At 38.5% G+C, this 144,179-nt stretch overlaps 2 protein-coding genes across 9 annotated transcripts in view; one reads left to right on the top strand and one right to left on the bottom strand.

Moving 5' to 3' along the window:
• Positions 1–19,891, bottom strand: part of exoc4 (exocyst complex component 4) — a 238,876-nt gene extending 218,985 nt beyond the window's left edge. For 2 of the 5 annotated variants that reach the window (XM_018092352.2, XM_018092351.2), the window contains exons 1-3: positions 19,726–19,885; positions 9,823–10,012; positions 9,229–9,423 (exon numbers count right to left, since the gene is read on the bottom strand). In XM_018092352.2, the coding sequence (XP_017947841.2) occupies positions 9,229–9,423; positions 9,823–10,012; positions 19,726–19,793 (453 nt within the window). In that variant the 5' untranslated portion in view covers positions 19,794–19,885. Of the gene's footprint in view, positions 1–9,228; positions 9,424–9,822; positions 10,013–19,725 lie in introns of all 5 variants that reach the window. The other 3 variants (XM_018092353.2, XM_012960052.3, XM_004913052.4) reach the window with 2 other exon arrangements.
• A 44,234-nt stretch (positions 19,892–64,125) lies between these two features.
• On the top strand, positions 64,126–124,143 carry chchd3 (coiled-coil-helix-coiled-coil-helix domain containing 3). 4 transcript variants are annotated; one of them, XM_031897813.1, is made up of 10 exons: positions 64,173–64,284; positions 64,428–64,551; positions 68,067–68,184; positions 73,596–73,677; positions 76,454–76,598; positions 99,818–99,832; positions 102,085–102,168; positions 111,362–111,432; positions 120,948–121,083; positions 123,756–124,142. In XM_031897813.1, the coding sequence occupies exons 3-10, from the start codon at positions 68,091–68,093 to the stop codon at positions 123,777–123,779; spliced, it is 651 nt and encodes a 216-aa protein (XP_031753673.1). In that variant the 5' UTR covers positions 64,173–64,284; positions 64,428–64,551; positions 68,067–68,090; the 3' UTR covers positions 123,780–124,142. The 4 variants fall into 4 exon arrangements, with proteins under 4 accessions (NP_001004897.1, XP_031753673.1, XP_012814272.1 ...); NM_001004897.1 differs by lacking the exon at positions 99,818–99,832 and having other exon boundaries at positions 64,126–64,284; positions 123,756–124,138; XM_012958817.3 differs by lacking the exons at positions 64,173–64,284; positions 64,428–64,551 and adding an exon at positions 65,037–65,221.
• Positions 124,144–144,179: the final 20,036 nt, after the last annotated feature.

The following is a 144,179-nucleotide window of genomic DNA, read 5'->3' as shown; positions in this document are numbered from 1 at the left end:
CAATAAGCAAAATCTAGACTTCTCTTTCAAGAAAACCATTTTTTACATTCACATGAAAAAATACTCACATTAAAATGAAAATAATCAAAATAACCATTTTCAATTTAATGGTTGTTTTAAACAGATCAGGTTGTACTAGCTCCAATACTGTTAAAAGGGAGTTCACACATTTGGTAGACTAAATAATAATTACATTCAATGACACTTTTCAGTTAAATTATCTGTGTAAATGCTTTCAATCCTTTTAAGAAAATAAAATCTTCACATTTATTAAGAACCCAAAATGGGCACTAAGACAAATATATTAATTTTATTTCTAAACTAAATTGAATGCAATTTTTTTTCCTATGACCCATTTTTAATTGGACGTAGGTGCAGTATTTGGACTTTAAAGGCAGGTCATTTAAGGCTTTCAGAGAGCCAAAAAAAGGATTCATGCTGGGAATAAAGCTTCTAGTCTGTAAAAATAAATAGTGTTCCCCAAACTAGCTCCTGAAACTGTGCATTACACAGCTGGGAGCATCTCATTTATTGCTTTTCCGATTTCTCCAGTGGTTCTAAACAGGGCTGAATGGTAAAATTACATCCAGTAGAGTAGCACAGGCAAGGTAATCTGGAAATATATCAGGCTAGGCCTGGTTTTTAATATACATAAATATATTATTATTTCAGTATATGTTCACTAATATAAGAAGCATGATTAGTTAAATGGCACTGGATGAGAAATATGATATTCCTGAAATACAATCAAATGAGTTATACAATGCTTTGAAGGGAGAGGGTAAATATTAAAGGAAACAAGTATGGATGTACGTTAAAGGAAAACTATGCCTTTACAATGAATACTTAACAAACAGTTGGCCTATTAAATGGGACCTGTCACCCTAAAAAATAATTCAAAATTGTTTTGTATTGTGTTTGTCAGGCAAAAACAGACTTAACTTACACTACAGACATTATTTTAATTTTGTGTACTTCAGTTTTAGAATTCACAGTCACAGCAAGCAGCCATTTTGTGGGTACTGTTATTAAAGCAAGCTTTGTATCATGCCAAAATCTTGTTTATATGCCAGAATGGGGGGACCTGATGCCCAGGCCCATGTACTAGCTACACAATTAGATGGTGAAGAGGGAGGGGGAAAGTGACTGCTCAATGGAAAGTGGAAGTAATTTTATTCCCCACCTCTATGCCTAAGGGCGGAGTAGTCAATATATGATTGACAGCTGGGATTTTGAAATGCCTTTATAACGTACAGATGCGTTAATAAAAAAAGTAATTTAGGTTTCATGTTTAATTTGAAAATGACTTTCATTATACAGATTTTTAAGTCTGGGTGAGAGATACCCTTTAAATAATCTTACCCTTTTGGCATATATAACAATAAATATTGCCCTTTTACATCTTTTTCCTTCAGCCACCATTTTGTGATGGTCTGTGTGCTTCCTCAGAGATAACCTGACAGGAAATAATGCAGCTCTAACTGAAACAGGTGCGGGAGTAAAATAATATAGCTCTGACAGTCCATGGCTGATGTAACCTAGTGACTAGTGTAACACATTGAATCAATTGAGCTAGGAGCGGCCCTTTCGATTCAGGACTTTTGATTTGGGATTATCGAATGGCACATACTGCTAGAAAAGTATATGCTTATGAACAAGGTTTATTTAGATGAAGTAATGTTTACATATGTTTTATTATGCAATATATTTTTATGAACGCTTGCAATGTTTAGGGGTACAGTTTCCCTCTAAGAAAATGAAGATTTTGATGTAAAGATTAGGGTGAAGCTTTCTCACTAAAGGAGCAACAGAAACCACATTCTCCTATAATATTCCAGTAGTTTACCTTTGAATGTAAGCTACAGAATGACTTGTGCAGAGAAGATCAATGTTTTTCTTTGGGTGGGGGGGAAACAACCCCTCACTTTGTCCTGGAATATAAAGTGCTGGAATATGATACATAAGGGCTATTCAAGTAACATAGTACATAGTAAGTTGGGTTGAAAAAAGACATACGTCCATCAAGTTCAACCATAATGCCTATATATAACCTGCCTAACTACTAGTTGATCCAGAGGAAGGCAAAAAACCCCATCTGAAGCCTCTCTAATTTGCCACAGAGGGGAAAAAATTCCTTCCTGACTCCAAGATGGCAATCGGACCAGTCCCTGGATCAACTAGTACTAAGAGCTATCTCCCATAACCCTGTATTCCCTCACTTGCTAAGAATCCATCCAGCCCCTTCTTAAAGTTATATAATGTATCAGCCAGCACGACTGATTCGGGGAGGGAATTCCAGAACCTCACAGCTCTCACTGTAAAAAATCCTTTCCGAATGTTTAAATGGAACCTCCCTTCTTCTAAACGGAGTGGGTGCCCTCGTGTCCGTTGGAAGGACCTACTGGTAAATAAAACATTAGAAAGGTTATTATATGATCCCTTTATATATTTATACATAGTTATCATGTCACCTCTTAAGCGCCTCTTCTCCAGTGTAAACAGACCCAACTTGGCCAGTCTTTCTTCATAACTGAAACTTTCCATACCCTTTACCAGCTTAGTTGCCCTTCTCTGGACCCTCTCTAACTCAGTAATGTCCCGTTTGAGCACTGGAGACCAAAACTGAACAGCATATTCTAGATGGGGCCTTACCAGCGCTCTGTAAAGGGGAAGAATAACCCCCTCCTCCCGTGAATCTATACCCCTTTTAATACAGCTCAAAACCTTGTTTGCCCTTGCAGCTGCTGCCTGGCATTGCTTGCTACAGCCAAGTTTATTATCTACAAGGACTCCAAGGTCCTTCTCCATTATGGATTTGCCTATTGCAGTCCCATTAAGGGTATACAGGGCTTGCATATTTTTACATCCCAGGTGCATGACCTTACATTTATCCACATTAAATCTCATCTGCCACTTAGCTGCCCAGATTGCCAGTTGGTCAAGATCCTGCTGCAGGGATGTCACATCCTGAATAGAATTGACTGGTCTGCAGAGTTTTGTGTCATCTGCAAACACTGATACATTACTCATAATACCCTCCCCTAAGTCATTTATGAACAAATTAAACAAAAGTGGACCCAGTACAGAACCCTGAGGGACCCCACTGAGGACCTTATTCCAAGTAGAGAATGTACCATTAACAACCACCCTCTGTACCCGATCCTGTAGCCAGTTTTCTATCCATGTGCAAACGACTTCACTAAGACCAATAGACCTTAGCTTAGAAAGCAGTCGTTTGTGGGGAACGGTATCAAATGCTTTCGCAAAATCCAAATAGATGATATCTACTGCATCCCCACTGTCCAGCTTCTTACTTACCTCATCATAAAAAGCAATTAAATTGGTCTGACATGACCTGTCCTTCATAAAGCCATGCTGATTACTGCTCATAATGCCATTCTCCACTACATAATTTTGAATGTGATCCCTTAACAAGCCTTCAAATAACTTGCCCACCACGGATGTCAAACTTACAGGCCTATAATTGCCAGGCTGAGATCTTACTCCCTTTTTAAATATGGGAATGACATTCGCCTTCTTCCAATCCCTAGGTACCATACCTGATGAAAGAGAGTCTGAGAATATCAGAAACAAGGGCCACTGCAATTCTGCCCCTAGCTCTCTCAGTACCCGAGGGTGTATTCCATCTGGCCCAGGTGCCTTGTTTACATTTATCGTGTGTAACCCTTTAAGCACCATATCCTGTGCCAACCACTGTGTAGTTGGAGCTGAGGCAACAGTGCAGCTATTGGGTGGGACTTGGCCCACTGGCTCCTCTACTGTATACACAGAAGAAAAGAACTGGTTAAGCACATCTGCCTTTTCTGTATCCGCTGTAACCATATTGTTATTATAACTCAATGGGGCCACACCCTCAACCTGCATCTTTTTACTATTAATATACTTAAAAAACTTTTTGGGGTTAGTCTTGGCCTCGGCCGCGATGCGCTCCTCATTTTCTATCTTTGCCTTCCGGATTGCTGTTTTCTCTGTGAGCTCAGCATTTTGTTATAGGTGTTGGCCTTAAAGCACAAGGAAAGGTTAATATAAATTAAAAGTAAGTCTAAAGGCATTCTTTTTAAGTACTTACTGCATATCTAAATTCCTAGGTCCCTGCTTGTTTCTCTGAGATATGGTGCTGGCAGCCTACAGCAGTATGAAGACTCAAGTGACACCACTGAAATCTCTCTCTTAACTTGATCCTGTCTCCTGTTCCGAGCTACACATGTCCACCAGCCAATCAGTAGTGGATCTGCTGGGGGGGGGGGGGGGGAGGAATGAAATACATGTGCAGTATGAAGCATGGAAGGAAAGGAAGGGAGAATACCTTTTTAAAGATGACTGCCTGTTCAAGAAAACAGATAGAATATGTGAAGTAAGTGTGACTGAGTAAATATTTGATTAGGTGAGCCAAAAGTGTGGCGTTTTTACTAAACAATAGGAGGACTATTGGGCAGTATGCTTTTTAAATTTTGACTTGCATTCTCCTTTAAGGTTTATATGAACTATCTGAAAGGAGTTTGAACATTTATCCCATGCTTGCATGGCTTTCCTCTCCTTGGCACTGAAACACAATACACCAGTGCTGTCCAACTTCTGCGGTGCCGAGGGCCGAAATTTCTCTCGCATACATGGTAAAGGGCCGCTAATGGAAGCCAGTTTTGGCCACTCCTCCATTTTAAACCACACCCACTTCAAACCACACCCATTTTATCACAATGGTCGCTGCAGGGATATCAACCATCATTCATATGTTAAAGAATTATATTATGTCATATTAAGACACACCCTTAAATCCATATGCCGCCTCCTCCCCTGTGGATAGCACAGCAACCCTCAGCATATAATTACACACCTTAGGGACCATTTAATGGCTATTTCCAACTGCTAACAAACTCCCAGAACAAACCCCTGCCAGATTAACTTCCCACAGGCAGCATAGGGTAGGCAGAGTATGGCACACACAGGCAGCACTCTGCCTGTCCTATGCTGCCTGTGTGTGCCATACTCTGCCTGCCATATGCTGCCTGTGTGTGCCATACCCTCCCTGCCCTATGCTGCCTATGTGCCATACTCTGCCTACCCTATGCTGCCTATACACAGGCAGCATAGGCCAGGCAGTACATACAATGTCTAAAGTGTGAAGAGATGAACAATGTGGGTGATTACAGCCTGAGCCTGAGGTGTGAACACTGCAGGGGTGCACAATGCAGAGATTAAAAGGTGTGAACAACACAGGGGATTACATTTTTAAACAATACAGAGGGATTACAGACAGAATTTGAGGTGATAACCATGCAGGGGGCCAGTTAATCTCAGTATTGATACCATTTAAAGCTAACACAAAATTAAGCCATCAAAGCAGCCAGACAGGTGGGGGGCCACACAGAGGGGGGTCGAGGGTCGCCAGTTGGACAGCACTGCATTACACTATTACAACTATTTCCCTTATTAAAATGTAGATTCAGGGACTGGTCTATTTAACATCTGTGACCTTGTTATGCACTAAGGGGCCTCTGAACAAATTTGATATGATTTTAGACAGAAAAACACATGCTTTAGAAATATATCTAGGTTTAGCTTATATTAACTAAATATGTTATTGCCCCGTTTATAAGATTCACTATATTCCCTTCCAGCGATACCCTACTGTTAGTGAAGGCCTTTCATGGGTTTATAGTCTTTCCCCACATGCCAGGATGAAAGACAAGATCAAGGAATGTGTTTGCAGTGCCAGTTATAGCTGTCTCACTGATATAGCCGTGACTGCTGTGTCCTGTGAGTGAGGGTCATACTCTTCAATGAAAGCAACATTTTTTCTACATGTATCACTATTAAATGTTTGCAATAAATTGTGTGCAAAATTAGGATTAGGGCCTTAAACGGATGGCACACCAGAAGATCTGCTTATCTGACAAGGTCACCAAAGCAGCAGATCTTTGTTTGATTTAGTCACCCAGGTGCCACAGCTACTATAGGATCAGCTGCTCCTTCTCCCCTCATGTGACTAAAGACTTTACAGGGCATAAAGAAATATACATCTGCACCTGCCAGCACTGGATAGCTTTTTTAGCAAGGCACTGCCAGTTGCTCAGGATGATAATATTAGAGCAGAGAGGTTTAATAAGCAGCACAATTAAATATTGAAAAGATCTAGTTACTTTTATGTGTACATTTCTACAAACCTGTAACTTTCTGATGATAAAAGACAACGTCCCTACCCCATTAAATTGTATAAGTATATTGGAACAAAAATCAGACAACATAAGCCTTTAGGCCCCATTATTTTAATTCCTCCATTACTGACTTCCAATGATATAAAATTACAGCGTGGGTATAGAAGGGTCACTACATGTAAACACACACTCATTGCTCTTGGTGATTATAGAAAAACTTGCTTTGTTTTACTTGTGTCTGCAATAAATGTCCACACATAAAACCAGAGGTCTGCTATAATTCCAACAGGTAATAATAATAATAATTCAGCAGGTAAATCCAACTCCATAAAGCTGTCATGTTTATCCTGTCCTACTGGGAGAGAGCTGCCATTCTTCTTTTAATAATTCTAGCCAGCATTAATCAGTCATTGTACATTAGAAGCAGCAGCTGGAGTGTTCTGAGTGATAATGAAACCTGCAACAAGCCATCTTCAGCTGTCTTTGCCAGACAATAAGGGAATTAAAATTTCAATTTAAATGCAGAGGTCTAAAACACGCTTCAGTGGCAAAATTACTTCAATTAATGTGAGCAGAATATAAAGAGGACTAACTGCACTAAAGGTGATGCAGCAAGCTCAAAGTAGTTTCAATTAATGCACCAGGCCATGGAAATTATCGGTCTAAAATATATACAGGTAAAGATCCCTTATCCAGAACACAATATCCAGAAAGCTCAAAATTAGACAAAGGCCATCTCCCATAAATTCCATATTCAAATAATTTTATTTTTAAAAAATTATTTCCCTTTTTTTCTGTATTAATAACACAGTACCTTGAACTTAATTGTAACTAAGCTGCATAAATTAATAATGGTGGCAAATCCTGCTGGGTTTATTTAATGTTTAAATTAAGATAAGTTTATCCAGAACTTGCATGTGTGTTTAATCAAGTCAGTAATAGCACATAATACATTTCTACACAAAAAGCTACCCTATTCTTGATAAGATTGTTATTAGGTTAAACATATGGCTAGTAGGGTAAAGCCAAACTGGTCAAACTTTTCTGTGAACCAATTGTAAGGGGGTTTTTAGTTCCAATATAGCACTTCTCTGTGTAACAAACTAGCAGCCTTATTATACTTAAATTAGGGGACCCCAAAAATTTGCGGTATTTCAAAATAGCCTTCCTCCTCCATACCTCTAGCAAATCTGTGCATGCATGGTAAACAATACTAATGCAGTAGGTTTTTAAGAGCAGAACTGGGCCCGGGTATTGCAGAAAGTATTTTGGGGTCTTTACTTAAGTGGAACAGGGCTGATGGCTGTGGCAAGGGTGCAGTAACAAAGATCATGGTTTATTATGGCCTATTAATTATGTTAAAATAAAATATATTTCACAGCAATTTTAAATTGCTGTTTAGTTTTCAGTCTTTGCAAAAGGGTACAAGTGTAGTTGTGAAAAGGTATCGGGCCAATTTGTACCTTTCTCACTATGCTAAATACAGTTGTACAAACAAAACAAACCCAGTATCTGAGTGTTGATAAATAACTAGGACGATTTTTTAATGAACTAAAGAATTATTACATTATACTCTAAGATCTGAAAATATGGTTGTGCTGCTCCCTTTCCTTTATCAAAAGTATAAAGAAAGACCTGGCATCAAATGTGCACGGTCCCTGCCAGCGATCCAACAGAAAAGAACCCAAAGCACCACGAGGTGGCGTTAGCAACCCCAAAACTGCATTTTTTTAAAACGTTATACTAAAAAAAGACCCTTTTCAAAATAACTGGTGGTGTGGAGCAGGAAGCCGTTGGAGAGAGCTGAGAGAAAAGGGGGGCTTTCAAACTCCTTTAATTAAACAATAACAAGAAAGGTAAAAAAAAGAGTAGCAGACAGCAGCAGAAAAGACAGCTAAACCATTACATTCTTTTTTTTTGGCTCTCTAAATAAAACAATTTAGTACACAACTGAGAAAATCCCTACAATCGCTTCAAATCTTTGTAACTTTAAAGCACATCAGAAATCTGTATGGTGCACTGGAATGTCACTAATCCAATAACACACAGCTGAATATTGCTCTTCTGTGAAATGAACAGGAAGACTTAATTAAAGTTTAGACACTGTGTTACGTTACCTAAATCTATCATTTATTGATCAAACTTTCCTTTAAAAATAAATTTGATTAAAAAGTATTGCTAAGCTGTTATCTAAATATCTGTTGAGATTTACCAAAGCTCCAGTGCAATGAACATAACATTATCATTTGCAACATGTTTGTTTCTACATTTAATATTCAGTCACTACTAAAAATATTAAAAAATATTATTGATTAGTCTGCAAATTTCCCAGATGAAATGTCCCCTAAACTATGAAATTTACAATTGTTACAATTTACAAATGTTACAAAAGTATCTCAGCCTAAAGTAAAACGGAGGATCAGCAGTCCACCATAAACCAACTAATAATCACACAAAACTATGACCAGCTTTAGTATCTGCTGAAAGTTAGAACTGCCTAAAATCCAAATGACTCTCGACTGCTCAAGTCATATATATTATACTGAGGATATTTACACTTTTTTGAGATTCGGCGGAATATGAAATCTTCCACTAAGGCTTTTGCCAAAACCCAAACCAAATATCGAATTCTAATTTGCATATGCAAATGAGCATAAGTGCAAAACAAAAAACCTGACCTCACATGACTTTAAGGGTTCGGTTTTAGTTTAACAAGGTATATGGATTCAGCCAAACCTAGATCCTGCTGGAAAACTGAACTCCAATAGTGATATTAACTTCAGTAGTGGTCACTATAGCAGAAAACCTGTACATGTTCATTTTGGTTCTTTGCTTACTTTACTAAATTTAATTACTTAACAATACTTTATTAAGTTACGCATGCAAGTTGGTTTGCTTTGTATATGGTCAAGATACATATGCACAGTACCAGCTATTTTTGGTACAAAGTGCATTACTTTATTCTGTGATATAAATAGGTCTATTGCATCTGATGTGGAATCTGAGATTATGGAAATATAATGATGTTAATACTGGGTATATTATATCTTACCAGCATGTCAGTAGCGCTGAGGTAATGCTTGCTAGCCATACACTGTTCAAGTTTTTGTGGTACTTGCTTGATGTTCTCGATTTCATCCAAGAGGTTTAAGACATGCTTGTGTTCAATGCCCTCAATCCACAGCTTTCTTAATTCATCTCGCTTGCAGTGAAGTAGCATTTTGCAGGACAGGAGGTTTTCTTTTACCTAAGGGTATACTGATGTTAAGAATTTAACAAGTAATTGAAAAAATGTTTATGCTGTGGGCAGCAGGGAGGTACAGTGATTAACACTGTTGCTTTATAGCTCTAGAGCTTTGCATTTAAATCTGACCAGGGCATTATCTTTATGGAATTATGTTGTTTAGAATATTGTGTGATTTCCTCTGGGCATTCCCCCAACAGTTAGAAGACATAATAGTAAAGGTGAACTTAGTTTGCATGCACCTTGTCTGAGACTGAACACGCTCTGTAAAGCAGTTGCATAAGATGCCAGCACTATATAAATAAAAGATAATAATAATCTGGTAAAAATATAAAACCTTAAACATCTCTTTTAGTATCATCAGAAAATATATAATAAGCAATAAAGTGAAAGTTAGTTTACCTGCTTGATCTTGTTGCGTGAACTGGTAATGCGTTCAGTTATGCTCTGGTAAGTACGGATAGCAGTAGTGAGTTCAGTGAAGTGCTGCTCAATCTTTTCATCCAAGTCATGGTCACACTTTTCATAAGCCTCCTCCAGACGTCCTTTTTCAGTCTCCCTGTCCTCCACATCATCACTGGTTGAAAGTGTCCTGGAACAAACACAAATGATTATCAAACAAGAAACCTAGTACCAGATAGATCCTACTCCTCGTCCAAGGAAGAGCTGTAATGCAAATGTTTAAAAAAAAAATCCTTGCAATGGAGCGCAGGTGGCTTTGCCAGCAAGCAGTAAACACAGGCCTAACTAGATAGGCACTCATGACAAAGTCCAATTAAATCATTACCGTCTGCAACAAACAAAAATTAATGTTTTTTGGCAGTTTGTAGATGGAACGGAAATGAGTATTGCTGTGTTTAACAAAATGAGTATTGCAACGTTCCATCTATGATAATCAATGATAATTGCACATTCAGATGAATACATATTTTCTCTTTTCTAAAATGCATCAAAGATGCCAAGCAAGCATTTCGTAAAATTCCTATTTATAATAAACTCTCAGAAACCAATTCATGTGCAGCCGGTTTCTAGTCATTTACTGAGACATACAGTATATTATCTGCATTTATTTCTCTGAGCTAAACAAATACAGTGCTGCTCAAAGTGCAATAAGAAGGTAATTATATAAATAGCAGCTAAACCCCTAATATGCAAACAAGTATTGTGCGCTCCTTCCTGCAAGAAAAATGTTACAGCCGAAACGTCAGTTGTCATGCCTCTTTAAATAAAGTATTTACATGGATTCCTAAATCCTGCGTGAGCGGTACCTTCCTTCAAGATTGTGTGTGTGTGTGTGTGTGTGTGTGTGTGTGTGTGTGTGTGTGTGTGTATATATATATATACAGTGGTGTGAAAAACTATTTGCCCCCTTCCTGATTTCTTATTCTTTTGCATGTTTGTCACACAAAATGTTTCTGATCATCAAAAACCGTTAACTATTAGTCAAAGATAACATAATTGAACACAAAATGCAGTTTTTAAATGAAGGTTTACGTTATTAAGGGAGAAAAAAAACTCCAAATCTACATGGCCCTGTGTGAAAAAGTGATTGCCCCCCTTGTTAAAAAATAACTTAGGCTGATGCCACATGCGGCGTAGGGCTGAAATTTTCGGCAAGCGGAAAAACGCTTGCCGAAAATTCAGCCCTACGCCTGCTACTTGTGCCTGCACCGGAATGAATGGGATACGCTCAGGTGCAGGCACATGTAGCCGATATACGCATGAAAACACGAGAGAATGCAAAGTCTCGCGTTTTAATGCGTATATCGGCTACATGTGCCTGCACCCGAGCGTATCCCATTCATTCCGGTGCAGGCACAAGTAGCAGGCGTAGGGCTGAATTTTCGGCAAGCGTTTTTCCGCTTGCCGAAAAAATCAGCCCTACGCCGCATGTGGCATCAGCTTTAACTGTGGTTTATCACACCTGAGTTCAATTTCTGTAGTCACCCCCAGGCCTGATTACTGCCACACCTGTTTCAATCAAGAAATCACTTAAATAGGAGCTACCTGACACAGAGTAGTAGACCAAAAGCACCTCAAAAGCTAGACATCATGCCAAGATCCAAAGAAATTCAGGAACAAATGAGAACAAAAGTAATTGAGATCTATCAGTCTGGTAAAGGTTATAAAGCCATTTCTAAAGCTTTGGGACTCCAGCGAACCACAGTGAGAGCCATTATCCACAAATGGCAAAAACATGGAACAGTGGTGAACCTTCCCAGGAGTGGCCGGCCGACCAAAATTACCCCAAGAGCGCAGAGACAACTCATCCGAGAGGCCACAAAAGACCCCAGGACAACATCTTAAGAACTGCAGGCTTCACTTGCCTCAATTAAGGTCAGTGTTCACGACTCCACCATAAGAAAGAGACTGGGCAAAAACGGCCTGCATGGCAGATTTCCAAGGCGCAAACCACTTTTAAGCAAAAAGAACATTATGGCTCGTCTCAATTTTGCTAAAAAACATCTCAATGATTGCCAAGACTTTTGGGAAAATATCTTGTGGACCGACGAGACAAAAGTTGAACTTTTTGGAAGGTGCGTGTCCCGTTACATCTGGCTTAAAAGTAACACAGCATTTCAGAAAAAGAACATCATACCAACAGTAAAATATGGTGGCGGTAGTGTGATGGTCTGGGGTTGTTTTGTTGCTTCAGGACCTGGAAGGCTTGCTGTGATAGATGGAACCATGAATTCTACTGTCTACCAAAAAATCCTGAAGGAGAATGTCCGGCCATCTGTTCGTCAACTCAAGCTGAAGCGATCTTGGGTGCTGCAGCAGGACAATGACCCAAAACACACCAGCAAATCCACCTCTGAATGGCTGATGAAAAACAAAATGAAGACTTTGGAGTGGCCTAGTCAAAGTCCTGACCTGAATCCTATTGAGATGTTGTGGCATGACCTTAAAAAGGCGGTTCATGCTAGAAAACCCTCAAATAAAGCTGAATTACAACAATTCTGCAAAGATGAGTGGGCCAAAATTCCTCCAGAGCGCTGTAAAAGACTCGTTGCAAGTTATCGCAAACGCTTGATTGCAGTTATTGCTGCTAAGGGTGGCCCAACCAGTTATTAGGTTCAGGGGGCAATTACTTTTTCACACAGGGCCATGTAGGTTTGGATTTTTTTTCTCCCTAAATAATAAAAACCCTCATTTAAAAGCTGCATTTTGTGTTTACTTGTGTTATCTTTGACTAATAGTTAAATGTGTTTGATGATCAGAAACATTTTGTGTGACAAACATGCAAAAGAATAAGAAATCAGGAAGGGGGCAAATAGTTTTTCACACCACTGTATATATATATGTCAGCCTTTTGACCTCCTATTGCTACGGCGGAGGAAGCTTCAATGTTCAGGAGATTTATTTAATTTTTAAAGTTGACACAATCGCTTAACAAGATATGATTAGCACTATAACACCACCTATCCTAATCTTTTCACGCAGGCACACTTGAGTTACTTTGCACCCTATATTACCAAAAAAATTTTTTACTTGCAACGTGTCATTCTGTATTCCCTCATTTTGGTAATATACATCCGTATCTGTTGTTTTGTTTTTCATTTTCGTTTCTTTCTTATGTAAATATATTCTATTTTATGACTGGATTTGGGTTGTTTACATGTATTGTTTGATGTCATCACGTTTGAATTTTGGGGGTTGTCCCACACCTTCACTTTATTGTCCGTTGGTTTTCCCGCCAAACACTGTATATAAGGTTTTTGCTCACTTGTACTTGTAACTTTGACAAAGGCTGGTGTTGCAGCCGAAACGTCAGTTCCCTTGCCTCTACAATAAAATTTCAAAATTGATCCTAAGACCTGTGTGAGCGGTACCTTTCTCCAAGCATCATATATATATATATATATATATATATATATATATATATATATATATATAACCATTGGCAAGCTAGGATATAAGTACCACCTTGCTGATGCTGTAGACTCTGCAGTTCTGTGTTTCACATTGATCATTTCTTACAGCTTAAGGATACTGGCACACTGGGAAATTGGTCACCCATGATAAATCTTTGCTATTGCAGGCGACAAATCTCCCCAAGATGTTTTCCCACTAGCAATACTGTAAATCACCAAAGGGAAAATTTACTCAGAAATGTTGTCATGAGTTTTCCATTTAAGGAGGCAGCAGTGGCAGTTTCATGCATCCAAAGTGCCTTAGCCCTATAAAAGCACGCTTCATATACCTATTGAATACTACTGCAGACTATCATGGTGCATTACAGTATAAATAAATGTTAATATGGGTTATTCTGCTTAGAGTAAACAATGAGTTTAAAATTCAGTTTCCTTCTCCATTGAAAAAGAACCAAAATTACCAGAAAAATGCTAAAATCTAGCAGAATAGAAAACCCCTCCAACCAAGAACAAAATTAGGGAAATATCCTGTATAAACGTTTGACTTCCCAAAGAATCCGAGGCACTTCCTGCAAACATAATATTCTGCGCCAATACAGAACAGACAAATGAACCAACAGCTTAACAAAAAATGTTAACATTTTTAGACCATATTATGTTTCCAAACCAGCAAATATACTGTATATTGTTGCTTTATGAAGACTTCCATACATCTCTTTATAAAATGATAGTGTTACCGAGAGTCTCTTCTTTGACCATTCTTTTTACAGAACAATGATAATCTGCCTGTTCATTGCAGCTCTGCTAAAGTAACTGTTTTGAAGGTGTTCATTAGCTTTTCTCTTAGATGTCAGTTGCAATAGGAGCACAAAGTAAAAACAGTGCTATTATCTCCAGTAAGAAATGACTCACTTAGCAGCTTGCTAAAATTACTTGCAAAGTGTAGTATAGCAAATTGTGTTTTCATTGACTTTGCATTTCCCTAATGATGTCTGAATATATCTAATCTTTACAAACAAATGAAGTAGTATGTGCTGTGCTATGTTTTTTAGGAGATTTGCCACTAGAAATAGTGATTCAAGAATGAACCACTATTTAAAAACAAATGAACAATGTTTTATTAAAACATTATAAGCATCCTAAAATTTTATTTTTTAATATATTTTCAAATTTATGCACTAATAATTGGCTTTTGGTAGTTTTGTTACTGAATATATCCTGTTTTCAGAAACAAACTCCTGTAGAGTTTTGGCACATGGGATAAAACCTAAACATTAACATAAACATTAACTGCTAAAAATTATAATTATATACTGTAATTACAGCACTGGCCTAAAGTGTCAGCATCTCAACAACAGCACTGATCCGGGAGTTCTAAATTGTCACAGGCACTCCCCATCTTTGAGTCTGTGACACCCACATATTCAGTGTGCTCTGAGCAGATTAATGAGCCTTATGTTGTGACATTTATATTTTGAATATACTGTTTTTGTGCGTTGGTCCCTAAGCTCAGTATCTGGCAGCAGCACAGAGCATGTGCAGTGAATTAGCTGAAAAGAACATGGGGAGCTACTGGGGAATCGCCAGATCTTCACTACTTATGGGCTGTGGTTGCCTTGGGCTGGTACAGAAGCCCAAAGCATAATGTGCAACTTTTCTGCCCTACTTTTTTAGTTAGGCTTTAGTTCTCAATAAAAAGGGGCCCAAAAGAAATGCCCCAAATCCCCCTCTATTGCCCTTTTTAAGAATCTCCTGAAAGGATTAGTTTAGAGCTTGTCATACAGTTCTCACTTGAAAATGTGCAGGCAATGTTCCAGTGGACAGGTCTGCACCCAAATTGGACATTTATTATGCATTTATTATTTTAACTGCAATAAATCAGCAAAAAAGAGCTGCATACTAAGGGGCAGATTTACTAAAACTCTAACTTTTCTCATTTTTTTATTTTTAAAAATTCAAATACACTTGCTTCTATGAATGCCTGGCATTTACTAAAAAGTCTGTGTGTCGCAAAAACAAAGAAAAAAATTTTTGCATGAAAACTGCAACTTCAAATTGTCACACAAAAAATCTGAAACCTATAAAGTTTTAAAGTAAAAGAAGGATCCTCCAGGGAAGGGACATCTGCCATTGACTTCTACATGATCTTGGCAGGTTTTAGCTGGTGAATTGTTGGATTTGGATTTTTAGCCATTTTGATGCATATTAAATCTCAAGAGAATGTAGCAGAACTTTAAGTCCTGCAGAGGAATCCTGTGGATAAACCAGCATGACTGGCATAGTTAGAGATATATTCCAAGCCCAATGTTTATACATTACATCACTAGATATCCACAAGCAGAGGCAGACCAAGAGGACGCATATACTAAGAGATACACCAGACAGAGCAAAAAAAAAACTCCAATATAAATGAAAACTAGCAAGTACAGGTATGGGACCTGTTATCCAGAATGCTCGGGACCTGGTGTTTTCTGCATAAGGGATCTTTCCGTAATTACGATCTCCACAGCTTAAGTCTGCTAAAAATAATTTAAATATTGAATAAACTCCATAGGATTGTTTTGCCTCCAATAAGGATTAATTATATCTTAATTAGGATCAAGTACAATGTACAGTTTTATTACTACAGAGAAAAAGAAAATTAATTTTAAAAATGAGAATTATTTGCTTATACAGGTATAGGAGCCGTTATCCAGAATGCTTGGGACCAAGGGTATGCCGGATAAGGGGTCTTTCCATAATTTGGATCTCCATACCTTAAGTCTACTAAAAAATCAATAAAACATTAATTAAACCTAATAGGATTGTTTTGCATCCAATTAGGATTATTTATATCTTAGTTGCGATCAATTACAAGGTACTGTTTTATTACTGCAGAGAAAAAGGAAATCAGTTTTAAAATTATGAATTATTTGATTAAAAAGGAGTCTATGGGAGACGGGCTTTCCGTAATTCGGAGCTTTTTGGATTATGGGTTTCCGGATAAGGGATCCCATACCTGTACCAAAGATACAGTTGTGTTGGCAAAGGGAGAAGATTGTAATCAACCTTCCCCACTCACATAACCCCAAACTATACCTATATAAGGACACTGCTAATACTGACAAAAACTAGATGGAAAGAAATACTTGCTGTTCAATCCACATTTAAGTGCTTTGTTTAATATCTTTACATCAGGCTTTATTTCTTTTCAAATGCCTGATTCGGCAAGCATTGTACAAACATTGCCTCAAAAATTGATAACTTTGGTGTAATAATCATTACAGCAAACTATGTAAAGGGGTACAAAATTTTCATTAATGTCATTAATAGTCATTAAGGAATACTGTCATGGGAAAACATGTTTTTATAAAACGCACCATTTAATAGAGCTTTACCACTTACTCTAATACAATGATGGGCAATATGGTAGATTTCAGGGCCGCGCGTGACCCCGAAATACGAACATGAGTCACATTTAGTTATCAATAAAATATATCTTATTCACACATACACACAATTCTAATACCCTCATTAAGTTTAAAAGGAGCTCTACTTTTTGTATGATGTGTATGGTTTATAGTGAGTTCTTAGCATAGGTGCCACAACAGAGCAGAAAGCAATACTTACATCATACAAATCACACATTTACTACTTTCTATGTTAGCAATATGGCCTGTACCTACAAAGATGCTGTTTATTAAATGGGTTATTTACCTTCTAAACACTTTTTTTTTTGGTTCAGATGTTTTTAGATATTACTCCACAAATAAACTTTGCAATGTAGGAGAGAAGTAGTCAATTACAGCCTAGTATTCACATAAGCGAAGACTGGCTTCAGTTCCCTATCAGGTCATCCTCGATGCTGATTGGTTCCTGTTTTACAGTGCAGTGTGATGATTGCCACCGCCGCCCCCCACCCTGCACAGCCTGGGAAAGGAGGCAGCATGAAGTGGAACAGAGGGGCAGGACTAGTAGAGTTTCTGGAGAAATATTTTAATAAATAAGCCTGAAACACTACTTTTTAAAGCATGTTCCTTCTATTTTTAGATAAGTACAATTCATTGGCACAATATTGTTTTTCACACCATATGTCCACTTTAAAAGTTATTTCTGAAAAACTCTGAACTAAAAAAGTGAACAACGCCTTTAAGTAATTGTCTAATCTCTTTTAAAAATTAGATACTATTGGTGAACTATAGTAAGACTGATGACCCCCCCCCCCCCCCCCCCGAGCTGTTCAAGGGAGACATTTAAACTTAATTATTACTAAAATGGTCAAAAATGAAAAACTGAAAGCAATTTAAAGGAGAAATATAGAATAAACTTAAAAACTGTAATCTTGCAGGCAATTCTGAATAATATTTGGTGCTGGTTTTATGATGATCTGATAATTAATACCATCTGCAAAAAATGGCCCCTTTATTGGCATTCCCTATAGATTCTCTCAGGTCCCTGTTGGTGTTTCAAATAAGGGGTGGGTATGTCCTAACGGTCCCTGCCAGAAGCAATGTAGGAGAGAAGTAGCCAATCACAGCCCAGTAGTCACATAAGCGAAGACAGGTTTCAGTTCCCTATCAGGTCAGCCTCGATGCTGATTGGTTCCTGTTCTACAGTGCAGTGTGATGATTGCCACCGGCCCCTCTGCACAGCCTGGGAAAGGAGGCAGCATGAAGTGGAACAGAGGGGCAGGAGAAGTAGAGTTTCTGGAGAAATATTTTAATAAATCAGCCTGAAACACTACTTTTTTAAACCACGTTCCTTCTATTTTTAGATAAGTAAAATTCATTGGCACAATATTGTTTTTCACACCATATGTCCACTTTAAAAGTTATTTCTGAAAAACTCTGAACTAAAAAAAAGGTGAACAACACCTTTAAGTAATTGTCAAATATCTTTTAAAAATTAGATACTATTGGTGAACTATAGTAAGACTGATGAAACAAAATAATACACCTCTTGTTGGTATGGATTAATGCTCCAGTTTGTGAATCGATCACACATGCTCCAGGGGGATCATTGGAATGCCAGCACTGACTGTAAGAGAGGAATTGTACAGTATAGGGCTGATTTACTAAGACACAAATTCGAATTGGAAAAATTCCGATTGGAAAACGAACATTTTGCGACTTTTTCGTATTTTTTGCGATTTTTTTCGGCGCCTTTACGACTTTTCGGAAATTGTTGCAACTTTTTCGTTACCAATACGATTTTCGCGAAAAAACGTGAGTTTTTCGTAGCCATTACGATTCGCTCGTATCTTGTCGCGACTTTTTCGTATTGAGTGCTCGTAAGCGGCGGGCGAAACTTTCAGACTTAGCATGATTTTGGAAGCCTCCCATAGGACTCAATGGCACCCTGCAGCTCCAACCTGGCCCAAGAAAAGTCACCATACTGAAGCTTGAATGAATCCGAACGCTACGAAAAAATCGCAACATTTTGCGCAACTTTCGGAATGGCTACGAAAAAGGCGCGACTTTTCGCGCAAGTTTTAACGCTACGAAAAAATCGCCAGATTTTGCGCAACGTTCGGAATGGCAACGAAAAAGTCGCGATAATTTTCCGAAAAATCACCAAATACTGATCATTACGAAAAAAAACGCAATCGGACGCATTCAGCCCGTTCGTGGGTAAGTAAATGTGCCCCTAAGTCTGCAGACAAACTTAAGAATAGAAGGTAACTTTTTATGTTCATTCATATTTTGAAGAGTAGATTTTTAGTGTCAGTATCACTTTAAGACAACAGTTAGAGGGCCAGAAAGGTGTTATTGGGGACCAATTTAGGAGAGCGGAGTATGGGTACCATGAGGCACTGGGATGCACCCATGTTTGGTATAGTATGTTTGTTTGTTTTTTAATTGTTTGTATAATTTTGAGCCAATAAATCGTTGTTTATTATATATATAATTTTAATTTATGTAATATATATTTTAATTAAATTAATATTAATTTGGCGCAATGAGGCAGCCTACAATGAAACAGTGAAAGGGTACGTGTAAGTGAGGCGGAGTGCATCTGCAGTGAGACTACAAGCAGGCCAGCAAAACACGTATTATTGTTGGTGTGATTTATAGTACAACAGCATGTACAGCTGAGAAATCCTGCACCTATAGTGAGACAGAGATTGGCGTGACAGCCTGAACCTACAGTGAGAACAAAGTGACAACAGTGAGACAGTGAGACACTGTGGGGCAAACAATAAAAGTGGAGTGTCAGTTTGCACATACAGTGAGCGCAGAACTGGTTTAATATTGGCCAATCTACGAAAACTACCAAAGCACAGCAGAATGCACAAATATATACTGCAAATTCCACAGCCAGCAAAGTGAGAAGTAATGACAGCTCTTCCATTTATTCCATATAAGCATGCACCTCCCGTATCATGCGCCTCTCATTGCCAACAAAAAACCAGGAAAGCAAATGAAAGAGCGCAGCCTTCTGACTCACTCACCTAATCACAGAAATGAGTAACCCTGACGGGTCTTTGCTTTTGCTAATCTGGCTCCTGTAACCGGACATCTTCCACACCCGCTTCCTCCTTCCAGCAACCAAAACACAAGCACACTGCCTCAGCGATTCACGAGACTGTGACAACCAATAGAATGCGAACGCAGTGAGAAGGTCATCCAATAGCAAAGTAGTGAAGGCGGGTTGCTGTGGGGGTCAAAGGAATACGAAATAATGACGTTCCAACCAAGCTAGAGTCGGGCCTTGTAGTTTTAGCAGATTAGGGAAAGGCGAATAAGATAAGACGGAAACGATATTAAAAACTACCTTGACCAGCATGCAATGCGCTGACCGCGTTCGAATAACTTTATTAACAAACTGAGAAGGTAGTTTACATAGTCCTAATAATTTTGGTACTGTAAATGTGACCCCGTAATTATAGTGACACAGTTGGTTTGCAGTACTGTACAGTCTGTTGTTTATTCATATTAGTCTTTGCCAATAGTTCTACAGAAAACTAGCATTGCATTTCCTTATGACAAGTAACATAAGTAGAGATGTCAAATACCAATTTTCTAATCTTATTCAGGTTCCCACTCTTCCCTCCTCCTGCCTTCCGTTTTCTTGTGCCCTTAATGTCCATTCCTTAACTAACAAAGCTACGCTTATCCATGATCTGTTCTGCTCTAAATCATTTCATCTCCTTGCACTAACAGAAACCTGGCTTTTGCAGAATGACACCGCCACTGAAGCTGCGCTCTCTCATGGCGGTCTGTCTTTCTCCCACACCCCCCAGACCACTGGACGTAGTGAGGGAGTTTGAATTCTCCTCTCCTTCCGTTGTCGGTTTGCATCTATTCCTATTCCTCCAGCTTTTTCTTTTAACTCAAATCTTCCATCCTCTCTCTGTACAGGTGGCTGTCATTTACAGGCCCCCGTCAGCCTCCTCCCCTGCTACCTTCCCCTCTGATTTTGAAACCTGGCTCTCTTTTTTCCTCTCTACTGACAGCCCTGCAATCATCCGTGGGGATATCAACTCCCACATTGATGATCCTTCGCAACCCTGGCCCTCACATTTTCTCTGCCTAACCTCCTCCTTTGAACTTCAGCAGTGGACAAATGCTCCGACTCATAAGGATGGCCACTTTCTGGATTTAGTGTTTACTAAAAATCTGTCCCTTTCTGATTTTAACAGTGTCCCTTTCCCCTTCTCTGACAATCACCTGGTTACATTTTCTGTCTCTGACTCTTCTTCCCAACCTGCTCCTTCCCCCACTGTATTAATTAGAAATACACGTGACATGGATCTCCCGGCCTTAGCTCACTTTTTTAGGTCCAGTCTCTCCTCCTTTAACGAGATGTCTGACCCTGATACCCTGGTTAGCGAGTACAGCATTCTAGCCTCCACCATTGACTTATTTGCACCCCATCAGCCTAAGCGTACTCAGGCGCAAAACCCACGTCCCTGGCTGAATGTGCAGACCAAATTCTTACGCTCCTGTGCGAGGTCTGGGGAACGTATGTGGAGGAAATCCCGTACGCAAGCAGACTTCTGCATCCCTCACAGACTCCATTACCTCACTTTATGCACTCTCCCCAGGACTTTGCTGATTTCTTCATGAACAAAGTGGAGTCCATCCGCAATCAGATTCCCCCCTCTACTAATACAAACCAGCTCCTCCTTCCTCAGCCCCCTTGTGCATGTCTTAACTCTTTTGGTCCCGTAACTGTCTCCGAAGTCTCCCGGCCTCTTTTGTCAGCTCAGCTCACCACTTGCTCTCTTGACCCTATGCCTTCTTCTCTGCTTAAACACTGTGCTCCTGAACTTACTCCAGCACTCACTTTCTCTTCTCTGACCTCTGGACGTTTCCCCTCTACCTTCAAACAGGCCTGTGTCAAGCCTATCCTAAAAAAGGCCACACTGGACCCGTCCTGTCTCTCTAACTACCGTCCTGTCTTGCTTCTACCGCTTGCCTCCAAAATCTTAGAGCATATTGTCTTCTCCCGTATTACTAACTTTCTTAACGCCCATAATTTATTAGACCCGCTGCAATCTGGCTTTCGGCCTGCGCACTCTACTGAGACGGCGTTGTGCAGAGTTACAAATGATCTTCAGGTTGCCAAAGCCAAAGGTCACTTTTCTATACTAATCCTCATAGATCTTACGGCTGCGTTTCATACGGTTGACCACTCCCTCCTAAAGCAAATTCTGCATTCGATTGGTATCTGTAGTCAGGCTGCATCCTGGATCTCTTCTTACCTCTCTAACTGTTCATTCACTGTCTCCTATGCTAACAAAACCTCATCTCCAGTTCCTCTTAATGTGGGGGTACCCCAAGGCTCTGTACTTGGGCCGTTGTTGTTCTCCCTCTACACGCTGTCTTTGGGAGATCTTATCTGTCCATTCGGCTTTAAATATCATCTGTATGTTGATGATATCCAAATTTATTTGTCGACCCCTTCGTTAACAATTGAAACTGAGAGTCAAATCTCTAACTGCCTCCTGGCTATCTCTAATTGGACAAACCAACGCCACCTCAAACTGAACCTAACAAAAACTGAACTAATGATCTTTCCGCCTAAGCCTGGTCCTACCCCCCCTTTTCTCTGTATTGATGGCACCCACATCAACCCAGTTGATTCGGCGCATTGTTTGGGGGTGATCTTTGACTCCAGTCTCTCCTTCTCTGACCACATTAACACCACTGTCAAAACCTGTCACTTTTTCTTACGCAATATTGCCAAAATCCGTCCCTTTCTTTCTACTGCAACAGCTAGGCTGCTCATGCATGCTCTAATCCTATCCCGACTTGACTACTGTAACCTGCTACTAACCAGCCTCCCTAACGCCCATCTTTCCCCCCTACAGTCTATATTAAATACTGCTGCCAGAATTCTCCTCCTCTCATCCAGGAGAGTTCAGGCCCTTACCCTGCTAAAGTCCTTATTGTGGCTTCCTATTAAACAAAGAATATCTTACAAACTCCTTCTCTTAACCTTCAAAGCCCTCCATTCCTCTGCTCCTCACTACATCTCTTCCCTTGTGTCTCCGTACGTTAATGCCCGACTCCTTCGTTCCTTGCAGAGCAATCGCTTGGTTGCACCCCCCACTACTGCTGTGTCCCGCTTAAACCTTTCTGCCTTGCTGCCCCTTACAACTGGAATGCCCTCCCTGATTTCCTCTGGAGAGAATCCTCCTCCAGTCTTTTTAAAACTAAACTTAAGGACTACCTTTTGGAGCACTCACCCAGCACCTGATCTGGGAATCAGCACTTATATTGTAGTGTCGCCCACCTTGACCTACAGCACTTATAATGCATTTGCCTATTTGTGTCTGTAAGTTACCCTCCCATATAGATTGTAAGCTCTACGGGGCAGGGACCTCCATCCTCTTGTGTCTTTGACTCTTATTCTACTCTTATTCTACTGTACAGCGCTGCGTACATAGCTAGTGCTTTATAAATAAAGATATACATACATACATACATACATACCAAGTTACCAGAGAGGCAATACTCTTTTACGAATTTTTCAGGAATCGTCCTACTTTCTCCAAAATGTGAGTTTAAAGCTTAATACATAAAAACTCACCCACTATTTGTTCCTAATGGATTTTTTTAAGTGTATTTATCAATTGGTGAAAGTTAGAATTCACCATTTTACAAGTACATTTTTAAAAATCCCATAGGAACAGTGGGGTAACAATAGAGGAAGTAGACCATGTGGTAGCAGGGGGCCCAGACTGTGGGATCTGCTTCCTTCAATGGTGCATCTAAATTTCTGCTCACTGCTGACTCTCTGGTAGGAGGGTGGGAGTGGGGATTTAAATGCAAACTGGTCTGGGGGATGCGTCAGGGTGGGTAGAGGGGGAAGAGGGCTAGGTGGGTTTGCAACTGTGCACTGGGCCCTTCCAAAATATTTTTTTGCAGGATTGCTTAGCACAGAGATGTTATGCTGCTGCATAGTAATGAATAGAATGTGAGTTTTATGTATTATGGTCTAAACTCACATTTTGATAAATCAAGTCCAACCCACAGTAACAGCTTAAGGTCCCCATACACTGGCAGATCCGCTCATTTGGCGATGTTGCCAAGCGAGCGGATCTTCTCCCGATATCCCCCACCTACGGGTGGGTGATATCAGGAGAATCCAGGGTCAAGCGATCTAATTATAATGACGGTCATAGGTAAAGTCGGCCGGGGACCGCATCAATGAGCCGATGCGGTCCTCGATCCGACTAGATTTTCTAACCTGCCCGATCGAGATCTGGACGATTTCATGACAGATATTGGTTGGGCAGGCTCGTTGGAAGTGCCCATACACGGGACGATTAGCTGCCGAATTGGTCCAAGGGACCGATATCTGCAGATACTATCGGCCCGTGCATGGGGACCTTTAGTCTTCGATTCCTTGTAATTTTCACCTGCATTAGCTTTAACCCCAGGAACTTTTCTGCCAGGCCCTTCACTAATGCCCTGAGGTGGCCTAGCCAATGCTGCCTCCCATTTATCCTTTTGGGTTGGACTGGGTCAAGATGACCTGAGTCCCAGCAATCTGGAGCTCCATTAGGGCAAATTTGGAAAAGAGTAACTTCCTTTTAGGATGTGAATTCCTAACATGTTCCACATATCTCTTATCAATGCAATCTCTAACCATTTCTCCTCTGGACATTCTTCTCCTACTCCTTTCATTGTTGATGGCCAGCAAGAATATAAGGTTGAAAAAATTGTGGACTCAAGGTTCTCCATGGGTTTGTTACAGTACCTCATGCAATGGAAAGCCTTTGGGCCTGAGGAATGTTCCTAGGTGAAACATTCAGATGTCCATGCCCCACAATTGTTTCACAAGAGTTTTATATAAAGTTTTCACCAAAACTTCGCCTTGGTGGTCCAGTGCCCCCCTGGGGGAAGGGGGTACTATCAGGGGCGCTCTGCTTCATACAAAAATAAAGATGGTGCCGTGTGACTTCATCGAGCTTGGTGTCAAAATTTAAAATAAATACATGTCAAAGACCCGGGTTCAATGCATTAGTATAGGACTTCTTTAGTAATCTCCTAGATGTGCTGTAAATTGTTTTTTCCTATTGATCTACTGGTATTTTACCTTCCCGCCTGTTTCACGCCTTCCTGTTTGCCCCCTAAACCGACCTGTGCCTAGAATTTGTTTTGAGACTGAAATAATAATAAAAAAACAACAAAACACAAATACAAGAGTATTGTAGAAATGATACCTTTATTGGCTAACAATAAAAATACATTGCAAGCTTTCGGAGCTCTAAGGCCCCTTCCCTTCATCAGGCAAAATACAAATGAGAACTGAAATGGCACAACATTTATACTGATAGATCAGAGAGAAGTGTTTACAAGCAATACATTAGGAAGTTACAGATAGATAGAGATAACTTGTGAAGATGAAAGTAATTAAGGTTTATTAGGGTGGGTTGTAAATAGTCCAAGGGTCTGGATTCAGTCAGATCAGATAGTGTGACATGAAACCAGACCCCAAATTAAGGCTCTGTCTTAATATGTTAAATAACTCCATACATTTGAATTCATAGATCTTCCTTTTTCGTTCAGATCCAAAGTTCCCTTTTAGAATTAACACCTTCATGTCCTAAAGCCTGTGGTCCTGATTGCAGAAGTGTTGTCCCACAATGGGGCAGTCGGTTCGGGGACCGCATCAACGAGCCAATGCGGTCCCCGATCCGACTGGATTTTCTAACCTGACCGACCGATAGCTGGCCAATTTCAGCCAATATAGGTATCATTTCTACAATACTCTTGTATTTGTGTTTTGTTGTTTTTTTATTATTATTTTTGACACTGGCTAACACGGTACTACAGTTTTTGTTTTTTGAGACTGATTAACCCTTCTGGTACTTTGTTTCTGGACTGTTTTGCTCTCCAATACTCAAGCTTCCTCCTAGGTTCCGACCATCCCATGTAGACCCTTACAGTGTTATTGTGATGAAATCTCTAAAGGTCCCCATACACGGTAAGATCCGCTCGCTTGGCGAGATCGCCAAGCTAGCAGATCTTCCCCCGATATCCCCATCTACGGGTGGGCGATATCGGGGAGCTTGAAGTTAAAAAAAAATAATCCGATCGTTTGGCCCTGGGGCCAAACGATCGGATTATGTAGGCGGCAATGGGGCAGTTGGTTCGGGGACCGCATCAACGAGCCAATACGGTCCCCGATCCAATTGGATTTTCTAACCTGGCCGACCGATAGCTGGCCAATTTCAGGCCAGATATCGGTCGGCCAGCCCGCTCATTTCTGCCCCTACATGGGCAGATAAGCTGCCGAGTCGGTCCAAGGGACCGATATCGGCAGCTTCTATCGGCCCGTGTATGGGGGCCTTAAGTCTCACAGCTAAAACTCTTTGCTTTTTGCCTGCTTTCATTAACCAATTTACTGTTTGTTCTTTGTCAAATATATTCTTGGAACTATAAGATAATTGATAAAACAATGTTTTCATACATCAGTAACCTTATTATTATTAAAGGGGCTCTTAAACCTTTGTGAGCATATATAAAACAATTATGCAAAAATTGCTTTGTTGCTTTAAGTTTCAGCTAGTTAAACCACCTCTTGCCATGGTAGATGGATAGGACAACTCTCTATATTTTTATCCAACTGAATAGTTAATTGAATTGATTCTGTGGGGCACAATTCTGGCAACATTTGTGCTCTTTAACATGTTCAACCGTGTCCAGCAACTTATATGTAATAATAATAAATGCTATTATTGTGGCATACGGTAGGTATTAGTTATATGGATCAATGCAAAGGAGGTGCTGAGCATGTTGAGTTACCACTGCACTACCTGTACCAGTACCTTGGCATTGCTAAACCCAATATCACAGCAATTAAAACCACTGTGCCAAACCTGGGATTATAGCAGACCCCATCATTCTCATGGCATACATAATGAGAAGAGGGCTCTAAAGATTTCAAAGAATCAATTCAGAGGTTGAAGTTGAGACAATGATGAGGTTGTTGTTAATGTGGTATGTATGTATGTATTTCTTTATTTATAAAGCGCTACTAAAGGTGGCCATACACGGGCCGACTATAGCTGCCGATATCGGTCCCTTGGACCGATTCGGCAGCTAATCGGCCCGTGTATGGGGAGAGCAGAGCGGCCTGGCCGACCGATATCTGGCCTGAAATTGGCCAGATCTCGATCGGCCAGGTTAGAAAATCTGGTCGGATCGGGGACCGCATCGGCTCGTTGATGCGGTCCCCGATCCGACTGCCCCATTGCCGCCCACATAATCCGATCGTCTGGCCCCAGGGCCAAACGATCGGATTATTATTTTTTTTACCTAAATGGTCCCCGATATCGCCCACCCGTAGGTGGGGATATCGGGGGAAGATCCACTCGCTTGGCGACATCGCCAAGCGAGCGGATCTGCTCGTGTATGGCCACCTTTATGTACGCAGCGCTGTACAGTAGAATACATTAATACAACAGGGGGTTATTAAGATAATAATAGATAAATACAAAGTATAACAATAAATACAGATAAATACAAGATAAATACAGTTGCAACAAGTTAAGAGTCAAAGACACAAGAGGATGGAGGTCCCTGCCCCGTAGATTTTACAATCAATATGATGAGGGTAACTTACAGACACAAATAGGCAAATATAAGTGCTGTAGTTCACAGTGGGTGACACTGCAATATAAGTGTTAGTTCCCAGATCAGGTGCTGGGTGAGCGCTCCAAAAGGTAGTCTTTAAGTTTAGTTTTAATAAGACTGAGGGAGGATTCTCTCCGGAGGAAATCAGGGAGGGGATTCCAAATGTAAGGGGCAGCAAGGCAGAAAGGTTTAAGGCGGGACACAGCAGTAGTAGTGAGGGGCGCAACCAAATGATTGCTCTGCGAGAAATGAAGGGGTCGGCCAGGAACGTACGGAGACACAAGAGAAGAGATGTAGTGAGGAGCAGAGGAATGGAGAGCTTTGAAGGTTAAGAGAAGGAGTTTGTAAGATATTCTTTGTTTAATAGGAAACCATGATAAGGACTTTAGCAGGGGAAGGGCCTGAAATCTCCTAGATGAGAGGAGGAGAATTATGGCAGCAGTATTTAATATAGCCTGTAGGGGGGAAAGATGGGAGTTAGGGAGGCCAGTTAGTAGCAGGTTACAGTAGTCAAGTAGGGATAGGATGAGAGCATGCATGAGCAGCCTAGCTGTTGCAGTAGAAAGAAAGGGACGGATTTTGGCAATATTGCGTAAGAAAAAGTGACAGGTTTTGACAGTGGTGTTAATATGGTCAGAGAAGGAGAGACAGGATTCAAAGATCACCCCCAAACAATGTGCCGAATCGACAGGGTCCATGAGGGTGCCATCAATAGAGATGGTAGGACCAGGCTTAAGTCAAAAGATCATTAGTTCAGTTTTTGTTAGGTTCAGTTTGAGGTGGTGTTGGTTCATCCAATTGGAGATGGCCAGGAAGCAGTTAGAGATTTGAGTGACAGTTTCAACTGTTAATGAAGAGGTCGAAAAATAAATTTGGATATCATCAGCATACAGATGATATTTAAAGCCAAATGAACGGATAAGATCTCCCAAAGACAGCATGTAGAGGGAGAACAACAATGGCCCAAGTACAGAGCCTTGAGGTACCCTCACATTAAGAGGAACTGGAGATGAGGTTTTATTAGCATAGGAGACAGTGAATGAACAGTTAGAGAGGTAAAAAGAAATCCAGGATGCAGCCTGACTACGGCTACCAATCGAATGCAGAATTTGCATCAGGAGGGAGTGGTTGACCGTATCAAACGCAGCCGATAGATCGAGGAGGCTTAATATAGAAAAGTGGCTTTTGGCTTTGGCAACCTGAAGATCATTTGTAACTCTGCACAAGGTTGTCACAGTAGAGTGCACAGACTGAAAACTAGATTGCAGCGGGTCTAATAAATTATGGGCGTTAAGAAAGTTAGTAATAGGGGAGAAGACAATACGAGGGTATGCCCTCTTCTGGATCCCCAAATGTCTTCAGGTGTGCCCTATAGCAGTGCTGTCCAACTTCTGTTGTACCGAGGGCCGGAATTTTTCCGACCTACGTGGTGGAGGGCCGATAATAGAAGCCAGTTTTGACCACTCCCCTTTTTGAAACCGCACCCACTTGAAACCACACCCATGTTATCACATGACCATACCCATATTAATGGTTGTAGTACAGCAAAAACCTGTCATACTCTGCCTGCCCTACCCTGCCTGTGTGCCATATTCTGCCTGCCCTACCCTGCCTTTGTGTGTGCCATACTCTGCCTTCCCTACCCTGCCTGTGTGTGCCATACTCTGCCTGCCCTACCCTGCCTGTGTGTGCCATACTTTCACTGTGTGTGCCATTCTTGGCTGGTTTGTGCCATACTTGGCCTGTGTGTGCCATACTCTGCCTGCCCTACCCTGCCTGTGTGCCATACTCTGCCTTCCCTACCCTGCCTGTGTGTGCCATACTTTCACTGTGTGTGCCATTCTTGGCTGGTTTGTGCCAAACTTGGCCTGTGTGTGCCATATTCTGCCTGCCCTACCCTGCCTGTGTGTGCCATACTCTGCCTGCCCTACTCTACCTGTGTGTGCCATACTCTGCCTTCCCTACCCTGCCTGTGTGTGCCATACTCTGCTTGCCCTATGCTGCCTGTGTGTATGGCACACACAGGCAGCCTACAGTGACACAATGCTGGCACTGCTCCTACAGTCTGCACAATAACTATATATTTAAAAACTTTTTAATTGCAGTACCACCTCAGTATATGTTCTTTTTGTAGTATGCAGGGATTATTTGTGGGTTTCTACTGCTCCTGAGGTGTGAACAGGGGAACAATGGGGGTGATTACAGCCTGAGCCTGAGGTGTGAACACTGCAGGGGGTGAACAATGCAGAGATTAAAAGGTGTGAACAGTACAGGGGATTACATATTTAAACAATACAGGGGTTTACAGCCTGAATCTGAGGTGAGAACCATGCAGGGGGGCAGTTAATCTCAGTACTGATACCATTTAAATCTTACACAAGAGTAAGCCATCAAAGCAGCCAGACAGGTGGGGGGCCACACAGAGGGGGGTCGCGGGCCGCCAGTTGGACAGCACTGCCCTATAGGACCTGTTATCCAGAATGCTTTGGACTTGGGGTTTTCCGAATAACAGGTCTTTCCAGAATTTGGATCTCTGTACTTTATCTTCTAATAAAATATTTATACGTTAAATAAATCCAATAAGATTGTTTTGCCTCCAATAAGGATGAATTATACCTTAGTTGGGATCAAGTACAATGTACTATTTTATTATTACAGAGAAAAAGGAAATTAATTGAATTATTTGATTAAAATTGAGTATATAGGAGATGGCAATCCAGACCTTTCTAGATAATGGATGCTATGCCACTAATGCAGTTTACTTTCTGCATTTGCATTTTATGAATATGTCACGGAACGCTGTCAAAATCTGCTACAAATATATGTGATGTTATAATTCTGAGCAATAAAGTTTTCTTCAAACAAGTCTCTTCTATTTGTTCCATGAGCAGCCAATACATTCTGCCACAAGTCAGGCAAACAACTGTGTGCATGTTCATGTCACACTATAATACAGAATTACTAATTGGTTCATGGCTTTCTAGAGAACATTTGACATGAGGAACAGTGCTCTGTTTTCAGTGACTCTTATTGAAAAACCTTTAGAGAAACATGTTTTTAAAAAACAAATTTCTTCAAAAATACATCTACAAATTATTGTTAAAAAAAAGAATGTATACATAGTAGATGGTGACAGTTTATCGTTTTTTCAGATGTACGCAGAATATTTCAGCCTCAGTAAACCCTTGTGTATAGAGTCCCTAATCCAATTTTCACTGCCAGAGGCAGTGGAAGAAAGGATGATTTATCTTGGGTCACAGAGAACTAACAAGGGAATTAAAGCACAATTCTTAGCCACAGGCTTAGACCTTGTGTAGTTTTACTCACTCATTCTCACAGTGGATGTATGCTCAAAAAGATTACTGTCACTCTTAAGCACAAGGATTAGCAAGAAAATCCTCAATGAATTATACAGCAGTGCATGAAACATGGTTTAGATAATTGCCAGAATACAGCCTGTTCAATAATAATAATGGCTTTTTGTGCTTTGTTTTTGGAATTGTTTTAGTGTTACAGGTAGTACTTGTACTGCTCTACAGGATTAAGGAAATTACAATTTAGAAATCTCTTTAAAGGGCCACTGCACATTTGTGCTTTAAGACCAGAAAAAACAACAGCAGCAGAATATCCACTATCTACCACATATCTATCATACATATTGGCCTTCTATGTAATGATGCATAGAGCATGTAGCCTTTTCAGTCTATACCTATGTACAGTTGAACAGTCTAATTTCTCCTACCTGCTGGCTTCAGGGCAGACTTGAGCTCTTCTCACTGTTTAACTTCAAAGACTGAGACTTAACAGACTGGCATAAATCTAACAGGTTCAGCGTGACATCTTTCTTTCTGAGATGACTGCTTGGATACCTCTGCAAAGCACAATGTGTATTTACATTTTGGGTGCTTTTTGTGCATTATAAGGCATCGTCCAAACCGTCGGCTGTCTTGCAATTTGGGAATCATAGCTAGGTCAGAGCCAAAATGTAATTTAAACTGGATGTAAGAAGACATATTGATTTATAGGACTCATAGCTTTTTGATCAATATAAGGCCAGAGTTATATAGCAAAGTACGAACACTCTTTCTTGTTGCCAACTGGTAGGGCTAATTCTGTTTTAACGAAAGCAGTGTGTAGCATGAAGGAAGCTTAAGATTTTACTAAAGGTTTTTCCTCTGTCTTTTAAAAAGCCTTAAGGCAGATGCACACGGGTAAAAATCTTAGTTACTGTGGGTGACTAATCTCCCCATAATGGGGAGGGTACTTCCCCTGTAATGGCGAGGAAACATGGAACTCCGCCTGACTGTGGGAAACCGAAGCGACGCGTATACCATCCCACTGGCAATTTTCATTCTGGTCAGTGGCATGGCATTTGTTGCCCACAATAGCAAAGATTTATCATGGATGACTAATCTCCACTTGTGCCACTGCCCTTAGAAGTGCCCTTGACCAGAAGTGACATCATGATTAATTGACACTATCCAAGGCTGGAGGATCATGGAAGTAAGCCCTTTTTTAAGACTTATCCACCACCTGCTGGTACCTAACCTGCTACAAGACTCTAGTCAAGGGCTGTACTTCTTGAAGAGGATAAAGCATCAACTTAAGCTGTTTTAAATACATAATTGATATTTTCCATTGGCCTTGCCTCTTGGCGAAAAATATTAAGAACTGTTTGTAGTATTTGTTACTGACACTGCACAGAAAAGGAAACTTATAAAGAACCTTAAAGGAGAACTAAAGCTTAACTTAGAAGATAGACTGGAAATGATGTACATTGTGCTTAGTGATTCTGTACCAGCCCAAGGGAACCACAGCCCTCTAGCAGTAAAGATCTGTGCCTCCAAAGATGCCCCAGTAGCTCCCCATCTTCCTTCCCGCTTATTCACTGCACATGCTTCACTTAGCTGACCCTGTGGACCAACTCACAATATACTGTATATATAGAATATAAATGAAATAAACAGTATATGGCTTTTTAGTAATTCTTTCAGATTCACATTATATGGTAGATCTGAAACCAGTGCAATTAGCATTAGAATATAATAATCAGACCTGTAGCATCATCTTATATGACAGACCAGTCTCATTTTCTGCTTGATAATTTGCAACTACCCCTAAGCTTAGCATCTCAACAGCTGCTCAGAGCAGACTGAGCATGTGCACTGTCCTGGACAGTTCTTAAGACCTGTATCATTACTATTATAGAGATGCTGAAGCTTTAGTCTAGTGCAACTGGTTTAGTATATAAAATATGGTATTTGTAACCATATTTATTTTTAGGGTTTAGTTATCTAATTGATTAGTTTGGTGAACCAAAGAAGAACCATACTGCTTGAATGTCCAACTACCACTTTAAAAAGTGACAGGAGAAATTTCCTGTTGCTAAGTAACCAATTCTGAAGCTTGCTGCTATAGAAACTAATGCAACAGGTACTTTAAATAAAGCAGCGTTCAGGTTTTGTATAGTTAGCATTTGTATTACATTCATAGTTTATATGTAATTTCTATACTTTTTGGAGATGGAGAAAAAGTGTTACAAGTAAAATTGGGAAATGAAAGAAACGATTTTAGATCTAAATTAAATTACTGGGGCTTCATAATTTCATGTTGTTAATATTGGTTTATGTTGGTTACACCAAAACCTGACTCGGCCGGGCGGTAAGGAACTCTGAGAGATGCACAGAGGAAACCAATGGAAATTTATAATAACAAACTGAGGAACAAAAAAGAGATTAATGGGCTCTATGAGGGGGTCTTTTAGAAACATGGTTATTGACCTAGGGAAACATTAAAAGAATAAGGTAGGTGACTTCCCCATAGGCAATATTGTCTTTAAGATGTAATATTAAATGGCACTATCATATTGGTACCTCTCACAGAAGAAATAGTGGAATTCTGAGTACTAACGTTTTAATGTAACTAAGGGGGATATCAATGATTTTTATTCATTGTTAAAAAGAACAATGAAATAGAGCATTTCTGCTAAAAATTATAATTATATAAACATTTCACAGATAAACATAGGGAAATCTCCAAACCGACTGGATTTACTTCTTTAGCCCTTTATAAATAGAGCCTTAAATATCACCGAAACGGGAAGAAAAAAGAAGTAGAGACTACTGGGAAACAGATCATTAACTGTCCACTACATTTTGATGGAATTCCAATCGAACATACATTTCTCCTTTTATCCGTTCCATTACTTCATTTCTGCTTGTAGCAAATAATAGGGCACACAGTATTCAACATTATTTCATTATTCTTTTTCGCCTACTAGAAGCATAATGTAATCCATTTCAGCGTGTGCACATGACAAATGTAAGTGATTATCATTTGTTGCTTTTCCAGTCTGTGCAGAAAGGCAATAGCCTAAAACATGGCCACTGAGAAGCAGCAAATATCAAAAGCTCAGAGGCTACATCTGAAAGTATGATATCCGTGGGAAATTGTGCTTAGAGCTGTTTGGGGATCAGTGCACCCCCCTGCTAGGAGTCTGAATGGATGAAATATCACTTAGTCCTACTCTCAAAATATAGAACTGCAAATCCTGTTATTGTGTTCTCAGCAAATGTATTCTATAATAAATGGTTTGAAAAATACCAGGCAGATGTAGAATATCCAGTAGCATTGCTTTAAGAAAAACATGCTTAATATACAAGCTGAGCTTGAAAGATTAAAGTAATATGTTGCTTTTACTTTACCATTGTTTTTTTTTTTTAAATGGAAAATCCAATTATCTGTGGTTTCCCTTTAATTATCCTGTTACTGAACCATGTAGATCTGTGTACATAATGTGGTACTGAATGTGAGCTATAAATCTTTTTGGTTAGGTACTCCACCATTGCACCAGTACTGAATTTACTTCATATAAAATTTGTTTTAAATCTGTACTTGCTTAATGGCAGTGTAGTCATTTAAATTAAGCATCAACTGCACTAAAATTACCTTTTCTGCCCATTACCTGTGATGCTTTTATAAATGATAGCACTGCAGCTCTGTATTACCTGTAAACTTTAAGAAAATGGTTTGTAAGCTTAGCAATATGAGCGGTAATCTTTACATCAAAAAATTCAGCTGAATAATGATTTGTACCAGAAATGGTTCACCTAGGTTTTCACATTTGTTTGCAGGGCAACTCCCCCACTAATCTTGGTCAAAACCTTTCAAGATTTCTTATTCTTTTATTGACCTGTGTTGATGCCACTGTAGCCCCTATGGTTTTACCTCCTCTATGGGACATTATTGGTGGAGATGCAAACTCCTCTATATGAGGGTAAGCTTTTTAGAGGGTATGCCAGTGATGGCATAACATATTTCCAATCTGGTAACTCCAATTATTAAATTGTGTCACAAATGGAATCTTTTTATTTTTTAATTTTCTTGGCCTTTGGGAAGTCAACTTTGCATCTAGTTTCCTGTGTAACTGCCCTTAGAAAGCCTCTTTCCCTGAACTTCTGCCATATTAACCCTTGATGTCTCAACCTAAAAATTAAACAAAAATATACTGGCAAGACAGAAATAGATAAAAACAATTACTATTGTGCAAGATCACTATAGCAGCATTTCAATAATATATTAGGAAAATTAAATCCATCCAAGTAAATAGGATGCATGTTGTAGCATGGGGCATCCCCCTCCACCGTCCCTATCTTAAGCACTAGATATCTCTCATGTAAGACTGCTCTCAACGGATCATTATCATTGTACCATGCCACTCTACTCCTATGTCTCTAACACAAAGTTTCACTGCTTACACGCTCAAAGTCTCTCTTCCCTCAAAGTCTTCTCTGGAACAGCACCAAATAGCTTCCTCTTGCATGCATTCCACTGTGGAACTCAACTCCTAGAACTGAACCGCTGCTTCTCAATATAGTCTCTAAGGGTACGATTTGCTAAAACTCTCACTTTTCTCATTTTTTTTCTTTTTTAAAATTTGAATAAACTCACTGGGCAATACAAGTTTACTGGTGTCTAAGCACTTTCTAGAAAAAGACCATAGCTCAGATTAACTTAAGTTTATGGTTTTTGAAACAATTCCCCCACTTAAAAATGCAGGAGACAGAGAATTACATTTTGAAACAAAGAGAAGTGTGGTGGATAAGCAAATTGAATGCCCTGTACCCTAAAGGCCTGAATAGGGATTATGACTTATATCTGTTTCTTAAGCTAATTTTGTTGGGGTTAAAGGAGGAATAAATGGGTTGAAACAATTGTTTTCTTAAAAAACCCTGCAGTATGTAAGAAATAAAATTTATTTTTGTAAAAACATCTATGAAACATGTAGGAAATTTGGTGTGAAGTCATGTCCTGCTATTCCCTTTAAAAAGCATGTGACTCTGAAGAACCTTTTGTACTACTTTTTTGGCTTGAAATGTTGAATGCCCCAAACATAATTTGAATGTAATATAATATATATATAAAATAAGTCCAAGAATGGACAGCACACACTTTAAAGTGTAAAACATATATTAAAAGATGAAATTCATACTGTACACAAAATGCAACGTTTCGAGCCCGGCCGGGCTTTAAAGTGTGTGCTGTCCATTCTTGAACTTATTTTGTATGCAAGGACATCGGAACCTGTTGGGGACGTGCACCAAGTTTTTGTTCTATTGCAGGGTGCTGTACTATTACATAAAACAAGTGTTTATATATATATATATATATATACACACACATAATAGTTTGTTTTTAATGTAGTCTTGTGTGTGTGTGTTTGGCATGTGTACTGATGATTAAATTAAGCAAAAGTCTTGCTTTTCTGGCAAAATAAATCCTGTGGGTTGTTGATTCCATTGCTTCCTGTTTTTGTCCTGAGGATTTAATTAGAGTCCTTTCAGCCAATATCCATCACATCATCTCCACTGCACAATGTGATCTGGGTCACTTGTTCCTTTTCTCATTTCCTCCTTAATACTGCACCTTTTTTAACCGTCGTTCCCTGGGACATTGAATTTGGGTCCAAATGTGTGGTTCAATTATGTTCTCCACTGACTCTGGTAATTACAGTTGTTGAGCCGGTATAGTATGGTATCAACAAATCATTGTGGATTTGTCTGGGTCGTTTATTTTTCTCTGCCCTTGGTTTCCCTTTGTGCCCTTTGTGTATTTGGCAGATTTTTACAACATAGCAACATTAAAGTAGTCATTCTGATTTCATCTTAATTGTATATAAAAGATAAAGACAAGATGAGATAATCTTGAAAAATATAAAAAGAAAAGTTAGATTGTAGTAGTCTAAGGTTGTAACATTTTAGCCATTGACAGAAGCCAGTGAAAGTTGAATTTAAAGGGGTGGTGTAGCTTCATACACGGGCCGATAGTAGCTGCCGATACCGGTCCCTTGGACCAATTCGGCAGCTAATCGGCCCGTGTATGGGGACTTCCCACGAGCCTGCCCGACCGATATCTGGGCTGAGATCTCGATTGGACAGGTTAGAAAATCGAGTCGGATCGGGGACCGCATCAGCTCGTTGATGCAGTCCCCGCATCAACTTTTCCTATGCCTGTCATTATAATTCGATCGTTTGGCCCCAGGGTCTCCGTAGGTGGGGGATATCGGGAGAAGATCCGCTCGCTTGGCAACGTCGCCAAGCGAGCGGATCTGCCAGTGTATGGGGACTTTTATAAAATAGCCTATTCTTAGCAACTTTTCAACTAGTCTCAATTTTTTATTTTTATAATTATTTGCCTTCCTCTTCTGACTCTTTCCAGCTTTTAAATTGTGGTTACTGACCCCAGCAGGCAAAAAATGATTGATCTGTGAGGTGATAATTTTATTGTAAATGCTACTTTTTATTACTTTTCTTTCTATTTAGGCCCTCCTCTCTTCATATTCCTGTCTCTCTTTCAAAACACTGACTAGTTGCTAGGTTAAACAGGGCCCTAGCAACCAGATAGCTGGTGAAATTCTAAAGTGGAGACCTGCTGAACAAAAAGCTATATCATTGAAGAACTGCAGACGATAAAAAATTAAGAGGAATTACAAATTGTCTCAGAATAGCACTCTCTACATCATACTAAAAGTTCATTTTAATGTTAACAACCCCTTGAAGTGATAGCCTTCATTGGCTAACTGCATTCTTACAGACTTTTAGGACCAATGTGGTATGGACCCTCTATTTATGCAGTGCACCCATTATGTGTATGACTTTAGTTGCTCCTTGTCAGATCACGGTAACTAAATAACGTCTAGATTAACTAAAAGCTTACTTCAAAACAAAGTAGAACCACATATGAACAGTGTTCAATTGCACCACTTTTTTAACACCAGGAGTAATATAAGAACTACTGTATACTATCTTAGGTTCAAGGTATTTTCCCTCTTTGTTTGCTTTTTTGCCCTACCATTTGGCCACATTGGTCCTCAGAAAAATCCATTGCTTATTAACTTGGTTTTGGAATTGCCCCAGGGTGATTTGAACGACTGTTATCCTAAAGACAGTATAAGATGAAAAGGAAAAGCTGAATACTTCAGAGAAGAACCAGTTTCTGTATATCAAGCCTACCACTAGGAACCGGGAAAATGGCAATACCATAGTTACACTACCAAGAGATGTCATTAAACAGTAAAAGTCAGTCAAAGACAGCTGTACAACTAGTTATTCTAGGAAAGTACCCTTTATATGTGCTGTATGCCTAGTACTCTAGCTTGAAATCACTATAAAGTACCATGAATCCTGCTGCTAAGATGGCCAGTTTTATCCCCACAAAGAAGGCAAGTGCCCAGCAAAAATGATTAGCATAAGATACTGGGTTAATATTTTATTAATGCACTTAGTGTGCACTTTATTTCAGCTGAGTGTGAGTAGAAATAAGTACAAACAGGAGATTTACAGTACTTTCTAGCCACTGACAAATGTAACTGAACATTGATAAATTTTGACTTTTTGTATCCAAGGTTGATCTGACTTAATTTTCTTTACACTGACTTGTATACCACATTTAAATTGTTCTGCCCCTGAATATATGTACATTGGTTGTGTTTATTAGAAGCCACAAAAAAGGATTATTGCCACTATCTTTATGGAAGCTCTTTTCGCAATTTTCCATTTATGAATAATTTATGTAGCTAATGATAAGCGACTCTCTGATGACAGAGTGCTTATACAGGGCCACTTTTGAAATATAAATGTGTGAATTTCATTTCATTTAGACCCAATATCAGGAACATTTATGTCAGTTTTCTCTCTCAGAAGACATTTTTTTTTTTCATTTTGCCTTCAAGCTGACAAGTTCTGATTGGTCCCTGTCAGTGAATGGCAGCTAGAGACGAGTGGAACAGATAAATACAGGTGTATGAAGATTTCATTGCAGACAGGCATCTGTTCCTGCACCCAAGAACATGAGGCTGTTTGCGCTTTCAATTACAGAGCAGACAGGCATGGTATTACTCACTTTCATTCCCTCTTCAAACCACCATAACAATTACACTCTCTTTGCAGGCTCTGGCTTTTCACTTGCAATTTGATTATTCTGAAAAATAGAAGACTGACAAATACAAAGTTCTAAAATGAACTCTTTCACCCCCAAGAAATATATAACTCTTCTTTGATTCTTTGTAGAATGCAATATATATGGTCATTTTTCAATGTCTCTTAGTCAACAAGCCAAATGACTTAATTCACTCCTGCAGGCTTCTGTGGGAGGCATTAGTGTAAAGACAAACCATCCAAAAGCCCTTCCAGAGGTGAGAGATGGAATGCAGGCCTACTACACCAGATTCATACAAAAAGAGAGGGGGGATTAATCAATGCACATTCCCTGGTCCCCTGGTTCATAAGTAAATTGTCTATGCTAGTGCACGTATTGACAAAAAACAAGGGTTTTTAGTTACAAAATTATGATCATAAGATTGGTAAGCCACCATACCACATCAAAGTAAACCCCGTATGGTGGTCCTATCTATTTACCTCTGGTCATATTTTTCAAAGGCTGGCACTCCCGTGCACTGTTGCCATTCTTGACCTGGGGGCTGGTTTGAGTCAGAGGGCTTAGTCACTCCCATGCCTTCTGCTTTTATAGAGAGAGATTGCCAAGACCACAGCTTGGTTCTACAGGCTTAATCTTTCCCCGCTTGTGGCTTGTAAAGGAGAAGACTGCCCATTAACCAACACCCATTTTTTTAAAGGCATAAGACCACCATTAAAGGGACGAGTGTGGGGGTGCTAACCCCAGATACACCAGATTCAGTCAGGGATATGCAAAAGCCAAAGCAATGTCATAAATTGCCCTTCTCGTCTGTCATATATTAATCATTAATCACATCCAATGAAAAGCAACAGGTCTATATTATTGCTACATATGCTATATGTAAGATAGCATATATATATATATATATATATATATATATATGCTATATACTGTAGTAACTATGTTCTCATCACTTTACTGATTGAGTGATTTTTAGGGGCATGCAGAGAAACTATTATTATATTTGAGTTTTCGGCAGTTAGAGATAATTTTACTGGTAACAGAAATAATTTTACTGGTAACAGAAACTGGCTTTAGGACAATTCTTCTTATCTTTTGTATTGATTTTATAAAATTTGGTCTGGGTTAAGCTGGCAACCAAAGTCGCTTGACAATAGTCAGTATTGAAGTCTGGGCAAGTCATCACAGAGGATACAAAGTGGCACCTTACTATGAGCCTCTATGGATAAACCTTTCGCCTAGAACAAGCAGAATGGTGATACAGGAATAGGGAATAACAAAAAAAGTGTTGAAAGCATACAGTATTTACACAAAGTAATGTACAGCATCCCATCTGCTACTCCTGGTTGTCCCCTGCTGGATTTGAACCTGGTATCTGGTGCTCTGTAACTGTCTCTGCATCTATTGCTTTAAAAGAAGGAGTCCTCTGCAGTATCCTTTGCACTAAAATCTAGCTATTTTGATTGACTCCAGAAACTGGGATGAACTCACTCATTCCTATTTACCTTCTGTAACTGTAGTAGTCATAATGGTCATTCTGGTACAATATTATACGATACACAGAACATACCAAACACCAGCACGACTGCACTCCATGGGCCTTAAATCAGACAATCGCAAAGCTTATGGGTGTAGGCAAGGTAGAAGGGTGGTGCCATCAGGGGCTGATTCTCGTTAAGCATTTTTTTGCAGGCTGAGAATCAGCCCCATGTGGCACTAGCCTAAGACCCTAATCTGTACTATTTTTCTGGTCTATCAAAAGCCCAACCACTCCCTGTAAATATGTCTGACACCCTTGCCAGCACCTGTGGCCTGGCCTTTTTACATTAAAGTAGATTTTGTAGATCGTATAATCCACATGCTTTTGTTTCACTAAATATGGGAGCTTGTATGCATTGAAAATGTCCATATCTAATGTGCAATTAGAACATCCTAGCAATGCTGAAATCAGTTCCCCTAACGTTTCTCTATTACCCCCATGGGCTGACAATGTGCTTTTTATGTCCAACAGCAGTACCTCCAGAAGTTGCCAAATCTTTTGTATTCCTCTCTGCTGTGTTTGTAATTCGTCTTTCTTTTGTTATAGGAAATCACATCCTGTCTTTTTCCTACGGCTAAAATTGTACAAGAAATGCTTTATCTTCTTAAGACAATAATGAGAAGAGAATGCAGTAACATTTTTTACATGCTACATGTGCACAAGCCTTAGAACAGTGAGCTATTTAAGTGATTTACACATTGAGTGCAAGCCACTTAAATACGCATATATGGAAGCAAAGAATGCATTTACATGGTTATTAAACTGCTTACTGTGAAATGTCTCAGAGAAGAAAAATGTCATTTCAACAGCTTTTTATTTATAATTTAAATTTGTTTTTAGAGGAATTCATTTTTCATTGCCTGAATCCTTGTTCATCGCAAATTTATTCTTAAAGCCATTATTACATTTAAACTTATTATCTTCCATTTACAGAGCTCCAGCAATTCTGACAGCTCATTGCAGTTGTTTGAGCCAGCAATACTTATTACATAAATCAAGCTTAAATGACAATGATGTAAACCTGAAAGCAACAGGTCCCTAAGAGCTTACTGTCTAATAACTGTAAGCTTACAAATGTGATGTTTTAATTGTCCATCTGTCCTCAATTTTTAAAGCATGTTTCATTAAGATATGAGCATGGTGTTGCTCCTTTTTGCTCTGTGTCCCAAACTGAGTAAGGCTAGAACCAACCTTTAGACAATAAGAATAATAAAACAGAACTGATTTAATAGTTAACCTTGCAAATTGCTAATTGTAAATGGAACATTTGTAATTGTAAATGGAACAAGTGTGAAGTATGCATGTTTATGAAACATCGCCTATTTAAAAGGCAAGGAGGACATTAAAATGGAGAAATAAGGCCCAGGTAATAAGGGTCTGAAGGGCAAAAGGTCTAAATGACAGCTCAACAGCACATTCCAGAAATAATACTAAAGTTAAATGTAGAGACAAGCTTGTGGAGGTCACAACAGGTAGAGGTGTTGCCCAGACAAGCAAAAGAAAAGAGCCCAGAAGCTCAAAAGACAAACAAGAGAATAACATTGCAAGAACAAAAGACCCATTTAGATAGCTAAACATAGCAGACACAGGTCAGTACAGGTATAAGATCAGAATGAGTACAGACTGGCAAGAGAACTGAGTTAGCAGTTTGAGTTTTTAGAGGTTAGAGGTTAGAGGTTTACAAGCTAACAATAATGCTATTTTATGTCAGCAAGTGCAGTGAGCAAAGCACAATTTCAAGATAATCCCATAATGCAGTGTTTTCCCTGGAATTGCAGCATTGTTGCAGTTGCAGGGGGAGTTGCGTCTGACACATTTGCAGCTCATGCGTCACAAATAGCATAATCTAGTTTGTACTCCATTGCCAGGGCTGTTCCGTCCCCTAGTGGCTCGCTGAGGTGGCCTATAGGATGTCAGCCCTACCCCCTCTGCACTTAGGTTTTTTGTGTCAGAGGAGGCTATATCACTAGATTCAGAGACCACAAAAGCAGAGCTGAAATTACAATTTCAAAATTGGAAGTTTTTCTCTCTTTTTTGCTGCACCTGGTAACGTTAGGGGTGCTGCCACCTGAGGCAAGAATCTCAACTCACCTTATGGCAGCAGCGCCCCTGTTCATTGCAAATCTGACACAATTGCGCCAATATTTCTAAAGCCTGGGTTGCATCATTTCTATTGTTCAGGGCACAGGTTACATGTGCAATCTGGTCTTTAGATAAAAGGGGGCTATTGGTCTGGAGGTGGTGGTAGCTCCAGGGTTCCTCTGCTTTAAAGGAACAGTAACACCAAAAAATGAAAGAGCTTTAAAGTAATAAAAATATAATGCACTGTTGCCCGGCACTGGTAAAACTGGTGTGTTTGCTACAGTAACACTACTATAATTTATATAATAAGCTGCTGTGTAGCCACCGGGGCAGCCATTCAAGCTGGAAAAAAAGAGAAAAGGCACAGGTTACATAGCAGATAACAGATAAGTTCTGTAGAATACAATAGTGTTTTATCTGTTATCTGCTATGTGCCTGTGCCTTTTCTCCTTTGAATGGCTGCCTCCATGGCTACATAGCAGCTTATTTATATAAATTATAGTAGACTTTCTGAAGTAAACACACAACTTTTACCAGTGCAGGGCAGCAGCACATTATATTTTAGTTACTTTTATACACTTTCATTTTTTGGTGTTACTGTTCCTTTAATAAGCACAGCACCACTTGATTTGGAACAAGAAGGCAGCATCTATATGTGCAAGAACAAAAAATAAGCCCTAATGTCTGAACTTGGGCATAGCATTATGATACCAAGAGGTACCTTGATTGCAGAAAAAAACGGGAATAATAATTAACTAGTTTTTTTTTTTCTTGATCATAGTAAAAAAAAACTTGCTAATCATTTTGTTTACTTTTTCCATTAATTCCTATGTCGTCTGCCAAAATTTGCAGTTTTTACAAATTTGATTAAAAACAAATTGCAATTGTGATTTTTTTTTTTGCTGCGATTTTTGTGAATGCTGGCAAAATTTATTTATACCTCTCTATACCTTTAAAGGGGATGTAAAGTCAAAAATAATAATTCTTGTGTGTGTTATTTAGACAAAGTTCAATTAATTAAACCCATTAAAGATTCTCTACCATTTTTTAATTACAAGCCTTTGTATTTTGCATCTTATGCTATTTCCCTGAAATAAGCTCTGATCACAACTCCTGGAAACTTACACTGCCAGTGGCCATCCTGACGTCCTATGCCAGATTTGAAAAAAAAACACAGGAGTTTGTTCACTGGACTGTCATTGGTTACTGGACAGCATATGTAAGGCACAGATAAGGAAGCAAAACATAAGCAAAGAATGAAAAATACCCACTCCACTTTCAGGTGCAAACAGCGAGGAATACAGAGCTCCAGTCAGTCAGTTGTGTTTTAACACTGATTTTTTTAGAACAACATCTCTTTCCTATCTTAAGGCTATATTTGAAGTTAAGATTTTACTTCACATGCCCTTTAAACAGCAATGCAGCATCTGAAGTCAAAGGACATTAATGCATTTTGTGCATTAAGCTACAAAAAATGTTGATCACTTTAAACAAAACAGAAATTATTTGTTCATTTATTGTAAAATATTCCAGCTGGCCAACTATGTCAAAGTCATCTCTGGTCATTAATAATTCTAGCAGGGACGGGCCAAGTCAACTGGGCACCCTAGACAACCTGGCTAGCTTGTAAGGCCTATTTCACCAGACACCAGGCTTTATCCCTTGGTAAAAAGTGTGAGCACCCTAAATTATTAACATGGGTAATCCAAATGCTCTTGTGAAATCTTACATATGGTTGCAGTATTGCAACATGGAGTTCTCAATATGTTAGGGTCACAACTGCTGATGTACCAGGTGGTGGGTAGGTTTACAAATAAAATGGAACACTGGAAGCTGTTTACTAGGTTTCCACAAAACTCTTTACCTTTATAGCACATAGACAGACCTTTACTGTTGACATTCACAGTACTCACTGACCATTTTGCATAAATAATGTTTGATATTTAGACACTGTATACATCACACTTATTAGCCCAACGCAATTAACTTCTCTTTGTCATTACACTTGGTTAAAGTGAGAATTGTTACTTTTTCTTTTGTTTAACAAATAGCAATGCACAACATCACAATAATACAAAGTAAACGTAATGTACCTTAACAGAAGTAATACCTATAAATTTACCTTTTTCTGAGAGGATAAACTGCAGTAAATACCATATAATTTACATAACACTACTCAGGAACCTGGGGTACACAGTATGTACTATAGGACCAAAACTCACTGGATGTAGCAGGCTCCAGTTATGAGATCAGAACAGCAGAGGTTTATGTTTATGGACATTTGAAGAAGGCACTTATAAAGTCTGGTGTCCGCAAGGAATTCCTAAAATAGTGCCTAGGGAATTTGTATATCCAGGTAAGCCTCTTGGAAAAAAAACTTATGCCAAAAAATGTTTTTATGGAACTGGCCCATAAATTGGTTCCCAGTACATGTCAGGATGGAATTATTGAAGAACAGGAAGGAGGGATGCTGCTGATAGGGCAGTTCAGTGTTCTGGCCAGAACTGAAATAATGCACTATGCAAATAACCTAGGCAAAGTCTTGAAGTCTTGGTGTAGCTTTGAAGTCTGTTAATACAAGTTTGGTTTAGTTCATCACCTGCTAGCAGGGCTCCTCAGGATCAGCATTCCCCAGATAGACTGAAATAATCTCTGTTCTCTACCTGCTCCTGGTGCTGGAGGGCCCTTTGCTGTTTAGGCAGTGCAGTCCATTCTCCTCTTTCTGCTGCTCAGCTGTTCCGGTTCTCCCCTGTCTCCTTCAAGCAAGCAGCCAGTGGGCATGTCCCTGTTCTTAGCGGGCTTATTCTTGGTCTGTGTTTATCCGCAGGTCGAAGATGAGCCCTGTGTGGCATTATCCTGAAACTCAGGAGGAAAGTATCTAACTTTACGCATAAATGTAGCTAGCACCCCAGTAACCTGAATACAAAATTGGCCATTATAAAATAAAAAGTACATGTGTGTTAAACTGAAGGGAAAAATTCCTACAGAGCCTGTAAGAACTCAAAGCTCATATGAGTTTTTCAGCAGAAAGAAACTACATATACCTGTATATGAAAAAATCTCTATTCACCCAAATTCATATTTTTTATTTACCTTTGTTAGACTAGTGAACTGTAGTTTGCTAGTAAAAAACATGTATGAAATGCTTTTATAGTAGTCACATCAATATTGGAAATTATGTTTAACTATATACTCATAGTAGAAACTCTAAAATGGAGGTTTTAAAAATGAAAATGTTCAATTATTAATTACACAACTTCACAGACATATACTGCATCAATTAATAAATAGGAACATGTTTGAAACTTGCTGAATTCTGTTGCAAAACTATTCTTTACCACTTAGTTAGCTCTCTGCCTGTGAAAACTTGGTACAGTTCAGGAAGAAAATGCTTGCACAAGCTGAGTTGCATGAATATGTTTTGAGAGTTGGTCATATATAAACCAGTTTTTCAATATGATTCAACTCCAATTCCAATATCTCTGCAGTTTTGTTGTTTTTTATAGATCTAACTGTGCTGTACAGAAAAAAAGCGTAATTTTTCCTTAACATAACTGGACATTTATCAAAAGGCTGCTGTTCTTGTCAGATTTCTCGCTAAAAAGGGACATTCACATCTATGATGCACCTGCCATAAATCCAAAAAAAGTGTTTTGTTTTTTTTTAAACTGGATCACTAGCTCCACTGGCAGAGTAAGTTTAGGGGAGTTGGTGGCATGCTATAGGGCACTACAGCATATGCCCAATTCCTTTCTCACTCATTGGCTGCAAGTATAAATAATTCTATGTACTAATAATAATATAATATAATACATATAATAAAAATATTTAATATAATAAATATATAATAATATGTACTAATAATTCTATGTGAGAAACAGCCATGTTCCCCAACTCCTGACTTATACTGCCTCATTTAAGTCCTAATAGCTTATAGAATTCTGCTGCACGTGGCGGTTGCACTTTTTGCAGGATTACATGACGTGTTTTACCTGCAGTGATTTACACTAACTTCAATGACAAGATGTTTTTGGGCATTTTGTCTTCATAGGTGACAACATACCCCATGTGTTACTACATTAATAGAATGGAATTTAAGCAGCAACACATACGGGGAGGTGAAGAATCTTTACTAAACATTTTGCTTTATTATTGGTGTGAATTGGTATAGCTATCCTAAGAGATGTTACATTAATCCTTAAATACCATGTTTCAACTTTTCCACACAAAACTGGTTGTTTCCAGAACATACACTATGTCCCTATGGAATTACAGAACAATACTGCAACTGCCCACAATATCTTATTCAGCACATCAAGAAGAAATTAATTGCCACTTGTCAGGCATAGGGCTATGCAGGGTGCAGTTTGCAGCAAGTTCCATCAATCAGCAGCCCTGCAAATAATACTGGGTGACAGTGAGATCTGCTCCAGTAAATAACTCACATTGCTGAAAATGAATTCAAGATCTGCTGCTGTTGAAAACAAACTGAGTTTTAATGAATTTGGCTTGTGGGTGGTGGAATAGCTGCTTAAAAACCCATTTTTACAGGCGCTGCTGTTGATCTGTGTTGAAAACCTCTATACCATTATTAAGAGATGTATGATAATGCCACGTCTAGATATGTATTGGAATGTCATGTCTTTACAAATGCTATTTTGTGCATAGGCAGTTTGTATAAGAGGATGTCATTCTTGATGAGGAGAATCTACCGAATATTACAATGAATACTTAAAATACTGTAGATGTACATGATGTGCGTCAGAATAGCTGTAGTACAGCACCCACTATTTAAAAGCTATAGTGCAACAGTGATCACTAACTAAACCATCAGCAATCAGTAAAAAATAAACCCTACATGTTATAAAACAATTATAAAATAATTTATGCTGGGTCTCTAGGTCTTAGGCCTAGAGGTGGGGCAGACAATTACTTTCACTTTCCATTCAGCATTCACTTCACATAGGCATGTGCATCAGGGCCCTTCATTCTGCCACATAAACAAGATTTTGGCATGATGCTAAACTTAGGAAGAAAAACCTTAGGATTGTTTCCCAGGTCCATTCTCCTGTAAAAGAAGAAAATGTACAATCAGTGGGGCTCACTTCCTCTTCCTTCCATCTTCTTTTATTTTGCGATCCTGAGGCCAGCGCATGCACAGTAGAGTAAAAAAGCCAGCTTTTTTGTTAAAGTTCGGCTTTTCAGTCTACTGAGCATGCGCAAGTGGCATGAAGAAAGAAGAGGATTGCTTACTTGCAGCTACCCCGGGCTGGTGTAGTTTTCTGTTAACAGGAACATTGGCCCGGGGTATCAGGTAAGTTATTACAATCACTGGGGGGTGCCTAACATTTTGGCACCTCCCCAGTGATTGTACCTTTCCTTCTCTGCACTAAACCATAAAGTTTGAAATGCAGTGCCATCTTACCTTGCTTAACCGGTTCCCCATCCTTGTCCATTAAGCCATAAAGCCATTACCAAACTACACCCATAGTTGTTTTGATAATAAATGAATATGTAATTCTAGGCAACTTTCCAATAGACAATATTAAAAAAGCAAAAGTCAGCTTTCCTCTAATTTCCAAAATGAATGATATCCTTTTATACAAGTCTGCTTTTATATAAGTCTTATATGCTTTTAAATAAGTTGGCTTCTGATACTGAACCAGCAGTACAGACTAGTGATGAGCGAATCTGCCCCATTTCGCTTTGTCAAAAAATTTGTGAAACTATGAAAAAATTAGCGAAATCGAGAAAAATTTGCGAAATGCAGGCTCATTTTTTGACACGACCACAGCTTTTTTTTGACACAATCACAAATTTTCGCAGTAAAATTTCTCTGAAGTTTCGTGCAACAATTCGCCAATGGCGAAATTGGGAAATTTGTGGCGAATCAATGCCTGGCGAAAAAATTTGCTCATACAGACAATATAATGGGACAGACAAATACTGCTTTCACTAGCTATTACATTTACAAATAACACTGAAAATCATTTAATGTTAATCTAAAATCAGCTTAGAATTATACTTTTTTTAAATATACAAAAACACTAATTGAGGCAAAGTTTCCCCCTAGGTGGAACTGTTCCTGCCTATTAATGATCCTCCCACGGGCTGTTATTCTCCTTTTAATGTGCCAACCTAATCCACCTAGAACCACCATGACCCCAGGTGCTAAAAAAGACTGATGGCAGGTAGCATCTTATAACTAGCATGTGGTAATACAGTATATCGTACCTAATACAAAGCCATCATATTTTGCCCATGTTTATCATTATGTAAAGACAAGTTCAATGAAATTCACTGGGGGCTGACAATGTGTTAGGCACCCCACAGTAAATATAATCACTAATCTAGGCCTGTCTGCTGAAAAGTACACCAGCATGGATTACTATTTCTTGAGCAAAAAGATGCCATCATTGTCAGTGTCCACTGACTTACAAGTTTTCTTATATTTTTATTTTATTGCTTACAGTGTAAGATAATGCAAGGCAATGTAATACATTACAGTATATGAAATCAGTACATGTGAACGCTCTTAATTTCAACTGTAACATAAAATAGTGAGTGTAACCATTACAGCTGAAAAATTACAGCCATCTTTGTGACCCTTTCTATGTCCTTGAAATGCAGGTGTCTATATAATAATCTTCCTGGTATTAAACTAATAGCTCATAAGCCTAAACAAGCTCTTTTTACTACCTGACATCCTGGCAGCACATATCCTTAATCAATTTACTGTATTCACAGCATATGCAGTCATATTGATCTTACCCTGGAGAGAATCAATGCATGTAATGCATATTATTTCATTTATACAGATATTACCCTTGGAGAGGTACACACAAATGGGTGTTCTAGTTCATACAAAGCATATACAGTGGAGTGAAAAACTATTTGCCCCCTTCCTGATTTCTTATTCTTTTGCATGTTTGTCACACTTAAATGTTTCTGCTCATCAAAAACCATTAACTATTAGTCTAAGATAACACAATTGAACACAAAATGCAGTTTTTAAATGAAGGTTTACGTTATTAAGGGAGAAAAAAAATAATTGAGATCTATCAGTCTGGTAAAGGTTATAAAGCCATTTCTAAAGCTTTGGGACTCCAGCGAACCACAGTGAGAGCCATTATCCACAAATGGCAAAAACATGGAACAGTGGTGAACCTTCCCAGGAGTGGCCGGCCGACCAAAATTACTCCAAGAGCGCAGAGACAACTCATCCGAGAGGCCACAAAAGACCCCAGGACAACATCTAAAGAACTGCAGGCCTTACTTGCCTCAATTAAGGTCAGTGTTCACGACGCACCATAAGAAAGAGACTGGGCAAAAACGGCCTGCATGGCAGATTTCCAAGGCGCAAACCACTTTTAAGCAAAAAGAACATTAAGGCTCGTCTCAATTTTGCTAAAAAACATCTCAATGATTGCCAAGACTTTTGGGAAAATACCTTGTGGACCGACGAGACAAAAGTTGAACTTTTTGGAAGGTGCATGTCCCGTTACATCTGGCGTAAAAGTAACACAGCATTTCAGAAAAAGAACATCATACCAACAGTAAAATATGGTGGTGGTAGTGTGATGGTCTGGGGTTGTTTTGCTGCTTCAGGACCTGGAAGGCTTGCTGTGATAGATGGAACCATAAATTCTACTGTCTACCAAAAAATCCTGAAGGAGAATGTCCGGCCATCTGTTCGTCAACTCAAGCTGAAGCAATCTTGGGTGCTGCAGCAGGACAATGACCCAAAACACACCAGCAAATCCACCTCTGAAGGCTGAAGAAAAACAAAATGAAGACTTTGGAGTGGCCTAGTCAAAGTCCTGACCTGAATCCTTTTGAGATGTTGTGGCATGACCTTAAAAAGGTGGTTTATGCTAGAAAACCCTCAAATAAAGCTGAATTACAACAATTCTGCAAAGATGAGTGGGCCAAAATTCCTCCAGAGCGCTGTAAAAGACTCGTTGCAAGTTATCGCAAACGCTCGATTGCAGTTATTGCTGCTAAGGGTGGCCCAACCAGTTATTAGGTTCAGGGGGCAATTACTTTTTCACACAGGGCCATGTAGGTTTGGATTTTTTTTCTCCCTAAATAATAAAAACCCTCATTTAAAAACTGCATTTTGTGTTTACTTGTGTTATCTTTGACTAATAGTTAAATGTGTTTGATGATCAGAAACATTTTGTGTGACAAACATGCAAAAGAATAAGAAATCAGGAAGGGGGCAAATAGTTTTTCACACCACTGTATATATATATATATATACTCTCCCAATATCGACACTCACCACAATGCAGAGTAATGGCCGGGTGCTAACTTCCTTAACTTACTCCTTAGAAAGCACTCACGGCAGGAAAATAAATAAAAACTATTTTTTTATTTAAACTTAATGTCTACGCGTTTCGATCCATATAGGATCGTCATCAGGTCCTGATTTTTTGGTGTTACTGTTCCTTTAATGTATTCTACTGTACAGAGCTGCGTGCATAAGTAGCGCTTTATAAATAAAGATATACATACATACATTTATTTGAATGAGGAAAGCTTTCTTTTGCTTAGTTCACTTAATTGACAATAGTTAACAAAAAATACAAATATATTAAGGGACAGATTATCAAAATGTGAGTTTAGAGCTTAAAGGAGAAGGAAAGGTAAAAACTAAGTAAGCTTTATCAGAAAGGTCTATGTAAATACAACCATAAGCACTCACAGGAACGCTGCACTTTTTCCTTTATCAAAAGAAACACAGGATTTCCTTTCTTGTAAACATGTTGTTCATGTGTCTGACTTCCTCTCTCAGAAAAATCTTTAATTACCTGGGCCGGAGTCTGCTCTCTTGTCCCTGCTCCCTCCCCCATAAGAATGCTAAGAACTCCCTCCCCCCTCCCTTAGAAATGTGTGATCTGAGCTATAACAGCTAGAGTGCGAACAGGAAGCTACTTAAAATGTCACTACTACTTAAAATGGCAGCTGCTGTCTTAGGCAAATGGAGAAAGCTTCTAGAGCTGTTTACTCAGGTATGATGGAGCTTTCTGCAGAATAAATATAGCGTTTTAGGTGGCACTATTGCCAAAATTACTTTCCTTATCCTTTAATACATAAAAACTCACCCACATTATTTTCATTCCTATGGGATTTTTAGAAGTGTATTTAGCAACGGGTTAAAGTTAGAACTCAGCAGTTAAAAAATATGCTTCTGAAAATTCCTTAGGAATAAATACAATGTGGGTAAATTTTTGCGTATTAAGCTCTAAATTCACATTTTAATAAATCTGCCCTAAGACTGGATTATAGTTTATAAATGTACCAGGGATCCAACTAATATTTCCAAACAGTCTCTCATTAAAAGCTGTAAGTTCCATGTAATCATAGAAGGCTGTGTTACATTAACATACATCTAAAAGCATTGTATTAAAAACAAACAGGTGATGCTCAGCCCCAGTGCAGTAAAGAACAAACACTCAATAAGTAAATGGTCCAGCACAGGGCTAGCTCCTCAGGACAAGACTAAGTTTTTACAACTAAATGAAACAGCAAGAGTCCTTTGAGAAGAGCTAGATAAATAATTTGAAAGAGAAACAAAGGAGACCATTTCCCTGGTTCTAAACAGGCTGCAGACTAACCAGCCAGCAGCAGCTCAACACTTAGGGCTCAACACTTATCGCCGGTGGGATGGCATACGCGTCGCTGCGATGTCCCAATGTCGCCAGAAGTTTCCACTCAAGACAACTTCGGGCATCTTCAGGAAATCATAGCGGTTTGTAGCCAGTAGGATGGCATTGCGGGGGGGGGGGGGGGGTTAGTCGTCCGTGACAATTACACTGCCCTTATTCTCCAGATCTAACCCGCTAGACTAGCACATAAGTAATATTTAACTTCAACTTCACTACTATACAATATGCAGTAGTTGCAGTAGTTTGTGTAAATACTGTTGTACTGTACTTTTGGTGAAGTATTGTAGTGGTGAGTATGCTTGTACTCTAAACAGTACTCTATGTGAGATGGCCTTTCTGTAATTTAAAGCTTTCTGGATAATGGGTTTCTAGATAAGGGATCCCAACATTTTGTTAGTAGAATGATGCTGATGACTCAAAAATAAATACTGGATTTCTTAAAGAAAATAACCCTTGAGTTGATTGTTAAACTAGAGTTTGGATAGTAATTAACTTTGTTGTGTACCCTGAAAAAGCAATGCAAGCCCTGTGCCTTTACAGCCCCCAGCCCAACATTAGTAGGAGAGTGGAGATCAGAGAGTTTCTTTTGACAAATAGCCTGTATTGTTTTTGAGATGCTGGGTGCTATGTAATAAAGGCTACAGTATTGGCTCCACTTCTAACCCCCCAGCAGCTGATAAACAGATAATCATTTAATAGTCTTCTGTTTGAAATCAAACATCTAATTGTTCATAGTGGTTGCTAGACCTGGATTACGATCAGTGTTTTAATAGTAAGACCCCTCAACCTAATATGGTTTTTTATTTTCCAAAAAATAACTCATAAAATTGTACATTCCATAGAGCATGAGCAACGATTTGTAACAAATAAAAACTGCTCTAGGTTTATGAAGTATGAGACATCTAGTGATGTGGTCTAACAGACAACAGTCAGTTGTACACAATTCTTTTTGTGTATTTTGTATGCTATTGTTTACATCTCCAGTAAAAGGAGTGGAAAGTAATTCTATCAACATGAACATTTTGTTGCATATACCAAGTTGCAAAGAACAGTGGTCTTTAGCCTGTGATCATAACAGATATATAAGAAATTGGAAAAAAAAGAAAACAAATGTTCGTTTATTTTTTGTTAACTTAAGATTCTGTGTTAACAAAAGTTTTTAAACCTCGTGACTAATTTGTTGCAGGTTGCAAATCCCTCTTACTATCTGCTTCCCAACCAATCTGTAAGACTACATGGCTGAGAAAATAACAGCCTGTGACGATTATTATTCCACCAGACTGCATGAAAACTGAACATAATTTCACCATTTATGTTGTTAATAGCTTTACAACACTGCGTGACTTAATGAATTACTTTATGGGCTAATATGAATATTTAACTAATTTAGAAATTTGTTGAACACAAAAATTGAAATTATCTATGCTCTGTGAATAGCAATATGACTTCATCAAATGACTGTTTGACTAGCCTTATGGACATGTCATTGATGGCAGATGTGAACAGTAATACTGTATCTTATCCTTTCACAGCCATAAAAGTATGCTGAAACAGTAATTTAAAAGTCCTGTACCATTCTGTGATCAAAGCCATGCTATTTCATTTTTAAGTGATGATGCTAAAACATGTTAAATAACTACATATTTTTTCACACCATGAATGGAGAATTCACCCACAGAAATAACAGTTTTCTACATATCCAGAGGACTATGTCCCAAGTTTTATGGATTATCACTGTTCATGTGCATGGCTACTTGTGCTACTACAGGTGGCATTAGGTAGCCCTATTAAAGGACAATGAAAGGTTAATATAAATTAAAAGTAAGTCTAAAGGCATTCTTTTTAAGTACTTACTGCATATCTAAATTCCCAGATCCCTGCTTGCTTCTCTGAGATATGGTGCTGGCAGCCTACAGCAGTGTGAAGACTACAGTGACATCACTGAAATCTCTGTTTATATTATAGATATATACCTGTTTACTCTGAGCAGACACGTCCAAATTATAACTAAAAACAAAATGAAGGCGCTCAGTGCGAATGTAATCTTTAACCAAACTCCTAATAAAACTGAAGCCAACATCCAACAACAACAACAGCCAAATCCTATTAAATCTCAATGGTCTATCACCCACAGATGAGTGAAGCAGAAAGCTATTTTTTTAAATCCTCCATTGGTTACTGGTTGGTTCATGCTTCTTGAGGCTGCACTTATTTGCTAGAGTTGGGTGGATGGTAAACAATATTTCTGAAGCAGAAAATGGATATTTTTGTCTTTGATTCTCTATATTGTAGTTAAAAACAGCTGAAAGGTCACTAGTTTGTTATCCTAAAAACAAAGCTTTGCTTTCTGGTGTCCCAATATTTCCTTGCAGGCAAATCCTTTCAAGTATATTTTTAGATGTAACTAAACTCATGAGAAGGCCATCTCCCACAGAGTCTATTTTAAGCAAATAATTCTATTTTGTAAAAATGATTTCCTTTTTTCTATGATGATAAAACAGTACCTTGTATGTGAGGATAACTAAGCTTCATGAATCCATATTGCTAGCAAAACCATCCTACAGGGTTTATTTTATCTTTAAATCATTTTTAGAAGGTATGGTGATCCAAATTACAAAAAAAATCCCTTATCCAGAAAAGAAACCCAGGTCCCAAGCATTCCGGATAATACATCCTGTACCTGTATTACCCATGTAGTAGCATAATAGCACAACTCCTATAACATATAAGACTTTGTTATTAGACTTTGTTATGTTCCAACAGTTTGCAACATTAGACCACTCTGCAGTTTTGTTGGTAAGATGGTTATCAGACTTCCTTGATAAGGATAATGTCCCACGTGGAAATTAGTCACCTGCAATAATTTTTTGTTACTGCGGGCAACCAGGACTGGATTTCTCTTCCAGGTGCTGGAAGAAAAGCTTTTTAGGGAGATTGCAGGCAACTAATCTCCCCGTGGGACATTACCCTTAAAGTGTACAAACAATCCGGAACAGCACCTCTTGTATTTTCAATTAAAATGGCTTTATTTCAAATTTTAGGGGCATACAGCAATGTTTCAGGCCATGTGTGGCCTTTTCAATATTTAAATACCTGGCACTCTGTTTGTTTAAAGGTTAATAGTAAGGCTGCAGCATCCTCTTAATCACTTAGATTTCCTTCTTCTCCTGCAACTTACTTGGCCCCCTCTCTCGGGAATTTACTTTGGCTGTTGGCTCCCGGGCATGCTCAGTTCTTCCCAGCTCAGATTACTAAGCACACTCTCCAGTCAAACAGCCAGTGAAGATGTGGCATTGCTGGTTCTCCTCCTAGATGTCTGCTCCTATTTTTTTCTCTTAACCTCCTCTCCTGAACTCAGCTTAACCGTTACAGTGCTCAATCCAAGCAGAACGTTTTATCAAAGTTCTGCCTGTGTGAGCCTGCATTCTTGATACAATGTTCACTAAATAGGGGTCTGTGGTTTGTGGAGGAATGCTGTTTGCAGATTTAAATGTAACTGATGATGTGTCAAGAGGGAAACTGACCATCAGGTGAAAGCTGCTATTTGTTAGAGCAAAATTAGATGGTGCTGGCAAACAGAGGGGATATATGCAGTACACATGATGCCAAGTAGGGGTGATGTGCGCAACATAAACACATTGTAGGAAAACATATGTGTAGGGATCCCCATATTTGGGCCCCTAAGTGGGTTCCTGTTTAGACAGGCACTAGAGGGTGGCCTTATAAGATTTGGACACCTAAAGGTGGTCCTAGTTGTTTTTGTGTGAAAAAGGGAGTTTCCCTGTAGTTCAGACAGCAGCCACTGGGTGGTGTGATGGGATATAAAAGGGGATGACTCCCATGTTCAGCAGGTTTTTAGACCTGTGAAGAGGTTATCTACAGGCTGGAGTTCTAGCTTAGGAGTTTCTATAATAGGTCGCTCTAGGAGTGACATGTAGGCAATTAAGTTAGAAAGGGCAGACAGTGCTCCTCCAGGAGTGATAAAGGGGTTAAGACCCCCCAGCAATCCATCAGCTGGAGATCAGGGCCCACAGTGTCTAGTCAGGTGGAGTAAGCCACTGCTAGAGGGAGATTCCTAATCTGAGGGTGCTCAGGCAAGAGTACCGGGGTGAGTCCTTGTGGTGGGTCAGCCTGGTGTGAGTACCAGGGAGAGCCCAAAGAGAGGGTCTTCTGGCGAGAGTACCGGGGGGAGCACCTACATAGGATCACTTGCGGGAGTACCGTGGGACCCAACAGGAGAAAGATTCTCTAAGAGTGAAGTTAAGGAGACGGTGCCCTGATGTATGTATTCCACTCCTGGACAGGTATGCCCTGAATAAAGAGATTCACCTGGTTCACTATAACCACTTGTGTCTGGCTCCTTCCTATCAACGGACCATCTACAGCCCGGTAAGCAAACACCCCAAAGGAGGGGGAAGATACCGTGGGTCGTGTGGAATACCCCTGTGTAAGGATACTCACCGCGTTCGCCGCTCTGTCCGCCGTCGGCATGGTTTTCGCCGCTCAGTGCATGTCGGGACCTGAACGTCGCGTCGCATTGTGCGTATTCTCGCGCCTCGCCCTGGTGCGCGCGCGATTATGCGCGCACATCCATTGAGACGGATCGCCTACATGTGCGGCGACTATTCGTGAGCACGTACAGCGAAATTACGCGCACATATAGCGTTACGCGGCATGCGTCTTGACGCACGTCATGTGCATTGTGTGCGTCTTGACGCCTTCCCCCCTGGGCTATTTAAGGCTGGTTACAATGCCTATCAGTGCCTGATTATCACGGTCCACTCCTAAGATACCTAGCCTGTTCCTGTTCCTGATACCTCGGTTTGACCCTGCTCTGCTTTTGACCTTCCGACTACTCTCTGTTCCTGATTTTGGCCTGTTTGCCGTTTAAGAACCTCTGCTGCCTGACTCGACCCGGATCTGCCTGACCAAGCCTTCGTCTCATCCTGGTGTACCTCGTTTCCGGCCTCACCGGCTACTCGTCACTCCCTCAGCTCCCTGTACCATCCTCAGGTGAGCTTGGGGCTGTGTGGGGCGCTCGTGGGTCTCTCTCTCTACACTCCTGATCCTACCTGGTAAGCCTGACAGAATAACCAGGCCATAAAATGGATCAAGAAGAGGAACCCAATACTCTCGCCTTGTTGTCCCAGCAATTGGATGCTTTAACCCTGGCGGTGCAGGAGTTGCAAGGGGGTTTCAACTCCTTCCAAGAACAATTGAATGATCTTCAGTACCCCGCTGCTGCTGCAGGTCCAACAACCGCTCCCCCTTCGGAACCCCAAGTCGGACTTGCTCTTCCTGCTGGATTCGCCGAACCCAAGATTCCTCTCCCTGATCGTTTCACAGGGGATAGAAAGACTTTTCGCTCTTTCATGAACGCTTGCAAATTGTTATTCACATTAAAACCCCGGACTTATCCTTCTGAACAAGCTCGTGTGGGTACGGTTATCTCTTTGTTACAAGGCGAGCCTCAAACCTGGGCTTTTCGGCTTATGGACCAGCAAGATCCGGTGTTGTCCCGTGTAGAGACCTTTTTTCAAGCTATGGCCGTCCTCTATGATGACCCTCATCGGACATCGTCTGCTGAAACGGCTCTACGTTCCCATCACCAAGGTAGACGTCCAGTGGAGGACTACACCCTAGAGTTCCGCAAGTATGCGGCTGATACTGATTGGAACGAGGCAGCTTTAAAGCATCAATTTCGCATTGGTCTCACAGAGAGCTTAAAGGACGAACTTGCTCGGACCGGTATTCCTGAGTCACTAGAGGATTTCATCCTACTAACCATTCAACTTGACCGAAGACTTCGAGAGAGGAAAGTGGAACGTCAGACTCTTACTGCTCCTTCCTGGGTCACACCTCGTGCTCCACCTCCTGTTCGGGTTGATCCCTCTGCTCCATCTCTTCCCGATCCAGAACCTATGCAAATTGGTGCCCTTAGGTCTGCTCTGTCCTCTGAGGAACGTCTCAGACTTCGCCACCTTGGCTTATGCCTCTACTGTGGGTTGTCCGGACATCTTCTTCGGGATTGTCCCACCCGTCCTTCCATTCCGGGTAAAGACCTCAAAAGAATAAACTGTCGATCTGATTTGTGTCCTGCTCCGCTTCTCACAGTTTCCCTTATCTTACAGTGGGAAGACAAGTCAGCGGAGCTCCAAGCAATAATTGACTCCGGGGCCAGCGGATGTTTCATTGACGCTCAGGTAGTGAAATCCTTCCATATTCCTCTTCGACTCAAGAAGGTTCCCATGTTTATCCGTATGGCGGATGGGTCTGCTATCAACTCTGGCCCTGTAACACAAGAGACTTTACCTTTACGTTTATCCCTCAATAAAAAACATATTGAGACCCTATGTTTTGATGTTGTGGCTTCTCCTCTGTTTCCAGTAATCCTTGGTTTACCCTGGTTACGAGCGCATAACCCTTCCATTGATTGGTCTTCTGGAAAAATGACTTTCTGCTCCAATTACTGTTCCCAAAACTGTGGTGAAAAGTCTTCCCTTCATTTTTGTTCTCTAGTGGATAAGTCCGACGCCCTTCCTGAACCCTATCGGGAATTTGAAGATGTCTTTGACAAGAAGGGAGCTGATGTTCTTCCACCACACCGTGAATATGATTGCCCTATTGAACTTCACCCTGGGGCACAAATCCCTTTTGGGCGTATTTATCCACTGGCCGAATCCGAGCTACTCGAACTACGCCGCTATTTGGATGAAAACTTAGCCAAAGGATTCATTCATCCTTCTACATCGCCTGCTGGAGCTGGGATCTTTTTTGTGGAAAAGAAAGATCATTCCCTTAGGCCTTGTATAGACTATCGTGAGCTTAACAAAATCACTGTTAAGAACAGATATCCTTTGCCTCTTATTCCTGAACTTTTCCAACAGATCAGAGAAGCAAGAATCTTCTCCAAATTAGATCTTCGGGGTGCGTATAATTTGGTCCGTATTCGCAAAGGGGATGAGTGGAAGACAGCCTTTCGAAGTCGTTACGGCCATTTTGAGTACCTCGTCATGCCCTTCGGCCTATGCAACGCTCCCGCAACATTTCAACACCTGGTTAACGACATCTTCAGAGACTTTTTAGACATTTTTGTTATCATCTACTTGGACGATATTCTTATATTTTCTAAAGATCTCGAAGAACATAGAAAACATATGAAGAAAGTCTTCCTACGACTTCGGACCCATCAACTATTTGTGAAGCTTGAAAAATGTCTCTTTGAGAAAACTACCATAGACTTCCTGGGTTTTATTATTTCCCCTTTTGGTATCCGGATGGACCCTAAAAAGATTTCTTCCATTTTGGACTGGCCTGCTCCTACCTCTAGGAAAGCGGTCCAACGCCTCGTTGGCTTCGCTAATTTCTACCGCAAATTTATTAGGAACTTCTCTCAAATAATTCTACCCATTACAGAGTTAACTCGTTCTAATCAAAAATTTGTTTGGACTTGTCAGGCTCAGACTGCCTTTGAAATCCTAAAAAAGCTTTTTACTTCTGCTCCAATTCTCTGTCATCCTGATCCATCCCTGCCCTTCACATTAGAGGTGGACGCTTCAGAGTCAGCGGTTGGTGCTATTCTCTCCCAAAGGGTGGGACTAATCGAAGAATTACATCCAGTAGCCTTCTTTTCTCGGAAACTTAATAAATCAGAACAGAACTATGATGTTGCAGATCGGGAACTTTTGGCCATCAAATTAGCATTAGAGGAGTGGCGTTATCTTTTGGAAGGTGCTAGATTCCCAATCCTCATACTTACCGATCATCGCAACCTTGAGTACCTACGTTCAGCCAAACGTCTAAGACCAAGACAAGCCAGATGGGCTCTGTTCTTCATGAGATTTAATTTTCACATTACTTATCGTCCAGGTGCCAAGAATGTCAAACCTGATGCCCTTTCCAGGATGTTTTCTGCAGATGCAGACTCTACGCAGAGAAGTGAACCCATCCTTTCTCCCAAACATTTTCTTATAATACAATCTTCTTTAATGAACCAGTTGAAAGAAGTCTCTAGTACTATCTCTGATCCTCCTTCTACAAAGAATTTATCTTTTAGGAATGGACTTTTCTTCCATTACAATCAAGTTTTTGTCCCGCCCGAACTTCGACTCGAAGTGCTCAATTCGGTAAAATATTGCAACAAGCCATGACCAAAGCTCAGGCCGATTTCAAAACTTATGCCTATCGGAAAAGAAGGGGTGATCTTAAATTTAAGGTTGGAGATCGTGTTTGGTTGTCAGCAATGAATTTAAAGTTGTCATGTCCTACTAAGAAGCTTGGTCAACGTTTTTTGGGACCTTTTCCTATCATCCGTCAGATTAATGCAGTGACTTTCCAATTAAAACTACCGACTTCTTGGCGCATTCATCCAGTTTTCCATTCAGCTCTACTCAAACCCATGGTTCCAAATGTTTTCCCGGGTCGGTATTCTCCTCCTCCTCCTCCAGTCCTTGTGGATGGTGAAAATGAATTTGAGGTAGAAAATATTCTGGACTCTCGAATTAAAGGCAGACGAATACTGTATCTAGTCAAATGGAAGGGCTATGGTCCTGAAGAAAATTCTTGGGAACCATTATCCAACATCCATGCACCACAGCTTTTGAAGGAATTTCACAGGAAACATCCTGGCAAACCAAATGCTTCTCGTGTCCTGAGGCCACGCCTTGGGTGGGGCAATGTAAGGATACTCACCGCGTTCGCCGCTCTGTCCGCCGTCGGCATGGTTTTCGTCGCTCAGTGCGTGTCGCGACCTGAACATCGCGTCGCATTGTGCGTATTCTCGCGCCTCGTCTTGGTGCGCGCGCATCCATTGAGACGGATCGCGTACATGCGCGGCGACTTTTCGCGAGCACGTACGGCGAAATTACGCGCACGTATAGCGTTACGCGGCGTGCGTCTTGACGCACGTCATGTGCATTGCGTGCGTCTTGACGCCTTCCCCCCTGGGCTATTTAAGGCTGGTTACAATGCCTATCAGTGCCTGGTTATCACGGTCCACTCCTAAGATACCTAGCCTGTTCCTGTTCCTGATACCTCGGTTTGACCCTGCTCTGCTTTTGACCTTCCGACTACTCTCTGTTCCTGATTTTGGCCTGTTTGCCGTTTAAGAACCTCTGCTGCCTGACTCGACCCGGATCTGCCTGACCAAGCCTTCGTCTCATCCTGGTGTACCTCGTTTCCGGCCTCACCGGCTACTCGTCACTCCCTCAGCTCCCTGTACCATCCTCAGGTGAGCTTGGGGCTGTGTGGGGCGCACGTGGGTCTCTCTCTCTACACTCCTGATCCTACCTGGTAAGCCTGACACCCCTGTAGGAGTCTGCATAATACCAAGTTCCCAGGGTTGGGAGTTTTAGTCCCACAGCATCACCCCTGGGTGGAGGCATGCCATTAAGCTGTAGAATGCCTGTTACCCCCATAGTAAGCGGGGGCTCAGGGCTCCTGTAGCGCCAAAAGAATCAGCAGTACCAGCACTGTCACTAAAGTGGGCTACATATGCTTTACATGTCCTTTAAGGGAGTCATGGAAAGGAAAAACACAATGCAAAGGCAGGAACTGCATGTTTATTTCCTGGCACAAGTTCTGAGCATGACTTTCAGCATCTTCATGCACTCAGGTCCTGTACATAATGCAAGCCATTGCCTGGAGCTAGGTACAGGTTTCCTTGTGCAGCCTCATTCTGCAAAAGATTCATTTAATACAAAACCATTTAACCAAAAATGTGTGAGTGTTGACACAAATAAAAGAACCAGGTTGGCAGAGCCAGTTAGATACATAACTTAAGATACATAAAGATGTTTTTCACAGGAGGTGGTAGAGCAGTTCTATACTTTAATGCACATAAAAATAAACAGACATGACTAAGACTTTTGTTGGCCCTTAAGCAGGTTGCTTAGGCATAAAGACAGATTTTTCTCTCACATATTTATTGAACAAAACTGTTTAGTTCTATAAAGCCTTGCTGCCTTTCAATAAATATTAGTGCTGTGAATAAAATTTTCCTTTCCTTCATAAATAGCATCTTACCACCTTTGAATACAATAGTTTATATATGCAGTTCTATATTACTGTTAGCATTATTATTCTTTATTTGCATAGGACCAACATGTTCTGCATAGCCTTACAGAGATTATACATCATTCATATCAGTCCCTGCACTACTAGAGCTTAAAATCCATGTCCAATTAACTTTCCAACCAATGTCCAAATTTATATATAAATATATATATGTATGTAAACATAATCTCATTGTTAGAATTAAAGACATTAATAAGAATCTAGAAGAAATAACTTTTTTTTGATTGAACATAGATCGCAAACTCCACTGGTACAGGGAACTTATTTGATGTATAATCTCTACAAATCTACGCAGACCATGTTGGCGTTATACAAATGAAGACTAATAAGAATAATAATGATAATTTTAATGACAACATATATTGGCATGTATATGTAGAGATCCCAAGATTTGGGCCCCTTAGGTGGGTACCCCTTTAGAAAGGCATCAGAGGGTGGCCTTATGGGTTATGGACACCTAAAGATGGTCCTAGCTGTTTATGTGTGAAAAGGGAGTTTCCCTGTTATGCAGCAGCAACCACTAGGTGGCAGTGTGCTGCAATATAAAAAGGGATGACACCCATTTTGTACAAGGTCTTTTGTCCTGGGACCCAACCTCTGTAAGGGGCTAGCTACAGGCTCCAGTTATAGAGTTCAGAGAGATCTGTTATAGTTACTCTAGGAGTAAAAGGATAGACAGAGTATCTAGAAGGGACAGTCTGAAGCCCCAACAGTAGATAAATGAGGTTAAAGGAACAATAACACCAAAAAATGAAAGTGTATAAAAGTAATTACAATATAATGTACTGTTGCCCTGCACTGGTACAACTAGTGTGTTTGCCTCAGAAAGACTACTATAGTTTATATAAGTTAGCTGCTGTGTAGCCATGGGGGCAGCCATCAAAGGAGAAAAGGCACAGGTTACTTAGCAGATAACAGATAAACCCCCATTATATTGGGCTTATCTACTAGTTATCTGCTATTTAACCTGTGCATTTTCTCCTTTTTTCTAGCTTGAATGGCTGCCCCCATGGCTACACAGCAGCTTATTTATATAGTAGCTTTTCTGTAGCAAAAACACAATTTTTTTTTGCAGAGCAACAGCACATTATATTTTAATTACTTTAAAACACTTTAATTTTTTGATGTTACTGTTCCTTTAAGACCTCCCGGCATTACTGGCCGGAGTTCAGGTACACTAAGTGGCCAGCTCAGGTGGTAGCTAGGGACAACAGAAAGGAGATTGCCTAAGCGAGAGGGTATTCTTGGCGTGAGTACCCGGGAGAATCCGAAGGGGGTGTCCCTTGGTGGGAGTACCGGGGAGAGCCCTAAGGGAGGGTCTCTTGGCGTGAGTACCAGAGACAACTCTAAGAAAGGATCTCTTGGCAGGAGTACCGGGGAATAGGCCTAAGCCTACTCCTAAAGCGACACTGACACCTAAAAAACTTTTTTTTTTAAATCTGCCTACTTGTTTGTAATGGTGTGAGCCTCCAAAATCCTAGCAAAAAAATGTTCAACGCTAAATCGCCTTCCCAATCACGGCTTCTGAAGAACAATCCCAAGAGGCAGCCATCTTAGAGCTTCTCTTCGTCGCTCCTAGATCACTGCCTCCTCCAGAAAAAAAAGGGAAAACATCTAACCAATAGCGCAGGTTCCCTGCGCTGCCCTTCTGCCTTCATGCGCGATGACATCATCGTGCACACGTTTAGCTTAAGTCTCTTGTCAGTGTGTGTATAGGGGAGGGGGAGCCCGTTTATGCAGGCAGACACCTGAAAGCCTGTGTCTGCAAGTTAAATCTTGGTGGGAGATTGAGGGACAATAAGGAGAAATAGGAGGGTGAAATAAGCAAACTCACAGGCAGTATTACTTGCAGGCAGTCCAGCAGCATTACGCTAAAGATCCGGAGAGGAGATAACAAGTCACATGTCAGGGTCACATGATTTATTATGCTGCCAAAAGTAAGGGAAAAGAAAAGGGGAGGATCCTCCAAGTAACTGACGTCAGCCTGCTCCTGTTTTGACAGACAGGCTGAGAAGATACAGTCGGGTTTGGCAGACAGTCGGGTCCAGCATCTTATAAAGTTTTTATTTAGAGAACAAGCCCTTTCAGGAAAAAATGGTCCACATGACTTATAGGTATGTTTGGGGGTAGATTTGTTTTTTTAAAAGAATTATTTTGTTGTCAGTATCACTTAAGGGAAGGAGAAAGTACCTGAACCTGCATGTCATAATACTGAATACTGTGTGGATACAATAAAGAAGTTTATTTGGTTATTCAGCACTTCCAGTATCCTGGTCAATTCCTCAAAGAGTGGATCCTCGACTGCCTGGTAAGAAACCACCCCAAGGGCGGAAAGGTCCCGGGAGTTGCAGGGAGTCCCTACGTCTGGAGGACTGCACAGGGTAAGCCAGAGAAGTTTCCCTGGGGTGGGGGGGCGGGTGTTACACTTCAACCTGTCCCTACCCTGGGTAGGAAAGTATAGAGTAGACCTGCTCCCCCATAGTAAGCTGGGGCACAGGGCTCCTGTTAGAGCCACACGGGGTAACTGCGTGCGAGAAGTAAAGCCAGAGCCAAAAGTGGGCTACATATAGATCATTGTATTCAAAGTGGTTTCGGTTTCGTTTATTGCTGCCCCTTTAAAACACCTGACAGAGGATTTTATGGCTGTAGACACACAGTAAAACATAGCAGCATGAAATCATTCTTAGTCACGATATATGGCTTAAGCATTAAGCGATAATGCAAGGTAGCAGCTGTTAAACCCCCACAGCTCAAAAGTTACCGAAAACTTCCAAATCAACTTCTCGCTCCTCTCTGTTACCAAGGTGACCGAGGGCCAATAGACAGCACGCATAAACTACAGGAGGCGGGGTCCTTTCAGTGTTCGCCAATGGGATGCCCCGTAGTTGGTGAGCGGCTGCCGGTCGCTGTCTCCTTGTCACGGCCTGTGCTGTTTGACCCGGCTGCCTTTTGCCGGGCAGTAAGAGTGACATGGGAGGTAGCGGGAGCACCCGGAGAGTCTCGTTCGAGGCGGATGAGAATGATAATATCACAGTGGTGAAGGGCATCCGGGTGAGTCAGGAAGGAGGTGATGCTTATAATGAGCTCTGCAAGGGAGGCGGCCCCACAAGGACATGGAGCAGTGACACATGGGTTCTGCCTTTTATTGTGACCTGCTTACTCTGAGAATGTCTGTGCTTTGTGAAACCCTTGGCTCTGTAGCTTTATAGCTGACATACAAACGTGCTCTGATATCATTTGTAGTCAGCCGCATCATCGTACAGAAAAAAAGTCTAAAACTGATATTAAAGGGGATCTGCCTTCAAAAATACATTTTATTTTTTGCTTAATAAAAAAATTTGATTAAAATCTCTTTCCACCTTATAGTTAAAATGGTTAGAATTGCACATGAAAGCAGCTTCTGCCTTTTTGCTATTGACGTCTCAATATTTCAGATGACAGAAGTTAATTCTCCAGTCAGGACTTCAGTTCCCACAATGCCTTGCACACTTCTATTTCATAGATGTGTATATTGTGCAACATGCAAGGGATTGTGGGAATCGAAGTCTTGGCTGGATAATTGACTTCTGTCATCTGAAATATTGAGAAGTCAATAGCAAAAAAAAAAAAGCTGAACTATTGCTCTACTGTGCATGTCCAGGGCAGTAGCACATTCATTAAACAGTTTTCTGTAAACCATTAATTTTGTGTAAAAATTCTGACTTGATATCTCCCAAAATATGTTCTTATCTTAATTAAGGCTTGATAGAGTACAGTTTCTTGGTTGTTTTCAATTTCCTTATTTGAATATTGGTAAAACTTGTTGCCTTTGTCACCTAACGTTGCCTTTGGGAAAATGCCATCCAGACCATTTGCTACACAAATTTGTTGTGACTGCTGAAATATTATGGTTATCCCCCCATACTGTTCTCTTCTAATTTTAGATTATTATTTAACAGTTGCATTGCATCTAACACTTTTGTGCTCAACTTACATTAGTTTTAGTTCTTGTGTGAAAATATCTCTTGTATAAGATATTGAATCTCTTCTGTTTAAAAAGACTGCATCTTAATTTAGTTTCAATGAGTAGGTTTTCCAAGTTAAATATATTTTTGAATCAGGGTTGACAGATTGTTGGGTTCATTCTCAAGGTTAGATAATATAAATAAATGTTCTAAAGCATCAGTACTGACCTCCATTTAGTTTATGTGCTCGTCTGCCCTCCGTTTTCCTTCTATCCCCTTTGAGAGAAGAAAGACAAACTAATACAAAGTGCAATGTTATTATGCTTTAGCTAAATAAAATGTGCTCTTTTTAATAATAAGAGAAATATACCCAGAAATTTCAGTGTATTTATGTATTTTACAAACGTATTAACACTAGTTTATTTGGATTGGGGAAAGACTAAAGTTCTAAGTTACAAATCAAGGATAGTTAACAAGGAAGAGCTCACTAATCAACAGTTTTATACCTAGATACCTTGGCATTTAATATAGAGAATTTGTCATGCTAAAATTCACTTGAACTCTATGTAACATGCTTGAATTGATTTTTTTTTCCTTTCAACCCTTTTCAGTACAACCTTTTTAAAGGCAAAGGAAAGGTACAATTACTGGAGGATGCCAAATGTTAGGCACCCCCAAGTGATTGTAATCACTTACCTGATACCCCAGGCCAGTGCTCCTATAAACAGAAAACTGCACCAGCCTAGGGTACTTGCGAGCAAGCAATCCTCCTCTTCCACTTCTTCTTTCTATAAAATCCCGGGGCAGATGCATTCAAAGTAGAGTAGCTTTTGTTAAAGGAATAGTTCAGTGTAAAAATGAAACTGGGTCAAATTGATAGACTGCAAAATAAAAAATGTTTTCAATATAGTTAGTTAGGCAAAAATTTAATCTATATAGGCTGGAGTGGGCAGATGTCTAACATAGAAGCCAGAACTCTGCTTCCTCCTTTACAGCTCTCTAAGCTGTTAGCAGTCGGTAACCAATCAGTGACTAGAGGGTGGGCCATATGGGACATAAGCGTTCAGTTAGTTTGCATTTTAATCTGACCTGCGTGCTTACCAACTAACTGAACAGTTATGTCCTATATGGCCCCCCCTAAAGTTACTAAGAGGGTTAGAGAGCTGAAAGCAGGAAGAAGTGTTCTGGCTATTATGTCAGACATCTGCTTACTCCCGTCTTTATAGATTACATTTTTGCCTAACTATATTAAAAATATTTTTTACCCAGTTTCATTTTTTACATTGAACTGTTCCTTTAAAGTTCTGCTTTTCAAAGTACTGCATATGATTAGTTGTAAGGCATTTTTGCCCTCTTTTAGGGCAGTGGTTTTCACATCTGTATTTCTTCTTTACTTTGAGTACTTTGAGACAAAAAAAAAAAATCACCAAGAAAAATGTGTATTTAGTCATTGTTAAATACAGGTATGTGATCAGTTATCTGGAAACCTATTATTGCCAAATTACAGGAAGGCTGTCTCCCATAGACTCCATTTTTAACAATTTAATTTTTTTTAAAAATATCTCTTTTTTTCTCTGGATAATGAAACAGTACCCTTTATTTGATCCCAACAAAGATATAATTCTTATTGGAGGCAAAACAATCTTATTGAATGTATTTAATGTTTAAATGATTTTTTTAGTATATTTAAGGTATGGAGATCAAATTACAGAAAAATCCCTTATCCAGAAAACCCCAGGTCCTGAGCATTCAAGATAACAGGCCCCATACCTGTATTAGGTTAAAAGGGAAAGGTTATTACTGTATGTAGAATTTGTTTTTAAATATGGGCTATTTTAAGTGTACAGTACTACAGAATAAGCTAGAAGTATAGAAATAAAATACTGTGGTGCATGAAGAAGGCCATTGGCATTTATGTGTTTCTTATAGTTCTTTATATTTGTTTTTCCTAGCTATCTGATAATGTAATTAACCGTATGAGAGAACCATCAGCACCAGTTCCCAGGCCACAACCTTCACCACCACTGCCAAAACAGTCTACTAATGAGCCTGTCTCTCCTAGTTACACAGGTAATTTTTTTAATTATAATTAGCATATCTTAAAGGGGTTGTTCACCTTGATATTAACTTTTGATATGATGTAGACATTGCTATTCTGAAAAAATTAGCAATTGGTTTTTATTATACATAGCGTATATACTCGAGTATAAGCCGATCCGAAAATAAGCTGTGATACCTAATTTTACCTAAGAAAACTGGAAAAACGTATTACTCGAGTATAAGCCTAGGGTGGGAAATCAAAATAAATCAAAATAAATACCAATAAAATACATTAAATGAGGTATTAGTGGGGTATATGTTTTCAAATATTTATTTCAAATAAAAACAGTAAACTAGCTCTGTAAGTGGAGAAGAGGGTCAACAAAAACAATATGGTATCAACAATGATACCTTAAGAGTACTACCCCCTTAGCTCAATCAGCAACCAAGCTAACAGAGTTAAAATCCTTATAGTTTATATAGAATATAAAGTGCCATGTCTAGTGCAGAATGGGACAAGTAAGAATGGTAGATGAAGATGAATTTGGGAGTGGGCCAGGGCACTGGAGGGTCTGGTTGCGGATGGCCTTATTTGCACACAAGAGACAGAGGGTGTTAGTCTGGAGGGACCCATGGCACCTGACTCGAGTATTCGCCAAAGGTGACTTTTTCAGCACATTTTGGGTGCCTGCGGCTGCCTGGCCGGTAATTTATATTTATGTGAAGGGGATGGGGGGGTGTTTGGGGTGCCGGGGGGGGGGTGTTTGGGGTGGCGGGGGGGTGTTTGGGGTTGGCGGGGGGGGTGTTTGGGGTGGCGGGGGGGGGTGTTTGGGGTGGCGGGGGGGGTGTTTGGGGTGGTCACCTAATCATGCATGGGGAAAAAAAAATACCGTCAAATACCGTGATACCGATATAATTTTGAAAAATACCGTGATATAAATTTTTGGTCATACCGCCCAGCACTATGTCCTGGTGCAAATTTGCAGAGTGATTATAAGCCCCAGTAAGCCTAAAGGGTGGTCCAGAAATGGTTCTTATGAGTATCATGGTTTCCTTTCAATCTGCAGCATCATGTATTTATTTTTGGAAGTTCAGACAATATTTATCATTTGATGTTTGAGTCATGTTGAACTGAGGTGGCTAAGCATTGGTTGAGAACTAGGATAGGATTGTGATTAGGCTGGCATGTTGTGGGGTTGGCTACAAAGATGGCCCCTTCCCTCACTAAGAGAAAAATAACTGTTATGTTCAACTGTCTAGGTATATAAGCTCTATTAAGTGCTATTAATGTGCTATATTAAGTGCTACAATGTATATCTGCTTATGCACAATGTCAGTTTGTTTATGTAAACTGTTAAGTCTTATATTTGTATCCCCCTACTCCTGTGGACGATGATGGGTCTATATAAATAATAATGGGCACAATACTAGGCTGTAGTTTTAAACAGTGAATCGATATATTGTATTTTGTGCAGTTGAAGGAAAGTTGAAATTTAAAGGTACTTAAAAATAATATGGTAGTATATTTATTTTTCAGTGAGTTTTCAAGTGTCTCTCTTCACATATCAGAAAAGAAAATCACTGTTTGAAGTGTTCAACAGCCTTTTCTCTTCATGTGAAAACACCACAGCCAGTATTTGTTCATGAGTTTCTAGATTTCAGAATTAGAAGTCTTTGGAGCTTGGAGGACCTAAAAGCTTCCTATTTAAAATCATTTTTTAAACTACTCACTTTTCAGGGAAAGTGTTGTCTTACTGTTTAATACCTGCAGCTGTTGAATCCTTCTTGAACTTCTGCATCAGCCTTACAAATTGATGCTTTGATGCTTTTTATTTCCCATATGTTGTTCTTTGAAGCTCGCAGAGAAGGCACCCACTCAAAATCCAAGAGGCATCTCAACTTTGTGTGCTGAATATGTAATTATTTTGTTCTTGCTCAGCACCCTATTTATAAAAATGTGCCCTTTTGCATTTTGTTTATTTTATTGCTTATTGACATGAATTATACATAGTTTGTTAATTTCTTTATATTCAGAAGAAAACATGTACTTCTTTTTTTTAATGAAGTTTATTAGCATTTTCGCATATATCAGTTTGACATTTTCTGCTTTTTCATGCACTTTTCTTTTGTGTTGCCATGGTGTAATTGCGGTTATATTTCAATATCTATCTTGCAAAAAATTGTTTTTTTGCTATCAAATGAGTTTTTATAACTTTTTTTCTGCTGTGTATATCAATGTTAGAAGTTGTTCACTTTTTTCAGTTGCTTTCTATATTTTATTTTTGACTATTTTTCTATAATTGAAGTTTAAACTTTATATGTTCTTCTCTGTGGTGTTAAGGCCCGGATTTGTGGCAAGACCACAAAGGCCCAGGCCTAGGGCTGCACAAATTTAGGCCCTTCTCTCTTCCCCGCTCAGTATGTGAGTTAAAAGGATGCGCATGCACGCGGGTGGGGTGGGTAGGGGGTTTGGGGGCGGCCTCGGGGCGCCATGTAAGCAAATCCGACCCGGTAGTGGTGCTTCAATCTGGCAGCTCAGTAGTCCAGGTCCAGCATTTGAACTGTTACAATTTGCTATCAGTTGATACATTTCCCAGTAGCATCTGTGAAATATTAGCAACTATTGTATCAAATATAACAGCTGCCTTTAAAGAACATGTAAACCCACACACAAATTTAATCAGTGAACAGCCTCTTTTAAATCGTTCAATACCTGCCACTCTGGTTGTCCAGAGGTTAATAGTAAGGCTGCAACATCTCCATAATCACTTAGATTTCCTTCTCCTCCTGTAACCCACTCGCCCCCTCCCCCTCGGGAATTTGCTTTGGTTTCTGGCTTGTGGGCATGCTCAGTTGTTCTAAGCTCAAATTACTAAACACGCCCTCCAGTCTAGCAGCCAGTGAAGAAATGGCATTGCTGGTTCCCAGAGAAACTCAGCTCTAGCTGTCTGCTTCAATTTTTTTCTCCTAACTTTCTTTCCTAAGCTCAGCTCAAACAAAGCAGAACTTTTATCAGAGACAGTTCTGCCTGTGTGAGCCTGTATTTTTGATGAAATGTATATTGAATAAGGGTCTGTGTCTGTGTATGCTGTATGCAGATTTAAATGTATCTGATTATGTATCAGAGGAAAAATGGCCACCGGGTGAAAGCTGCTATTTGCTTCAGGAAAATGTGATGGTGCTGGCAAACGGAGGGGATATATGGGTGGGGGAGACGTGCCCAACTGATATAAATTTTAGGCAAATGGAGGCTTTACATATCCTAAAACTCTGGGGTTCTGCTCAGTAGGGCCTAAGGTAAGAAATGTATCAACTAATGTAATAAAAACTAATTTAATTTTCTGTTGAATTATGTTAAAATAATGAGATAAAAAAAAGTGTATTAGGTTCGCGGACAGAACGGGGAGTACAAATATGCCTTGCATTGCCTCAACTAGCCATACACTTCAGGTTGAATTGACTAGGTGTAGGATTCGGCTCAGAAACATTAACAGGTGTCGGAGTGCAGATTGCTGTGCATGACGATAAATGTAGGACTGAGCCCTTACCTTTTAATATTATTTTCTGAAAATAGCCTGTTCAAGGCTCAAAACATGTTTTGTACCTTATAATATATTAGCTGATCACTGGAAAATGTTTGTAACAATTTTTTAATTTTATTGTTAACTAGCCATTGTAGTAGTGGCCATGTCTTGCCATATTTCTTTCATATCAATATTCTCCACATTACATTGTGTCCCATATGCAATATATGTGTGCATTATCTTTGTATGGCACCGAGCATCCAGCTGTGAAACTCTTTCTGTCCTTAATAGGTGACAGACAATAAAATAGGGGTCATTTGCATATTATGCATCTGAAATGTAAATGAGATAAAGAAATGGATTGCCCCTAAAGGAGCAGTAACACTAGATAGCAAATTCTTTGCTTGAAGCAGTTTGTAATGTACTTGTATTTGCCACACTCTTTATAACAGTGTGCTTTGTAGCTTAATATTTATGGTTATAAGTGTGTTTTTAAGGCATTCCTTTCTGACATCTTAATTAACTTTTATGTTCGCAAAGCTGCTGGCCTGGCAGCTACTGTTACAAGCAGATGGCGCTCTCATAAAAAGGTTTCCAGAGTTTGTCCTGTGTTCATGGAGTTCAACACTAAAAAAATGAGGTGTAAATAATGCTTTCTTCAGTGCTAATTATTTTTGTGCACTATACAGGTATAGGACCCGCTATCCAGAATGCTTGGGACCAAGGGTATTCCGGATAAGGGGTTTTTCAGTAATTTGGATCTCCATATCTTATGTCTACTAAAAAAATCAGTAAACATTAAAGGAGAAAGAAAGTTAAAAACTAAGTAAGCTTTATCCGAAAGGTCTATGTAAATACAGCCATAAGCACTCATAGAAACGCTGCACAACAAAAAGATTTGTTGTGTCTGTTTTCCTCTGCCAGAGACATACAGCTCTCTCCTCTCTCCTGCTCCCCCCTCCCTCAAGAATGCTAAGAACTCACTCCTCCCCCCTTAGGAATGTGGATCTGGGCCAATCGGCAGGAAGCTTCCTCATAGTCTTACAAACCGAGCATGCACACTGGTCTCGGTCTCAGTGCAGGAGCAAAGCATTATGGGAACATTCTTTACACAGCTCAGTGTTTTTCTTCCTGTTTGGCTTTTGATCATCTGAACAGGTGAAATATGGGGAGACTTAAGGGCACTATTGAGAGAACTGAAGGTATGTGTGCAGCTTCAGATTAACTCTTTATTAGCCGTTCCTCCTCCTTTAACTGCAACCTATAGGATTATTTTGCATCCAATAAGGATAAATTCTATCTTATTTGGGATCAAATACAATGCTCTGTTTTATTACTACAGAAAAAAGGAAATCAATTTTAAAAATCTTAATTATTTGATTAAAATGGAGACAGGCTTTACATAATTCAGATCTTTCTGGATAATGAGTTTCAGGATAAATGATCCCATACCTGTACTACAAAAAGGTCCCCTGTTTATCACCACCTTAATTCAAAAAATATTGTGTTTTAAAGAGCTTTATATGGTATCTGTAATGCAAACTTGAACTTGCAGACCTCTCGCTGTGTGGCAGCTGTAGTTGCTACAACTTAAATTATTTTAAAGCTTTTGAAACTAATATACAGTACATGGTAACCACATTATATTAAAAATAAATTAAGCCCTAAAATCATGGTTAGAGAAAGAATTGAGAGGCAGGAACACTGTGATTGATAGTAATGGCAAATAAGTGCTGGTGTTGAGAAAAATCTTAAGATTTTAAAGACTAGGTAATTTAGATTTTTTTTTTTTAATTAGATGCAAGTTGCTAATTTTAGTTGGGCTGGAACATGACATGCAGGAAACAATGAACTGTAGTAACAGTACTGTGTTTATGGGTGACAACATCTGGTCTAAATATTCTTTTAACTTTCTAGTGGATGAAGAAGAACTTAGAAGAAAAATTGCCCATGAACTGGCATTAGAGCAAGCAAGAAGACAATCAGAGAATCACAAGAGGTATATGTGACTGTAAAATGGGTTAATGAGTTCTTGACTCTTAATGAGTCAAGTTTGTGCCACACTGTGCTAAATGAATGCTTTAAACATAAGTTTGTCTTCACCTGTCATTAACACCAGTATAAGCAAGCTTGGAACAACAATTCCCAATATGTTTAATCTCACTAAATAGAAGCAATCTTATCATAAAACAGGATGATTTTCTCATATATTAATGTAGTTGTAACAGAATGGATGCATTAATTATTGAAAAAAATAATAATCTTAGACCGTCGAAGGCTATTGTCAGGGTTAGAGGGTTGTTAATACCAGTGATGTAGGGACTAGAAGAAAGCTAACTTTGTAACCAGAATATTACAGCTATAACCTTAATAAGGTTTCTTAGCTTTTTTCTCTCAGGACATCCAAATTAAGCGTAGGAATTGTCTTCACAACCCCTAGATTTTATCATTGAATTATGGTGATGAGTTATGGCATGTGCAGTATGTGAAAAGATGTGTGGCCCTCTTTCCCTTAGTTTTATTTGGGGAGTCAGGCAATTGGTGCTGCACAGTCACCAGGGGCCACATAAAACAGCCAGAAGGGCGTATTCAGCCCGCGGACCTTATGTTTGACACGTGTTCTAGGGAATGACCTTTAGTAGACCACTGCTCAGTTGTAATAAACTGGAAAGGATCTATGGGGAGCTGGATCAAATGTGTAATTTTTAAAGATAATTTTTAAGCCACATGTAGATTAGACATCATAGGGTTGATTCACTAAGGTGCGTTAAAACGAATGCTATTTATAGCATCCGTTAAAATTTTTATTGTGTCTTATTTTTCGCGTCTTAATGCACGATTCACTAAAAGGATACTTGTGTTAATCTAGACGCGATGCTGTTTGTGTTATTTAAGCCGCAACGCACACTAATTAACGCAGCGCACACATTGTTGCCGCGTGCACACCATATTAGCCATACACGGCATTACTTTCGGAAAACTACTGTTCTGAAAATGACCATTTCCCTGCAAACTGGAGGATGCATCACTCTAGGGCCAACACATACTTGAATAAATCACACTGCAAAGTCCATATTGTGTTGCCAAAAGCTCATGAACTGTACTTTTCTATAATTACCGCCTGCCTCAAGCAGGTGTTAATTTTCGCATAGACTAACGACATTTAACGCTTCATATGTATTTGTGAATCATGTGTTAATACTATTTCTATTCGCTAATTAACGCAATGCGTTAAAATGAACTCATTCAGTTGTGCGCTATTTAACGCACGCGATATGTGACTTACCACATGCAATAACACTTTAGCGGATCGCACATTTTTTTTGCGTCAATTTTAACACAAAAAAAGCATGCGATAACACTTATCAACCTTTAGTGAATCAACCCTCGTATATGATTCATTATGGACTATGTGATGAAAGATGTGGTGATTTTGAAAAATGCAGTATGTCTTTAAATTTGGATTGTATAGGGTACTGCTTAATGCATAACATAAACATCTGCCTGTGTGTTACAGTGGCTAATCATAAGAAATTTCTGTATAATCTCTATATTTAATATGCCTTTTATATCCCCATTTGCAACATAAAATAACATATTTCCCAGCTACAACATGAAGTGGACAAAAAGCGAAGAACAATATTAAAAAATAAAAAAAAAATAAAAAAAACCCTTGAGGCGCCCGAGAGAAAATGTTATATTAAAATCAATACAGATGCCTAACCTTTTGTGGTGTTGTACGCAGTGAACCTTTTTTCTTATTGATCTCTGTTTTAATAACATGTTTATTCTATTTTCTTTGGCTGGGTCTTGAGAGAATATTCAGAAAAGATGAAATTCTTTATTGCCACAGCCATGTACTCTTGGCTATGTGCAAGCTAATATTAGAATTTGTATATCCTTTTTTTTCTAGCTGATTCTTGACCCTTATTTGTCAAGAATGTTGTTCTTTTCCAAATATTTTGGTTTTATGTTATTTTCTGCTTGAGTTAAACTTAGATGTTCACATTTTAATTTAATTCAATAGGACAACGATATGTTGGCTATCCTTTTAGGGAAACAGAAATGTATGTCATCAAAGACTTATTGGTATTGTTACCCTCCACCTTATGTCAGGTCAGGCTTGCCCGAACTTTCTAATGCGAACGACTGTTTCAGATTAAAGTGGCTAAAGTATGAACTATAGAAAGCAGTGTACAGGGAAAAAAATAGTCAGCGGAATATGGAAGCAGAACTGCACTTGACATCACTTAATCATGGGCTATTTGCAATTAAAGGAGAAGGAAAGGTAAAATCATTGAGGGTGCCAAAATGTTAGGCACCCCACAGTGATTGTATCGCTTATACCCTGTGTTGGTGCTCCTGTTAGGAGAAAACCTAACCCCCCCCCCTTTTTTTTTTTTTGAACCAATAAGTATATTTTTTTTAGTTGTAATATTGGCGTTGGGTGATATCACTCCAACTTGCAGCTCGGCAGTAAAGTGTGACTGAAGTTTATCGGTGCTCTAGTCACTTGGCTGGGGGCACCTGGGAAAGTAAGGATGTGGCTTAGCACCATGTCAGATTTCAAAATTAAATATGAAAAAATCTGTTTGAGCTTTTGAAAAATGGATTTCAATGCAGGACTTTGTTGGATTGCTATCAACTGATCCATTTTGAAAAAAAAACATGTTTTCTATTTAATATTATTATAAACAAAATTACCCTTTAATGGATGGATGCTGAGTTTAGCACTTATTCAAATGCTCTAATTCTGTATTTACTTAACTTTGCAGACTGGAACAAGAAAAACTGATAGTGCAGGAAGAAATTGGGAAAGCAATAGAGCGAGAAAGAAATGCTTCCAGTGAGCAACTTACAAGGGCTGTACTGCGTGAAAAGGCTGCGGCAGAGGAAGAACGCCTTAAATCAAAGACATTTGTGAGTAGTAGTTTTTATGGGAGGGTTTATAGGAACATATAATGGAATTCAACAGTCTTTGTGCTAACTCTGAAATCTGCTTTTATGACCTAATTAAGAATAAGTTTGAGAAATCTTTCTCTGTGCCTTAATCATATTTTGATCCTGTGTAAATATTTTTACCACATAATTATTTGAACAGAAACATAATTTTAAAAAAAAAAAAACATATTTAAATATGTATGTGGTTAAAGGGGTAGTTTACCTTAAAATTAACTTTTACTATAATGTAGCCAAATTGTGTAATGAGACAAATTGTATTTAGTCTATATTTTAAATTGTAAATAATTTTTCATTTATTCAATTTCACTGAAATACTTTTCGAATTTTTGTCTGATATGTTTATACAGAAATGGTATTTTTGTACTCCCCACCACCTTCTTCACTGCCGCCCCCCCCCAAGAAGCTAAGTCTCCTTGTGTGGTAACCTGCTATAAATCTGGGCAGCTACATTTAACACCATCTTCTGTATGTCTTGTGATCTTCTTCTCTCAATTGTCAGTACAGATCTTGCAGGAGCATGCGCAGTTGAAGCTGATGAGGATGTAGATTCAACTACGCATGCTCCTCCAAGATCTGTGTCGGCACTCTAACAGAAGAGCATAAAAAGACAGGCGAAGTTGGCACCTTTGAACTCCATTGCACAGGTCTGCAAATTTATGGCAGGTCTTAACAAAAGGAGACTTCTGAATAGATGCTGAGAGGAGGGAGCTTGGAGAGGGCGCTAGGATTTAATTCTGCTTTAAGGAAGAATTTTTAATACAACAATACACCTGCAGTGTCTTTGTGTTTGTAAAATGACAGCTGCTGGTTTCATATGGTCCCTTTTTTAAATGGTGGGCCTTGAAGAGTAGAATTACTTAATATAATTCAGAGTGGCTATTACAAGGATCATTTCACTTATTAATTATCTTTAGAAGAATGAGTAATTTTAAATGCTTTTGTTATCATATGTTGGAAACCGCATTGCCAGAAGGCAGTGTGTGATTATATAAACAGCAGCAAGCTGTTTAAAGTTATAAAAAGATTCATGCTTAACATTATAAAGGAGTTTTCTACTCGTTCTATTATTGTTGTGAATTAAGTGCTATCGCACATCAAGTCAGTAACGTAGGCAGAATGTACTAGCTATTGCATTGTATGGAGAAATTCACCACCCTGTTATTAAGCAGCAACCTTACTTCTTTAAAGGACAAAAAAATTTAAATCACTATTACCTGTTAGTTAGAGCAGCTCCCTTGACCCAGCCACTAACTTAATGTGTAGCCCAGGACTGAAGGCCTTTGCTGTACCCAGCCTCAAAAGATGACTGTGTGGTAACATGCGGGTACAATTTAAGTTAAGTACAAGCAACAGGGACTGTTGCAGTAAAGAAGAGCTTAGTTTTTGGGTCAAGAGGGGCTTGGTTTTCTAACACACTGAGAGCTTTGTCAGTGGTTCAATAAGATTTGGATATTGAAGGTGAACAACCAGGTTTTAAATATACAGTAAATAAGAGTTAATGATCGTGAGCCTATGTACTATGTATTTCAGTTTTTATTTAAGTAATTAGTATGTTTGCATGTATACCTTTCTATTCTGCTGCTGAATATGTTGGCATTTTACAATTCGTTTTATTATAAAAAACATTTTTTTTTAATTATGAAAAACATAATTTTTTGTGGTATTTTGTGTGTTTTTGCTTGCTTTTTACTTAAGAAAAAAGGTCAAGGTCAAGGTCTTAATCTTAATAGATTCTCTTTTGAAGACCAGAACAGGGGAGGTAATTCTGTTTTTGGTCTAAGGAATTATTCTTCATAGAGATATATTGTTTTAACCCTTTTATTGTAACCAAAGAAATTTGTGTAATTGTTCCCAGATAAGATGCCTCTTTTTTTTGGCTCTCGGGTTTTAGATTCCTTCAGAAGACAGGAGTTCTGAATGAACTGGTTAAAGCTTGAGCCCTTATAGCATCACATTTTCTGTGACAAGATCATTGTTTTCAAAGTTTCTCTTCTAAAATGTAAAAAAGTTTCTCTTCTAAAATGTGGAGACCTGGAGAATTATGTGGCAGGAAAATTGGGTTTCTGCAGTAGATCTCAAAAGGCTTGTTGTCTCATTAAATGGGGTTTTTTTTCCTGTTCAACCGGTATTTTTAGTTTAAGTGATACCTTTAGTTGTTGTGACCATATTTATGGCAATGATTGTTGTTTTGGTGTGGAACTTGTAATGCCTTAAGTGGATTATTGGAGAGTTACTTATTTCCATGTTTTGGTCTTTGTGAAGAGAACAATTTTAAATTGGTTGTTCTTTAAGTTGACTAAATACTTCTGAAAAAATACCTCTTCCATATCGATTAATCAGCCATGCATACAGAGAAGCCTCTGTAAGAAAATGCAGGTCTTGGTTTTCAGGATATTCTGGAGGAGGTACTTACTCTGGTCTGCATGGAATTTCTTGGGTTGGCATCTGTATGATGTTTTGTTGGCAGTCTTCCATTCTCTGCAATTCTGGTTACATTTTTGGACTCATTGGGTTAGGGGTTCAGATAATATGTCTTTGAAGTAATTAAATATACCTGCCATATCAATAGTTTTTTGGCTGCAGGGATTAGATTTCTTTGTTTTGTAAAGGCTGCCATCATCAATAATTTAGGTTGATAAAAGAAACATCTATTGAGTTTAACCTTTTATGTTTATATAAACCAGCCTAACTGCTAGTTCATCAAGAGTAAAGCAAAAAACCCTTCTGAAGTCTCTCCAGTTTGCCTAAGGGTGAAAATATATGTGGCAAGTAGCGACTTTTAATAAAGTTGGTCGCACTGTATCTGTCTCTGCGACGAATCGCTCTAATTTTTTCGCTGTGCAGATAAGTTGGCACAACTTTTTTAGTCTCCCTTGGACAGGGGGGAAAAATTTGTTCCTGACTCAAAGATAATAATTAGACCACACCTTGGACCAATTTTGTGCCAAGAGCTATTTTTAATATCTCTCATTTGAAAGCCATCTAACCCCTTCTTGAAACAATCTAATATATCTGCCAGTACAACTGATTCAGGGAGAGAATTTCACAACCTTAGGCCTCTCAGTGCAAAAACCCTTTCAGAATATTAAAATGGAACCTCCTTTCTTCTAATCTGAATGGATTACCTCCTGTCTGTGGGAAGGACCTACCGGTAGATAAAGCTGTAGAGAATTTATATATATTTTTACATAAGTATATGTGTCTCCCCTTAAAGTGGATCTTTCACCCAGACATTAAAAGCTGAATAATAAAAGTCCTTTTCAAGTTAATCATGAAACCCAAATTCCTTTTTTTAAATAACACATCCATACCCATTATAAAGGCATTTAAAAATCCCAGCTGTCAATCATATATTGCCTGTCCCGCCTTAGGCATAGAGGCGGGGCAGAAAATATCTTTATCTTTCCATTCAGCACTTCCTAGATGTCACTGCACTTCACACTTTTCCCCCACCCTACCCATCACCTAATTATGTAGCCAGTGTATGGGTATGGGCATCTGGTCCTCCAACAAGATTTTTGTGTGATGCAAAGCTTGCCTTATTAACTGTGTCCACAAAATGGCAGCTGTTGCTTGCTGTGATTTAATAGTTCCAAGACTGAAGGAAACAAGATTTATACTATCTGTATAGTGTAAATGAAGTTTCTTTTGCTCAACTAATAGGATAGAAAAGAATTTGGAGTTTTTTCTTAGGGTGACAGGTCCCCTTTAAGCACCTCTCTTCCTGACTAAACATCCCCAATATGGCCATTTTTTTTTTTTTTTTACCACTGAGACCTTCCATACCCTTTACAAGCTTTTCTGCACTTCTTTGGTCTCTCTCTCTAATTCAGTAATATCCCTTTTGAGCACCGGAGACCAAAACTGCTCGGCCTTACCAGCGCTTTGTAAGAAATGGAAGAATGAACCTCCCCTTCCATGAATCTATGCCCCTTTTAAATACAGCTGAATACCTTATTTGCCCTTGCAGCTGGTGACTAGTAAGTTTATTATTAAGTTTTTATTATCTATTATGTTTATTATTCATGGTCCTTCTTCATTATGGATTTGCCTAGTGCAGCCCCGTTAAAGGACTTGTAAACCCCACACACAAAAATGTAATCAGTGAACAGCCTCTTTGAATTCTTTCAATACCTGCCACTCTGGTTGTCCAGAGGTTAATAGTAAAGCTGCAACATCCCCTTAATCACTTAGATTTCCTTCTCTCCTGTAACCCACTCAGCCCCCTCCCTCAGGAATTTGCTTTGATTCCTGGCTTGTGGGCATGCTCAGTTGTTCTAAACTCAGATTACTAAACACGCCCCCCAGTCTAGCAGCCAGTAAAGAGATGGCATTGCTGGTTCCCATAGAAACTCAGCTCTAGCTGTTTGCTTCAATTTTTTTTTTCTCCTGAGCTCAGCTTTACCATTACAGTGCTCAAACAAAGCAGAACTTTAATCAAAGACAGTTCTGCCTGTGTGAGCCTGTATTCTTGATGAAATGTATGCTGAATAAGGGTCTGTGTGTGTATGCTGTTTGCAGATTCAGATGTATCTTATTATGTATCAGAGGGAAAATGGCCACCAGGTGAAAGCTTCTATTTGCTTTAGGAAAATGTGATGGTGCTGGCAAGCAGAGGGGATATATACAGTACAAATTATGCCATTTTGGTGGGGAGATGTGCCCAACTGATATACATTGTAGGCAAATGTAGGCTTTACATGTCCTTTAAGGATAGAAGTGGCTTATGCATGTTTACATGCCAGGTGCATAGTAAGGAGCAGGGCCTTAAATTTATCAACAGTGTTATATAGACATTTATTATACAATCAACAAATTATCTTTGAAAATTATCAGACGCTTTTAACAATTTTTGTAGTGAGGTGATGGTTCAAAAACTGAGCAGGACTGTATTTATTTCCATGCCATATCAAATATATATGTCCTTGGCTTTTGGTACCCATTCTTTTGTAGTGGGGAAAAATGTATTATCTGAAAAAGTCAAGATGACTGTACTAGCTACTTTGGAGGCAATACAGCAATTTTCTTTTGCTTTTTTACTTATTAGATTACAGCTTGATTTTAGTCATTTGCTTTTCTTTGCAAATAATGGGAATTTATGTACAAATGAGTTATCTGTGTGTTAAATGGAAAATAACCCTTACTTACAGTATATGCATCAAAGATATTCTTTTTCTTTTCCCATGAACAAAAAGGAGTTATAGCTTTTTTTGAGCACATAACTTTCATTATCTGAGGTTTTGCCATAAAACTAGCTTTGGTAGAATGGTTTTCTTAGTACAGGGAGATAAATAGATAGTACTTTTTTTGTGTGCCTGCAAAGGATTGTGTGTCCTATTCTCATACCTACATAGTAAAAATATTTTTGAGGAGTGTTCTTCAACTGCTTCTCTTGTTTGTTTGTACAGGTATGGGATCTGTTATCCAGAAAGCTCCATATTAGGGAAATTCCACAGACTCCATCATAAGCAAATTATTCTAATTTTTAAAAATGTTTTCCTTTTTCTTTCTAATAATAAAACATTATCTTGTACTTGATCCAAACTAAGATATAATTCATCCTCATTAGAGGCAAAACAACCCTATTGGGTTTAATTAATGTTAAAATAATTTTTTAGTAGACTTAAGGCATGAAGATCCAAATTACAGAAAGATCCCTTATCTTGAAAGCCCCAGGTCCCAAGCATTCTGGATAACAGGTCCCATACCTGTACATTATGTTGGTAAAGTGATAGTTAACTGTTGTACCTCTGCAGCTGATGCACCTGTCTTGATATATATATATATATATCAATTGAAATTCATTGTGCTAGAATATATATCGCCTTTAAAGAGAGGGGGTGACAGGGATCTTAAGCTAAAGAGAAGAGAGGTGTGGTAGATTAATAAACTTGGATAACTACATCCCTCAGGCTTAAAGGGAAACGAAAGGTAAAGTCACTTGGGGGTGCCAAAATGTTAGGCACCCCCAAGTGACTTTAACCGCTTACCTCGTACCCGGGGCTGGTGCCCCTGTTGGGAGAAAACAGCACCAGCCCGGGGCACCTGGAGCGCAGCGCTTCCGTGTTCTGGCTTCCTCTTCCTGAATGCCAGCGGTGGGCGCATGCGCAGTAGAGTGAAAAGCCGACTTTAATGTTTAAGTTCGGCTTTTCACTCTACCGCGCATGCGCGCGCAGCGAAACAAGAGGAAGGAAGCGCCGGCAGCTACCCCGGGCTGGTGCTGTTCCCTCCTCACAGGGGCACCAGCCCGGGGTAAAAGGTAGTCAAAGTCACTTGGGGGTGCCTAACATTTTGGCACCCCCAAGTGACTTTGACTTTCTTTTCCCTTTAAATAAAGATTATGATCTGTTTTTGTTTATCTAACTTTGTCTTGAATTATTATATTCACTTTAGCCAATAACTGGTATTGGCTCTCTGTCTGCAATTGTCAGGTCACTTCCTGAATACTCCTTTAAAATATGTGTATTGCTGTTCTGAATATAGCTTGATAAAAATGTAAATGCAAAAATAGAAAGTTTTGTTACCCGACGGTTCGGTCTCACACAGAAACCTTCATCTGGAGTGGTTTATTTTTTACTCCAGATAAAGGTTTCTGCATGAGACCGTAACGTTGAGTAATAAACCTTTCTATTTTTGCATTCACATTGTCCTCACAATTCTTTAAATCCTAGGAGTGCTGTCATTGTTCCAGTGCATTTTTTTGGTACTAGTACCCAGGTTTTGTTGCTGCAAATGGTGTGCCCTAGGATAGTTAGTTTCGGCACTGTATAGTTTATTTGGCCTTTATTATCAGCATATTCATTGCCCTATTATAGGCCCTGCAACACCAGTGTCTCCACAATACACTTTGTCTGACCAATAAATAAATATATGCATATTTAGACACTTGCTTTATGGTCTTATGAAGTACCTATAGCTCATTCTGTAAAATCTGTTTTTATGATTTGCTTCAGGATGGGCAGTGCTAGCAAATGATAGTCATGTTTGCCTGACTTCTTGACCAGTAAATTTCATATTATATTGAAAGCTGTGTTATTGAGATGTTCTGTTTTTCTGTCAATGACTAACCTGGATCCATGTAGTTGTCGTTAGTTCCCAGAATCCTCACAGTCTTATATATGTGGAGCTGTAGTAGTGCTGGGCGGTATACCGGTATATACCGAACACCGGTTTTTTTAAAAAAGATGATAAAAAATTTTAACTTACCGGCATACCGGTGTGGGCGCCTCCTGGCAATTTTTCTTACTATTTCCGGGTTGTGCGCGCTGACGTTACGTGCGCGCTGACGTCACGCGCACGCTGACGTCACGCGCGCAACCCGGAAATAGTAAGAAAAATTGCCAGGAGGCTCTGTGAGCTGTCGGGGGTGCCTGCGGCTGCCTGGCCCGTAAGGTTTATTTATGTGAAGGGGATGGGGGGGTGTTTGGGGTTGGATGGGGGGGTGTTTGGGGTTGGGGGGGGGGTGTTTGGGGTTGGGGGGGGGGTGTTTGGGGTGGTCACGTAATCATGCATGGGGAAAAAAAAATACCGTCAAATACCGTGATACCGATATAATAAAAAAAATACCGTGATATAAATTTTTGGTCATACCGCCCAGCACTAAGCTGTAGATTGTGGGCCAGTATTGCAACATTATTCATTTAAGAATTTTTTTTAAGATGTCATGGATAATATGCAGTCTGCTTTACTGGGGATTTTTATATATTAAATTCAGTTAAGTTCTGTATAATTACCTAGTTTATTTAGTGTTGTATGTTAGAAAAGGCGGGGGGGGGCATCTTCCTTTTTTTGTGTTATAAATAATGCACAGTTTCTCTCTTTTCTTACTTGTCATTAGCTGTAGGAATCCACGCTTGACAGTTAACAACAAAAGACATATGACAAAGTTGTCAGGCTTTCTCTTCACAAATGACATGTGACATTGCATGCATTGTTTTAAACAATGTTCTTCCTGACAAGCATTTTGTCTGAGTAGGAAAAAGCACTTCCTCTTCATGAATCGCAACACTTCATTTGGGATTCTCCAACGTTCTCACATGAATGTCTCAGTTTAGTCTTCAAATGTAAAAAAACGGGAATAAAGCATAATGTGAAAGAAAACGGCAGGGAGTAGTAATCTATGAAGGCATGCCTTTTCTGATATAACACATATAGCCATCTGGATTAATCTAATACTAGTTTGTATGTCTCCCAGCAGAGAAAAAGAACAGTAATACTACATATAATTTAAAAAATGTCTAGAAATTCAGGATGTACAGTTGTTTTCTTCCTGTATAGGTATGTGATCTTGTGATCTTGGCACCTGGGGTTTATGGATAAGAGGCTGTTCATAATTTGGATCAACATACATTTAAGTCTCCAAAAAATATTTAAATTAAACCAGTAGCATTGCTTGGCCACTATTTTGGATTTATTCTAATGTGGGTACCCTCATCTACAAGGTACATGTTTTATTATTACAGAAAAAGCAAATAATTTACGTTAAATAAAATTATTTCCTTAAGATGGCCTCCATGGGATATGTCCTTCCCTTAAAGGGGATGCAAAGTCATTTTTTTAAATGCATATATAGTTTCTTAGCATTAAATTATACAATTTTGTAATAAATATCTGCTAAAAATGTATCTCTCCCTTAATCGCAATCCGCCTTGAAGTTTAGTAGCTGTTGCCCGTCCTGCTCACATGTGATTTTTGGGCAGCCCCTCCAATACTTAACTGTTGGATAGAGGTCAGGGGTGTTTATCCCTCACCTATCTACATTTTTGTTATGTAATTGCTGTCCCTCAGAGCAGCAGGGAGTAGGACGGCCGCCGAACTTCAAAGGGGGGGGTGCAATGAAGTGATAGAAAAAAGGATCACTTGTATTTCAAAACAGGTATAACATTTTTTTAACAGATATATATGTTACAAAGTTGTATAATTTAGTTCTAACCTATATATGCACTTTAAAAATTACTTTAAAGATTTTTCTGGATTAGAGGTCCCATAATCTGCAGTTGAGAATTAAGTCTGAGCTTTGTCATTTCGAATAGTTTGGTTAAGTGTAGGTTGGTTCTAACCAAGAGAGTAATGTTTAAAAAAATGATTTGCGATAAATGGATTTCTGGATAAGGGATCCCATACCTGTACAGTTATTTGTACTTTCAGTCTTTGCCCTGTTTAGTGCAAGACAACACACATATACAGTGGATATAAAAAGTCTACACACCCCTGGTAAAATGTCAGGTTCCTGTGCTGTACAATGAGACAAAGATAAATAATTTCAGAACGTTTCCCACCTTTAATGTGACCTACAAACTGTACCACTTAATTGAAAAACAAACTGAAATCTTTTAGGTGGTGGGAAGAACACCAAAAAAACTAAAATAATGTGGTTGCATAAGTGTGCACACCCTCTTCTAACTGGGGATGTAACTGTGTTCAGAATTAAGCAATCACATTCAAAATCATGTTAAATAGGAGTCAGCATACACCTGCCATCATTTAAAGTGCCTCTGATTAACCCCAAATAAAGTTTAGCTGCTCTAGTTGGTCTTTCCTGACATTTTTTTAGTCGCATCCCACAGCAAAAGCCATGGTCCACAGAGAGCTTCCAAAGCATCAGAGGGATCTCATTGTTAAAAGATATGTCAGAAGGGTACAAAAGAATTTCCAAGGCATTAGATATACCATGGAACACAGTAAAGACAGTCATTGTCAAGTGGAGAAAATATGGCACAACAGTGACATCACCAAGAACTGGACGTCCCTCCAAAATTGATGAAAAGACGAGAAGAAAACTTGTCAGGGAGGCTAACAAGAGGCCTACAGCAACATTAAAGGAGCTGCAGGAATATCTGGCAAATACTGGCTGTGTGGTACATGTGACAACAATCTCCCGTATTCTTCATATGTCTGGGCTATGGGGTAGAGTGGCAAGATGAAAGCCTTTTCTTACGAAGAAAAACATCCAAGCCAAGCTACATTTTGCAAAGTCTCCCAAAAGCATGTGGGAAAAGGTTTTATGGTCTGATGAAACTAAGGTTGAACTTTTTGGCCATAATTCCAAAAAATATGTTTGGCGCAAAAACAATACTGCACATCACCAAAAGAACACCATACCCACAGTGAAGCATGGTGGTGGCAGCATCATGCTTTGGGGCTGTTTTTCTTCAGCTGGAACTGGGGCCTTAGTTAAGATAGAGGGAATTATGAACAGTTCCAAATACCAGTCAATATTGGCACAAAACCTTCAGGCTTCTGCTAGAAAGCTGAACATGAGGAGGAACTTCATCTTTCAGCATGACAACGACCCGAAGCATACATCCAAATCAACAAAGGAATGGCTTCACCGGAAGAAGATTAAAGTTTTGGAATGGCCCAGACAGAGCCCAGACCTGAATCCGATTGAAAATCTGTGGGGTGATCTGAAGAGGGCTGTGCACAGGAGATGCCCTCGCAATCTGACAGATTTGGATTGTTTCTGCAAAGAAGAGTGGGCAAATCTTACAAAGTCAAAATGTGCCATGCTGATAGACTCATACCCAAAAAGTGCTGTAATAAAATCAAAAGGTGCTTTAACAAAGTATTAGTTTAAGGGTGTGCACACTTATGCAACCACATTATTTTAGGTTTTTTGGTTTTCTTCCCTCCACCTAAAAGATTTCAGTTGTTTTTCAATTGAGTTGTACAGTTTATAGGTCACATTAAAGGTGGAAAAAGTTCTGAAATGATCTTTCTCATTTTTGTACACTACGGGAACTTGACATTTTACCAGGGGTGTATACACTTTTTATATCCACTGTGCTTTTCAATGAAAACGATAGGCGAAAAATATGTTAAACACAAACCCTATTCATTGAGCTCCTGCAGAAAAAGGTTGTACAGGTATGGGATACATTATCTGTGAAACCTTTTTTTGTTTTTCTCTGTAATAATAAAACAGTACCATGTACTTGATCCCAACTAAGATATAATTATTCCTTCTAGGAGACAAAACAATCCTATTGGGTTTATTTAACATTTAAATGTCCCTTTTGTTTTGCGATTTTTTTTTTTTTTTGTTAATTTCTGTGACTTTTACGTACTTTGCCACAATTTGTGCGAGAAAATCGTATTTGTCGCAACAACTACGAAAGTTTCGGAATTCATGCAAGCTCCAGTATTGTGACTTTCCTTGGTCCAGGTTGGAGCTGCAGAGTGCCTATAAGAGGCTTCCAAAATCATGCACCGAAGGATCAAAGTCAAAAAGTTTTTTGTGCCGTTTACGATCGTTCGGATATGAAAATTTCGGGACTTTCGGATTGTAGCACAATATTTTCGTATGACTACAATGTGAAATATTCACGCTTTTAACGCACATCAGAAATAATCGGATTTAATTCAAATTTTTTTCTATCGTACTTTTAAATGTCCGAAATTCGGACTTCGTTAAAAAAGGTATGGAGATCCAAATTATGGAAAGATCCCTTATCCAGAAAATCCCAGGTCCCGAGCATTCTGCATAACAGGTCCCATACCTGTACTTGATTCTAACTAAGATATAATTCTTACTGGAGGCAAAACAATCCTATTGGTTTATTTAAAGGAACAGTAACACCAAAAAATGAAAGAGCTTTAAAGTAATAAAAATATAATGCATTGTTGCCCTGCACTGGTAAAACTGGTGGGTTTGCTACAGTAACACTACTATAATGTATATAATAAGCTGCTGTGTAGCCACGGGGGCAGCCATTCAAGCCGGAAAAAAGGAGAAAAGGCACAGGTTACATAGCAGATAACAGATAAGTTCTGTAGAATACAATAGTGTTTTATCTGTTATCTGCTATGTGCCTGTGCCTGTGCCTTTTCTCCTTTGAATGGCTGCCTCCATGGCTACATAGCAGCTTATTTATATAAATTATAGTAGACTTTCTTAAGTAAACACACAACTTTTACCAGTGCAGGGCAGCAGCACATTATATTTTAGTTACTTTTATACACTTTAATTTTTTGGTGTTACTATTCCTTTAAAGAGATACTGAAATAAAAACTTTTTTATGTGACATCATTGTCTTTGCATGCGATGTACAATTTTGCCACAAAAGTATCCCATGATCCCCCATGTTCCTCTATGAGGGGGCTGCCATGTTTGTGCAGCAGGAGTCCGTTAGCTGAGATGCTGATAAGCTGAGAAGGGACAGTCAGGTTGGCTAAACAGTCAGGTTTAGGAACTTCAAGTAACTTCAGCGAAAAATTACTAACATGACCTACATGTAACTTTTTATGTACATTAATATATTTTGAACAGTATTTTTTTAGTGTCAGTATCACTTTAATGTTTAAATTTTTTTTAGTAGACTTAAGGTATGGAGATCCAAATTCGAGAAAGACCCCCTTATCCAGAAAGCCCCAGATCCCCTAGGTCTCATACCTGTACTGCCTGTCTGTATACTTAATGCCCTCAAAACAACTCAGAAGAATACTGATGGTATCATTACCTAGTTTGGATCTGTTGTTATACATCAGCTAGAGTGAACCTGTCTACACATAATCATGAAATTTTGAAACTGGAGTGAGTAGAGGTAATGCAACATTGCTATGTGACACACCTGTTTTACATTTGCTACATTTTTACATTCAGTAGTATAGAATTTTTTTTATAGCAGATCTGAACCTGCTAACAGGATTTCACTTTTGAGCCCAAAATGGCTTTCCATTCTGTGTAGGGTAGGTTACTTTGATCCCAATAAACATGGTAAGTGTTTTACTCTGATAGAAAATATTAACTGTAACAAGGCAGGAGGAGCCTTTCAACAGATTACATGAACATTTAAAGTTAAGAAGCTGGATTTCTTGGGCCAAACCCCTGAATAACCCGTTAGGCTAATGTCAGACGAGGTGTAGGGCTGATATTTTCGGCAAGCAGAAAAGCGCTTGCCGAAAATACCGCCCTATGCCTCCTTCATGTGCCTGCACCCGAATGAAAGAGATACGCTCGGGTGCAGGCCTTAAGTCTTTTCCAAAAACCCACCCTTTTATAGTAAGCCCCGTCCCTTTTGGGATGTAAGTTTGGCACTACCCCCCCCCCCCCCATTTATGGATGTGTGAAGGGTGTGAAATTTTAATACAAAATGCACTAGTGCAAAATTCAGAAACAAATTATTGGCAGTGTTGTATTATCAAACTTGTTTTGAAATGATAGTTTTTAATTAATAAGAACTGCTTGTTTAGCAATTATATTAATTAATAATTAACCAGGTGTAACCCATTAAATTGTTTTGGTCATGTGACCACTGATCTTAGTTATCTAGACACCTCTATAAAAATGTAGATAAGGGCCTAAAAGTAGTTGGAGTCAACTTTTGTTTCTTAACGCAACATCTTAAACTAGATACATTTATAAAATATAGAATCTGTTTACTTACTCTTGATGTTTTTTACCTTAACAGCTTACTTATATACAGCAGAAAGGTAAAAAAAAAAAAAGATATTTCTGCACACACTGTCATTCAGCCCTATATATTTAAATCACGGTTTAAAACAATATTTCTAACTTTTCATTTTTGTAATTTTTATGCAGATAAACAGTAGGGATCTGAACATTAGGATAAGTAAGCGTTGTATGATTTTGCCTTCGAGAATGAACACCCCCTTGCTGTTTCTTCCCTGTAGGCTACACAGTTGTAATAAATGAGCAAGTTCAGAGCACTTTATGATAGATAGTTAATGGTGCTGTGCCTGAGCCAACAGGCCTATTTCCTCAGCATCTGTCACATTTTATAGTCATTAGCATACCTTTAATGGTTTCTTTTGAAAATAATTTCAACCAGGCCATGCAGTATGCATCAATAAAGAAATGAAAGCATAGGAAAAAAACATTGGGTATGTAGACCAATACTGCTGCCCTTTATTTTTCTTTTAATAAATATGCAGATATGGTACCTGTGATAAGAATGGTTTTAAAGTGACGGTTTACATTTGACATCTCTTTTTAATAGCATGTAGAATTAGTGCTGGGCGGTATACCGGTATAAACCGAACACCGTTTTTTTTTTTTTTTAAAAAATGATATAAATTTTTAACATACCAGCATACCGGTGTGCGCGCCTCCTGGCAATTTTTCTTAGTATTTCCGGGTTGCGCACGTGACGTCAGCGCGCACGTAACGTCAGCGCGCACACTCTACAAAAGCGCCGTCGCTAGGACGCATCACTCAGAGTCGGATACCAATGTGAGCTGTCGGGGGTGCCTGCGGCTGCCTGGCCAGTAATTTATATTTATGTGAAGGGGATGGGGATGGGGGGGTGTTTGGGGTGGCGGGGGGGGGGTATTTGGGGTGGCGGGGGGGTGTTTGGGGTGGTCACCTAATCATGCATGGGGAAAAAAAAATACCGTCAAATACCGTGATACCGATATAATTTTGAAAAATACCGTGATATAAATTTTTGGTCATACCGCCCAGCACTATGTAGAATTATATATTTTCTACCATGATCCCTAAGTATTGCATTTAGCTGCATATAAAATGAGCAAACTAAACTATATTACTATGGGTCATTTGGGTAAGGTATATTAGATTAGGTTATTACATTTATGTAATTAAATTAATTGAGTACTAATCTAATATACTGTGGCTGTTTGCTGGTAATTAAAAGTCAGGATACTCTGTTTATGACTTTCTATTACAGTCCACTGTTACCACTGTTAAGATTTTTAGTTTTCGCAATCAATGGCTGACATTGGCAATTTTATTTTCGGATGAATATTGATGTACTTATATCTGTATTTGCTACTGTTGTTCCTTAGAACAGCAGTAAGGATTAGGCCCAGTTTAACTCAAAGGCAAAATAAGCCAGAAAGAGAGGGTCCATGTGCCCTCCTATGCCTCAGTTGGATGTGTTTTGTTTTTTTTTAGGTGACCAGTACAGTTTAGTTGGAAAGGCAGTTTGGTTTCAGGTGGGGAGTATAGACATTGCTCTTTTTTAAATAAAGGTTTCAGGTGTAGGTCTAGCACTTTCAGTGAAAATATTCTTATTTTTAAATGAGAAATATGAATGATTTTTTTTTTTACAATATTTTTTTGCCTCTTGGGTAGATGGTACATTTGTTTAATAGTTTTGGTATGTTGCTACCAGACACTGATACAATGCCATCACCAAAATTTCTGATTTTTATGTAAATATTGAGCAAGAAGTCTAAAGTGGAGTGATATGTTGCTACCACTTTATGGTGCCCTAAGGCTGTAATATTGTATTACCATATCATAGATCTTTTTATCCCAGACAAAGTTCAGACCAGTCATATTAGAAATACTGCACAATTGCTGAACAAAGTGAGAAAACAAAAGAATAAAATTACAGGGAAGTGTACACACAAAGCATAGGAGAATCAAGACAAAATATTGCCATTCTTAGGGATTGTTAATACTGTAGTATAATTCATATTGCATGAACTAAAACTCAGAAATTGCAAAGGAATTTGCAATTTGATTAACTATATTTCATTCTCTTGCATATCGGTTAACCCTTAGCATTTTCTTCTATTTCTTGAACAGGATTCTAAAATAGCTATATGTATATATACTTATGATTAAATTAAGTGTCTCACTAGAAGACTGAAATGGGCATTTGCTTCAACCAGCATTTTACTTTCTAGACACTGAAAAACTGCTTTATGAGTACATTAAATTCCAGTTTTAGCAATGCTAGTAAATTAATAGAGTGTTACATTTCAACTACTTTGCATAGTAATTCTCCTTTCTCAAATTAGCGTTCTTTTTATGTAGTGCACAGCAAAACAGCCTCTGGCATGGTAAATCTTAATCAATAACAATGCTCTAATAATTTGTGGCGTAAGATTATATACGGACTAGATTACTAGTCAAAATATAACTTCACTTTTCACTAGCGAATTGCTATCGACAAATAACCATCAGGTTTTCTAGAAAAAAAAACCGGAGTGTCTGCAAACAGCAAAAACTTTCAGTGCCTACAATAAATTATTGATATTACTAATGCATTTATTATGAGCCCTGATTTCATTTTATATTGCTATTACTGGAATATCATAAAATATTGTTTACTTAGTTCATTGTGGCCACAACAGAACTAAGGGGTAATATAAACAGTGTAAATAAAGCACTTTAAATTCTGACAGCTTGCTTAAACAAAACCTAAGTGTATCATGTGGCAGAAGTAGCAAATAACCCTTCAATGTTCAGTAAAAAATAGAAACAAAAGAAAAAAGGTGGAACCTGCACCTACCACCCTATGAATATTTCACTTCAGGTGCCTATAGAAACGTAGATAGCGTGGTGGTCGCCTCTAAAAGTGACTAACATAGACAAGTATATCCCAGAGCGAATAGAAAGTAGAAAAAAACAACTGCACCACTTATTCAGCATCCCCTACATCAATCGTGTTTGCAACTATATTCATGTTAAAACTTGGACAATTTACTTGGCAGTAATTAAGTTAAAACTTAACTTTTATTTACCATAAAATAAAACCAAGAAAGAAAAACCCATTTATATGCATACCCAGTATTAATTAAAATTAGCTGTATGGAGCTTATCATAGGTTGAGGGCAGCAAAGCTCTGTTCATGAGCTATCATTTGCATTGATTCCTTGCAAATGCGAAGATTATAGTATCCACACAAAACTGTATGAAACTAATGTTTCTTAAACATTAATTTCTGTATGTAGGGGCAAAACTTATCACTCTTTAGAGCAAAGTTTTCACTATAGAAGAAGAATATATGTCTAATCTATTTCTTACAAGAGATAAATACTGTGCAATATCTTTTAATCTAAAACCTCTCCCACCAAACAATTTTTACAATTCAGTCACCTTTTTGAAATTACATAAACGTTACAATTAATTTGTTTCTGAAAGAATTGGCGTATAAAGATCACTCTGGGTGCCAATAGGCATGATATTTGAAAGGGCATAAAATTATTGTTATAACTTGCAGAAAGTCTTTCAGTTGTGCTCATTTAAATAGAAGCAAACTTTTCTTCTTGAATGGAAACAAGAGAGCAGTAATTAAAATTTATATACAGTTACACCTTGAGGACCTATTTGTAAAGCTGTGTGGGGAAAAAATCCTATAAATAGACCATATTAAACAGTCTGAAAACCAGACATCACATTCTAGCATTTAGTGTGTTTATAAAGCTCTGTTCTGATTTTTGGTAATGAGAAGCCCAATACAGGTACATGATACGATATCCTGAAAGCTCCAACTTATGGGAAGGCCATCTTCCATAGAGTCCATTATTGTTTCCATTGATGCATGGTACATTGACTGATGAGGCACCTCTTCACTTTCCCCAAATCTGATCATTCTGTCTGAATAATGGAATAGTAACATTTGACTACCCCTTTGAATCACCTAATATCCATTTATAGGACAATCTGATACCTTGAAAGGCCGACGAATGTGTGACCAGCTTTACTGAGCTTGTATGTCTGCATTCTGTCATTATATTCCTTTTGTATAACAAATGGAATGTTAAGATCAAAAGTTATGTTACAGTTAAAAGAATTACAGCTGCCAGTATCTATATAAGCTCCTACCTAAAGCTAAAGTTACTGGAGACCATTTCTCTGGTCTGTATCTGTGCCATTCTGATAGATAGGCCTTCTCCATCATAATCTGTAATTTGATTAGCATTGTATATGGTTGAGGTAATTGGACTAGATATTTAATAGGCTTTGTGCTATCTGATAAAGTCACTAGAGGGCTTCACCTTTTTGTATCTCTTTCCTTGCTGGCTTTGCTTTTTTTTTTACCTTGAATTGGAAATGTAAATCTTAGAAGTTTATTTGTTTGAATATTCTTGAAAAATATATCTGTTAACAATAAATCACATTATGCCCTTCCCCGCTTTTAGGAGATTATGAGTTTGTGAGGCATCATATGTGTCAAAAAGCTTATGCGTTTTGTGCCATGTTACCCTGGCACTTCAAAAAGAGGGGATTGATTAATACACATTCCCTGGTCCCCTATCTCACAAGTCATTTAATATGTATGCAAGTGCATATATTTACAGAAACTGAGTTTTTAGTTACAAAGTTATAGTCATAAAATTGACAAGCCACAAGTTTATAATCATAACAAAAAAACCTCTCTTTTTGTGATTACACGCACTTGCATCAATACTAAATGACTCATGAAGGGGGTGCATTGATCAAATTCATCTCATTTGTATGCTTGTAGTAGTGATGTGCGGTTTGAGAAAAACTCCACTCACACCTGGCCCTAACCCACCCGCTCCGAACCCGACTTCTGCCCTGTATTTATAGACCTGTTCCCCCCCTGCAATGAAAGTGTTAGTTCGTGGACTGGGAGAGCCAGCGGAAGAGCCCAATCCGAACCTACTTGCGACCCTCAAGTGATATGCTGAGGCCGGCCTGACCGGCGAGTCCCGGGGGGTATCAGGCCGGCCCGCACATCCCTAGCTTGTAGCTTGTAGCACTTTTATTGTAGTAGCTAGGAGACAATTAACCTTTTTTTGTTATATGTAGAAAGAGTACCTGGAAGAAACCCATACAGGCTCAAGCAGAGCAAGGGTTTATTGCACTAGTGAAGCTGTCAACAGTGACCATTCTGGTCTTTACTCTAATTTTCTAACTTGAAATACACTAATTGTTGATTGGTTGCTACTGACATCTGCACTTGTGCAGATTAGCATCTTCCGTTGTAAAGGTGGCCATACACGGGCAGATTTCAGCTAATGGTTTTGGTCCTTTAGACCAAATCAGCAGCTTATCTGCCTGTTTATGGGCAACCCCGATGGGCCTACCCGACCAATATCTGGCTTAATATTGGGCAGTCCTCGATTGGGCAGGTTTGATTTTCCCACCAGATTGGGGGCCGCATTGGCTCATTGATGCAGTCCTCTGTCCGACGACCCATATACCTGCCGTAGGAGGCCTGGGAGGGAGATGGCCTTCCCAAACAAGTGGATCGCACTGGGTTTTGCCACCTTAAATCAGCCCCACAAGCTCCAGGCGATATTCCCTGGTCAGACTCAGGTCCTCAGCACTGCAAGGAAGCACTGTTGCATATATAAGACTTTTTCTTCCCCAGAAAATAGCAGGAAATAACCATATGCTTCCTTAAACTATAGAAAATCTCTAATGGAAGATGTATGCTCATTAGTGCCCACAAACCTTATACCTGTACTGCAATGGCTTCAGACTGATTATATTTCCCTGCAAACTGTAGTTTTTGGATTGACTGCAACCATTAGGTTGCTGTATTTGTTTGTGGTCATCGAGGTAAGCACAGTCTTGGCTAGGCTCATTGTTACAGGGTTTACCTAACTATAGCATTGCAGGGTATAACTGGCAAATGCTTTGTCTGCCTAAGGGCCAGGTTTTTCAGTGCCTAAAACAGCCTATTTTGTGTTTGGGCAACCTTCTTATAAATAGGCATTACATTTCTTTTGTTTAACAATAAACAAAGTCAGCATAACCTTAGGAGTTCTGGCAAAATGTATGTTGTTGGGATTACTCTCAAGTCAACAGAGCTGTCTGGCAAAATGTAGCACATATAAATGTGTGGTTAAAAAGCAATATGTAGACCAACATATATGATATTTTGTGAACTTTAACAGCCAAGTTTCTTTTCTTAGTTTTATGATTTAATTCATCTGTAAGCTGTTTGTATCTTCATATATGGATTTCCTTTTTTCTCTCTCCTTCATTTCTCCCTTTATATCAATATTTTTCTGTGCATGATAATATCTGGATATTGCAGGCCATTGTACTCTTAAAGCAATAAGTAGATAATTGGCCTTTTTATGCTACCTCTTGGACCCCTTGTGTTGCACATGGGCCATATATCAGCCAGGGTTAATCCAATGAATAGTGGCCTTTAGATCGTGTTTCTTCTAAACTTGTATTGTCCAGCTGTGAATTTAAATTGAATTTTATATATGTATAACTTAGAATCTGTGTTACTCACAGCAGTTCACATTATGTTTGCAGACACCTGCCAGGGAAAATACTCTCTTGTGATTGGTATATACAGTTTCTCCTAACTCCCATTTGTCTTTCTGCACTGTTATATATTTTTATTTTAGAAATGTTGAAACAAACTTTGTTGCTTTTGGCATTTGTAGCCAAGGTCCTGCAAACAGGAACAGTTTACAGTGAATTTCTTTCACTTGGACCTTCTGAATCTTTAAGGAAATATAGCATCTGCACCTCTGTTGACTTTATTTGATTTTTTTTTTCTTGTACATCTGTCAGATTAGCCAAACAGTTTTTTGAGGCCTTCAGGTTATCACATGAGGTCTAAAGTAGTAGGGAGTAATATTAATTTGTTGTATTTTTAAAGCAAAACCAGACCAAACCTGCAGCACTGTCGAACTTACTACATAATAAAAAGCTAGCAATTTGGTTAACACGATCAGTACTTTCTAAGCTTTGCCGATTACTATTTATAGTGTTGTCATAAATTTGATTTCTTAACAAATCTTTAGATAATGTCTGCACTACAGTTTTCAAAAGTACAGATCTACCGAATCCAAGTTGAGACTGCAAACCCTTTTTGAATACCGGAACTGGATCTTTTCTTGCATTTTATTTGTGCCATACCAGATGATTGAAAGTCTGTGAAAATGAAAAATAACAACCTGGTTTAAAGAGCAGTTCAGTGTAAAAATGAAACTGGGTAAAATAGATAGACTGCTTAAAATAAAAAATGTTTTCAATATAGTTAGTTAGGCAAAAGGGCTGGAGTGGGCAGATGTCTAACATAATGGCCAGAACTCGACTTCCTCTTTCTTTTTTCTGTTTTTAATAGTTTGGTCTTTGCAAGTAAAACAATCAGTTCATTTTTTACAGGTTTGTTTCACTCTTGATTGCCGCCTTATACCACTTGTAAATTTATGTTTGGGCCTTAAATGGCTTGGTCTGTTCACTTTAGCTTGAACAGTTAAAATGTCAAGTTTTGCTACTTTAATTGCATTAAACCACATAGGTAAATTAATAACTAATGCTATTTTAAATAACCATTTCTGTTTTATTCAATAACATTTTGTTCCCATATTTGCATCAATATATTCCCTTAAAGTGTTAATATTTTCTTTCCTAAAGTTGTCTTTTTTGACTCAATTCAAGTTTTTGTAAAATATTCAGTCGGTATTATGGTCATTTTTATAATTTTTTGCATCTATAATGCACTTATTTTAAATTTATAATATCTAATATAGCACCATTTCTGATGCTATGACTAGAATTTGTCATGCAGCAAATTTAAAAACTTGCTTTCTTTAAGTTTGTTTGCAGTGCCACTACCCTAGTTAATGTCTGATTAATTAAAATCCCCCAATATTAATTAAACTTGTAGACTTTCCTGTTCTAACATGACTTTTTCTTAATTTACTTGAGTTTCTGTAACAAACTCCTTAAATAGTATCTTTAATCTGTAGACAATTCTACCCCTGTTGCTACAGCCTTATCACTAAATCACACTACTACTGTATTCATTTAAATTATGCTAAACATACAGACATAACCCCATATATTTGATTTAGTGTTTCCCTTTGAAACATGCCCAGTCCATGTGTCTCCTATTCATGTGCCTTTAAGTTGAGCTTCTTAAGGTGGCCTTACAATGAAAGTCATTTGGTGAGGTCTCCAAATGAACGGATTTTTCCCAATATGCTAACCTTGCGGTGGGTTATTTCAGATGGATCCTTTTGTCCGGCCTTGTCCCAAACGATTGGATCACATTGTTAGGATAGAGCCTGTGGGGACAAGGACAGCATAAATGCAGTAATGTACTCCTTGTCCTGGTGTGATTTTTAAAGGAAAACTATACCCCCAGGATGTTTGAAATAAACTTGCAAGGTTAAACCTGCGTGCAGATGACCTGTTGTGCCAGTGATTCCTTGAGATGTGCTCCCTCAGAGAGACCAGAAATAATGCAGCTCTAACTGTAACAGGAAGTAGTGTGGAAGCAAAAGGCAGAACTCTGTCCATGCATTGGCTGATGTGGCCTAGCATGTATGTGTGCCTTGGCTTGTTTGTGTGCACTGGGAATCCTGTGATCCCAGGAGGCGACCCTTAATTCTTAAAATTGCAATTTTCTATTTAGGATAACCCAATAGTACATACACCTTAAAATTACATTTTTATGAAAATGGTTTATTTAGATATGAGCTTGTTTATGCAATATATTTTTATAGAGACCTACATTGTTTGGGGTATAGTTTTCCTTTAAAACCGCCCTATCCATATCTGCCTGATTTTCATCCAGATATCGGTTGGTTAGGCCCGTCTGGGCGCCTCATACACAGGCCAGTAAACTTCCAACTCAGACCTTGGGCAGATTTTATCGGCCCATGTATGGGCCTTTACATTAGTTAATATTCATCCGATACTGCTGCTATTTTCCATATTATTTACTTATCTCGATTTTATTATTCATCCTAATCAGTTTCCCAAGGGTGGCCCGCACTATAATATCAGCAAGTTTGGCAAAGTGGCCAAATGAGTGAATCCGGTAATTTGTTCCAAGGGCCATTATGTCATTATGCTACACTGTGACAATTAACAACGTTGTATATTTTAATTTTGTAATAAACACCTGTCTCTGTTTCTTATAATATGCAAATACAAAAGTTTACACATGCACACAAAACATATTAGTCTATTTGCCTTTTCCTTATGCCTTCTGTTGCATATTTCTGTCATAACATACCACCTCATAGTAAAAAAGGCACTATGCAAATAAAGCGGATAAAAAAAATTGGCCAACCATACCTTAACCTTCCTCTTTCAATATAAATTCTGTGTTGTTGACAAGGGTCATTGTATCTGGGTCATAAATCATAAATAAATTTAGTAGGAAGAGTGCACTTCTAGACAATGTGCTGTTTTCAGAGCTATGCTGAAGCACAATCGGCAAAAGGTTAAAGGAATGATCATTTTAGTTGTCTTTTTGAGGTCTTATTTTTTCGATCTTTGTTCAGCATTGACTGTTGGTGTATATGACAAAGAATTGAGGGTTTCCTCACTTTTTTACTTTTTCGGGAATCATTTAGCTCATCAGGGTAAGCAGTAACACTATATTTCTGCATTTACTACTGTTTAATGTTATGTGCTGTCATATACAGGACCTGAAAGATCTTTTTAGTTAGTAAAATTGCCTTTCATTTCTCTTAGTTTAATTCCCTTTATCTTCTACCAAATGCTTCAGGAACTGAGAACTCAGGTAAGCTGGCATTTTGCATACAAGTGCAGCAGCTTTTGTTTCATGAACCATATTAAATAGCTTTGCTGCCATAGCTTTTCTATAAACCTGTAGGCATGGAAATTATTATCTGGAAAGCTTGGAACCTTAGCCATAAACTGACCATACACTGTCGGATCCACTTTTTTGCCAAAGTTGCTACATGAATGGATCTTTACCTGATTTCACCATCTTGACGTATGCTGGGATGTACTTATTTTGTGAGGTTGCCAGATAAGTGGATGCTTCAATTATTTGTCAACATACTAGGTCAAATAACGAAGATCTAATTGTTTTGCCCCCAGCGCAACAAACAAATCATATTGTGGGCCTAGGGAGTCCTAACAGAAGAGAGCTGCATTAGCACACCAATAGAATCCTACTAGATTTTCTCATCTGCACAATAGAATAGATAGAACTTATTTCCAGCCAAATATTGGTCAGGAGGTGCCCCTATAAATGATCCAATAAGCTGCCAGTCAGGGGCTTTTATTTGCTTTTGAATGTCTACCTTTACTTGATAGGGGCTCCTTTAATAATGTGCAGGACCAAGCTTAAAGAAGAATTATAGGTTAAAGTACTGCAGGGTTTTGAGACATGATGTTATTCTGGATACAGGGCTTTACTGTCATTTTGCGTACCATGCTTCAAAGATACAAACAAAAAATGACTATAGGAAAAACAGGGCTGTTATTTTTTTGTTTTTTTAATTTGTCTCTGTTCTGGGTATCATGAGGTGAAAGGTACCATCAATTTAGTTTCAAGTTTCACGTTTTATTGTCATATACAAATAACAATGAAGCATCATTACCGTAATTAATTTTTTTGACCCGTGTTCCGCCCAACTTTACATAGACAAAATACCAATATTAAATATAATAAATAAAATATAATCAGGGCTGCCATCAGAAATCACGGGGCCCCTCACAAAAAAAATTGTCTGGGCCCCCCTCCCACAAATACAAAGGACTCACAGACATGAGACATTGGTAGCCAGCAGAGCCCCCCCTAGTACACTGGTAGCCAGCAGGCCCCCCCTAGTACATTGGTAGCCAGCAGCCCCCCCTAGTACATTGATAGCCAGCAGTGTCCCCCTCTAGTACATTAGTGCCAGCAGCCCCCCCCCCCAGTACATTGGTAGCCAGCAGGGCCCGCCTAGTACATTGGTAGCCAGCAAACCCCCCTAGTACATTGGTAGCCAGCAAACCCCCCTAGTACACTGGTAGCCAACAAACCCCCCTAGTACACTGGTAGCCAACAAACCCCCCTAGTACATTGGTAGCCAGCAAACCCCCCTAGTACACTGGTAGCCAACAAACACCCCTAGTACACTGGTAGCCAACAAACACCCCTAGTACACTGGTAGCCAACAAACCCCCCTAGTACATTGGTAGCCAGCAAACCCCCCTAGTACATTGGTAGCCAGCAAACCCCCCAGTACATTGGTAGCCAGCACAGCCCCCCTTGTCTTGTATGGTTCCTCTGGCGGCTTCGTGCTCCTCCGGTGAGGTTCTTCATTCCCGACAGTACTGCACTTCTGAGTGCCGAAAGACGCCAGGCCCTTTTATAAGGTTGCGCCCCGTGCATACTGACGTGTGCATACTGACGTGCACGTACACACGGGGCGCGACCAATAGGATTACCGCTGACCACCAATGACAGGGGCCCGGAATAGATTAAAGGGGGCCCGAGCTAAGAAAACTGTAGCACCGCCGGGCCCCCTTTTAAAGTTAAAATCGTCCGGGCCCGGGACGACTGTACCCCCTGTGCCCCCCTTGATGGCGGCCCTGAATATAATATTAGCAATAATAAATTATAAATGTAACATTAAATATAATAAATTATAAATATAATAAATAATTATGTATTACAGAGTTTAAACATATCCACCAAAACTGAAGAATTGCTTGTTTAAATAAGATTCTGTGGGAAATATCATGTTTCATAGCTTGCTATAAAGTGTATGCCTTATAATAGATCCCACACCTGTATTATTATTTTGTCATTGTTAACTTATAGGTGCAAAGTATTGTTTTATTTCTATTGAGTTAAACCAAATCAGTCAGAAATAAAGAATTATTCTTTTATACAGGACACTATGGGACATAGAGTTGCTATATTTTGAAGCATTTGGGATAACTGCTTTCTGTAAAGTGGATCTAATACATTCACAAAGATATACCTAACTTTTGTAGACAAGTTTAAATGCTTAATTGGTATTTATTTTCTCGTAGGCGAAAAAACTGAATGAAAAAGAGCGTGAACTGAAGCGTTTGGATGAATATTACAAAGATCAACTGGCAAGGCTGGAAGAGAGGGTAAGTCTTTCCTCTGTTGGCACAGAAATTTCAAAAAATGTCTTTGCAGTCCTGTTTACCTGGCAACCAGGGTTACAGAATAAAAATAGGATCAGAGGGCCCTTCTCACAAGAGCTTACAATCTAAGGGGCACATTCATGAAAACGCGAGTTCGAATCCCGAATGGGATAAATTCGGATTGGATACGAAAATTTCTGAAGATCACAAATATCACGAATATGCTTACGAAAAAATCGTATTAGTCACAAAAATAAAAAAATGTATTGGCGATCCGAAAATCACGAAATTTTCGTATTGAACATTCGTAAGATGCAGGAAAACCTTTCCGACTTTGATCCTTCTGTGCATGATTTTGGAAGCCTCCCATAGGAATCAATGGCACTCTGCAGCTCCAACCTGGCCCAAGGAAAGTCACGATAACGAAGCTTGAATGAATGCCAAACTTTCGTACTCGGCGCGACAATACGATTTTGTCACGCAAATTTTGTGGCAAAGAACGAAAAAGTCACAAAAATTATGCGCAAGGTACGAAACTGTCGCAAAAAATACGCTCATTACGAAAAATACGCGTTTGGAGCGTTCGTGGATTAGTAAAGGTGCCCTAAGTGTATAACATTTTCATCAGTTTCTAAACAAATACAAAATAACAACCTTGCTGATGCTGCTCCCAGTAGTCTCAAAGCAGGTGCACATTTTTACATTTCTGGCTTGGAGGCAAGTTTTGTGGACATAAATACCATGTGTACTGCCCAACAGAGACTCCTGTAGTCTACCAGTACTGTGACAAAAAGAAAAATACAGCTGGTGTGCCACAAATTGTGAAATTCAGTGAAGAGGCTCAATCACAATGGTGTAGGTTTCGCCAGGTCTACTAATAGGTACCATGTAAAAATAAAAAAATCCGCTGGAGAGCCAAATGCGTTCTGTGTTGTTTATTAGTTTAGAGATGCGTGCTATGCATCTCTAAACTAATAAACAACACAGAACGCATTTGGCTCTCCAGTGGATTTTTTTATTTTCACATTGGGCTACCAGATAACCAATCACAGCTCTTGTTGGTCACCCCCTAGGAACTTTTCATGCTTTCTTTGCTCTCCATCTTTTTTTATGCACGTTATAGAAATGTTGCTCATCGGTTAAAAAATTGGGGACCCTTGCAAAATGAGAATCTTACCTCAGTCATCAGCGCCGTGCAGATTACCAGGGAAATAATGGGCATTTGACATTGTAAATCGATTATCTATACATTTTATAAGCTATATTGTGTATGATGTATAGATTATTGACTTAACAAAGTGACTGATAGGACTGATAAAAAATTATGTAAAATTGAAAACTAGCCCTGTTCACAAGCAATGTTCATGGTTTAGAACAGTGATCCCCAACCAGTAGCTCGTGAGCAACATGTTGCTCACCAACCCTTTGGATGTTGTTCCCAGTGGCCTCAAAGCAGGTGCTTATTTTTTGAATACTTGGCTTGGAGGCAATTTTTGATTGCATAAAACCCAGTGTAAAGTCAAAGAGAGCCTTCTATAGGCTGCCAGTCCACATAGGGGCTACCAAGTAGCCAATCATAGCCCTTATTTGGCACCTCCAGGTACCTTTTTCATGCTTGTGTTGCTCCCCAACTCTTTTTAAATTCGAATGTTGCTCAAGAGTAAAAAAAGGTTGGGGATCCCTGGTTTAGAAACTAATTTTGTGCAATGTAGTATCTCCTGCACCTAGATAAATAGCGGAAGTGTGAAATGTCATGCTCTGTATACATAAATATTGCAGATAATTTCCCAACCAGATATAATCTATTACTTTTTGAGGCACAACTGAAACCTTGTTAGTCAAATCAAGTTAACTTTATTTTTTTTAAGCGTCCAGTTGTTTTTCAAATATGAAAGGTGGCTTTCAGATCTGGTTAACTGTGCTAATTTTTCTTTGTGCCTTGCACAGTTGTTGGCATTTTTGACCCATTGTGAGTTGCTAAATTTCTGTGCAGCCTGTAATAAAGGTGCATGGAGACCTACGTGCAGCAAAATGCCTTTTCTAAATTTCCTGCCCAGTTAATTTATATAAGGATTTTTTAAGGCATCTGTAGTTGCTGCATTTTAACTCAGCACCAGGCAGAATTAACATACACTCAAATGTCTTTGTTAATATATATGGTCCCTGTGCATCCTACAAAAAGTGTTTCCACCTTAGAATTATGCTGTTGTTTTCCATTCAAGCCTACAGTATCATGGACAGCTTTGACAAGGGTATTGTTTCTACTTGCCTTCTCTCCAGGGTTTGCATGGTTGGTGATCTTTGTTTTTATTTATTGATCATAATAGCTTTAATTAAGGTCAGTTGTGTAATTATAGAGGAAGTAGACCCCTTCCTCCAGGGCATTGTGTATGTATGTATGTATGTGTGTATGTTTATACATATATATATACACAGTCATGGCCAAAATTGTTGGCACCCCAGAAATTTTTCCAGAAATTAAAGTATTTCTCACAGAAAAGTTTGCAGTAACACATGTTTTGCTATACACATGTTTATTCCCTTGTGTGTATTGGAACAGAACAAAAAAGGAAGGAAAAAAGCAAATTGGACATAATGTCACACAAAATTCCAAAAAATGGCCTGGACAAAATTATTGGCACACTTCAAAATTGTGGATAAATAAGATTGTTTCAAACATGTGATGCTCCTTTAAACTCACCTGGGGCAAGTAACAGGTGTGGGCAACATAAAAATCACACCTGAAAGCAGATAAAAAGGAGAGAAGTTCACTTAGTCTTAGCATTGTGTGTCTGTGTGTGCCACACTAAGCATGGACAACAGAAAGAGGAGAAGAGAACTGTCTGAGGACTTAAGAACCAAAATTGTAGAAAAATATCAACAATCTCAAGGTTACAAGTCTATCTCCAGAGATCTAGATTTGCTTTTGTCCACAGTGTGCAACATTATCAAGAATTTTGCAATCCATGGCACTGTAGCTAATCTTCCTGGGCGTAGACGGAAGAGAAAAATTGATGAAAGGTTGCAACGCAGGATAGTCCGGGTAATGGATAAGCAGCCCCAAACAAGTTCCAAAGAAATTCAAGCTGTACTGCAGGCTCAGGGAGCATCAGTGTCAGCGCGAACTATCCGTCGACATTTAAATGAAATGAAACGCTATGGCAGGAGACCCAGGAGGACCCCACTGCTGACACAGAGACATTAAAAAACAAGACTACAGTTTGCCAAAATGTACTTGAATAAGCCACAATCCTTTTACTGTTTACCGAAAACGGAATGAGGCCTACAAAGAAAAGAACACAGTACCTACAGTGAAATATGGCGGAGGTTCAAGGATGTTTTGGGGTTGTTTTGCTGTCTCTGGAACTGGGTGCATTGAATGTGTGCAAGGCATCATGAAATCTGAGGATTACCATGGGATTTTGTGTCGCACTGTACAGCCTAGTGTCAGGAAAGCTGGGTTTACGTCCGAGATCTTGGCTCTTTCAGCAGGACAATGACCCCATACGTCAAAAAGCATCCAGAAATGGATGGCAACAAAGCGTTGGAGAGCTCTGAAGTGGCCAGCAATGGGTCCAGATCTAAATCCCATTGAACATCTGTGGAGAGATCTTAAAATTGCTGCTTCCAATAAGAGAGACATGGTGCAGTTTGCAAAGGAAGAGTGGTCCAAAATTCCCGGTGAGAGGAGCTTATTGATGGTTATAGGAAGCGACTGATCTCAGTTATTTTTTCCAAAGGGTGTGCAACCAAATATTAAGTTAAGGGTGCCAATAATTTTGTCCAGCCCATATTTGGAGTTTTGTGTGACATTATGTCCAATTTGCCTTTTTTCCTCACTTTTTTGTTCTGTTTCAATACACACAAAGGGAATAAACATGTGTATAGCAAAACATGTGTTACTGCAATACTTTTCTGTGAGAAATACTTGATTTTCTGGAAAAATTTCTGGGGTGCCAACAATTTTGGCCATGACTGTGTATATATAATATAAAATACAGTTATGGCATCTGTTATCCAGTAATCCATCCAGAATATTGAGATACAGCAGTAATTAACCATGATGAATCCCATACATGTAAGTGAGTGTATTTTTAATTAAAAAAATAAAAACAATATCCAGTCAGTGATGATTTACTGACCATTTGTATTTTATGCACTATAGAGTAGATTCTCCAGTAACAAGTCATTGTTTTAATGACCAAGTTACCAATTTGTTGTCACTTTTATTTTAAGGGTCATGGCAAAACTTTGCCTTGCAAAGAATCTTCAGGCTACTTTGCAAAACCAAAGCAATGCATATGTTTTCCCACCAGCGATCTACATTTTTGCTGTTGGGAAAGCAATTTCAGGAGATTAGTTGCCCGAGGTAGACAAGATTTATTGCGGGTGACTAATCTTCACGTCTGCCATAGCCCTTAAACTTGCTCCCTGGTTTTCTAACTATTTAAAAGCTGACAGACATCGTCTGCCTGCAAATATATATAGTAATTTTTCCTGATAATGAGAAGTCTACGCTGACACTAATCTGTTCTGTTGTCATCTCCTTTTATTATCGTTGTCTCTGCTTTTTCCATTCTTTGTACAAAATAGGAAGCATTTAATTGGAAAAACCAGAGTAATCAAAAAGTCAATTAATCATATAGATGAGCTGTGACACTCAGTGATGCAATCACTAGAAAACATAACTAACTAGAAGGGTATTAGAAACAGCGGAGCAATTTACATATGATGTGATGCCGTATGTGACATTTAGCGATAGGTAAGATGTTTAGATACACAGTTTGTACTGATAAACAATCAGTGTTTTTTAATGATGCAAGTAACCTGTTGCTGTGGAGAAAGAAACTGCAGTGAAAAAGGATGTTTTCAGCTTTATGATTATATAGTTCTGCAAATAAATCTTTCACAAATCAAAATAGCAGTGTATTTGACAAACGTAGAATGTTTCATTAAAATCAGAATGTAATATTTATAATATAATTTATAATATAATATAAACACAGTGTGATTTAGATAAAAAATGTTAACCACACCATAAAATATTAATTGTCTCCCCCTTGTTTAGTGAGGTATGCCATATATAAGCTGGCTTGTGGTTTGTAACAGATCAGTCATAGCCTTTCAACATCATTTGTTACAGGTAAAGGTCCAATGAAACTATTCTGAGTATTATAGCATTTGCTTTCTGTCAGAATAAGCTCTTTGAGGCTACCCCCCCCCCTATTCTCCTGCAATTTATTTCTGCTCATTTGAAATATTCTTTTGGCGACTAAGCAAAGAGGTAACATATTTCTGGAAGAAAATACATAAACCATATTAAGCAACCTTTCAACATCCAAATATCCCAAAATTAAACTGTGACTAAGGAATGGTCAAGAGCAGCAAATTCAGTATTCTTGAATTGTATACCAGACTTGGCTCTATGGGCTGTCATGAACTTTCAATGCTTTGTTCTAATACTACATGTAATGTTCATCCTGCTTTGTATCATTGGTTATCTGGCATTATTTGTTCTAACTGCAGTTATTGAACCTTGACCTGGCTGACTTTGATTTCCATCTACATAAACATTTTAGAAGGGGCCTGATAGCACTTCCAACCATATATAATACTAGGACTAAGAATTGCTAACATTGTGACCCTAAACATTTCCCCTATCAAAGGCATTCTATACTATATCTGCCTTAAGTAAATGAGCTTATTATCTTTGTGCCACTGTACCCCTTTTGTGAATTCTAAAGTTCCTAGTCTATTATTCTGATGTACTTATTCTTTCCTTGCATAGACAAGATAAATAGTTAAACCTCCTGTTGAACAGGTTGGAAATTATTATCTACATATAGTAAATGTATAGGTTCTTATAACAACCATGTATCATTTTCTTAATCGTGTAATTTAATATCATAGGTGGAAGCTCTGCCCTATCTCCTAACTTAGTTTACTTTAATATTCACATTATTCCTCCTCCTGTTTGATCCCCATCTTATATTGTCATGAGCATTATCTGCAGTAATCTGCATATATTTCTGCTAGTCCTTTCCATCACAGTTTTAGAACTGTGTGTATTTTCTGCGTTTTTTTCCGTTAGTAACACCTTGGTATTACATGATGAAAAAAATGTCTTGGAATTTGCAACTGTCGCCTGCAATTAAAAATGTAGTAATTACATTTATATTCTTTTCCAAATATGATTTTCTTTTGCAGAGTAAGCCTGGTTGTGAAAGCAGGCATTAGAATGTTATTGAAAGAACTCAATATACTGTAAAATGTGTTTACTGCCTTTACAGTATTGGTGATATTTTTGTGTTTATATACAGCTGCTGAAACTTTTGTGGCTTTTCACCAACAAAACAGTCTAAAAAATGGAAACAACAAACGTGGGATATTGTATATGTGACAAACTGTTCCTGAAAATGATAAAAAAAAAATAGATATTGATCCTTGCAGCTGTTGTGTTCATCTTTATTGATCAGGCAATGGAAAGATAAATCGCAACCTAAATAAGATTATAGCAAATGCTGGCATCATGGGGGCAGTGGCTTGATAGAAGACCATTCATCATCTCAAATGGAGACCTGTCCACTCTTGCTCAGCAGTCTGTCTGCGCCTTTTCCATACCACTATTGATTTTATACAGCGCAGAACCAAAGTGCTGAATATTAACACTATCACTGCATGAGTGAACTTTCATAGTTGCAACTACAATCTGCACCTATTAAAAATGCACCATTGATTTTACCAATCAGTGGCTCTTTTACTGTATACTTATGCTGCTTAAAGCGTTTATTTGGCATATGATAGAGAGCTTAAATATAGTGAAGTCCAGAAATGATTTCATCTTCATCATGAAATATTTACTTCTGCTTTTGACCTATTCTGAGTGCAACTCTCCTGTAATAAACAAAATAAAACCAAACTTGTGTGCATTGCTGGATAAATGTATATGTATGAGGCATATTTATAAAGGTGAAGGTGTAAAAACCGCTGTACAATAAACAGAATGTTTGTAAAGCTTCATTGTTTAGTTCAGTGTTTATATGAGTATCATGGGTATAAAGGGGTTTTTTTTATGCTTTTATGTACAACCAGTGCATAAAATTGTGCTATTATTTTACAAATCTTGATAAAAGTTCAGTAATAACTAGTGTTAAACAGCCACAACAGTGCAAGCTTAAACGCAATATTTATTATATAGAAAGTGTTACCATACCTGAGCCCTAGAAACTCCCTGTGTTTTTTTAAGATAGCAGCTGCCATTTTAGCTCAGTAACTTCCGTGCTGCAGCTCTAACTGCTGGCAGCTCAGATTACAGCAGAAAGCAGGGGGGGGGGGAGGACAGAAAAGGGAGGGTGAGAGGGGAGAGAGAGAGAGGACCAAACTGAGCAGACTCGTGTCATGCCGTTTCCTGAAGAATTTTTCTGATGGTGTTAAAGGGGAAAGAATGTACACTTCACTAGGGAGTTTATAAGGCACCCCAATCTAATTGATAATGGTGGTTGTTTTTATGGGAGCAAGGCACAACAACTATTTTCCATGGATTCATTGTGTAACCCTGTATGGAATCCTTAGTGGCAAACTACTAAGAAGCCTACTTCATTTTTTTTCTTTAGAAAGCTCTCCACTATCCCAGCTCCTGCTTACGTCATAGGGATCATCATAGGAATTCATCATTTTAACATTCAGCCAATTGTCAAAATCTCCACATAAAGATATGGGGGAAAACTCTACTGAACCCAAATCCTTTTGCAAAGAAATTTAAAAATTTTTTTAATTCAGTTGTCAGTTTAAAGTCATATTATTTCAATGGATCCATCAAACCGTAGCCATACCTTGCAGAAAGTGCTGGTATTCAGCCAAACTTGAACCAAATCCTGAATTTGGTGCATCCATAATAAAAATCAATAAAAAAGCTGATTCCAAATGGCAGTGGCATTGTCCAGAAACCTAATCTTATCAAATAACTTGCTCACTACGTATATAAAATTCACTGGCTATAATTGCCATGTAGAAATCATAATCCCTTTTTTAAATACATCTAATTACATCAGCTTACCTCTGATCCATTTGTACCAAATTAGATGAAATGAAGTCTAGAAACATGAGGATAAGTTGCCTTGTTAAAACGGATGTATTTAATGATGGATTTTATCAGGCCCTGGGGCCTTGTATACCTTAATTTGCTTACACATTTAAGTACCATGTACTGTGTTACCCTCTGATTTGTTTGAGCTCAGCAATACAGAGAGTATCCTGCAACTTTGTTTACTGGAATAGATGCATATGCCATTGTAACCAAAATATTTCCATTTTTTAACGGAACATTAAAACCTGCAACTTTTTACTTATTTTCTTTTGCTTATAACTCTTGCTATAAACTTGCCTCTGAGTTAAGGGCATTAGTAGACTAATTTCTTACAATAAAATCCGTAATAGGTGCTGGGACAAACTGTTAGGGGGGGAGAAACTGTTAGAGGAGCCACAATCGATTGGTGCCTATCCATCTCACCTTTCTGCTCCCCAACTTTGTGCACAAATATGCTGGCGCTCGCACCATGTACAGCCAGCATCTGATCCGCAACTACCACCAGTAAGGGCTGTCTTCCCTTCTGGGGTATGAACTAGGGGTAGGCAGAAGATGTAAGTGCACCCCTCCACAACTGCACTATAGGCATGTGCTTCTTCTGCCTACTTTTAGTACTTGCTCTGAAAGTAACAATTTACTAGAATTTTAACCCTCTTAATGTTACAGACTTTCATATCTCATGTGCCAGATGTTTTTTGAACATTTTGTACTCTATCAATTTTGATGCAGGGGTCCACCAAGCAGTTTATTGCCCAATGTTCATAGGATTACCAAAATCTGTGCCGTGTAGAGACCCCATAAATGAAATAGTTCATGTTATGGAGGTAAGTTTAGCTACTGCAAAGTCAGCCTATTTACTGCACATTATGTAGGTTAAAATAATGAAATATTTAGCCCCAGAAAATAATTTATTTTTGGAAAGTACCAAACTCAAATACTTAATTATGTATGTCTTCTTCAAACTACCAAGCCGCAAAGTTTCAATAAACTTAGTTTTTGAGAAAAAAAATCTGAAAATTGCCTCAAAGAGCTTTTCACAGCATCTTTTGTTTGTAAATGTTTATTACTGACTTGTGATGTTTATGAATTTTTTTTTTTTTTGTCTTGCAGAGTGCCCAGTTTTACAAGGTTACCACTGAGCAATACCAAAAAGCTGCTAGTGAAGTGGAGGCCAGATTCAAGTAAGACTGTGGTTGCGTTAAAGCTGAGAGGGAAACAATAGGGCATGCAGCAATGCATGAAATGTTCACAATGTATTTCTGAAGGTTTATTCCATGTTTGTTATAACATTATGTCATTACTTTGCTGCACTTTGAGAAATTAGTCTATACCCCTCTGTGCCCAAAGGGTACAATATAGTGGCAGGATTATTCGGCATTGTTCACTCCACACAGTGTGTAACGTATATTTAACCGAGTTATCCAATAAGAACATTTTTATCCCATTCAACCTGAAATAGGGTATTATAATATTAAAGAGCATCAGAAATCTGTGCATAATATTGTACCAGTCTGGTTCCCCTCATGTTTCATTTCCACCATACTAGCTGCCTTTGCTCACAATTCTGATAGGTGAGGGTATCTTCTTTTAGTTAAACTTGATCTGCTGGTAATTGTAATTTCTAATTATTAATATTATGGTTATGAACGCATATTTATATATGCCAATATATTCTTCATAGTTTGCAATAAATGGTTTTGTGCAACTAATGTACAGATACAAGTAGAAAGCAACAGATAACTGATACAAGAGGTAAAGAGGGCCCTCCCCAAAAGAGCTTGCATTTATAAGCCTACCTAAGCGTAGGTTAAAAAAAAGGGACCCCATCTGTTGCACAAAGGCCATAGACAAATGCCCTGTCCGCTCCACTTTGTACTGGTGTTCTTTTTCTGCAGGCCAAACCCCTGATTCAATTTGTGGTCTGACTCACTAACCTGTTTATGCTTTCTTTAGCCTTACATAAGCCAGAACAAAATGTGAGCATTCATAGCTTAGCACTATGTTATTTTGTGTTAAGGGTGTTTGATGGAAGATATTTTTCTGCAGTTAAGGCTGATGCCACGCGTGGCCTTTTTACGCTGCGTATTTTCTAATTCTCTCGGCGGCTGAAAACGCACAATATCATCATCCATAGAAATAACTTAAACAGTCTCGATGGAAAACACACTATGCGTAAATACGCTAGAAAACGACGGACTTTTCATGCCTTTGCCAAAATACGCCGTTATTTTCACAGCAACCTATTCCTATGTATACACAAAGGCAGCTGCCAGACCTTGCGTAAATACGCTGCGTTTTTTACTATTTCACACTATTAGCACCATGGGAAACGGGATTTGCTACGTCACCAGTACTAGGCAAAAAACACCATAGTCGGGCTGTGTGGGTTGTGCAGCGTTTTTAGGTGGAGAAAATACGCAGCGTAAAAACGCCACGTCTGGCATTAGCCTAAGTCTCATCTGCTGTAATGCTTTGGATATATCCAGTATGAATGCATGGTGTGGGTATGAGTGCATTTCAAGTGGGTTGTAAGCAGTATATCACATGGCTGTCCGGAAATCAAAAATAGCTATTTCATTTGCATTCAGTAAACAATATGTGAATGATATTGCTCAGGATCAAGGACAGTATTTACAGTTTTTTGTTTTTTTTTAGCTTGGTTTAGTTAGTATCATATCTCAGATATTACTGTATATTAAGCTTTCTTTTGGCTACTCATTAAATCTCGTTTGCACTTCCTACAAATAGTATACACTGCAAGTGGCTTATATTATCTCTGCCTAAATAAATTGGTGATAACATACACTCATCATCATGGCCTAAATTTTCAAGTTAAGTTTGTTCCTGCACTAAGCAAATTGCATTAAAACAGCATTACAGTAACATGCTTTGGTTTCTAATACATGAATAATATTTTCTAGCAGTTGCAGTCTAACCAGGTTTATTAGATTATGAAGATATCTATCTTATAATGAAAAGTTTACACAAGAAAAAATAATGTGATATTACTTGAAGAACATGGCTTTGGGCGAGGATTTTAGCTTTTGCAAACTAATTACCTTTCTACATTTGTATTCACTTCCCTTCCCTGTCTAATTAAAGGGATGATAGCAAGAAATGCATCATCTGGCATGGTAAAATTATATTCCCCACAGCAATTAGTCAACATGTAACTGCTTTATTATTCTGTTATTACAGTAATTAAATAGATATTATTTCTCCTTTTTTCACCCTCTGTCCTATTGTCATTTGAATCTTGGCTATTTTTCACAGTACAGGTATAGGATCTGTTATCTGGAAACCCATTATCCAGAAAGTTCTGAATTACAGAAAGGCCATCTCCCATAGACTCCATTTTAAACAACTGATTCTAATTTATAGAAATAATTTCCTTCACAGGTCCCGAGCATTCTGGATAACAGATCCCATACCTGTAAATATTTGTCTTTTGGTAAAACCACATTTACTTAAGTTATTTTGTCCATTTTGAACAATGTTCCAAGTCCAGTCAGCTACTCCATATTGTTTTTTTTGCTTAGGGAGCACTTATTAAGGGTTGGTTTATTACACAAGCTTGAAAATTAGTAGATCTTCCCATTAGGGACTTTGGGCTCATTTAGTAGTGGGGGGCTATTACAAATTGCAAACAAGTTACTGTCACTGTTCTTCCCCACATTTCAGCAACTGAACACCTACTATAAGTAGCCCAATTTTTTGCATCCTATGCTAGATGTGTTTTGAAAATACAGACACAAATCAGCCTCTTTGGAAATGTTGTGTCGGTTTCATCTGCATAATTTTGGTGTCCAGTGCTCTCCAATTGTGTGCAATTTATTGAGGTTAAAAAAGAAACACAGGATTAGTGCACAAAAGGTAGTACGTAGTTTTCAATGGGATCTCTTGTGCATTTGCATGCTGCTTATTGTGTTTGCAATTATAGTTTTTACAAAGTTTGTGGTATGAAGTTATATATTGCTTTGTATTTTGTCAGTGTGCAATGCCCCCAAATAATTTCAGTTCTAGTACTCTTGCTCTGCCAGTGCTTAGTTACAGCAGTGTAAATCACGTAGCTGTTTATGCCCATCTGAGAAGTTAGCAGCACTTTTTGCTGTTGCAGAAATACCATATATTTTGAATTTGCAGAATCTTTATTCCCTTGGTGTTCACAGTCAAGCTACTTTGTGGTTCTTTCTAACCAACCCTTTTTTTAGTCAGTTATAGTCCACCATTATCATTTAATGTAGGGGGTAGCCGAAATTTCTGTACTTCTGATGCTTCTTTCCTTATTAACTCTGCCTTTGGGGACTATCATCCATTCATTTTGCTTAAAAAAAAAACAAAAAAACTGTTGATATCCAAATATATTTATCCACACTTTTTACTCAGCCTGTTGTCTCTCCAAACAGTGAACAGGCTTCTCTGCTGGTAATAATTTTAAAAAGATGCATTAATATGTCCATAAGAGAGCCTTGCCTTTAATATATTTTTCAATAATATTGCCTTTTAATCTTCAGAGTTGTACCTCCGTCTCATGAGTTTCAAAGTCCTCTGTACCTCTCTGTACCTTTCTGATTTTGATTAGGCTTAAGGTATGGAGATCCAAATTATGTAAACACCAGGTCCCAGACATGGATAATAAATCCCATACCTGTATATTTTATTTAGTATTTAGTTAGGCCATGCAATGTAACTTTTGTTTAAATAAATATAGTAGACAAAAAAGAAACTGATATGATTGAAGAATTGTACCTGTATAGATTGCTAAATCCTTACCAGAATAAACCACCTTAGAAAGTGTAATGTACCCTTCAGACGTAGTTAAGTAGCAGCTGCAAATATGCATTCATATCTGCCTCTTATCCATGGCAAAGCACAGCCTTGTATTGATTATGATGGTTAAAGAATTTGAATGAGACACTAAGGCAAATCTTAAGCCCTCTTAATTCATTTGAAACTGTGTTACATTGTGAATTATACAAATGTGCCATATGCTCCAAGTTTGCCGGGGCAGGCACCTGTAGATGTTTAAATATTTGTCCCATCATATAACAGAAAATGATGTCTCGGCCTGATAAATAATAAAACATTTAAACAGTGTGATGCATCTGTCCCTTCAACATCAGAAATCAAGCATGTAAATGTACAAATCAGAAATTCTTCTTTCAGATTTATTTTTAGTATATTATATAAAGCAATTGAACAAAGAATTTTAAAAGGCATCTGCTACAGACTGACTTCTCATGAATTGGTTACAACATGCTTGAAAAATGAATCACGTGCCTTAGTGAGTTATCTATACAACACTATATTTCTGTTGATATACAAATGGATTCTTATAATGGAATTATTAATAGTTTTTGGGGAGGGGGTCACCATACAAAATAAATTAAAAACATATACCTGTCAGATATTTCTCCTGACAACAGGGCCGCCATCAGAAACTTTTGGCCCCCCCCCACTAGTTATTTATACAAGGCCCCCCACAAGAACAGTACCAAAATGTAGCCATGCCCCTTGTGTGTGCAATATAAACAGTTGATGTTGCTCTATAATAAGCAGTTCAGAGTTCCATTGATTAATGTACTAATAATTCAGTCAGTTCATTGGGGGTCAGTAGAGTTTGCCCTAAGTTTAACCCCTTCCCACCTACCTGCCCTTGCTCTGTGCTGTCATTGCTTCATATAGAAACTACGTTTTTACATAAGTTATATAAACTGCTCAAGTTTAGGGCCTCGATGATGTTTATGTGGGGCCACATAACTAGTCACTAGTAGTATAAATAATAAATGTGCTAATAAGTCAGTATTTTAATGGGGGGGGGGGCTCTGTGGAGTTTACATGTATTTTTTTTAATGTAAATTGTGTAAGCGTAGGGGCCCAATGATGATGTTGTGGGGCCCAATAACATTCCCCTACTGCAAAGTTAATGTAGAAGATGCTGATGTTACTCTGTAATGAGTGGTTCATATAAATAGTTAAAATGAATAATTAATGTGCTAAAAAGTCAGTTCATTGGGGCAGTGAAATTTACTTTAAGTTTTTTTTTATTTGTTGGTGGTCAGTAAAGTTTGTCTCTGCAAAGCTTCTCTTCATTTACTTTTGCTTCATACACAAGTTACTTAAGTTCTAGTCAGGTTACGTAGCTTTCTAAGCAGTATTTGCAGAAGTTAAGTAAGTGGTGTAAGTTTCGGTCTAACATGCAATTTGCATAACTTTCACAACGCTACCATGTCCCCTTACAAAAGAAGGCACAATGTTACCTCCCCCCCCGATGGCGGCCCTGCCTGACACTCTACATAGTAGTAAAACTAGATATCCTGTTTTAAACATCTGGTAATGCTCAGCAAACTTTAGTGACTCTGAGTGCTTAACACTACAGGAGATTTTGATCAGATTTTGTGGATCAGATTTTATCTGATAAACGCCATGCAACAGTATGAGATTTTGTAGGATCCTACAAAATCTTAGCGCCACAGCTGTAATGCAAGTCAGATCAGACAATATCAGATGGTGTCTTTTGTTCCTGCATCTACATCTTACAGTCAATATATTTGAGTTAGAAGAAAAAGTCTTTCAGACACCATCTGTTTGTAGCATGTAGTGGCCCCTTATGACAGTTGTGTTGCATTGGATGGCAAAGATTTTGTATAGTTTATGCATCAGGTTTTTCTATCAGTCCCATTATGTTTTGAGCTATGCGACTACTTCCAACTTGTAGGGTGCATTCTGACGATCTGACACCATTTGACAGAATCTTCTGTGTAGTTGTAGCTGTAGCTATAACTCTTCACTACTTATCTGCATCAAAAGTTTAAAATTGTGCAGTTAGTAGTTTAATATATTGTTGTGTTACCCTATAGCTTCAGATTTTTTGTATCGGAAGCTTGCAGGTGCTTCTTTTTAAACAACACAGTGGGGGCCATTTATCAAAACTGGGCAAATTTGCCCCTAGGCAGTAACCAAAACAACCAATCAATTATTTGCCTTTATTGATATCAGCAGCTGGGTTACAATCTTAATTGCCATTTAAACGAATTCATTTATGGAAAAGCAAGGCAAAGATCCTTTATATACAATTCTCTAAACTTGGATTGTTATAATTTCCCCTCTAGCAGGCATTTAACTGTTCCCTTTTGATCAATAGAACACATTAGGAATGCAGGATATCATATACAGTGTATGAAATATTCATTTTGTGCATTTTAGCAAGATAAATGTAGATTCATCTGTTGAGATCGGAAAAAAAGTTAAAGATGAAATATAACATACATAGATCCATAAGCAAAGACATTAATATTTTCATGTGAGTTAAATGTATATCAAAGCAAGAATCTTTCAATATGTCATTTTCTGCTCACCCTTCCATTATCCATTATTGTTTATTTATTTTGCTGACTCCAGTGAAATATATGTACTAGGTCCTAGGAAATACCTCTTAGGTTTAAATACTGTATAACGTCTTGTTTTAACAGAGATGTTTTAGTGACCTGTCATGTTTGTAAATATTTCAGAGGACCTGTCACTTAGACATAAAAACTGTATAATAAAAGTAATTTTCAAATTAAACATGAAACCTAAATTTTTTAACAACACATCCATACTCATTATAAAGGCATTTTAAATTCCCAGCTGTCAATCATATATTGTCTTAAGCTGGCCATACACACACCGATATAATTGTACGAAACATAGCTTTCAGGCCTTGTGTGGGCTCTGAATTATCATCCCAATAATCTTTATACCATGGTGATGGTCGATCGGATAGGTTACATAGTTAAGATGGGTTGAAAAAAGACCAAAGTCCATCAAGTTCAACCCTTCCAAGTGAACACAGTACACAAAACCTATACTTTACCTATCTATACACTCACAAACATAAACTATATATACCAACATCAATACTATGTGTAGATTTAAAAATGTATTTTATATTACATTTTATTACTTATATAGAGTAAGTGAAGTTTATTTTGCTTGACAAACACAATAGCAAAGAATAAAAGACTCCTTTGTCTCTTCATTGGCTGATGTAACCTAGCATGGATATGTGCCCTTGGTTTTATTTATATGAATCAAGGTTTTATATATGGACTGTTTTTTGTGTGTCAATTTATGTTCTTATAGTAATCTGTATACTGCTCATGGATGTAGGAGTTAACTGACACCAGTTTTCTGTATTGGCAGTGTACCAATGGCAGTGCATTAAACACAAATAAAATTGGGGCACAGACTATAAGTTGTAGTACAGACTGTTCTCACAATATATTTTTATTGTATGACAGTGTCTGAATGTAAAAGCAGTATTAATACTAGAGGCATTAATGCTAGAGATCAGCATTCAACCTTTTTAAGTGGAAGAAGACAAAGACAGCATTTAAATCTCAATATTATTTTGAACTGAACTAAAGCTGTTCTGTATAAATGGGTTACTAAGCAAACACAGATACATTTCCGAGATCAAATATAAAGAATACTGGCAGAAACCATTGTGGATTTTGTGTTTATCGTAATTGTTCTAACTAAATTTTGCAGAATTAGTAAACCATAAAAATTGGTAGGAAATCTAATTTAAAGCCATGGTGAGCGAATTCAGTAGTTTTGCTTATTTTTAAACTAACTTTGAAGCATGTAATTTGGTCACTTTGCTAATTTTCCTTTTAAAACAATGTATGGTATCACAGGGGACAGGTTTGGTAAACGTATTTTGAGGACAGCATGCAGTACCAGTTAAGCCATTTCTATTACAGTACATTTTTTATTGGGTTAAACTGTATTAGAGCACAGATTATTTTACTCTTAGAAAAAAATTATATTTTTAATACATTTATTAAAAAATGTATAATCAAATCAACCAAATTGCACAAAAACATTTAAGGCTTATGGCACACAAGAACAACAAAAACCATGTTAGTACAGCATGGATTTGCAAACTTGAGTCTAAAGCACAAAACTTTCAGAACAGTGGTTTCTGGACAGATAAGATTGATGTGCAATATGTAGCACCATGTCTGGTGGTAAAGCTCAGTGGCAGTCGGTTGCTGATGTAGCTATATCTTGTAGCCGCAGGGCCTGGATGTGCCAGATCACTGTACAAAAAAGTACCTAATTGATCTAATTAAACGTTAACACCAAAAGATTAAAGTGTTTTATATAGACGTAAAAACAATGTGCTGTTACACTGCACTGGTAAGGTTATGTGTACCCATAGAGCTAGCCATTAAATCTGAATAGGGCAAAAAGGCTTATGTTTACACATAACACTCATTTGTATACAGTTTCTTTGGTGTAAAATATTTTACAAACGTTTATAAATATGCCTTTGTGCATTTAGGACAAATCAGTCAGCTTGTATTACTAGTTTTACAGTTAATGGTATAAGGGTATAAGAAATACCGTACATGCTTGGAACCATAATTTTGATCAACATATTTTCATTCTGCTAAAAATTATTTAAACCCAGTAGGAATGTTTTGCTACCAATAAGGATTTACACAGATTAGGATCAAATAGAGGGTTCTGGAATATAGTTTCATCTGTTCTTTATTGTTGTATGTTATACTTTCTAACTGGTTTTTTTTGTAGCGCAACATGTGTGCCAGGCAACTAAAGTGGTTGTAAACATATTAAGAAATTTGTTTTCATGAAAATGTGTAACACGTTCTGTATGAAGTATTTACAAGCAGAGGTTGCAATGGCTTCATGTTTGTCTGACTTGGTATCCATTCCTATGTTTTATGGCTGTATGTCTGACAGTAATCGCATTTGGAGTTTTCCCAACAGTGAAAACTGTGCATTAAGTGAGCATAACAAGTACCTCAGATCAATAATGAGGCCAGCACTTTCCCCTTGTATGTTAATCTAGGAAAATTCTTTGTTGGTGGAGGTAGAATCATTTCTGTTGAGGCCTCATCAATATCACATTTGAGTGCTGGAAATGGATATGGTGGCATATGAAAATACAATGAGTGCTAGTCATAAGCAGACAAGATGTCCAGGGATTAAAATGAGTATTGACTGTGGAATGAAAAAGCTCATTTGATTTATTACATGCCAAGAGCAGTGATATGTGTGGGTCTCTGTTAATGTCACCTCTGGCATTTTATAAAACACACAGCTCCCATGTTTTTCCTTAAATGTTATGTATGTTAGGGGTTGACATAACCTTTCTATCAATATGCCACTAGCACTTTGCTCCGAAGGCATTGCTATACATAATAAATGGGGTTAGATAGAACTAAGAAACCAAAAAACATTTTAAGATAAAACGAATAGACAATACATCAGGAGGAGGCAGCACCCTTTCCCTTGTGTAAGATTTAAAATCAGTGCCAAGTTCATAGTGTAGGGTTATCAGGCAGAAAGGAGCCTTGTACTTAATACCAGCCATAGACAGGATGTAAAGACAGGGATCCCTGTGCACCTATTTTCTGCCATCATTAAATCGGTCTTCACACTGATAATCTGTCTCATAGACAGCCATCTAATCTAGTGACTTGTGGGCTAGTTAACCTTCTTGGTTCTGTTTTCAAACTGATATGAAATATCCTGTGCTTTTGCAAGTAATGTGCATATTTAGATATCAAAATGTAGTACTAAACAAAGATATAAGATTTAAAAAAAACCTGATCCATTGAATAATCATATTCTTGTAATTACAACAAAATGTATTGACAGTGTCCTTCATTTTTCCACTTAGGCGATATGAGGCTCATCCAGTTTGTGCTGACCTGCAGGCTAAAATTTTCCAGTGCTACCAGCAGAACCCACAGCAGTCTCTTAGCTGCTCAACATTGGCCAGCCAGTACCTGCATTGTGTCAACGGTGCCAAACAGGTGAGTGTGAAGCTGCATGGTTTGGTGTGCTTGGAGGGAGAATGCATATCTGCAACCTGTTTTCAGTAAAAAAAATATACTGCACTTTCTTCACGTTCATGTTAGTGATAGAGTTGAACTGCATGTGGCATGTTCTTGCTCTGTTAGAATACTAGGGCAGTAGTTAATAGCACATGCTGAAGCTCATAAGGCAGAGAAGCACTTGCACCTTTTTGTCATTTGTAAAGATATTACCTTATTTATGTGCTGATCAGCTTGTCTGAAGTTTAAAATACAAACTGTGATCTCAGATTAAATTCAACGATCTTATAATGGTTGGTCTTGTAATGGAGGATGTGAATTATACGTTGCCCAGCGCAGTCAGACCAAGTTCCCTATAGACCAGCTGTATGTTTAATATTGTTGTAAGGTGGGAGGAATTTGTGACCTTAAGCTCAACATTTGCCATAGGAACATTTATAATCTAGATGTCCTCACAGTAAAAAAATCCTTTCTGTAATGATATCCAAATTTTCTTTGCTTCAGCCTTCATGGCTCATTACTTATCACCTCTATTGTCACTAGACCAATATATGATATTGGTCTGTTTATTTAACTGTGCATGATAATTATAGCACCTATGTAGAATCTAATACATTACTTGTGCATGTATGATTTGTGTATTAAAGGTCCCTAAGCACAGCAATAAATGCTCTAGACAGCTAAACAAAGGTAGATGCCAGGGAAAAGGGGACAACAAGCCAGAATTCACATGATGTGGGGTATTAAATATTTTAACTGAATAAAACTGCTTTATCATACAGTAGCCTTACTATAGGTCTTTGCTGCAGCACTGCCTCTGTGTATTTCTATACCTCACAGAATGTATGCCATGCATCTCTCTTTAAATTATTTTAGTTTATCCTGTGATTCTTTATTTTCTTTAATTTCTGCATGCACTCACCAATCAAGCCCTCCCCTTAATTGACTCATCTCTCTCTAATATCCCCTTTCTGCTTTTTTGCCCAATAGATTTTATCCAACAGCCTTTGCTGTTTGCTTTACTAATTAGCTTTTTTTGCCTTTTTTAATCTTTTCTTTATTAATACTTCATACAAAGTTTAAAGTAGCAAAACTTCTGCATAAAAGGTAAAGCTGACATGCAGTTTGCATCTCCTTATGCATCTTCCTCCCTGCTTTTTTACTGTCATCTTCTATCCTGTGCTTTTTACTTAACTTTTCTTTCCCTTTGCGCTTTGTCCATTTTCCCACCCACAGTATTTTGCCCTCCCTCTTTTGACCTTTGCATTTGATCTCCCTTTGCATCTATTCCCAACCCTACCACTCTTGTGCCCTACATTTTATCCCACCTTTTACTGGTTTATTCTCATTCTGCCTCTGCACTTTATCCAATCTATTTAGTCCTCCAGCTAAACTGACACATATGTGTACTTGCCTTCTATATAGATTTTCCAAAAATATAACCTTAGGTGGGATAGCTATTTTTTTTTAATATTACAAATATTGTATACATATATCTTTTTATATGTTTCACATTACACAAGATATAGTAGACACTGAAATACAATCTACATTTAGCCTTATGGGTTTACTCTGTTTAATATGTTGCAGTCAGTAAGTTATCATCAACTGCTCAGAGAATATGGCAGAAGTTATAAGATTTGATCCTCTAGGACAACCGTGATCTAACACCTTTAATTTTGCAATTGTACTGCAATATTAAAAAAGTTTAATGCTTGAGAAAGTAAGGTACAGCATTTGCTGGAAGGAAAAGAGAGAATGTATTGTATACACATGCTGGAAAGATGCAGATCTCTTGTGAACTGAAAGTTTAGAAACCAGCATCCTAAGAACAGTCTCAAAATTACATTTATTGATTGTTTTTTTCCTTTACCTCAGTAAAACCTACATTTAAAAATACAAAATGTTCTTGTTCTTCATCTGCCTTTACATCGAAGGGGTGGTTCAACTTTCAGTTAACTTTTTTTGTTGTTCCTAACAACTGTACTGTTGGTCATTATTTATTTTTTATAGTTTGTTTTTTTTTAATTATTTGCCTCTTCTGCCTTTTTCCCAGCTTGCAAACTAAAAAAAAAAAATTGCACTGTGAGGCTACAGTTTTATTGTTTTTGCTGCTTTTATTATTTATCCTCCTTTTCATTTTCCTCTCTCTCATTCAAAGCACAAGCTGAGAATGGCAGAGCAGGTAGTGCCATTTTACATTATGTATAAGACTTTGTGGTTAATTTGATAATGAGCTCTGGAATATGGAAGTAATCCTAAATAAAAGCTTACATGTGTGAGGTGTACAAATTTAGACATATAGAACTTCTTACTAATTTCAAGATTAAGATTAATGGCACAGGGAGGCATTGTCACTGGCTTTCCTTTGCAGGCAGATAAGAAAAAAGGGCTTCCGTTGGCTCCTTTCTTATATCTGCACTGACAGGCAGGTGGAAAGTATGCATTTTCTAGCCAGTATATGCTCCGTGTGTCTGCACTCAAGCCAACAAAATAAATGTCAATGCAGATACTGGGAGGAGTAGATTGGCGCACAGAGAAAAAACCCAGGCAGAAAGAAGCCAATGCACAGTGCCATTAGCCTAAGCAGGATTGGGTTATGGGTGCTCTGAATGCTCTGATCCGCCTCTAAATTATTTGTTTTCTTCCAGAGCCTGCTTGGGAGAGGAGGGTAGAAGCCCTGTTTGTGGAGAAAAAGCATCTCAACCCATTTTAATATAAGGCCTCAGAAAAGAATAAAGCAAAGGACATAACATGATCAACGCTTGCAGTTATTCTTTATATCCACTTTGATTTATTAAATTATAAAGGTTTCTTATTGGATTCTTCTCTTTTTCCTCATAAGTGGCATATGTCATGCTTTGTCAGACCTTAAATATTGGCCTGTCTATTAAAATGCAATTGATGCCTTTTATGTAATGTAACCTGATGTTATATTATCTTGTATTGTATTTAACAGTTGCATATCAACATCTGTGCCCTATATTTTGTCTGTTTTAAGTCAGGATTCCTAATAAAAAATAAATTAATAACATTTATATTTTTTCGAATTTACTTTTGCTAAAGTAAATTGTGCTGCTTCTAACTTATGCACATTTTTTAAGAGGGGAATGAAAGCCAATGTGAAATCTCTTGCAACCTTGCCTGTCATAATTTTTAAGTGTTTCATGTTTGTTTTAATATAATCTAATCTAGTGTGTTGCCAGTCCAGTGTAGCTGTAGGGGAGCTTTGATCAGAGCAGTATGTGTTGTGTTACCACCAAAGTAATAGAGAACTACTTGTATAAACCCTTCTCTGTATATTTTTACAGTACAGTAATAGCATAAACAGTGTTGACAAGCGTAATGCATATATAGAAAAAATTTTAACTGGGCAGTTCACCTAAATACTGAACTGTCCCTGGAAGTATAGCTTGGCGTTTTTATGGGTGATCAGTGACAAACAACATTACCATGTGTAAAGATTAGAATTGACTGGAGTGGTCTAAGGGCTCTGGCACACGGGGGAGATTAGTCGCCCGCGACAAAACTCCCTGTTCGCGGGCGACTAATCTCCCCGAGTTGCCTACCCCTGCCATCCCACCGGCGAACATGTAAGTCGCCGGCGGGATGGCAGACGCGGCGGCGCGATTTCGCGCAAATCGCCGAAAAAGACTCGTGAGTCTTTTTCGGCGATTTCCTGAAATCGCCCCGCCGCGTGTGCCATCCCGCCGGCGACTTGCATGTTCTCTGGCGGGATGGCGGGTCATGGCAACTCGGGGAGATTAGTCGCCCGCGAACAGGGAGTTTTGTCGCGGGCGACTAATCTCCCCCGTGTGCCAGAGCCCTAAAGGTCACTGCCATTAGACTTTGGAGAAGTGTAAATGTGCTGTCTGCAGTGATAAATGGCAATCTCACTGTCTGACTGAAAAGTTTGAGTTTGACAGATGCCAGGAATAAAATGACTTGCAGTGAATCCATAGTACCAATTGCAAAGTTTAGTAGAGGAGGAATAATGGGCCTCTTGCTCAAATGAAAGCAAACCTTAAGGCTACAGAGTACAACAACACACTAACACACAATAACGCCTACATGCATATGAGATCCATACAGAAGGGATATACTGAGATTGGGGATACAGCACTTCACTGGCCTGCACTGAACCCTGACCTCAACCAACTGAACATTTGCAGGATAAACTTAAGCCAACTGCAAGCCAGACCTGATTATCGCCATCAGTGCCCAACCTTCATAATGATCTTGTGGATGAATGAAAACAAATTCCACCAATAATGCTAAAAAATCTAATGTTGAGCCTCCCCAGCAGGATAGAGGCGTTTATAGCTGCATAAAGGAAGACCAAACTCATTAGTACCCTTGGGTTGGAAAAAAAGATGTTGGACAGGCCAGTGTCCAGTTATAATTGCCCATATATATTTTTTTTTGTAAATAAGAACTGTCCCTTTAAGTGCCATATGATAATAGGAGAAAGGAGGTGCTTGCTTTGTAGAGTTTCTACTCTTAAGTGGTTGGCTGATTTACAGGTACTTTTACTCTATTTTCCTCTGTAAACCTTCAAATAAATATCATAAATGAATTTGCTGGGTGAGCAGTGAGTTTTGGTATTGACTCTGTGCTTGCCCTACATTTCTTATCAAAGCAGCCAATTAAATCATATTTATGGTGCAAGAGTGAGCTCTGGGGGCCTGTTTGCCATGATAAATGGTATAATGCTCAGCTTTACTAAGAGATTACAAAGAAAAATAACATCTCACAGGCAAAAAGATACCTTTGTTTTACTCGGCAAAAAATATGGTCCAGTATAATATGCTTTTATGAAGCTAGACTGTTAAGACACACCCTGCCCTTGAGCACTAAAAGAGATAACCAGTGGCGTACTGAGAACTGAAAAATAGTACAGAAAATTACTGTCTTGGTCAGGAGCAGAAAATCATAGTATGCTGTAAAATCCTGACATTTTAGTTTTCTTACCTAGGTGGTAAAATAAACTGTTATCTGAAGGAAAACTGTGCTGCACAATCCTCTATGAAACATTTACTTGCAGACCTCAGAAATATAATGTGAACGTTTGCAAACCTTGACAGAAGTGAAGATATTTGAATGTGATGTTGTCCACGAGCTGTAGGGAAAGCAATTTTCTTTGGCAAGACTCTCTAAACTCTTCGCTTTATCAGTACTTTTTTAGCAAGCATCTGCTCCAAAAATGCTGAAGAAGTAGTAGCAAAATGAGGAGTGCACGTGATATTCCAATTATCATCTGTCAGTGTACAGGGACTTTTGTATGAAAGTCTGCAACAAAGCCAGCAATTCTTCCGAAAAAGTTTGGTTTGCATATAGGGTTAAAAGGGTTGATCTATTTTTGGGAATAACAGGAACCTGTTGTTACAGGGGTCAGAGTACCACTAGTAACACCAAAAAAATTAAAGTGTTTACAAATAATTAAAAAATAATTTACTATTGCCCTGCTCTGGTAAAAGTTGTGTGTTTGCTTAAGAAACTCTACTATAGTTTATATAAACAAAGTTGCTGTGTAGCTATTCAAAATAGGGTTAAACCACACAGGTTACATAGCAGATAACAGACAAGCTCTGCAGAACACCATTGTGTTCTACAGAGCTTAGCTGTTATCCGCTATGTAACCTGTGCCAGCTTGACTAGCTGCCCCCCTGGATACATTGCATCTAATTTATATAAACTATAGTAGTCTTTCTGAAGCAAGCACACAACTTTAACTAGTGCAGGGCAACAGTACATTATATTGTAATTATTCATTTTTTGGGGTTGCTGTTCCTTTAAGATGTTAAGATTATGTTAGTATTGACCAATAGGAATTATACACACACCAAAAGGATTATTAGGAACACCATACTAATACGGTGTTTGACCCCCTTTCGCCTTCAGAACTGCCTTAATTCTACGTGGCATTGATTCAACAAGGTGCTGAAATCATTCTTTAGAAATGTTGGCCCATATTGATAGGATAGCATCTTGCAGTTGACGCAGATTTGTGGGATGCACATCCAGGGCACGAAGCTCCCGTTCCACCACATCCCAAAGATTCTCTATTGGGTTGAGATCTGGTGACTGTGGGGGCCATTTTAGTACAGTGAACTCATTGTCATGTTCAAGAAACCAATTTGAAATGATTCGAGCTTTGTGACATGGTGCATTATCCTGCTGGAAGTTGCCATCAGAGGATGGGTACATGGTGGTCATAAAGGGATGGACATGGTCAGAAACAATGCTCAGGTAGGCCGTGGCATTTAAATGATGCCCAATCGGCACTAAGGGGCCTAAAGTGTGCCAAGAAAACATCCCCCACACCATTACACCACCAGCCTGCACAGTGGTAACAAGGCATGATGGATCCATGTTCTCATTCTGTTTACGCCAAATTCTGACTCTACCATTTGAATTTCTCAACAGAAATTGAGACTCTTTAGACCAGGCAACATTTTTCCAGTCTTCAACTGTCCAATTTTGGTGAGCTCATGCAAATTGTAGCCTCTTTTTCCTATTTGTAGTGGAGATGAGTGGTACCCGGTGGGGTCTTCTGCTGTTGTAGCCCATCCACCTCAAGGTTGTGCGTGTTGTGGCTTCACAAATGCTTTGCTGCATACCTTGGTTATAACGAGTGGTTATTTCAGTCAAAGTTGCTCTTCTATCAGCTTGAATCAGTCGGCCCATTCTCCTCTGACCTCTAGCATCAACAAGGCATTTTCGCCCACAGAACTGCCACATACTGGATGTTTTTCCCTTTTCACACCATTCTTTGTAAACCCTAGAAATGGTTGTGCGTGAAAATCCCAGGAACTGAGCAGATGTCAAATACTCAGACCAGCCCGTCTGGCACCAACAACCACAGGTGGAAGGGAGATATATTTCCCCTAGGTTCATCTCCTACTCCCTCATGTATAGTGGTGCTGAGTGGGTTAATTCCCCAAGGGAATCTCACCTGGGGAATAATTAGCAGGCTAGATATGCCTGCAGTCAGAGAGTGAGGGGCTGGGGGCTGAGACTGAAATCAGGGTAAGAGGGTCTGTGCCTGCGTGGAACAGCTTGAAGTGCTGCTGGGATTTTCCCCCAAATAAAAGGATTCTCTCAAGGTACTGTGACTCTGGGGAGTTGTGTTTTGTTTTAGCCGGTAATCCCAGTAGGGGACTGTCTGTATGTCTGATCTCGCTTACAATATATACAGATTTCAACATGATATGACATACATTAACATAACACTTGTCAAAACTAAATGAGTTCAGCAAACACAGTCTTGAATGTGTACTTCAGATGCACACTATTAAAGTATTAAACTATTAAAACAACTGTTACTATCAGGCCTGTGAAGGAAGTGGCTCTCATGTTTTAGTATTGGAAGCTATCAAAGCAACTGCTGGAAACTTAAAGGAAAAGTAACACCAAAAAATGAAACTGTATCAAAATAATTAGACTATAATGCTACCCTGCACTGGTTAAGGCTGATGCCACACGTGGCGTTTTTATGCGGCGTTTTTTCTCAGCCTAAAAACGCTGCACAAGCCACACATGGCGTTTTTCAGCCTAGTACTGGTGACGTAAGCAAATCCTGTTGCCATGGTGCTAATAGTGCGAAATAGCAAAAAACGCCGCATATTTCCGCTAGGTCTGGCAGCTGCCTTTGCATATCCATAGGAATAGCTTGCTTTGCAAGTACTGGCGTATTTCAGCCAACGCTTGAAAAATCCATGCTTAGGCGTTTTTTAGCGTATTTCCGCATTGTGTGGTTTGCTTCGCGTCTTTTCAAGCTATTTCTATGGATGATGATATCAGGCGTTTTTCAGCCGCCAAGAGAATTAGAAAATACCCAGCGTAAAAACGCCACGTGTGGCATCAGCCTAAAGTTGTGTGTTTGCTTCAAATATTTGGTTCAAGTTTTTAATTAAAGAGATACTGACACCAGAAATGAAACTGTTTTTAAATATATCATAACATGTCTTTGCATTGTAAAAAAATCTAGAATACGATAATTTCTTAAAAAGTACTGCAGGTGCCCTGAAGCAAATACCTTGGTTCTGATAAAAAAAAAATGTACAAAAAAAGTCAAACAAAAGAGACTCAACAAGGAATCAGAGAACAAGGGGTAAAGAAGAGCAAAAATATAAACAAATGGTTACTACGCATTATAGCTTGGTACATTATATTCCAGTAAGAATCATTTAACCATCTTCTCATTAACATTTGCCCTCAGTTACTGGAAATGTTATACTGAGATAAATCAGTTTTTTTTGTAACTTTCATTTTGTTTTTCTTCAGTGAATCAAACATTTGTTGCTATTATTATTAACACATTTATAAAGCACCAACCTGTTCCACCGTGTAGTACAATGAAAAGTATTAACAAATATTTAATTTTTAATAGCATTTTTAATTTCATTGCATAAGATCTTATGAAAGGCTATTAAAATGATAAATTGGTGATAAAAAGTCAAGTGCTTGGTTCACTTACAGTAAATTTACGAGGATGGGGTGCGGAAGACGTATTGTTTGCATTTGACTGTCATGCAGTCTTGGCTCTTATGTTGACCTGACAGTAATTTAGAGAGGAACAGCACAGTAATGGCATAGAGATGGGAAATAGCCACTGACGCTACTAATCAAATGCAATACCTTGACAAACGGGAAAGCGTATCTGTAAGTTATGCTGCAAATCAATTCAATCAAGAATGTAATCACTTTCCTTGGGGCCCATAAATCTCTACGTGTGCTGATGGTTCTATGTAGGTTTTCCAGTAGACAGAAATTAGGCACAGTATGTGTGAAAAAAGGTGCTGCTAATGTGCTTCTGAGTCCAGGGGCTGGTAAAGTGCCTCTAAAGGTCTTTCTTTATTATAAAAAAACATCTATTATTGACCTGTAATACATATCCTTATTAGCAGTGCTTAGAGATGTCATTTCTGTCACATGACTCAATGAAACTTGTGTATTATAATAAATAATGTACCACCTGTTGTAAAATACGAGGATATTAGGAGTCACCTCAGAGTTCCATGGCCTGTACAAAAGTACTTAGTCTATTGCCTTGTGTCTGATTTTTGGGGGTGATTTATCAACAATGAATCCAAATGTTTTTTTTCTCTAAAACTCCCAATATGGTGCAAAACACAAATGTTCAATATTTATTAAGTGCAAAAAAACCTGAAACCACAAAGGTTAAAAGCTTGCAAGTTTATGTAGAAGTTTGGAAGCTTGCAAATTTAAGGTACTAGAGTTTTTTATTAGAACTTTTTCATATTCTTTTTTTTTATTAGATTTTTTTTAAATGTGAGTCTATTAGAAAAAAGTAGAACAAGAAGAAAGAAAATTGATAAATAAACCCATTTATGTCCTTATATTTTTTGACAGGGGTGCAATATTCTCTGTATTACTTAGATTAGAGTTCTAAATGACAAAATATAAATAAACTTGTAAGAATTACTTTCCTAAATATTAAGTTAATAATTTTCAGATTTATAGGGTCTACCTGGGCACCACTTCATGCGTCTCTTACCCTCCTTCTCTATAGACCATGGTCTAATTTCAGCTTTTTAGTATAGTTTAGGTAGTTTCAGCTTAAGCAAAATTGTTTAAGCACAAACTAACTTTTGGGACGTGGTCCCAACCTTGAGGGGAGCTAGAGAGAGCAGGAACTACTGTACATACATGAATAGGTGCGAATTTTTTGCCATACATCCCCCATGTAACTACTTTAACACCTATTGAGAAATACCAACATGCTATGTACGATAATTGTATGGTAAAGTATTATACTGCAGTAAATACTGTATATTGTTAAATATTAAAAACCAGATGCACCAGATTAAAAACCATTGGCAAGGGAGAAAAAGTCACAGTCAAGTCCAAAAATGTTGAGGTGCAGTTGCATTATAAAATGTCACAGTTGCATCAACAAAAGTCTTGCACATAAAGTCACAAGGTAGCCGCAGTTCGCAAATATTTCAGGGACAGATTTGCTCATCAACTCAATTCTCTGTCTTTTTTAATATTTTTCTGAATTCTGGCTGTTGTCCTTAGTATCACAAATTTTCAATCTTGCACCCCTCCTCCTTGTATACATCTACATTTGGCTGCAGGTTTAAGGGAAGTGTAATATTTTCGTTGTGACTTACTTCGTTGTGAATTACTTTGTACTGCAGGTTGCAGAAAAATTACATGCTTACCAAACAATCCAGAAACATGTTGTTGAAAACTTTATGGGCACTGAGCTGCAAAAATAAGTATATAAAAACAGCCAACTACTCTCTTTTTCACCCTCTGTTCTTGCCTTGTATATAAATGAAATCTGTCAGTGTATCGGTATAGTTTATGAAATGCCACTGGCACTCATAATTCTTTATAAAGTGACTTTCATTTAAAGTTGCCTGGAAATGTTGTTGTGTTCACATCGAAACAGCCCTCTACTTTGCCGACTTTTTATAGTTTTGTTTAACTTTAAAGTAAACCCTTATAAAAGAACAGAACTTATTAGTATCCATTAAACTTTTTGTAATAATGGATTTAAAAGCCACTATTTGCATAGTTTTCTAACTTTATGTGTACAGGATAAAATATCCTCATACATGTGCCCTTTGAATTGTCTTCTATATCCTCTTTTCTATACAGAGTTTGGCTTATTTATCAAAATTCGAATTTGTGAAATTTTCTATTTTAAATTAAACTTGAAATTCAAAAAAGGCCAATGTTAGCTTATTTATAAAAAAATCTATTAAAAAAACACAATAGGATAAAATGGTATAAAAAAAAAACCTTAAATACCTCAAATTTGTATTTTATTTATCATTTTTAATGGATATACAAGTTCAAAAAAAGACTCATATTCGTTTGAATAGTTATTTAATAATAGTTAATTTTGCCTAGGCAGCTACTATTAACTTCAACATGGCCTTGCAAGCTTTCAGATGCCAAAGCTTTACATTTGAGTTTTTCACTTTTTTTGCTTAACAAATGGCGGAAAAAATTCAAACACCAATGTTGCTAAATAACCCCCCAAGAGTCATCTTTCCCAAATTTATGAATGTGTTTCTAATATTTATGCTTGTTAACTGTAGACAAACAAAACCTTACACATTTATAAAGCTGTGCTAAAAACTGGAATGTGAATACAATAAATCACCATGACATGCTATATAAAATCAAGCTAATTTACAAACCCATATGCAAGCCCGGATTTGTGGAGAGGCCACAAAGGCCCGGGCCTATGGCGGCAGAAGTTTAGGGGCGGCATGCCACCCCGTCGCAAAAAAAAAATTAAATTTGGCTCCCATACGGAGCAGTCGGGACCTCTCCCCACTGCTCCGTATGGGAGTTTAAAGGAGCGCATGCGCAATGGTGGGGTCGCTTTCGCGCATGCGCACTGGGGGCACTTTCGCGCATGCGCACGGGTGGGGAGGGGGCGACCGACAGGGGCGGCCTCGGGGCGCCCAAAACAGAAATCCGGCCCTGCCCATATGGTAATTTTAGGCAAATGTGTAGCAGAGCGTACACTGGTGTAAAAACAGCCTTTAGCTGAAAAAAAACAGTGTAACTGGGTGCAAGGCTGCCATATTTCATCTAGCATTTTAAACCGTTTTCACACCAGAAACTATTTGCTGTTTGACTTATTAGGATTCCACCAGGTCAACAGGTTAAGTGTTCCAGTTCCTGGTTTTAACTCTTTGTAATGGTTTGTGTCCATGATCACAATGTTTGCCATCAATTCAGAAGTAAGGAACTTACTTTTATACAATTTTGTTAGTGTAAATTATTTTCCAAATCTTTATAAATATGGCCCATAGTGTAGGACTTCAAAATGAAAAGGGAAAGTCAGTGGTTCCCAGGTATGGGAACTGTTTTCCAGAATGCTCTGGATCTGTGGTTTTCTGGATAAGGGATCTTTCACAATTTGGATCTCCATACCTTAAGTCTGCTAAAAAATCATTTAAACATGAAATAAACCCAATAGGATTGTTCTGCCTCCCATAATGATGAATTATATTTTCGATGGGATCAAGTACAAGGTACTATTTTATTATTATAGAGAAATAGGAAATATTTTTAAAAAATTAGAATTATTGGAGTCTATGGGAGATGGCCAATCCTGTAATTCAGAACTTTTTGGATAACGGGTTTTCCGGTTAACGGGTCCCATATGTGTATTACATTTTAATAAAAATGACTATAATGCTCAACCATTCAGAGTAGAGAAAGATTGCCACCTTGGCTCCCAGGTTATTGGAGAGCATGAGGCTTGTTGCAGTTTAGCTGCTGTCAGCAAACACAGTTCACAGAGCACATTTACTTTTAACTCTGTTGGGCTACATTAGAATTGTGGGTATAAAGTAAGATAACTTTACACCGACATTATTTTGTGTAGTCATGATTTATTGCGTGTGCAAAGAGCCACATCTTATATTAAGAGTTTTTTTTAGCCATAATGTGAGTGGCATAATGTAAATTAACATCACCACTGCAGGCACAGAATGAATGTGTAGACAGGTAAATGCTTTTTCTTTCAAGACATGCTTTTCATGCTATTTTTATCTTTATCTCCAGCCCTGATGGACATTCAAAAGGTACATCTGTGCCCTTACATATAACTATACCAGCTTGGGTAGATAGGAGCATTTTTGTCTACACAGGCTAATGAATGGTGGAGGTTGACCTGTGATTACACTATATAAACAATGCCTTCAACTTGTGTCCTGTTAGCAACCTTCTCGACCCAGGAAACTAAGATATACTGGCCACTGCTCCTCCAGGTTGAGCCACAGGAGGCAGTGTGGTTTGGGCCTGACATGTTATGTCAATAACTCTTCAAACTCTTATGATCCACCTGCAGACAATAGTCCAATTATGGGGCTATTTAAGCCTGCCTCTCTCATACCCTGTGCTGGAGCAAGCCTTCTGAGTTCCTGTCCAAGCATCCTGTGAGTCTGTTCCGGCCCTGCCCTTGTTCTCTAAAATCTGTCTCGCTGGCTTTTGACCCCTGGCCTATTTTATGAATTTCTTCTAGTCTGCCACCTGCCCTGATCTTGAGCCTGATCCTGGACTTGTTTGCCTGCTGCCTGCCCAGACCACTGCCTTTATTCAGACTTTGTTTAACTGCCTGCTTATTATACTCATTTCTGCTGTAGCATTGTCTCTGCTTTTTCAATATTAAATCTTGTGTTTGAGCTACAGTATATTTGCGAGTGGCCACTTAGTACATTGTCTCCTGTCGCTAATTTAGTGAGTAATTCTGACAAATCCATTGAGACATTTGTTAATGAATTAAGAACAGATCTGGGCTGGTCACTCTGTTATTTTCTTAGTTTTTTGCAAACTATCTGTAAAGGCCAGACACTTTGCAGTCTTTTCACACTTCTTCATCTGAAATCATTTTTGTTCCTGCAGTGCTCTGCTTACCACAGATGTCTAGTTATTGGGTTAATTGATATCAACTATAACCAAGTCAGCAGGAACACAGTGCCTTAATAAAAACAACCTGCTGGTCATACAGATCTACTATGATGCTTTTAGCTTTGGGGATACAGCTTTATGCCTTTGGTCTTTGTGTGGATATCCTTTGTGATTATGGTTTTGTAGCTAATCCTGTAACACAAAAGGTGCATGGTGCCTTTGTAGTTATTGTAAGACAAAATAAGGAAAATATGAAAGACTCCAATGTGGGTAATAAATAGGAAAAAAATTCAATTCTAGAATTAGGGAAAGGTCAAATAAAAGATGAACCTGTGCAAATCCGCACTGGGGAGTCTGCATCAAACTTAAAAGGTCAGTTGTAGCTCAAGCTTTGCAGTTTTGTTCTCTGCTTTCTGTGTGCTTGATAGCTGTGATAAAACTCCTCATTGTTTTGCTACTGTGGAAAACCATTAAAAGAATATACTGGACACCACTGGGCAAATACAGCAAATATAATACAATCTATGTTCACATATATGTGCCAAGGCAAGGTTCCCTTCTTCTTCTATACACATAACCAGTGATGAGAGCAAGCTCACATTCAATAAGTTGCAATTGTTTATCAAAAATTTTACAACATGGAAACCCCCCCCATCACGGGTTCTGCCCCCATTGGAGTTGAGGATACTGCTACAACAAGGAACATTCAGCATTATCTACATTTCCCCCTAGACTTCACCAGTCTGCACCTTGTCACCATGTTATACTTGCATTTGAATTTTCACTACCCCCAAGTATTAACACTAGCTGAGAATGTGCAGCTTGCAACTGCTTGCTGGGGTCTTTTGGACAACCTTTAAAACCTTGTCATCAGGGTGGGAAGATATGTTATTTGGTTAAAAAAGACCCCATAGTACTAATGTTAGCCTTTGCCTCTAAAGGTGGCCATACACGTAGAAATTATCGATCTTTTGTGCAACCATTGGTTGCACAAAAGATCGTTCCCACCCTCCACTAATGTTCAGAGCTGAATCGTCCGATATGGAGGTAGAAACAATAGAAATTCTACCTTCTGCCGATTGAGCCCTGAACGCAGATTTTGCTTGGGCGCTTCAATGGCGGGGCCCCATGCAAGATCTCACCTCGTGGGGTATCACTGATGATAAGATCGGTGAGAAACCAGCTCAGAACTACAAGGGAGGAGCTGGTCAATGACATGAAGAGAGCTGGGACCACAGTTTCAAAGGTCACTGCCGGTAGAACACTACGCCGGTTTCAAATCATGCATTGCGTGGAAGGTTCCTCTGCTCAAGTCATCACATGTCCAGGCCCATCTGAAGTTTGATGAGACCAAAGTAGGAATTTTTGGTCTTAGCTTCACTCGCCGAGGAACAATAAGGATGAGTTACATCCCAAGAACACCATCCCTACTGTGAAGCATGGGGGTGGTAACATCATGCTTTGGGGGTGCTTTTCTGCGAAGGGGACAGAACGACTGCACTGTATTAAGGAGAGGATGAATGGGGCCATGTATTGTGAGATTTTTTAGCAACAACCTCCTTCCCTCAGTCAGAGCATTGAATATGAGTTGTTGCTGGGTCTTCCAACATGACAATGACCTGAAGCACACAGCCAGGATAACCAAGGAGTGGCTCTGTAAGAGGCATATCAAGGTTCTGGAGTGGCCTAGCCAGTCTCCGGACCTAAATCCAATAGAAAATCTTTGGAGGGAGCTGAAACTTCATGTTGCTCAGCAACAGCCCCGAAACCTGACTGATCTAGAGGAGATCTGTGTGGAGGAGTGGGCCAAAATCCCTGTTGCAGTGTGTGCAAACCTGGTCAAGAACTACAGGAAACGTTTGGCCTCTGTAATTGCAAAGGCTTCTGTACCAAATATTAACACTGATTTTCTCAGGCGTTCAAATACTTATGTGCAGCAGTGCAATACAAATACATTCTTTAAAAATTATACAATGTGATTTCCTGAATTTTTTTTTTTAAATGCTGTCTCTCACAGTGGGAATGCGCATACAATGTGAATTTCAGACCCCTCCATGATTTCTAAGTGGGAGAACTTGCAAAATCGCAGGGTGTTCAAATACTTATGTTCCTCACTGTAGGTAGAATCAGATTCTCCTTTTAAGTTTAGGAATCTATATTGAACTATGCATATCCAACAAACAAATAGCTTCAAGAGTATTGTATGAACTATTTACCTTCCAATATGGTAAATTCAAGTTTCTAGTATTTATTTCAATAACAAAATAATTCCGTCTCACTGGGAGCAATGGAAAATAGACAAATGGGAAATAAAATGCAAATTGGGAACCCTTTTTTTCTTGGGTAATGAGATCTGTTTATCATTAGTGAAGTCTGAGAAAAAAATTTCCAGTTAATGGAGCACGCATAAGGCCATTAATAATCTCAAATAAACTAACACAAGATATTCTGTTTGTTGCAAACTTCCTTTGACACAAAAATAATTTTGTTTTTCTATGACTTTGAGAAAGGGCAAACAATTCATTAAAAGATGTTTTTCTGAAAATGTTCTTGCCACATATTAATATTTCAAGCATTAGCTGTAAGCAGCTATTACACAACATGAAACATTATTGCACTACAGGCACAGTAGCTATACAGGTATTAGATCTTTTATCCAGAATGCTTGGCACATGGGCTTTTCTAGGATAAGGGTTTGCAATTTAGATCACCATTGCTTACAACTACAAAAAAAAAAATCTAACCCATTAATTATGCTCAAACCATTAGATTATGGGGCATAAGATTCATTTTGTCTAAAATGTAGGGTGAGATTTTACTTGATTTAGAAATGGTAAATATAAATATATGGTAAAAATATATTAATTTGTTCAGCTGTATAAACAAGAAAACCTATTCAGCAGAGACCAATAAGAAACTTCAGTTTCACTGGACTTGAATTACTCTTATAGGCTAGGTCAGTATAAAAACAACATACCTCACAGTAAACTGAGACAATAAAGAAGAACCTTATATATTTATGTGAACATATTTCTTGCTAATTACATGTAGAGTGCTAATATAAGGTTCTTACAGAGTATATACTCATCTGTATTAATATGCTGTCAGCATACACAGCACAGGGAACCTCTGCATCACTCAGAACATACACTACATGATATCACTTTTAAATGGATGAGTGTCAGAATGAAGGAGAGACAAATGCTCCATTATTAATAAGGTGGGCTAAAAAGGCCACAGCAGTAATGTTCTTGGTATGAGGGATACTGTTGCTAGGTGTCAGTAATATTCCAACAGCTGTGCATGGTGGGGCATATGTTACTTTAAACTTCTAGGAGGCTAGCATCATGATTTTAACTAAACTGGAAATATTTTAATACTAGTGGATTCATCATAACTTATTTTGAATCAAGCAGATGGCTTTGGGTTGTGCTTTGCAAAGATTCTTATTGGTAGGTTCTGTATATTTAGCTTTATTTTCCCAAACATTCCCATGTTCCCATAAAGTACCAGCTTTGTTAGAATCTGTAGTTGTCACATTTGTAAATCCTTAGATTACATGTTGAATTGCACTGAAATCGGGAACACTGCGTATATGAGAGCTCACACAGAAATGTGGAAAATATGGTTGTTAAGGGCTTGGAAAGCATAATAAACTTGGAGTAGAGTAGTCACTTTTTAGGGCAGTTTGTGTCATGGGACAAAATCTGATAAATTATGATGATTTAAGTAGAGATGCACCAAATCCAGGATTCAGCCTTTTTTTATCAGGATTCAGCCAATCCATGTACCTGGCTGAATTGAATCCAAATCAATAAAATCACGTGACTTTTCATCACATGAACACAAAGGTGGAACATACTTTGCCGCACGTGTCTTTAGCCCCTCTGTAGCCTAAATCATTGTAGTGCATGGTTTCTGATCATCTATTATCATCTATTATCCTGGCTTCTACAGTGGGTGAGCTTTAGCCCACAGGATAAACCCATGTAAATGGGATTTTCTTGGAGCTCTTTGGGATTAGTTCCCAGAATTCCTTTTGTCTATTTGCATATGCATGAGGTGGACTCCTCAACCCTAATGATTTATTTGTTTGTTTGGCTCTACCTAAGCTCATCAGAAAGCTCTACACTACACTGGTGAGCACCAAGATGGGCAAAACTGGTCTGTAGTTGGGAATCTGATCAGCTATTATCCTGGATTAAAAACCCACTGGGTGAGCAATAGCCAATAGGATAAAACCATGTAAGTGGGATTTTCTTGGAGCGCTTTGGAATTAGTTCCCAGAATTCCTTTTGTCTATTGGGCCGATTCATTAAAACACGAGTTTGAATCCTGAATGGGAAAATTCGAGTTGGATACGATAATTTCTGAAGATCGCAAATATCACAAAAAAGCTTACGAAAAAAAACGTATTAGTCACGATAATATCGTATTGGCGATCCGAAAGTCATGAAATTTTCGTACCGAATGATTGGAAACAGCGGCAGAACCTTTTCGAATTTTTTTACGCAAGCGTATGGAAAAGTTGCGCTGGTGTACGAAAAATTTTTGCGAGCATGTGAAAAAGTCGTGCAAGCGAAAATAAGGTTGGAGCATTCGAAAGAACGATTCGAGCATTCGTGTCTTAATAAATCTCCCCCTATGTGTTTAGTTTAGAAACCCTACTATAGTTTATATAAGAAAAGCTGCCGTGTATCCATGGGGGTAGCAATTCTAACTGAAAAAAGAGAAAAGGCACAGGTTACATGATGTTGGGCTCAACAAAATCTGAATTTTCCCTGCTGCAAAGTAAAGGCCTCTCTTGCACATGACTCTAAATCCCTGACAAGATGCATGGCGCTCATCCATAACTTGCACTTGTTTTTCATGCTTAGTTAGATTAACTTCATTTCAGTGCAGCCTTAGGCAGCTGGGTTACTTTTGTACCATCTATAACTTAAAAGCTAATTAAGCACTAATGGTTATTAGTAGAAACCACACAGCAGGCATCTATTTTTTGAATCCTGCAAATTAAAAATTTATGCCCTAAGAGCTTTACTACAATTTTTAGCATTTATTTATTTGTTAAATTGTGGCTTTTAAATCTCTTTATCTGCCCATGCATACATATACATGTATGATGGTAATACATTTGCATTTGCAACAAAGCTATTGTTAAAAGCCAAAGCACAAGAGTTCTGGTGCCCAAGCTCATCATACCTGAATTTAAGAACTGTGGCAATTCTTTCATAAAATGTCACTCTTTTAGCTTGGTATCTATGGTTCCTATGTCCATGGGCATATGCATATACCATGCATATCTCATTATATACATCAAAACAAGAGGGATTAGGGAATGTATAGATGATTTGTTAATTTGTTCTCCCAAAAGATCCGCCACTTGAGGTATGTTAGGAGAAAAGGGGTATGTAACGCTGTCCCAATCAGGAAATACATTTTAGAGACCAGTTTCACAGGGTTCTCCATTTTTAAAAGATTTAAAAGGAGTAGTTTGCCTTTATTTAACTTTAATGACATAGACATTGATATTCTGAGATAGTTTGCAAATGGTTTTCATTTCACATTTTTTGTGGTTACTCAGTTATTTAGATTTTTGTTTAGTAGCAATTTGATTGCTAGCATCTTGTTTACCTAGCAACTCGCTCTGTACAATACAATAATAATACAGACAAGGATCAATACAATAATAGAATAAATACAAAAATACAGTACATCTACTTTCATTATTAAGCAAGAAGTATTAAGAGACAAAATTTCACTGCCTCATAGAGCTTACAATTTTTACAGTTCCCCCTTCTCTTTAGGTATGGCCACTACTCCTGTCTGGGTGGAAGGAAATAAACATCCTTTCGGGCTTTCAGAACTGTACTGAGGAGCTTGAGCACCACTCCCCTTTAGATAGACAGCCTCCTTCTACAACAATCTTCTATGTATTTAATGGTTTGAACTAATGTATCTAAAGTTAATAGATTTTGCATTATTCCCCCCAAGTATGATCAGTGCTCTTTTAACTCCACTTGCTAAATGTTCAATCTTCAGTTAACCCCATTAACCCAAAATCTAGCCATTGTGTAGACACTTTAAGGATGAATAAGACATTGCTCTAAATGGTTAAAGGGTAACCATTGTTGTCAAACAGAAAAGGATATCATCAACCTAAAATTTCGACTGCAGCGCAAACGCATGAGTCAGCAATTGCAATGTACTCAGTGGTTAACAGCCTGGCTGAGTTGTTTGCACTATAACAAATAATGTTGGGTTGAGGAAGCACACTAATAAATCATTTAAATCTGAAAACTATACAAAAAAGAAATCTATTTGTGAAAAAGGGTTAGCAAGCATCCACAACTGCTTTGTAAATGTATTTGCAATAGCAATAGCTCCCTATTAAAGGTTACATTGGATTATCTTCGTAAGTGATAGAACTAAAATGAAATGCAAGCATGGTATTTTAAGTGCATGTGATGGTTTTATTGGGCTATCTCTTACCTTTCCAAAGGGTAAGACATATGTGGGTGCATATATCTCACTATTATTGATTTGTGTAGCTTTTATTAGCCATATCAGTAACAAATACACAATAACTCAGACCATATCATTAGTTTACATGTTTCTGTATCTGTAACACTGACTTTTATTCCCTAAGGACCATCTGGTTCAATGGTTTTCAAAGCTATCAGATTCAGTCTATCATATTTAGTCTCCAGGGTGAGGAGAAGGGGGTACTGTGGACAGTATTTAACTATATTTTAGGAAATGACCACTCAACACCAAAATATAAGCATCAAACCTATACCAATGCAAAGCAGTTTATTTTTCTTATACAATGATAAATAATTAGCATGCGCTAATGTAGTATAATTTGGAATAAGCAGCACAGTTGCTAAATGGTTTGCACTGCTCACTTGCAGTGTTGATATCCTGTAATGATTCAGTCTGAGAAGCGAGGATCTGTGTGGGTTTTCCGGTATACTTTGGTTTCCTCCCACTCCCCAAAAACCATACAGGCACAATTGGCACCATAGAGGCACATACAGGCATAATTGGTTTGTATTTAAACTTTTCTTTGTGTGTTTTTTGAATGTGATCGAAAATTTAGATTATAAGCACCAATGGGACAGGGGCTGCATGAATGAGGAACAATCACTGTAAAACATTGCATAAAATATATTGCCATTATAAATGATAATAAAGCATTATCACAATCTAAACTTTTTCTTTTAGTGGGACAAATTAGATTTTTAGATGTATTTGCTAATTGGATAAAAAAATGCAATTAAATAAAGGATATCAGCACAGAAAGTGAAAGTGGTACAGAGTCCTGTATTACCTTTTTCAATAATCCAACTAGGTATATCTTGTCATGTTGTGAAAGTAACCAGTAGTTCTGGGTTAGGACATCTACTAATAGAACATGAGGAATCAATGGTTTTCTTGTCTGTACAGAAGTGATAATCAGAACAAATTGCTCAATAGAGATTACTGCTGGCTGTGTCAGTTATTTCACAAACTGATTGACTTCCCATTCTGGGCTTGGACTTAATAGAAAAATCAAGTATTGAGTGACAGTCAATAGAGAAAACAAAGTCAATGACCATCTGGAAAGTGACATGATTGTTAAAAAGCAGGAGTGGTAGATTGGAAAGCAATGGCAGGAAGGTGACCACACATCAAACTTGATCTTTTCACAGTTTAATTAAATGAGACATTGCTCAACAAAATATTGTCCTGAAAGAACTTCAAATATTACTTTAGTTTTGATATTACTTTTTATTCTGCAGGTAGCAATATTCTAATGTTTGCTGGCAAGCTTTCAAAAGCTTCAAAATATTAATTTTTCATTTTTTATCACTGCTTAAAACAAAACAGCCTTTTTAGGGTTTGTTAGTTAAAAAAAAATCACAGTGTTATTTATATTCAATATATGACTGATATGCAACAAAATACCATCTAGAACCCCGGCTTAAACGTAATGCATATGGGGAGCTGTAGAATAAGCATTTCTCTTCAAGCAAGGATGTGGTGCTGTATATGTGTGTACTATTTATTTCATTAAGCCAGTTCTTTGGAGGATGGTTGAAACAATATTATTTTAGTCTACAGCGTTTGTTTTGATGCATGTGTAGTGTCAGAGATGTGGCACATATTTATATATAGTAGATATTGTTGCATTCATTTACATGCATACAGTTCATAATCCAAAGGCTGCATTATAACCGTATCTGAAAAGATGTGGATAAGGGGTGACACTGCATGAAAATCTTGCATTTGGAGTATCATTCAGATTTAAGGCATAGAAGGCTAATGATTATAACATTACAGGTTTTGTTGTAATTTCTGCTTTATAGGGCAGGAAGTGTTGTAGTGGGCAATTCTTTAGTATTATCCCTGAAGTATTGTTTCTTTCTTAAAGTTTGTGTTTAATAAATTACCTTTACTTTATTGTAATGATTTCACAAAGTCGCTGATCTTGTTGTGGCCACCAAGGATTTTGTATGTGGCAGCAGATGCAAAATAATGACTAATAAAATAAGTAGTTAGTATATAAATGATTGACCAATAGATGGCATTGACCAATAGATCCTTACTTATTAAACACAAATGGCTATATTTCTCTGTTATCCCTATAAGACAATCCCCCATATGTAATAAAAGGCACTAAGTTTGCCCAGTAGCAGTAATTCATAGCAACCAATAAGATGTTTGCTTTTTAACAGGTTACCAATAAATGCTACCTGTTGATTGGTTGCTATGAATTACTGTTCCTGGGCAAAATTAGGGCCTTTTTAATCAAGAAATTCTCCTCAGCCCCATTGATGGATTATATCAAAAAGTGCAAAATAATGTTGTGCATTTCCAGAGTAAATGAAAATGCATACCTTTAAAATGGATTTTGCCTGCTGATTTCAGAAAAGGTGATAAAACAGGAATAAGGTGAAATACACATATTTAGAAGTATCACTTTTATATTACACTATTAAAAATGAATAACCATGTTCCACGACTATATAAATATGCCCCAAAGTCTCTACAATCATTTTTATACAAAATCCTAGTAGCAACATAATAGCAGCATAGGCAAAGGCACAAATTGCATGGACTACATAGAATAAAAATCTTAACAATGAAAACCTAATAGCACACTTCCTGGCTTTTATTGCCTTATATACCTTGTCACAATTGGTAAAATTCCCCCATAGAGTGAGGTCTTATGTGAGTAATGGCGTTAGCTATTCTTAAAAAAAATAAACTTGTTTATTAAACTTCTTTCTTTTTATAATACACAAGAGCCATGAATATCCTGTAAATTATATCATTTTATATGGTGCTTACTAATGTCATTAATTATATTCAGTGTTTATTAGTCATAATTATTGATGCAAATCACGACTTATTGAAATTGTGTATTATAATAAATAATAGTAGTGCCTGTTGTAAATTATGAGGCTATTAGAAGTTCCATGACCTTTGGCCTTCATTTAGTACTGGAACTTGTTCGACTTATAATATCCTTATATTTTACAATTGGGGGCATAATATTGTAGGCCGGCTCGGACTGGGCCTCCAGGATACATGCTGCATCTGGGCCTCCAGGATACAGGCTGCATCTTCATCCTGTGTGGAGCTCGGCCAGGAGGAAAGGCCTAGAACCCCAGCTGTAAAAT

The sequence above is a fragment of the Xenopus tropicalis genome, chromosome 3, assembly GCF_000004195.4.
Source record: "Xenopus tropicalis strain Nigerian chromosome 3, UCB_Xtro_10.0, whole genome shotgun sequence".
In the NCBI taxonomy this organism is placed as follows: domain Eukaryota; kingdom Metazoa; phylum Chordata; class Amphibia; order Anura; family Pipidae; genus Xenopus; species Xenopus tropicalis.
Note: the sequence above shows the minus strand (reverse complement) of the source record. Positions and strands in the feature narration are given on the sequence as shown.

What these genes read in the sequence shown, in the direction of transcription:
- chchd3 (XM_012958817.3), top strand. Translation starts at nt 65,141, where the DNA reads ATGGGAGGTAGCGGGAGCACCCGGAGAGTCTCGTTCGAGGCGGATGAG. An exon ending in CAGTGGTGAAGGGCATCCGG is followed by an intron (nt 65,222 to 68,066) that starts GTGAGTCAGGAA and finishes TGTTTTTCCTAG; the next exon opens with CTATCTGATAATGTAATTAA. An exon ending in TGTCTCTCCTAGTTACACAG is followed by an intron (nt 68,185 to 73,595) that starts GTAATTTTTTTA and finishes TTAACTTTCTAG; the next exon opens with TGGATGAAGAAGAACTTAGA.